Source organism: Hevea brasiliensis, chromosome 15, assembly GCF_030052815.1.
Source record: "Hevea brasiliensis isolate MT/VB/25A 57/8 chromosome 15, ASM3005281v1, whole genome shotgun sequence".
Lineage (NCBI taxonomy): Eukaryota > Viridiplantae > Streptophyta > Magnoliopsida > Malpighiales > Euphorbiaceae > Hevea > Hevea brasiliensis.
The window spans coordinates 37,816,282-37,960,460 of NC_079507.1; positions in this window are offsets into that span (position 1 = coordinate 37,816,282).

Consider the following 144,179-nt stretch of genomic DNA (forward strand, 5'->3'; position numbering starts at 1 on the left):
TGTCAGTCTCTCCAGAACCTACGCATGGCAAAAAGCAATGCGCTAAGCAATAATGCTTAGTGGTGCCAATAATAAAATAAAAAGAACTAAAAGAAAATAAATATACAATAAATATATTGATGTCTCTTGCAGACAAATTTTCGATAATTATTTGTAGTCTTATTTATTTGGTACTTGTTATATTCATTATTTCATTAAATTTATCAATTTTCATTTTTGGTTGCCCAAGTAACCTATACTGGATGATTGGATTGGATGATTGGACTAGATAAATGGGTAAACTAGCAGTGGGTATCAATTACCTTGGGCCGTCACACCATCGGTCACACATGTATCTCCCGGTATGCAACAGAACAGCTAATAAGCTGTAATAAATATTAGTCACAAGGCCAAGTATCATCATAATGTCTGAATGGCTAAAAGCCATAAAATCACAGAATGGCATAATGCCATGTGTAGTACTACTAACTGAACCCTATTGGCATGCCAACCTATCCAAACCAATCTTACTAGGTGTACTAGGGCGTGTTACACTTTTAAATTTTACAATTCTTGAAATTGAAGTTTAAGTGTTACTATTCATTTCATTAGTCAATAAAAATGTTGACTTTTGCATAGATAATAGGTACATTGGTTCTAATATTCCCAACATACCATATTTTGCATTCTAAAGTTGTTGGTATTGGTTGCTAATACCATTTCAAAGCTTAGTGTTAGTTATTCACAATTTTCAGATTTCAAGCACTGAGTTTACTGTTCCATTGGTCATTTGTATAGTAGGAATTTGGCAAAGTTGTCTTCATGAAAGTTGTTCCTTATTGTGTCTAGTTACATTTCTTTTTTTGAATCACTCCATTTGGAGTTTTTTAGCTCAAGTTATAGCCTAAACACCATAACTGGCCGGATTGCAAATTTTCTAGATTTTCTGGACAGAACCAAATCTATAGTGTTTTGTACACTGATTGTAGGTCAGTTTTTGAATATGTTATGATCAAAATTTGGGTTTGTTTCTTCATGAAAGTTGTAGGTATATGTCTCAGATTTCTTTTGGTAAAATTTTAGATCAATTGGACCTTTCTACACTGAGTTATGACAAAATGAATACACACTATTCATTTAGTCATTTTGCCCAGACAGAATGCAAGTCACCCGGATTAGGGCAATTTTTAGGTCAACTTGGTTTGGCTTTCTGGGCAGGGTTTCTTCACCAAAGTTGTGTCATTATGTCTAGTTTTATGTCTAATTGTTCTTGCATCAATTGAACCTATACAACTCCATTTATTGCTGCCCAAACTTGTTGGACTCCCACCCAGTCCTGCAAGCCACCAAGGGCAGCATGCCTAAGCTCAACTCCAACATCCTTACTCACTTCAATTCCTCCTCACACACATTCAAATGGTCACTAATTGACCATTATAAGGTTAACATACCATTACATGAGCTAACCCTAATGTTGTTCAAGTGTCCACATTTTTTTCAAGTTCATTCATGCATTCCACTTGCATTTCACTTACACAAACATATTCAATCACTCATCTCATACCAAGGGCAGCTCATAACCACTTTGCTATCAAGAAAATTCATCAAACCCTAACCAACCCTAAGCTGCCAAAATTATAGGGGTGTACACACACATATTTTTATTTTATTTACATTTTCTACTTATTTCATGTCATTAAACATGAATTAAATCAAAAGTAGTAAGAGTTTGGACACTAACCTTGATTTAGTCACTTTCCAAGACTTCAAAACTTCACTTTCTTCCTTTCTTTTTGCTATCCAAAGCTTACTCTTGGTGTGAGGATGAGTTTTTGTGAAGGTAAGCTAGGGTTTTGAAGTGGTTTTAGGGGTAGAACATAAGCTTGAAAGGGTGCTTCAATGGTGGTTTCTCTCCTCTCTCTCTCTCTCTCTCTCTCTCTCTCTCTCTCTCTCTCTCTATAAATTTGGCTGCCCAAGGTTGATGGAGGCTGCTGGAGCTTTCTTTTTGTTTTCATCTTATTTTGTGTCCCTTTTATCTCTTAAGTCATTTTGTTAAGTGGTGATTGGGTGAAAATTCTTAATTACATAAGCATGACATCATAATTCTCAATTTAACTTCTTCTTCTTTCTTTTCTTTTCTACCAAATTTCAATTCAATTTTTAGCAATATTTTTTCATATTTTATGTCATAATAATTATTTACTTAACTGGACAGGTCGGTCAAAAATCATCTCTGAAGACGAAATGACCAAAATGCCCTCCGTTTGGCTTATTGAGCCAAAATTGTCTATACTGATCGAAAAATTTTTCTAAGCCTTTTCTTGGCATTCTAATGCCATAGAAACCTCAATGACTCTTCTCTGGAGTCCCAAAAATTATTTTATGAATTTTCTCCCGGGTTTAGGGCTCCTAGCTGCGAGGACTACAACTTCCCACTAGGTTACCCATCGCTAGGGCACCGGCTCATTTAACTTGGTTGTATTTTATTTCTAAAATTTTTCCTAAATTTTTCTTATTAATATTTGAGTTAATTATGGTTCCTCACTTTAGTTTAAATATTTTTCCTGACGTTCTAGCTGTCCGGACCTACACCGGTCATCAGAATAGTAAAATGTACGAAATTGCTACAGTGAGTGTGTTACAACTCTTTCCCTCTAATTTAAATTTCGCCCTTGAAATTTATCTAATGCAAACAGTTGAGGGAACTGTTGCCTCATCATCTCTTCACTTTCCCAAGTTGCCTCCTCAGTGTTATGGTGCCTCCAAAGCACTTTCACCAGTGGAATCTGCTTATTCCTTAACTCTTTCACTTCCTGAGCTAGGATCCATATGGGTTCTTCTCTTCTTCATATGTCAAGTCTAGTTGTACTTCAATTTCCTTCATGGAGATGACATGTGAAGGATTTGAGCGGTATCTTCTTAGCATAGATATGTGGAACACATTGTGGATCTTATGCAGTTCTGGTGGTAAAGCTAGACTGTAGGCCATTGGAACCACACGTTTAATGACTTCATATGGGCCAATGAACCTAGGGCTTAACTTACCTATTCTTCCAAACCTTAGTACCTTCTTCCACAGTGACACCTTGAGGAACACTTTGTCGCCAACTGCATATTCTATTTCTTTTCTCTTCAGGTCAGCATAAGATTTTTGTCTGTCTGAGGCAACCTTTAGATTGGCTTTGATTAGTTTTACTTTCTCCTCAGTTTGTTTCACTAGGTCTGGCCCTACCAGTTTATCTTCACCCAATTCAGTCCAGCACACTGGAGTTCTACATTTCCTTCCATAAAGTGCTTCATACGGGGCCATTTGGATGCTAGCTTGGCAGCTATTATTGTATGCAAATTCTGCCAGTAGGAGGTATCTATCCCAACTTCCCTCAAACTCAATGACACAACTCCTCAACATATCCTCAAGGACCTGACATATAGTTCATATTATTATTATCATTTCAGTTCAATATTTGTATTAGTTCAATTGTTTCAATTGTTTATCTGGATTACTCTTTCTGATTGCCCATCCGTCTGAGGATGGAAAGCTGTGCTAAAGTGGAGTTGTGTACCCAAGGATTCATGCAACTTCTTCCAAAATCTCAATGTAAACCTTGGGTCTCGATCAGATATGATGGAAAGTGGAATTTCATGTAGTCTAACTATCTCACTGATATACAATTCTGCTAACTTCTCCAGTGTGTAGTCAGTCCTAACTTGCAGAAAGTGTGCTGACTTCGTCAATCTATCTACTATCACCCATACTGCATCATGCTTTTTCTGGGCGAAAGGCAGACCACTTACAAAATCCATGGTGACCCGATCCCATTTCCATTCAAGTATGCGTATGGGCTGTAGCAAACCCGATGGAACTTGATGTTCTGCCTTGACTTGCTGACATGTTAAACATTTAGTCACATAGTCAACTATGTCCTTCTTCATACCAGGCCACCAATAATGAAGCTTTAGGTCATGATACATTTTTGTACTTCCTGGGTGCATAGCATAAACACTGGTATGTGCCTCTTTCATAATACTGGCTTTCAATTGCCCATCATCTGGTACACATACTCTTCCTTTGCAGTACAGACACCCATCTGCTTTCACCTCATAGTCAGTTGCCTTCCCTTCTGAGATTTTACTCATAGTGGTCATTAACTTCTCATCTACCTTCTGCCCATCTAAAATCTGTTGTAGCAAGTTTGGCTTCACTTGCAACTCAGCCAAAATAGCTCCATCTCGAGCTAAGGATAGACGGGCATTCAGTGATCTCAAAGCTATGATGGATTTTCTGCTCAAAGCATCAGCAACAAAATTTGCCTTCCCAGGATGATAGTCAATTACACAATCACAGTCCTTCAGGAACTCAATCCATCGCCTCTGTCTAAGGTTGAGCTTCTTCTGGGTTGGAAAGTATTTTAGACTTTTGTGGTCTGTGTAAATGTAGCACTTTTCACCATACAAGTAGTGCCTGCATATTTTCAATGCGAAGATAATTGCTGCAAGTTCTAGATCATGGGTAGGATAATTCTGTTCATGTGGCCTTAGCTGCCTGGAAGCATAGACGTCCACCTTCCCCTCTTGCATCAATACACACCCTAACCCATTATGCGAGGCATCACTATAGACCACAAAGTCCTTTCTCGACACTGGCTGTGTTAACACTGGTGCCTCTGTGAACATAGCCTTCAACTTCTCAAAACTGGTCTGACACCTATTATTCTAATAAAATCTGATATTCTTGTGTAACAACTTGGTCATTGGAGCAGCTATTAAAGAAAATCCCTTCACAAATCTTCTATAATACCCAGCTAGCCCCAAGAAACTTCTGACCTCAGTTGTATTTCTAGGAGGCTTCCATTCCATCACTGCTTCTATTTTCTTGGGATCCACTCTAATCCCATCAGCTGACACTATGTATCCAAGGAATGCATTCTCACTCAACCAGAAGTCACACTTGGACAACTTAGCATACAACTTATTTTCTCTCAGAGTTTATAGAACAATCCTCAAATGCTCATCATGTTCTTCCCTAGTCTTGAAATACACCAAAATATCATCAATAAAGACCACTACGAACCGATCTAGGTATGGATGGAAGATACAGTTCATAAGGTCCATGAATGCTGCTGGTGCATTTGTTAGACCAAAGGGCATTACCAGGACTCATAATGCACATACCGAGTCCTGAATGTAGTCTTTGGCACATCTGCATCCTTCACCCTCAATTGATGATACCCTGATCCGAGATCAATTTTTGAAAATACTCTTGCTCCCTTCAACTGATCAAACATATCATCAATTCTAGGCAATGGATATTTGTTCTTCACAGTCACTTTATTCAACTACTGGTAATCAATGCATAACCTCAAAGTCCCATCCTTCTTTACAAACAGCACTAGAGCTCCCCAAGGTGACACACTGGGGCGTATGAACCCCTTATCCAGCAACTCCTATAACTGGATTTTTAGTTCCTTCAATTCTGTGGGTGCCATCCTATAAGGAACAATAGAGATTGTGGTTGTACCCGGCAGTATCTCAATAGCAAATTCGACTTCCCTTTCTGGTGGTAAGCTAGGCAATTCTTCAGGGAATACATCTAGGAAGTCTCTTACTGTGGTTATGTCACAAAAATTTGGCTTAGCCTGTCTAGTATCCACCACATGTGCTAGGTAGGCTTCACAGCCTTTTCTCATCAGTTTTCTTGCAACTATGGCTAAGATAACATTGGACAAGAAATCTGTCCTTTCCCCCACAACTGTGATCTCATTACCTTCAGAAGTTTTCAAGAAAATCCTCTTCAATTTACAATCAACCATTGCCTGATAATGTGATAACCAGTCCATTCCCAAAATCACATCAAACTCATGGAAAGGCAACTCAATCAGGTCTGCCAAGAATTCATACCCCTGAATCCTTAACGGGCAACCTTTGTACACTTTGTTCATCACTACACTGTGGCCTAATGGATTAGTGACCAAAATGTCTTGGTCACTCTCCCCTACTAGTATCCCCCTTTCTATGGGTAAATTGATGCAGATGTATGAATGAGTGGATCCTGCGTGGACAGTTCCTTAACTGATGCTCTGTCGACCTATACCTTAAGCAGGCACCCGTCACTCTCCAACGCTCCTCCTTATGCCACTTTAGGCAGTGTGGATAAGCAGAAGATGCTAGGGCTGGTCCCCTGAACACTGTCCCTGGAGAGCTGCCCACTGATGGTGTGGACTGGCCTCTCCTAGGTGTAAACTATGGCCTGGGCCCCTGGGACTGACCCTGACCTCAAGGCTGACCTAAACTCTGTGCAGAAGGACCTTTGAACTTCTTTCCTGGTGCAGGAGATGAGCTAGATTGACCCGGGCCCCTCTTTTGCTATCTTTCTCTTTTAGTCTGCTCACTTATTCTGACTTTCTCAACTTTTACTGTAGCTTCGACTAACTTGGTGAAGTCTGTGATTCCCTAGGCAGTAATCATTATCTTTATGTTGTCATTTAGTCCCTCTTCAAATCTTTTACATCTTTCAGCCTCATTAGGGACTATCTCCCTTCCATAACGGCTCAGTCTGACAAATTCCTTGTCACACCCTATGCCTCCGTAAGATGTAACATGATCCCGTAGTATACCTAATGAATTACCGAACTTCGTCTACTGATAATCCATTAAATACACTACAAGGGATTTTAAACCTTTTCTTATTTCCTTTTATAATGGTGAGCACTTTTGACAGGTGTTAAAATTTTTTAATCGAAATTAAATCACATATTAGGTCTGAAATAGCCACAAGTTTTATAAAAATTTCGGCAGAGTACTGTCTGTATTTGGAGCAAAATAGTTCTTCAAAAACCTATGGAAAACACTTTTAATATATTTGTTTCAGTCCCAAACTCTAATATGGCTCAACACAAATCAATTTTCTCAAACATAAGTTAAACTCAATTGAACATCACTTTCAGTAGTTTCAAAAATAGAATGCAAAATGACTAAGTATTTCAAAGCTAAGAAAATTATAGTACAACAATTTTACAGGACAAAATAATTTGTAACTTTAGTTTACAACTGCTCAAGACCAAGTACAAGATATATATACAGTGTACATACATTACAATAATATTTACAAGAAAGTGGTATACTCAATATACCCGGTAAAATCCCAAAAGTATAGCACAAGCAGCCTACTCTGCTGCTTTATCTGTCTGTCTACCTGCAATAGCAATGAAAAAGCTATTGCTGAGTAAAATTTACTCAATGGTGCACAATAATAATTTAAAATGCTGTATATAAAACATTTATCGATAATTCACAATTCAAATGATTCACAATTTCATGTCACAATTTTCATGTCACAATTTTCACTAGGTTATAACCTCATGGACTAGGTTTTCTAACATCTTATCTGTACACTTATTTCCTTCTCTATCTTTTAAAGTTATATCAGTGGTCTCTTCATGTAATTATTTAAATTTAAAACTCATTACTTATATTTGTGCTCAAGTAACCTATCAAAGCACTTGCAGGCATTATGTATCGCCGTCCCTGCAAGCCCCTTGATATCGATATTCATTGTCTTTTAAAATCATATCAACCATATATTGTCAATCCATGACTTTCCATGTAGGCAGTGCTGCTATCTGTAATCCCTAATTGGTATACCAATCGATCCATACAATATACATAAGCTTAGGTTTACTTTGAGCAATTAAGCATTATCAATTGTCTAACAAAATCTTCATGTCCATGTATTATGGAAAAGGCGGGTCCCACATCACTATTTCATGTGATTTAGCATGTAGTGATAATGAAATTTCCATGTCAATGTACAGTGGGAAAGTGGGTCCCACATACATGTTTCAAGTAATTTAGTATATAGTGACTTAATAGGGATAAGCCAATAATGTTTTTCAATAACCTTTCTTTAGGTTCAATTTCGAGATTTTAACTTTGCATATCACTTTGGACAGTTTGTGGCCACTGTTTGGCCCCATTTCCTAAAAGGAAATTGTTCTTTTAGGTCATGCTTTCATTTCCCAGATGACTATTCGAGCTCTGACTCATAGGTTTCTCCCTCTTCTCTATTTCGCGTTGCCCTTGTGGGGTTGGGTTTATACTTGGGCTTGGGCTGACAGATTATCAGCCATTTGTTGAAAGAAAGTGGCCATTTGTTAGGCCATTTGTGTAGTAATTTGTACAGGTGGGGCTGATAAAGTCGGACTTCTGACTCTCTGAGGGGCTGGGGTCTCACCTTATACTTTCGCCGTCACAGACGGTTTTATTGTCTTATTCTTCTCTTCCATACCTTTTCACAGGATTTTCTATTTCTTATACAACCAACACAAGGAGATTTCTCTCCATTAGATCATATTTATTATGTAATGTACTGTATCTATCAAACATTTGAGTAGTTGTATTTACCGACAAAAAGTTTTCAAATTCACAGTTCAAAATTTACTTTAAAACCATTGCTCTAATACTAATAAACATGTCACACCCGACACCTCCGTAAGAAGTAACATGATCCCGTAGTATACCTAATGAATTACCAAACTTCGTCTACTGATAACCCATTAAATACACTACAAGGGATTTTAAACCTTTTTTTATTTCTTTTTACAGTGGTGAACACTTTTGACAGGTGTTAAAAATTTTTTAATCAAAGTTAAATCACATATTAGGTCTAAAATAACCACAAATTTTATAAAAATTTCGGTAGAGTGTCGTCTGTATTTGGAACAAAACAGTTCTTCAAAAACCTGTAGAAAACACTTCCAATATATTTGTTTCAGTCCCAAACTCCAATATGGCTCAACACAAATCAATTTTCTCAAACATAAGTCAAACTCAATTCAACATCACTTTCAGTAGTTTCAAAAATAGAATACAAAATGACTAAGTATTTCAAAGCTGAGATAAGAAAATTATAGTACAACAATTTTATAAGCCAAAATAATTTATAACTTTAGTTTACAACTGCTCAAGACCAAGTACAATATATACATACAGTGCACATACATTACAATAATATTTACAAGAAAGTGGTATACTCAATATACCTGGTAAAATCCCAAAAGTATAGCACAAGCAGCCTACTCTGCTGCTTTATCTGTCTGTCTACCTGCGACAGCAATGAAAAAGCTATTGCTGAGTAAAATTTACTCAGTGGTGCACAATAACAATTTAAAATGCGGTATATAAAACATTTATCGACAATTCACAATTCAAATGATTCACAATTTCATGTCACAATTTTCAAAGCTCATATAACACAAATTTGATCAAACAATTGAATAACACAGTATTGCCAATCAATAACACAACTTGGGTCATGACACAAACTTTTTCGAACATGTCGTGTTGTACACCACGACAAGGCATACTCACCCCACTGATTGAAATCAATGAGGGAGGTGGCTAGCTAGCTAATGAGAACTCATCCATACTCACCTCAGACTGGCAAGTCAAAGAGGGAGGAATATAGTGTACCTATCATAGCACTTGTAGGTGTTACGTATTGTCGTCCCTGCAAGCTCCTGGGTTCACGCGTGAGAGTTCCCAGGAATCATAGGCGCTACGTATCGCCGTCCCTACTTTGCTCCGATACCACTAAACACAATTTATCTCAAAATTTCCATTTACAAAGTAGGCAACACAATAATTCTCAAATAAAATTCCCAAAACCAAAACAATAAAAAATTATTCATAACTCATTTCTCCAAATAAAGTTTCTAATAAAGCAGTGAATATAAAAAGTATTGTGCACAGACCTGGTTTGAGTCACCTCTAGACCTTGATTCAATGTTCCTTATGCTTTTCAATATCCTTTTCAACTGAAACACACAATTTAAAGTGTTTCAGTACTCAGTTAAATTATTTCTAACAATAAAATCCAATATCTAAATTTTCTTAGCACTATTCCCTTCAATTCATTTCATTAGTCAACCTATAATATTGACCTTTGATGCACCCTAAGTGAATAAATTTTAATGTTACCAATATGTCACATTTTGCATTTCAATATGCTACTAATATAGTACAATTTACTATTTTTACAAGTTGGCATTCATTGCCAAATTATTTCAAGCCTCATTGTATGTAAATGCCAAGTTCTCAATTTTTGTGTGCTAGATTGATTTAGCTTAAAGTCCTATTTCTCTTAGTTTTTAGCTTCTGGTCAAAGAATAAAAATTGTAGCTCTATGTCTTATTGTACACGGGGAAAAATTTCAGGTCATTCTGAGTTGTATAGACCAAGATATGGTCAATTTACTAAAGCTGGACAGATTGCACCTTTAGTGCAAAAATTTGGTCAATTTTAGGTCATTTCTGGTTCTGGCAGTTTTTATACCAAAAAATTGTGCAAGCCTTTTGACTTGCTTATGGTCATTTCTGGGTTTTGGTGTCTTCATAAGAGTTGTAGCTCTATGTCTAATCTATTCATGGTAAAAATTTCAGGTCAATTGGACCTGTTTTTATTCAGTTATGGCCAAAACACTAACTGCTGCCCAAATGATCAATTTTCAGGCTTTCAAGTCACTAATCCAGATTTGGTCACTTTTAAGATCAGTTTCTAGGAAAAATTTTGGCAACATTTCTACATGAAAGTTGGCCTATTTGGTGTCTAGTTTCACCCCTCATTGGCCTCATACCAATTGGGTTCACAATTTTGCACTTATAACCTAATTTAGGTACTGCCAATAATACACAACCTGCACAAGACAATTACACTTCCAATTTGACATTCCTTCTCCTCTTCATGACTTCATTATTCATTCATAGCACTTCTACAAATACTAAACACAATTCCAACAAGCATATTGGGCAGAAAACTCAAGTGCTCAATGCACACAATTCACCATTAAAGTCCAACATTCACATCCACCCAAATTTAATGTACATCAACACTTATTTTACACATACACTTCCATGGCAATTATACAAACTGCCCACAATTCAATACCATCATATTTCATTAATAAACTTCATATTCACACACAAAAATTCATGATATTATAGGCTGTCAAACATAGCAGTTTGCCAAAGCATCAAGGTCCCATTTCAAACCCTTAATTAAAGCACTAACATGCACATACTTGAACATTAACCTACTATAACTTTTATTTGAGTTAATCAACCTTAATTCCCATCCATTAAATATAAGAATAAGTCACTAACTATACATTTTCATGGCTGCAAAAACTAAGGTTCACCAATACTCAATCATTTCCTCAATTTTTCTTAGCAATTCAACTTACCCAAAGCTCAACACAAGGATTAGGGAAGGAAAATGGGATGATTAAGCACTAACCTTTTTTGAGCTTCACCAAAACTTCATCAAATCCTCTTCTTTTTGCTTCCAACATGCTACCCAAGGTGTGTGTGCAAGCTTTAATGAAGAAACCAAGTGGAAAGGAGGCTTGAATCATGAGTGCATGGTGGTGGAGTGAGGTTTGGCCATGGAGGATTTCCATGGTGTTTCTCTCAGCTGGTTTGTTTCCAAGGTTGAAGATAAACATTTCTGTCCCAAATTGGCTTATATTTGTGTCCCAAAATCTGAGTTAGTGGAGCACTAACCATAAATTAATGATTTAATTACTTAAAGTTCCATAATTTGCACATTTGCCTCATTTCTTCCACTATTTATATAATGTACCTCATTTTTATTTTTCATGACATTTTCAAAGTGTAATATCATTTATTTTTAATGGATATTGAGGTCAAAAGGCAACTCTAGGTACCAAATGACCACAATACCCCTTTCGGATTGTATTCCCAATTTTTCAGTAACACCGGTTTTTGTCAGTTTCTCGATTTCTCGTTTTTCTTTGTACTAATTAATTAATTTTTTTCTTTGATATTTCTAATGACATTTATACTTCAATAAGTTTTTAATTATGTCTCGAAAATAAATTCTGAGGGTTCCCTACAGTCTTGGGGTCCGCTATTGCCTAGGCCGTAACTTCCCCGTGCGGTCACCCATCACTGCGGATTTGTTTTTCTTGTATTTTTCTTTCTTTTATTTCATTATTTTATGTCTCCTTACTAACATTTAAATATAGTTCTAGGCATTCTAGCTGTCCGAACAGACACTAGTCGCCGAAACAGTAGAACACACTACCGAACATAGGGGTGTTACATTCCTTTTCATACTCTGCCACTGTCAGCTGTTTCTGCCTCAGGTTAATAAATTCTCTTCTTCTCTCTTCCAGGTATACGCTACCCACATACTTCTTTTTGAACTCTGAGAGGAAGAAGTCCTAGGTTATCTGTTCTGGCTGCACTTCACTAGACACTGTATCCCACCTTTGATAGGCATCATCTTGCAGCAGAGATACAGCAGCTTCTAGGTTTTACTCTGGAGTACAGTGGAGTTGTTTTAAAACCCTTCCTGTTCTGTTAAACCAGTTTTCAGCTACAACAGAATCATCTTCTCTCTTGCCAAAGAAATCCACTGCTCCAAATTTTTTCAGTCTTTCAAGATGTGATTTCTGCTATGGAGGTTGTGGTGGTGGTGGCATTACCCTAGCCATTTTTCTGAAGAACTAGGCCATTTGCTGGAACATGGACTGTGGAGGCTGAGCAGGCTCTACTAGAGCTGGTGGAGCAGGTTCTCCCCTACCCCCAGTCTCAGCTGCTACAGGTGGAGCATGACTCTCCACTTCCTCCTTGACTGCCCTCTGTGACATGGGGTCCATATCCTAATCAAAATAACAAAGACAAACAGATCTGTATTAGTGTCACCTCGACTCTTACAAATATAATGCATGGTATGGACTCGATCTAGACCCAGAAACGCCTAAACCGTGCTCTGATACCACTAAATGTGACACCCCTTACCAGTCTATAGTGTAGTCGAGTAAGATATACCACACAGTGCACTGGAACACCACATTTTATTTCAACTATTTCTTTCCTTCCTTAATTCATTTTTTTTTTCATAGTTATGAAGTGCAATTTGTGAAATATAATTCATTTAAGTCATTTATTGAAATTATAAATTTATTTAAGGTTCTGCAATTTTTATAGAAAATCTGGCAGAGTATCGGCTAAAAATAGAGAAAACAATTCTTCGGAACCTGTGAAAAACACTTCCAATACAATTTCAATCATTTCTAAACTCCATTATATCAACAAAGTCTCAATATTTCTCAACAATACTTCTATTTTTCATTTATTCATTTCACATGATATTTATATACAAGTCATAAATAAATACTCAATTTTTTATTTATAAACGCAAATTATAAATATTTACATTAATATCAAAATATATTACATAAGTCTCAACTATACATGAGAAAATAAAAAGTTTGATTATAAAATACCAAAATGAAACCTAGTGTCCTACCAATGCACTGAAGTCTGTGAGGTGACACGGACACTATGCAGAACTGTGGACAGCCTCACCTAGTCTGTGGTCTACTGGGCTCTCTGTCGGTCTCTCCAGAACCTACGCGTGGTAAAAAGCAATGCGCTAAGCAATAATGCTTAGTGGTGCCAATAATAAAATAAAAAGAACTAAAAGAAAATAAATATGTAGTAAATGTATTGATGTCTCATGTAGACAAATTTTCACTAATTATTTGTAGTCTTATTTATTTGGTACTTGTTATATTCATTATTTCATTAAATTTATCAATTTTCATTTTTGGTTGCCCAAGTAACCTATACTGGATGACAAGACTGGATAAACGGGTAAACTGGCAGTGGGTATCAATTACCTTGGGCCATCACACCATCGGTCACACATGTATCTTCCAGTATGCGACAGAACAGCTAATAAGCTGTAATAAATATCAGGCATAAGGCCAAGTATCATCATAATGTCAGAATGGCTAAAAGCCATAAAATCACAAAATGGCATAATGCCATGTGCAGTACTGCTAACTGAACCCTATTGGCATGCCAACCTATCCAAACCAATCTTACTAGGTGTACTAGGGCACGTTACACTTTTAAATTTTACAATTCTTGAAATTGAAGTTTAAGTGTTACTATTCATTTCATTAGTCAACTAAAATGTTGACTTTTGCATAGACAATAGGTACATTGGTTCTAATATTCCCAACATACCACATTTTTCATTCTAAAGTTGTTGGTATTGGTTGCCAATACCATTTCAAAGCTTAGTGTTAGTTATTCACAATTTTCAGATTTCAAGCACTAAGTTTACTGTTCCATTGGTCATTTGTACAGTAGGAATTTGGCAAAGTTGTCTTCATGAAAGTTGTTCCTTATTGTGTCTAGTTATATTTCTTTTTTTGAATCAATCAATTTGGAGTTTTGTAACTCAAGTTATGGCCTAAACACCATAACTAGCCGGATTGTAAATTTTCCAGATTTTCTGGACAGAACCAAATCTATAATGTTTTGTACACTGACTGCAGGTCAGTTTTTGAACATGTTATGGTCAAATTTTGAGTTTGGTTTCTTCATGAAAGTTGTAGGTCTATGTCTCAGCGTTCTGCTGGTAAACTTTCAAGTCAATTGGACCTTTCTACACTGAGTTATGACCAAATAAATAAATACTATTCATTTGATCATTTTGCCCAGGTAAAATGCAAGTCACCCGGATTAGGGCAATTTTTTAGGTCAACTTGGTTTAGTTTTCATCTCACACCCTACTCCTTGTAAGATGTAACATGCTCCCATAGTACACCTAATGAATTACCGTACTTCACCTACCGGTAACCCATTTGTCACATCCTACCCCTCTGTAAGGTATAACATGATCCCATAGTATACCTAATGAATTACCAACTCCGTCTACTGATAACCCATTAAATACACTACAAGGGATTTTAAAAACTTTTCTTACTTCTTTTACAGTGGTGAGCACTATTTATAGGTGTTAAAAATCTTTTTGAACTGAAGTGATAGAACTAACACATTTGAATTATTTGAAATTTCTGTAAAAATTTTGGCAGAGTGCCATCTGTATTTTGGATAAAACAGTTCTTCAGAAAACCTGTAAAAAGCACTTCAATATTTTTCCAAATCTCAACTTCAACATATTTCTCAACACAACATATTTATCAACTCAAATCCACAGTGATTTCTCAAAGACTGAGATAAAAGAAATATAATACAATTTTTACAAGTCAAAATAACTCATAATTTACCTTACAACTCCAATGTACAATTTTAATTTACAACTGCTCAAAACCAAAAATAATATGTACATACAGTGGTCATACATTACAGTACAAAATGCAGAATGTAGTATACTCATTATACCCGAAAATCTCTCGCTGGAGGTACTAGCAGCCTAGTCTGCTGCCCTGTCTGTCTGTCTACCTGCGACAGCAATAAAAAGCTATCGCTGAGACAATGTCTTAGTGGTGCACAACATTAACCAAATACAATTTAAATCACAATTCATAAATCATCTAAATAGTGGATACTTAAAATCATAGTTAAATTCAAGACAATGAGTGTCAGAAGGAATTTAACACAATATCATAATAAATCTCAGAGATCAAAACATATTTAACTTCAAAAGACAGTAAATGTCAATAAGGATTTAACTCCATTTCACAATCTCATAATACAAATCAATAAATCACACACAGCTTAATCATGTTCCAAAGTTCAATTCGTCCCAAAAGCCGATGGCTAATGAGGTATTCAATTCGTCCCAAAAGTCAATGACTAATGAGGAATAACATAGCTAGTTAGCAAAAATATGAGTACTCATCCAATTCGTCCTCAACAGGCACACACCTCAACACTTCAGCCAGAGAGGGAATTCAATTCGTCCCACTAGACAAGCTAGTGAGGAATACAATCAATATACATGATAGCTGTGGTTTCAAACCATTTCCAATACTTTTCAATCAATAAGTATCCATCAATATCATTCAAATAATTTCTCACAGTTTTCAAATCATTTACAATGCTTTTCAAGCAATAAATATCCATTCAAACACATTTCCACAATTTAAAACAATAATGTACAAATAGTCATAATTCATTTCAATTGAAAAATTCAAATGAAATAGTTGTTATGCACAAACCTCTGATGACTGTCTCCTGGTCTGGACTCAGTGTTTCCTTCCCTTTCCCTGAGTCTTTACTAACTGAGAAACACAATTTGAAGTGTTTCAGTACTAAATTAAATTGTCTCTATGGATAATGCTTGATAAGTAATTCACTGAAAGCTATTATTTGCTTAATCACCTAATATACCGACCCTCGATGCGTTCTAGGTAAATTAGGTCTTAGTGTCACTAATATGTCACATTCGATAGTGTTTTAGGGTTGGTACACGTTACCAATTTCATTTCCTTGTTTAGTGCATTTTATTGCAACTTGCTGGATTCCGGTATACTAGTTTGACCTAGCCGGACGACCTAGTTCCCTTGGTTTTCGGGTTTCGGTCAAAACTACAAACTTGTAGATCTATGTCTTATGGAACGCGGGGAAAAATTTTAGGTCATTCTGAGTTATGTAGACCAAGTTATGGTCATTTTACTATTGCTGGTCAAATGGCATCAAATTAGGTCATTTTAGGTCAAATTTGGTCAACTTTGGTTCTGCTAGTTTTTGGACCCGAACTTGTGCAAGCTGTTTGACTTGCTTATGGTCATTTCTGGGCTTTGGTGTCTTCATAAGACTTGTAGGTATGGGTCTTAACTATTCATGGTTAAAATTTCAGGTCAATTGGACCTGTTTTGAGTAAGTTATGGCCTAAACACTAACTGCTGCCCAATTGGTCAATTTTCAAGTCTCAATTGTACTTAATCCGAATTGGTCATTTTTCATGCTACATTGCAAGCAGAATTTTGGTATGCTTTCTCAATGAAAGTTGGCACATTTTGTGTCTAGTTTCACCTCCAATTGGTCTCATACCAATTGGAGTTACACATTTAGAGTTATGGGCTAAAATGTAGGCTGTCCTTAATTACATTGCTTATACATGTATCAATTACACATTTACCTTACTCTAAGTCCATCTCTCTTACCCATTCTGTTTTGGTACATTACCAAAACCATTTATCACTTTACATTAAAATCATTTTGGCCAGAATACAAACATCCTCAATACACCAAATAAAACTCTAATTCATAAAGTCCAATTACAACCATAAATACACATAACACTACTCATCATTTCATACAATTTCCACCACTAATTTATATACATATCCATAAATCCTCAATGTCATAATTCTGCCAATATCTTCATGAATTCATACATTCATCATGGAGTCTCAAAGCTGCCGAAAGCTTCCACAATGCCAAAGTTTCACATACTTTCTTCAACTTCAATTTCAAATGCATAATCGCCATTACATATGGAAATAACTTACTAGGACATCAATTCACCCTATTCAACATGAATTCTCATCAAACATATGTAAGAATATTTCATTAAACATACAACTCCATGGCTGTCCAAAAATGGATATATCAAGAACTCCTCAAACTTGAAAATTTTCTTCACAAAGCACACACCCATAACATGTATATAAAGTTTAACAAAGCAATGTTCAAAAATACAAACTTACCTATGGTTGGGACTTGTTAAACCTTCACTAAACTTCTTAAATTTGGTATCAAACTCTTCCTTGTGATGTGGAGGTAATCTTTAATGAAGAAACCTAAGTGGTCGGAAGTGAAATGAGGAGGTTAAGGGAGCTTCATGCAAAACGGCAATGGAGGATTTTCTTTTCTTCAATTCGGCATGGTTGAAGAACTTAGAGAAGATGAAGTTGCAGAATGTTTAATGAACTTACACCTGCCCATTTTGTTCTTTATTTAATCTATAGTGGTCCACTTACTCAATTTAATCATATAATAAGCTTAACTCCCATTTATTCCACATTAAACTCTTCATTTTTGCTATTTACTTTAGGTACCACCAAACTAATTTTCATTTTATTTTCTAAGTGTAATATTATTTATTTTTAATGGATATTTAGGTCAAAAGACAATTCGGGATGTCAAATGACCATAATGCCTGCTCAAAGTTACATTCAGATTTTGGTAACAAGGTTTTGTCTGTTTTTCGATTTCTCACTTTTCTTTATACTAATTATTTAATTTTTCTTTGACATTTCTAATGATATTTATACTTCAATAGGGGTCTCTTTAAGTCCTAAAAATATTTTCTAGGGTTCCATGATCCGAGGCAGATCCAACGGTCAATGCCGTGACTTCCGGTCATGATCACCATCGCTAGGGTTCTCGGCTCGCTTAACTTGGTTACATTTCTTTGCTATTATTTTTCCTTTGTTTTTCTTGTATTTTCTTTTCTTGTATTTCATTATTTTATGTCTCCTCACTCATAACGAAGTGTAGTTCTAGGCATCCTAGCTGTCCGGACAACACTGGTCACCGGAACAGTAGAACGCACTACCGAACATAGGGGTGTTACACCATTAAATATATTACAAGGGATTTTGAAACAATTTTCTTTCATTTTTAAATTGGTGGGTAAAATTTTTTCAGATATTAAAAACCTTTATTTAAAGTCCAAACATAAATCAAATTTTTAGATATTTAAAATCTCCGTAATTTTTACAAAAATTTCAGTAGGGTGCCGTCTATATTTTTAGAAAACAGTTCTTGAAAACCTGAAAATAAAGACACTCCCAATATATTTCTCAATCCCAACTCCATTATTCAATCTCATTTCACAAATCCGCATAAACCACTCAATACACAGTGTAAATTAAATCAAATATTAAACATCTCATTGAGGTAAACAAATTAATTTTTACATTCATGGGAGCATTAAATTTAATAGTGCAAAACTTTATAAGTATATAAAATCTCAAGATAACCTTACAATAATTTGTATTTAATTACAATTCAAAAATATATTACAAAATAGTTGGTACAACTGCTCAAAGTAAATTTCATACATACAATTACAGAATTACATCAAAATCTAAAGTACAAGGGTATACCTATGATATACCTGAAGATAGTCTCACTATGCCTTTTAGTAATCTTGCTCAGCTGCTTTATATTTTCTTTCACCTGCGACAGCATACAAAGCTATCACTGAGTGGTGAACTCAGTGGTGCACAAACTAATAATTTAAAACTTAATACAAATTATTCTTAACAATTCATAATGAATAAAAATTTAAAATTTCTAAATTCTTCAAAATCCATGACATTTAAAAATCAATATTTTCATTCATGCAAATTATTCATTTGAAAAACATTTTGATGAAATAGTAACTATTAATTTACATTTCTTTTAAATTTCGAAACAATAAAAAATATTTTGAATCACTGACAAATTATTCATTTTAATCACAATTTATCAAATTATGCATAATTTAAATGGCATTGCCAACAATTCACACAGTTGAACCCATGACCCAAAATTCAAATAGATGCCGTGTTGTACACCACGACATTTCACACTCTCCCAATAACCAACGCTAAAAGGGAGGAACAAAGACTAGCTAGTATATATGAGTACTCATTCAAACTCTTCCCCAACTGGCAAGCCAAAGAGGAAGGAACTCGCCCCATCTAGTGGAGGAGATATCTCACTAGACAAGCTAATGAGAATTCACAACAAATTTTGCCATGTCAACTATGGTTTCAAATAATATTCAAAACAATTTTTATTTACAAAGTTTTTATAAATCATCAATATATTTAATCATCATAAATTCATGCTCAAGGTTGGCAACACATCAAACTTAAAATTTACAATCCTCAAAACCATGCAATAAATCCTTAAATGCATAAGAAAATTTACATTTAATTTATACAATTTCATTCAACAAACTATAATTCTCAACACATCAAAATTTATAAATCATAAAATAAACTTGTTCAAATCGATTTAGAAGTAAAAATATAACAAAAGAGTTAGTTGTGCACAAACCTTAAGCTAGTCGCCTCTTGGCTTTGACTCGATTCCTCAGGTTCTTTCCCGGTATTCTTTTCAACTGAAACATACAGTTTCACAGTGTTTCAGTATCATAACTCACTGTAAATCTAAAAATAAATTCAAATTCACTTATACCTAGCTTTAATATGTTAAACTTGGTGTTCTTTAAATTTTGTATTTCGAGGTTACTATTTATGATACTATTTAAGTCAATTTGTTGACTTTCTAATGCTTAATAGGTATGGGAATTCTAAATTCACCCACATGCCACATTTTGGTTACCTAATTTGTTAGTTTGGGTTGTTTTCTCAAATTTTAAGTCTTTTAGGCAAATTTGTAAATTTTCAGTTTTGGTGTCTTATGTTGCACTGTTCCATTGGTCATTTTTTTGTTAGAATTTGGCAAAACTTTCTTCATAGAAAATGTTCCCTATTGTCTTAACTTTATTCTCCTTTTTGAATCACTCCATTTGGAGTTTTTTAGCTCAAGTTATAGCCATTTGAATCATGGCTACCGGATTGGACTTAACCCAGATTTTTTGGCACCAAACTGGTTCTGGTAGTTTTAGGTCACCAAATTTTGGTGGCCAAATGACTTGGTTAATGGCATAATTTGGGTTTATGTTCTTCATGAAAGTTTTAGGTCTATATCTCAACTGTCAACTGGTAAAATTTCAGATCACTTAGACTTGCCCAGGTCATGTTATGGCCACTGTTCATTTGGTCATTTTTATACAGGTCAGACTGAGAAAATCCGGATTTGGTCAATTTGTTCACTAGGTTTTGGTCACTTTTTACGCATGATTCCTAAATGAAAATGTTCCATTTTGTGTCTATTTTCATTCTCAATTGGTTTCATACCAATTGGACTTGTAAATTTTTAGTTTTTGTCCCTCAAAGGGACCTTGGTCCTACTGCATGTAGTATGACCATTCTCAATCCGAATTCACTCTCACTTCCAACACTTCCAACACATCTCAATTGGTCACAAATGACCATTTTTCATCTCAAACCAAGTCCAACACACCATTTAACTAATTCTCACACTTTTGGCTTCCAAAACCCTAAATGCCAAAACCCTAGTTCACCTATTTGATGCATTTAACTAATTTCAAGTATACTAGCATTACTTCTATACTCATGTAAGCTTACCTTCACTTTGAATTCAATCAAATTCATGCACACACATCAAAACCCTAGCTGGCTGAATTTTCCTTTAATCCTCCAACAATTAATTTCTTTTCATTTTAAGCATAATTCTAAGTTAATTAAGCTATAAATACAATAATTAAACTATAAATTCCAAATTAAGCTTAACCTTAAATGAAGCTTTTCAATCTTCAATTCCCTCAACTTTTCGTCTTTCTTTCTCCTTTAACCTTCTTTCTAAGATTTGCTTATAATTTTTCTTCAAGAAAATTAAAGGATTTATGGTGGAATTTAGTGTTTAGAAAGCTTAAAAATAAGCTTTCATGGAGGAAAATTTGAGAGAGAGAGCTTGGGAGAGAGAGAGACGGCAATGGAAGATGAAGTCCCCTTTTTTTTTTGTTTTCTTTTCTTTTATGAGTTAGTAAGACCACAAATTTAAATTAAATAAATTTTAATTAAATAAATTTTAATTATAATAATTATGGCATCATGCATGATGTCATGCATGATGTCATCTCTTTTCACCTTTTTCATTTTCTTTTTTTTTATTTTTTTTATTTTTCCATTAGTTCTTTAATTTAATTTCTGATCCTGAAATTTTCTTTTCTCCGATTTTATTTGACAGTTAAGTCAGGAGTCAGCTCTCGGGGTCGATTGACCAAATTGCCCCTCGCCAGTTCAACCCGGTTTGCAAATAATTCAATATTTCTTCCGGCTCTCTGACCTAATTATTTGACTGACTTAACAATTCTTTTTTGAGATTTTCTCATTTTCACTGTGTTTGTAATTGTCTTAAGGACCGCAGCGTCACATTCTACGGTTCGAAATTTGAGTTTAAATCGACTTCGTAATCCTTCCCGAGAAGGTCACCCATCGCTGTGACTCTCGGCTCATTTAACTTCTTATGTTCTATTTTTCTTATTTATACTTAACTAATTGACAATTACTAATTATTTGGGTTTATGGCTTATCTAGTTATCTTAGATGTGGTTCTAATCCCCTTAATTGTCCAGACCGACTTCGGTCACCGGAATAGTGAAATATACCAGGCTATGCAAATAGGGTTGTTACATTTCAGGGTAGGGTTTCTTCACCAAAGTTGTGCCATTATGTGTCTAGTTTCATGGCCAATTTGTTAGTAGTATGCCCTAGAGCATATCATTTAGTATGTATCTTGTACATATTTTTAATAATAAAAGGCATTTCCACTTTTCCGTTTACATAATATATTTATGTGTAATAGAAAAGGTCCATTGATATTTTGTTAGAAATATTATTCTTAAGTTGTTAAGAATATGAGTGACAATATTTCTAGCACAAAGTATCATAAATAGGTTCACAATCGAGGATACTTCATAATAAGGACATGACTTATCCAGAAAGATTGTATTCATGTTTGTTCCCAAGTTATTTATATGAGATATAAATAAGATGGAATGGTGAGTCTCATGCCATATAACAAACATGATAGGCACTTATAAATGATAAGTAGGCCGAACTAGTGACACTTATGACAAGCACATGGAGTTTACTCTTGTCAATGTTTTGTCATAAATCATATCAGTGCATATAATCTTTAGACCTGAGATAGCACAGTTATCTTGTATATAGGTAGTTTGAGTTTGATACTGCTTTCATACTTGTACTATGTATGGGTATATGGGCATGTGTTGGCTCCTGCTAGTTATATATGGAGGTAGGTGTTGATCAAGATGGAATCTGTTCCTCTAAGTAAATAGAGATAAAATCCTATGTTCATTTAATTGTTCTTGATGTTTCAAGTTCTGGCCAGACAGATAGATTTATTCGTAAAAGAGTTTCGATGAGAAAATCTTTTAATCAAGAACTGGAATTAAAAGAGAACATAATATTCATAGCAAATGGAGTTTGACATAAACCATGACTCGGCTTGAGTTGGGATTTTGTAACAGAGATTCTAGTGCATGGTAACATATGATTATAGGTTCATTTAAGGTAAATCTTATTACTAATTGGGTGGCCATGGCATGCTATGCTAGGTGTTAACCATGGTCTATGAGGTTCATAAAATGATTTAGAGAAATCATTTATGGTAAGAAAGAGTTCGATGATATTAAGAGTTGATATCATGTCTCATTGCCAATTAGTGATGAGCCTAGTAAGTCACACACATACACAAGTTATCACCTATTTAAATATGATTTAATTAATTAATTAAAGACTTTAATTGATTAATTAAATAGATTTGGTTTGCAATTAAATTGCAAAGTCCCTAGCATGACTTGAAACCAAATCTAGATTATTGGATGTGTAGTATAAATTAAATTTATATTTAAAGTGTTTAAATATGAATTTAATTGATGAGAAATTAATTAATAGAGATTAATTAATTAATTTATATTTGATATAAATTAATTAGAAGAAGAAAATAATTATTTTGGGTTAAGAACTCAAAATTAAGACACGAGGGCATTTTGGTCATTTTGCAGTGTGACACGTGGCACCATGAGATGGTGACACATGGCATAACACATAAGCTTGCCAAATATTTTTAATCATGTAAGATGATTAAAATCAAGATTAAATATAGGTTTGACACTTGGCACAATGTGATTGGGTCACTTAAACCTAGAGCTAATCAAAAGGTGACATGTGGCTAGGGTTTAATGTGTTAACCTAGCTATTTAAGTGTGGTTATGAAAAGAAAACATAACCAGCAGCCTCTCCTCTCATATTTCACGCCACTTTGAGCCTCTCCAGCTATTTCTCTTCATCTCTCATCAATTCAAAGAGATTAGCCATCAATCTCTTGAATTAAGAACACTAGAAATTGTTTCTAGTGTCCTGTTTGCATCTCTAATCTCTTAAAAGGCAGAACTTGAATTTCTAATTAATAGAAAAGGCTTTAGAAGCTGTTCAAGGGCTGCCATAGGTGTTCTTGGTGTGGACAAGCTAGAGGGACAACATCCGTGTCCTCAAGACGAATCTCAAAGGCGCAGCATACGCGGCAAAGACATCAAGAGGTTAGTGTAATCGTTCTTGATTTAATCTAGGGTTCTAAAATTAATCTGATTAATTTTAAAATCTTAAATGGCAAATACAGATCCAAAAATATATTAAAAGAGTTTTAATATGTTGTTTATCATTGAAATCAAATAGATAAAAATAAATCTTGCATGGTGCATGTGACCCTAGGTGAAAATTTTTGAATTCAATGGTATAATCTTGTGTTTTTCACGCCTGCCTTCAATTGGTATCAGAGCCACTATATTTGCCATTTAGATTGTTGATTATATAATTTAATTGTGTGTTTGATCATGAGATCAAGAGATTCATTGCTGGTTGGATCATGAGATGTGGCGTCACACATGGAGAAGCCACCATTGGTGGCGGCAACAATGGATCCATGGGTGATTCAAGGTTTGGCTTTTAATTCTGCAATTGTTGTATGATCTAAGGCCTATTCTTTGACTAATTAAAGTGTTTAATTAGTTGTTTTAATCACACAATTAAATTATGATTCAAATCAGAATTTTAAAAATTGTTTGAATGTGATTCAAATCTGAATTTTAAAAGTTGTTTGAATGTGATTCAAATCTGAATTTTTAAAGTTGTTTGAATCATATTTAAATCTGATTTTTTAAAATTGATTCAATAAAATTCAGATCTGATTTTATAAAAATATTTGAATGTGATTCAAATCTTATTTTTTAAAATATGCTTGAATGTGATTCAAATCTGAATTTTTGAAGTTGTATGAATTAGTTTCCAATCTGAATTTTTAAATGTGTTTGAATGATATTCAAATCTGAATTTTTAATTTTTTTTGAATCATATTCAATTCTGATTTTTAAGTTGAATATGAGATATTCAATTTAATATAAGTATGTATGTTTTATTTAATTGTTAAATAGTGATATGCATGATGGATGATCATGGACTATAAAAGACCAATGTGATTGGATTTATTTCTTTTATGTTTCTTTGGGATTGTAAATTAATTAATTTATTTTAATTTATTTTGGGCATATATTATTAAGTTTGTAATATTTTTGGGTTGTAATTTCATTTATTTAAGTTCTTGTAAATTCGCCTTGGTATGCCAAGGATTACTATGTAATATTGGATTGCAAGAAGTTCAAGGAGGTCAAGAACATTGGTGGGACCAAAGGGAGGAATTCAATATCAAGTGTTGATTATGTACTCCTTCAGCAACTCTTGTAAAATGAATGAATAAAATGCACCTAGGAATGCCTGATTCAATTCTTGGTGGCTCGATTGAATCCCTTAGAAAGTCCATTATCATACCATATTTACTGCTTATCCATGAATGCATGAGATGTATGGGAATGTATGCAATTATATGATATATGCATGCTAAATGGATAATGTGCAAAGTGAGACCTTAATAGTAATTAGGATGGCTATAAAATCTTCCAAACAAATGATTAAGTTGGAAATGCTATAATTAAAGTAATTATAACATAAGCCCTCCATTGGGGCAATTATTTTAAGAAATTTTAAATAGTTGCATGAGATGCAATTAATTTAAGAGATTTTCTTAAGAATAATTGTTAAGCATGAGATGTTGTAAATATGTAAATGGTTTGGTGGCCAATATTGGATGTACCTGAGGACATTAAAATTATTTGCATAATTACTGGCTCAATGGGATCAACTTAACTAATGCAAGATAAGTCAATATTGGATGTACCTGAGATTTTGAGCATTAGGGGCTAGTAAAAGGATTGAACCTCACATGAGATGTGATGGGCAAGGAGTTGCTCACTTATAGTTTATTGTAATTCCAATAATGGATGTACCTGAGGATGATCAATAGAATTATAAGAATTCAATCACCCACTAGAAATCCATCCAACTAGGATTTCCGTTTTCTACTTTGGAAGTGTAGGATTCGCTAAGTTAGTGGGAGGACCAATTTGATTAAAAGGCCATAATCATTTTGGTTAATTACATGATACATTTACTAATTAATCTGGTTATTTTCTGCAATTAATTTTCTGATAATAATGAGCACAAAACAACCACCACCATCCAATATCCTTGCAAGCATACTTGATTACAACAGGTTGACAGGACCTAATCTGTCTGATTGGCTAAGAAATTTGAAACTTGTCTTGAACCTTGAACATATAGGATATGTTCTAGATTCAAATGTTCCTGGTCCCTTACCTCCAGAGGCCACTTAAGAGGAACATGAAACTTTGGACAAGTGGAAGGAGCATGATATGAGAGCTAAGTGTTAAATGTTTGCTTCCATGAGTAATGAGTTACAGAAGCAACATGAAAACTTGCAGAGTGCAAGTGAGATCCTCCTTCACCTACAAGAGTTGTATGGTGAGCACAGCAGGAATGCTAGGTATGAGATATCTAGACAGCTATTCCGTATGAGGATGTCCGAGGGACAGAATGTTGGGGATCATGTCCACATGATGATTTGGCTGATTGAGCAGCTTGGAACATCTTGACTTCAACATGGATTTCCAACTACAAACGGATTTGATCCTTGATCCCTTCACGAGTCTTTTGGGAATTTTGTGACAAATTTCCATATGACTAAACAGAATGCACCTTAGCTGAATTACTCAACATCTTTGGTTATTGCCCAAAAGAATATGCCGTGCAATAAAGGAAAAGAGGTAGCTTTGTTGCATCTTCTTCACTGGAAAGTCCAACAAGAAGAAGGGCAATAAGAAAAAGAAACTTCAGATTCCTGGTCCTTCCAAGAAAATAGCTAAACAGAAAAGGAAGACTAAAGCTGAAAAAGGCAAAGGAAAGTGTTTCCATTGCTAACAGGAAAGTGTTTCCATTGCCAGTAAGAAAGTGTTTCCACTAGCCAGAGTATAGCAATCTAAATGAATGCAATGCCATGGTGAAAACCAACTCAAGTTCAAAATATATTTGGCACTTAAGGTTATGTCATGTTGCAGAAGATAGGATTGCAAAATTGGAGAAAATGGGGATTCTATCCTCATTGGGCTCTGAGCCTACTCCAACTTGTGAATCTTGCCTTCAAGGCAAAATGACTAGATCATGCTTTGTTGGACAAGGGCTAAGAGTTGAAAATATTTTGGAACTAATACATAGTGATGTATGTGGTCCGTTTAAAGAAATGGCTAGAGGGGGCTTTCATTATTTTATTACCTTTACTGATGATAAATCAAGGTTTGGGTATTTGTATTTGATGAAATACAAACATGAATCCTTTGAAAAGTTTAAGGAATTTAAATCAAGTAGAAAATCAAACAGAAAAATATTAAAGCTCTTCGATCGATCGTGGAGGTGAATATTTGAGTAATCGAATTTGATGAATACTTGAGAGAGCATGGCATTGTTTCTCACCGACTCCAGAACGCCACGGTGAATGGTGTATCCGAAGGAGAAATCGTACCCTATTGGATATGGTACGTAGTATGATGAGCTATACCGATATGCCAATCTCCTTTGGGGATTTGCATTAGAATCGACTTTATATATTCGAATAGGATTCCATCAAAATCGCTTTCTTCCACACCTTATGAGATATGGCATGGAAGAAAACCAAGTCTTAAGCATGTTAAGATTTGGGGTTGTCCAAATTATATCAAAAGTGAACAACGATAAATTGGAGACCAGATCAGAAAAAGGTCGATTTGTTGGATATCCAAAAGATAGTTTTGGATATTATTTTTATTTGCCTACTTCACAAAAGGTTGTGATAAGTAGAGATGCCACATTTCTTGAACAACAGTTTGTTCAAGAAGGAGGCAAAGGAAGGCAAATAGAGTTAGAATTGGAGAATTCTGACCAACCAACAGATCAGATGGATATAGATCCATCTAGTCAACCTATACCCATTGATGAAACATCTACACTTTGTTCCTCGTAGAACAACTGCAGTATCTCACCCACCAGTGAGATATGGTTTTCTTCATGAAGAAGAACAAGAGTTGTCTACTCATGAAGAAGTAGATCATGGAGATGATCCACTTACCTATGAAGAAGTTATATCAGATATAGACTCTTCAAAATGGATTGATGCTATGAAATCCGAGATTGATTCCATGTATAAGAATCAAGTTTGGGATCTTGTTGACCCACCTGAAGGTATTGTACCTATAGGGAACAAATGGGTTTTCAAGAAGAAAATTGGTTCTGATGGAAAGGTAGAGACCTATAAGGCAAGGCTAGTAGCGAAAGGGTTTCGCCAAAGGCAAGGAATAGACTATGAGGAGACTTTCTCTTTGTTGCCATGCTTAAATCAATTAGGATTTTATTAGCAAGAAGTGCATACTATGTTTAGGCGATGTGGCAGATGGATGTCAAACCAGCTTTTCTCAATGGATACATTGAAGAAAACATTTTCATGGAACAACCTAAGGGATTTGAATCCCAAGATGGTTCCAAGGTATGCAAGCTAAAGCGATCCATTTATGGGTTGAAACAAGCTTCGAGGAGTTGGAACATTCGTTTTGATGAAGCCATTAAATCTTTTGGTTTTATAAAAAATGAGGATGAGCCATGTGTATATAAGAAGGTTAGTGACAGTGCTATCACTTTCCTTGTCTTATATGTGGATGACATCTTTGTTGATGGGTAATGATACGGTATGTTGACGACTATAAAGGTATGGTTGTCAAATACATTCTCCATGAAAGACTTAGGGGAGGCAACCTATATTCTTGGGATTCGCATCTATAGAGATAGAGCGAAAAGAATAATTGGTTTATTCCAAAGTCTATACTTGGAAAAGGTGTTAAAGAGGTTTAACATGCTTGATTCCAAGAGAGGATTGTTACCAGTGAGACATGGTATCCACCTTTCTAAAGAGATGTCTCCAAAGACACCCGAAGAAAGAGATAAGATGGCCAGGATTCCATATGCTTCGGCTATTGGAAGTTTAATGTATGCAATGTTGTGTACTAGGCGGATATCGCATATCTCGTTAGTTTGACTAGCGGTATCAATCCAATCGAGTTTGGAACATCTGGATAGTTCAAGAATATCCTTAAGTACTTGAGAAGAACTAAGGATTTATTCTTGATTTATGGAGGTGGAGACTTGCAATTGGATGGTTATACCACGATTACGATTTCCAATCGGATATCGATGATAGAAAGTCTACCTCTGGATATGTGTTCATTTGTAATGGAGGTGCGATCGGTTGGAAGAGTTCCAAGCAGAGCACGATTGCAGATTCCACTCATCGAGGTGAGTATATTCTTTGCATCGAGATCTTGCAAAGGAAAGGCTGTTTTGATAAAAAAGTTCGAGACAGAACTTACAGTATTTACTTACATTGAGTCAGCGGTTCCATTACCTTTGTGACAACAATGGAGCGATCCTCTGAGCTAAGGAACCAAGGTCTCACCGTAAATCCAAACACATAGAAAGGCACTACCACATTATCGGAGAAATAGTTGGGCGGCGATGTAGCCATGCAGAAAATAGCATCGGTGAAAATCCGGTGATCCATTCACTAAGCCTATGTCACAGACTCAGTTAGACCAACATCTTGAGAAGATAGGTCTAAGATATTGTAATGAATGGCTCTAGTGCTAGTGGGAGATTGTTAGTAGTATGCCCTAGAGCATATCATTTAGTATGTATCTTGTACATATTTTTAATAATAAAAGGCATTTCCACTTTTCCGTTTACATAATATATTTATGTGTAATAGAAAAGGTCCATTGATATTTTGTTAGAAATATTATTCTTAAGTTGTTAAGAATATGAGTGACAATATTTCTAGCACAAAGTATCATAAATAGGTTCACAATCGAGGATACTTCATAATAAGGACATGACTTATCCAGAAAGATTGTATTCATGTTTGTTCCCAAGTTATTTATATGAGATATAAATAAGATGGAATGGTGAGTCTCATGCCATATAACAAACATGATAGGCACTTATAAATGATAAGTAGGCCGAACCAGTGACACTTATGACAAGCACATGGAGTTTACTCTTGTCAATGTTTTGTCATAAATCATATCGATGCATATAATCTTTAGACACGAGATAGCACAGTTATCTTGTATATAGGTAGTTTGAGTTTGATCTGCTTTCATACTTGTACTATGTATGGGTATATGGGCATGTGTTGGCTCCGCTAGTTATATATGGAGGTAGGTGTTGATCAAGATGGAATCTGTTCCTCTAAGTAAATAGAGATAAAATCCTATGTTCATTTAATTGTTCTTGATGTTTCAAGTTCTGGCCAGACAGATAGATTTATTGAGAAAAGAGTTTACGATGAGAAAAATCTTTTAATCAAGAACTGGAATTAAAAGAGAACATAATATTCATAGCAAATGGAGTTTGACATAAACCATGACTCGGCTTGAGTTGGGATTTTGTAAGAGAGATTCTAGTGCATGGTAACATATGATTATAGGTTCATTTAAGGTAAATCTTATTACTAATTGGGTGGCCATGGCATGCTATGCTAGGTGTTAACCATGGTCTATGAGGTTCATAAAATGATTTAGAGAAATCATTTATGGTAAGAAAGAGTTCTGATGATATTAAGAGTTGATATCATGTCTCATTGCCAATTAGTGATGAGCCTAGTAAATCACACACATACACAAGTTATCACCTATTTAAATATGATTTAATTAATTAATTAAAGACTTTAATTGATTAATTAAATAGATTTGGTTTGCAATTAAATTGCAAAGTCCCTAGCATGACTTGAAACCAAATCTAGATTATTGGATGTGTAGTATAAATTAAATTTATATTTAAAGTGTTTAAATATGAATTTAATTGATGAGAAATTAATTAATAGAGATTAATTAATTAATTAATTTATATTTGATATAAATTAATTAGAAGAAGAAAATAATTATTTTGGGTTAAGAACTCAAAATTAAGACACAGGGGCATTTTGGTCATTTTGCAGTGTGACACGTGGCACCATGAGATGGTGACACATGGCATAACACATAAGCTTGCCAAATATTTTTAATCATGTAAGATGATTAAAATCAAGATTAAATATAGGTTTGACACTTGGCACAATGTGATTGGGTCACTAAAACCTAGAGCTAATCAAAAGGTGACATGTGGCTAGGGTTTAATGTGTTAACCTAGCTATTTAAGTGTGGTTATGAAAAGAAAACATAACCAGCAGCCTCTCCTCTCATATGTCACGCCACTTTGAGCCTCTCCAGCTATTTCTCTTCATCTCTCATCAATTCAAAGAGATTAGCCATCAATCTCTTGAATTAAGAACACTAGAAATTGTTTCTAGTGTCCTGTTTGCATCTCTAATCTCTTAAAAGGCAGAACTTGAATTTCTAATTAATAGAAAAGGCTTTAGAAGCTGTTCAAGGGCTGCCATAGGTGTTCTTGGTGTGGACAAGCTAGAGGGACAACATCTGGTGTCCTGAAGACGAATCTCAAAGCGCAGACATTGCGGCAAGACATCAAGAGGTTAGTGTAATCGTTCTTGATTTAATCTAGGGTTCTAAAATTAATCTGATTAATTTTAAAATCTTAAATGGCAAATACAGATCCAAAAACATATTAAAAGAGTTTTAATATGTTGTTTATCATTGAAATCAAATAGATAAAAATAAATCTTGCATGGTGCATGTGACCCTAGGTGAAAATTTTTGAATTCAATGGTATAATCTTGTGTTTTTCACGCTTCCGTTCCTTCACAATTGGCCTTGCACTAATTGAACCTATACAACTCCATTTATGGCTGCCCAAACCTGTTGGACTCCCACCTAGTCCTGTAAGCCACTAAGGGCAGCATGCCTAAGCTCAACTCCAACATCCTTACTCACTTCAATTCCTCCTCACACACATTCAAATGATCACTAATTGACCATTATAAGGTTAACATACCATTACATGAGCAAACCCTAATGTTGTTCAACTGTCCACATTTTTTTCAAGTTCATTCATTGTCACACCCTACCCCTCTGTAAGGCATAACATGATCCCGTAGTATACCTAATGAATTACCAACTCCGTCTACTGATAACCCATCAAATACACTACAAGGGATTTTAAAAACTTTTCTTACTTCTTTTACCGTGGTGAGCACTATTTACAGGTATTAAAACCTTTTTAAATTGTAGTGATAGAACTAACACATTTGAATTTTTTTGGAATTTCTGTAAAAATTTTGGCAGAGTGCCATCTGTATTTTGGATAAAACAGTTCTTCAGAAAACCTGTAAAAAGCACTTCAATAAATTCCCAAATCTCAACTTCAACATTTTCTCAACCCAACACAGTTCTCAAGTCAAATTCACAGTAATTTTTCAAGGACTGAGCTAAGAAATATAATACAATTCTTTTAACAAGTCAAAATATCTCATAATTTACTTTACAACTTCAATGTATAATTTTTATTTACAACTGCTCAAAACCAAAAACAATATGTACATACAGTGAACATACATTACATTATAAAATATAAAATACTGGTATACTCATTATACCCGGTAGTCTCTCGCTGGAGGTACTAGCAGCCTAGTCTGCTGCCCTATCTGTCTGTCTACCTGCAACAGCAATAAAAAGCTATCGCTGAGACAATGTCTCAGTGGTGCACAACAATAACCAAATACAATTTAAATCACAATTCATAAGTCATGTAAATAGTGGATACTTAAAACCATAGTTAATTTCAAGACAATAATTGTCAACCAGAATTTAAACTCCATTTCTCAATATCACAATAAATTTCAATAAGTCAGATCATGGTTGAATTCCAAAAGACAGTATATGTCAATAAGAGTTTAAATTCATTTCACAATCTCACAATACATATCAATAAATCACACACAGCTTTAATCATGTTCCCAAGTTCAATTCATCCCAAAAGCCGATGGCTAATGAGGTATTCAATTCATCCCAGAAGTCAATGACTAATGAGGAATAACATAGCTAGCTAGCAAAAATATGAATACTCATTCTATTCGTCCTCAACAGGCACACACCTCAACACTTCAGCCAGAGAGGGAATTCAATTCATCCCACCAGACAAGCTAGCGAGGAATACAATCAATGTACATGATAGCTGTGGTTTCAAACCAATTACAGTGCTTTTCAATCAATAAGTATCCATCAAATATCATTCAAACAATTTTTCACAATTTCAAATCATTTACAATGCTTTTCAAGAATTAAATATCCATTCAAACACATTCCACAATTTAAAACAATAATGTACAAATAGTCATAATTCATTTTAATTGAAAAATTCAAAAGAAATAGTTGTTGTGCACAAACCTCTGATAATTGTCTCCTGGTCTGGACTCAGTATTTCCTTCCCTTTTCCTGAGTCTTTGGTAACTGAGAAACACAATTTTAAGTGTTTCAGTACTACATTAAACTGTCTCTAACGATAATGTTCGATAAGTAATTCACTGAAGGCTATTATTTGCTCAATTACCTAATATACCGACCCTCGATGCGTTTTAGGTAAATTAGGTTTTAGTGTCCTTAATACGTCACATTCGATAGGGTTTTAGGGTTGGTACATTTTACCAAACTCATTTCTATGTATACTGCGTTTCCTTGCATTTTATTGCAAATTGCTGGATTCCAGGATACTAGTTTGATCTAGCCGGACGACCTAGTTCCCTCAGTTTTTGGGTTTTGGTCAAAACTAAAAACTTGTAGATCTATGTCTTATGGAACGCGGGGCAAAATTTTAGGTCAATCCGAGTTAAGTAGACCAAGTTATGGTCATTATACTATTGCTGGTCAATTGGTATCAAATTAGGTCAATTTTAGGTCAATTTGGTCAACTTTGGTTCGGCTAGTTTTTGGACCCGAACTTGTGCAAGCTTTTTGACTTGCTTATGGTCATTTCTGGGCTTTGGTGTCTTCATAAGACTTGTAGGTATGGGTTGGTTAAAATTTCAGGTCAATTGGACCTGTTTTGAGTGAGTTATGGCCTAAATACTAACTGCTGCCCAATTGGTCAGTTTTTAGGTCTCAATTGCACTTAATCCGAATTGGTCATTTTTCATATCACCTTGCAAGCAGAATTTTGGTATGCTTTCTCAATGAAAGTTGGCACATTTTGTGCCTAGTTTCACCTCCAATTGGTCTCATACCAATTGAGGTTACACATCTAAAGTTATTGACTAAAATGCATACTGCCCTTAACTACCATGCTTAAACACACATCAATTACACATGTACCTTACTATATGTTCACTTCCCTTACCATTTCTGTTTTGGTTCATTACCAAAACCATATCCCACTTTACATTAACATCACTTTGGGCAGATTACAAACATCCTTAATACACCAATTAAAGCTCACATTTACAAAGTCTAAATACAATCACATACACACCTAAACATCACTAATTCTTACATACACTTTACACAATCAATCTTTACACATATCCATCAATTCTCAAGGTCAATATTCTGCCAATACCTTCATGAACATATACATTTATCCAAGTATCTCAAAGCTGCCGAAAATCTTCCTCAATACCAATGTGTCCTACAATCATCAATTTTCATCCAAGTGCAAAAATCACTTTATACATATGAAATAATTTACTAGGATATTAAATCACCATAACCAACATCATTTCTCATCAAATATATGCACAATTATTTCATCAAATACATGACTCTATGGCTGTCCAAAATGAACATCTCAATAACTCTTCAAACTTAAAAATTTTCTTCACAAATTCAACACCCATAACATGCACACAAAGTTTAACAAAGCTATCTTCAAAAATGCTAACTTACCTTATAGTTGGAACTTGTTAAACCTTGATTAAACTTCTCAAATTTGGTATCAAACTCTTCCTTGTGATGTGTAGACAATTTTTCATGAAGGAACCTAAGTGATTGGAGTTGAAATGGATGGGTTAGATGAAGCTTGAAGAAAACGCCCATGGAGGGTTCTTCACCTCTTCATTTCGGCATGGATGAGGAACCTTGGGGAAGATGAAGTTTCTGCTGGTTTAGTGGAGTTACAACTGCCCCTCTTTGTTTTATTTTAATCCCTTAGTGACCCACTCACAATTTTAAATCATATAATATGTTAAATTCCTACTTATTCCATATTTAACCTTTAATTTTTATTATTTACCTTAGGTACCACCAATTTAATTTTTCATTTCATTTTCTAAGTGTAATATTATTTATTTTTAATGGAAATTTAGGTCAAAAGACAATTCGGGGTGTCAAATGACCATAATGCCCCTGTTCGGGTTGCATTCCCGATTTTTCGATAACACCGGGTTTTGTCTGTTTTTCGATTTCTCACTTTTCTTTGTACTAATTATTTAATTTTTCTTTGATCTTTCTAATGATATTTATTCTTCAATAAGGGTCTATTTAAGTCCTAAAAATGTTTTCCAGGGTTCCCCACAGTCCAGGGCCAGTCAACGGTCCACGCCGTGACTTCCCGGTGCGGTCACCCATCGCTAGGGTTTCCGGCTCGCTTAGCTTGGCTACATTTCTTTGCTATTATTTTTCCTTTGTTTTTCTTGTATTTTCTTTTCTTGTATTTCATTATTTTATGTCTCCCCACTCATATTGAAGTGTAGTTCTAGGCATCCTAGCTGTCCGGACAACACTGGTCACCGGAGCGAGAGAGCACTCTAGAACTTTGGGGTGTTACAACTCTCCCCCCTTAAATAAATTTCGTCTCGAAATTTTACCTGCCATTAGTCTCTGAATAGCTGTGGGTATTGTCTCCTCATATCCTCTTCACGTTCCCAAGTAGCTTCCTAGCCTGAATGATGGTTCCACAACACTTTAACTAGGTGTATATGTTTGTTCCTCAGCTGCTTCACCTCATAAGCCAGAATTTCTATGGGTTCTTCCTCATATGAGAGGTCTGGATTTACTTCAATCTCTTCAACTGATAGTACATGAGATGGGTCAGATCTGTACCTCCTTAACATGGACACATGGAAGACACTGTGTATCCTTGCTAGCTCTGGAGGTAATGCCAACCGATATGCCAAAGGACCCACTCTTTCCAGAATTTCATATGGTCCGATGAAACGAGGACTCAGTTTCCCCTTTATGCCAAATCTCATAATCCTCTTCCAAGGAGAAACTTTGAGGAATACCTTATCACCCACTGCGTACTCAATATCTCTTCTTTTCAAATCAACATAGGACTTCTGACGGTCTGATGCAGCCTTGAGTCTATCTCTAATCAATCTGATCTTTTTCTCTGTCTGCTGGACAATTTCTGGTCCAATCATCTTCCTTTCACCAACCTCATCCCAACATAGGGGAGTTCTGCACTTTCTACCATACAAAGCTTCATATGGAGGCATCCCAATGCTTGATTGGTAGCTGTTGTTATAAGCAAACTCAATCAAAGGCAAGTGTGTATCCCAACTACCTTCAAATTCAATCACACAAGCCCGTAGCATATCCTCCAATGTCTGAATAACCCTCTCAGACTGGCCATGCATACGTGGGTGGAATCTTTGTCTTTGAAGTTCAATCTAGTTCCTAGGGCTCTCTGAAGACTACCCAGAATCTAGAAGTGAACCTAGGATCTCTCGCTGATACAATTGATCTGGCACTCCATGCAATTTTACAATCTCATACATGTACAATCGGCCAATCTTTCCATGCTATAGTCCATCCGAATCGGTAAAAAGTGAGCGGACTTGGTCAATCATCACTATAACCCATCTTGCATCATGACTACTCTGTGTCCTTGGAAGTCTGTAACAAAATCCATAGTTATTCGTTCCCATTTCCACTCTGATGCGACAAAGGATGTAACAAACCAGTGGAACTTGATGTTCGCCTTTACTTTGACAAGTTAGGCATTTGAAACAAATTCAGCTATATCTCTCTTCATGCCCATCCACGGTAATGCTCTTTCGACCCTCTGTACATTTTAGTTCCGCTGGTGCATAGCAAATGGAGACTCATGTGCTTCCTTCATAATGATCTGTCTCAATTCCACATCACTAGGACGCACATTACGCTTCGATGTAGCAATAAACCATCATTTCTCACGGAGAATTCGGGTTTCTTGCCATCTGGACTTCTTTCGGTAACCGATATTTTTCATCACTCACGAGAAGCCATTATGATCGATCAATCAACCTGGCTGTACATGCCATGCAACTCATCTGTCCCTCATCATCAATCTCTAAAGCGGCATCTTTGTGCTTTCAACTCATATACCATGGACAAAGGAGAAACTCTGAGACTTGCCATAGTCTTGCGACTTAAGGCGTCAGCCACTACATTTGCTTTCCCTGGCTGATAGTCTATTAAGCAATCATAATCTTTGATGATTCTAACCATCTCCTCTGCCTCAAATTTAATTCCTTCTGGGTGCCTAAGTACTTCAAGCTCTTGTGATCTGTGTAAATGTAGCATTTCTCTCCATACAAATAGTGTCTCCAGATCTTCAGAGCAAAAACAATAGCTGCTAACTCCAGGTCATGGGTTGGGTAATTCCTCTCATGCGGTTTCAGCTAGCGTGATGCATAAGCAATGACATTCCGATCTTGCATCAGTACACAGCCTAACCCATTGTGAGAAGCATCACTATAAACTGTGTATTCTTTACTCGGAGTAGGTAAAGTGAGGACTGGAGCTTCAGTCAAACACCTCTTCAACTCATCAAAACTTTGTTGACATTTATCTGTCCACTGAAATTTTACATCTTTCCGAAGCAGTTTGGTCAGTGGATAAGATAACATAGAAAATCCCTTCACAAACTGACGGTAATATCCAGCTAGACCCAGAAAACTGCGAATTTCTGTGATGTTCCTGGGTGGCTTCCAATTAAGGATAGCTTCTACTTTGCTGGAATCTACCTTGATCCCTTCAGCTGACACAACATGTCCCAAAAAGGAGATTTCTTTCAGCCAAAATTCACATTTCAACAATTTGGCGTATAATTGTTTCTCCCTTAAAATCTGCAGTACAATCCGCAGATGTCTGTCATGCTCTTCTGCATTCCTCGAGTATATCAAAATGTCATCAATAAACACCCCCACAAATTGATCAAGGTATGGTCTGAAGATAGTGTTCATCAGATCCATAAAAGCAGCTGGAGCATTTGTTAACCCGAATGGCATTACTAGAAACTCATAGTGGCCATATCGAGTTAAAGCGATTTTGGAATACTCGCTCTTGCACCTTCAATCGATAATAACGGATCGCAAATCAATTTTGGAGAATACAGCTGCACCCTTCAACTGATCAAACAGATCATCAATGCGAGGCAATGAATATCTGTTCTTTATTGTCACCTTATTCAACTGCCGGTAATCAATGCACAAGCAGAGAGTACCATCCTTCTTCTTAACAAACAACACTGGTGCTCCCCAAGGTGACACACTAGGGCGGATGAAGCCCTTTTCAAGTAATTCTTGTAATTGTATCTTCAACTCCTTCAGCTCTGCTGGTGCCATTCTGTATGGCGTTATGGAGATTGGATCCACACCAGGCATAACATTAATTTCAAACTGCACTTCTCTTTCCGGAGGTAATCCTGGCAATTCATCAGGAAACACATCTGGAAAGTCATATACTGTAGGGATGTCCTTCAATCTTTGGACTCCCACTTGGGTGTCTACCACCTGTGCCAAGTAGGCTTCACACCCCTTTCTGATCATTTTTCTGGCTAGTGCAGCCGAAATGATGTTTGATGGCAATAACTGCCTCTCCCCATGTATTACCACATCATTGTATGCGAGGAAGGCCAAAAGTGGTATCTTGACCTCTGATCAACCATGGCATGATGCCTAGCTAACCAATCCATGCCCAAGATGATATCATAATCTCTGAAGGGCATTTCAATGAAATCAGACAGGAAAGTGTGTCCTTGGATCACCAAAGGACAATCTCTATACATTCTATTAACCCTGACCTCCTGTCCTAGTGGACTTGTTACTAGCACCTCAAAGTCCATTTTTGTACATGGAACAGCAATGCAATCAATGATGCTAGCACTCACATAAGAATGGGTAGAGCCCGGATCAAATAACACAAACACATTTTGGTTAAAAGTTGAGAAGGTACCAGCCACAACATCAGATGTCTCGGCCTCTTCCCTCTGCCTCATTGCATAGACTCTGACCGGAGCACTGTCTTGCTCTGAATGTTTCACTGTGCCTTGGCTGCCTGCTGGGTTACCTCTACCCCTGCCTCTACCTCTGCTAGGTGGTTGTGAGCTTCTGGTGACAGGGCTCTGAACTGACCCTTCTGCAGTAGTAGGAGGTGGTCCAACTCTGCGACTACTGGTGCAATCCTTAGCAAAGTGTCCTGTGCCTCCACAGTTATAACAGGCTCCAATAGCCTTATAGCATATCCCACCATGATTTTTTCCACAAGTTTCACATTGGCGGGGAGGGTAGGAACTTCTAGTATTCTGCTGACCAGATAGGGGAGGTCTCTGTCCTGAATATCTTCCCCTACCAGATTTCTTGCCACCTCTGCCATGTCCCCCATGGTTCTTCCTCTTCCCAGTATGACCACTGGAACTCTGTTCGACTGACTTTCCCTCTTTCTCTGTCTTCTCTGATTTCTTTCTCTCAGGAGCAGTCTCAATCTCAATTCTTTCCAACTCTAAGGCTTGAGAAATAAGTTCAGAGAAGTTAGTGTGTTTGAAGCCGATTACTTGTACTCTGATACTGGACTTCAAGCCAGTTTCAAACCTCTTGCATCTCTCCCTGCTGGTAGAGAGTAGACTCACTGCATAATGGCTAAGGCGGGAAAATTCTCTTTCATACTCAGCCACTGATCAGTTCCCCTGTTTCAGACTTAGGAACTCTTGCAGCTTCTGGTCTACATGAGCATCAGGGACATATTTCTGTCTGAATTCCCTGAGAAAGTCATTCAGTCGACCTGCAGTTCTACTGTGTGGGGAATTGTTTTCCACCAATCATAAGCATCCCCCTGTAACAAAGATACTGAGTATTCAAATCTGAGCTCTTCTATGCAATGCAATTTCATGAATACCCTATCCATCCTCTCTAACTACTGTTCAGCTTCTAGAGGATCTACTGTCCCTTTGAACTCTGTAGCCCCATATTTCATCAATTTATCATACTGCCTAGTAGGAGACTGTGGTTATACCACTGGTGTCTGTATTGGGACTTGAGTAGGTACATTGTCAGCCATTTGTTGGAACATTGCAGCCATCTGCTGAGCGAGCAGAAGCTGCATGATGCTGCGGTAGTCTTCTTTGAACCACTAACATTTTGTAGGCCTGGGGCATCCCCTTGCACCTCAGCCTCAATAGATTGATCGACTGAATGATCACCCTCTTCCATATTCAATGCGAGGAATTAAGATCTCCTGAACAAATAACACAAGGAGATTTCCTCCCGTTAGTGTATATTTATAATGTAATGTACTGTATGTATCAAACAATGATATTGAGCAGTTGTACTATGAAGAAAGAATATTCAAATAACAGGTGAAAACAGAATTTAAAAACCTTGCTCTGATACCACCAAAACATGTCACACCCTACCCCTCTGTAAGGCATAACATGATCCCGTAGTATACCTAATGAATTACCAACTCCGTCTACTGATAACCCATCAAATACACTACAAGGGATTTTAAAAACTTTTCTTACTTCTTTTACCGTGGTGAGCACTATTTACAGGTATTAAAACCTTTTTAAATTGTAGTGATAGAACTAACACATTTGAATTTTTTTGGAATTTCTGTAAAAATTTTGGCAGAGTGCCATCTGTATTTTGGATAAAACAGTTCTTCAGAAAACCTGTAAAAAGCACTTCAATAAATTCTCAAATCTCAACTTCAACATTTTTCTCAACCCAACACAGTTCTCAAGTCAAATTCACAGTAATTTTTCAAGGACTGAGATAAAGAAATATAATACAATTCTTTTTACAAGTCAAAATATCTCATGATTTACTTTACAACTTCAATGTACAATTTTTATTTACAACTGCTCAAAACCAAAAACAATATGTACATACAGTGAACATACATTACATTACAAAATACAAAATACTGGTATACTCATTATACCCGGTAGTCTCTCGCTGGAGGTACTAGCAGCCTAGTCTGCTGCCCTATCTGTCTGTCTACCTGCGACAGCAATAAAAAGCTATCGCTGAGACAATGTCTCAGTGGTGCACAACAATAACCAAATACAATTTAAATCATAATTCATAAGTCATGTAAATAGTGGATACTTAAAACCATAGTTAATTTCAAGACAATAATTATCAACCAGAATTTAAACTCCATTTCTCAATATCACAATAAATTTCAATAAGTCAGATCATGGTTGAATTCCAAACGACAGTATATGTCAATAAGAGTTTAAATTCATTTCACAATCTCACAATACATATCAATAAATCACACACAGCTTTAATCATGTTCCCAAGTTCAATTCATCCCAAAAGCCGATGGCTAATGAGGTATTCAATTCATCCCAGAAGTCAATGACTAATGAGGAATAACATAGCTAGCTAGCAAAAATATGAGTACTCATTCTATTCGTCCTCAACAGGCACACACCTCAACACTTCAGCCAGAGAGGGAATTCAATTCATCCCACCAGACAAGCTAGCGAGGAATACAATCAATGTACATGATAGCTGTGGTTTCAAACCAATTACAGTGCTTTTCAATCAATAAGTATCCATCAAATATCATTCAAACAATTTTTCACAATTTCAAATCATTTACAATGCTTTTCAAGAATTAAATATCCATTCAAACACATTCCATAATTTAAAACAATAATGTACAAATAGTCATAATTCATTTCAATTGAAAAATTTAAAAGAAATAGTTGTTGTGCATAAACCTCTGATAATTGTCTCCTGGTCTGGACTCAGTATTTCCTTCCCTTTTCCTGAGTCTTTGGTAACTGAGAAACACAATTTGAAGTGTTTCAGTACTACATTAAACTGTCTCTAACGATAATGTTCGATAAGTAATTCACTGAAGGCTATTATTTGCTCAATTACCTAATATACCGACCCTCGATGCGTTTTAGGTAAATTAGGTTTTAGTGTCCTTAATACGTCACATTCGATAGGGTTTTAGGGTTGGTACGTTTTACCAAACTCATTTCTATGTATACTGCGTTTCCTTGCATTTTATTGCAAATTGCTGGATTCCATGATACTAGTTTGATCTAGCCGGATGACCTAGTTCCCTCGGTTTTCGGGTTTTGGTCAAAACTAAAAACTTGTAGATCTATGTCTTATGGAACGCGGGGCAAAATTTTAGGTCAATCCGAGTTAAGTAGACCAAGTTATGGTCATTATACTATTGCTGGTCAATTGGTATCAAATTAGGTCAATTTTAGGTCAATTTGGTCAACTTTGGTTCGGCCAGTTTTTGGACCCGAACTTGTGCAAGCTTTTTGACTTGCTTATGGTCATTTCTGGGCTTTGGTGTCTTCATAATACTTGTAGGTATGGGTCTTAACTATTCATGGTTAAAATTTCAGGTCAATTGGACCTATTTTGAGTGAGTTATGGCCTAAACACTAACTGCTGCCCAATTGGTCAGTTTTTAGGTCTCAATTGCACTTAATCCGAATTGGTCATTTTTCATATCACCTTGCAAGCAGAATTTTGGTATGCTTTCTCAATGAAAGTTGGCACATTTTGTGCCTAGTTTCACCTTCAATTGGTCTCATACCAATTGAGGTTACACATCTAAAGTTATTGACTAAAATGCATACTGCCCTTAACTACCATGCTTAAACACACATCAATTACACATGTACCTTACTATATGTTCACTTCCCTTACCATTTCTGTTTTGGTTCATTACCAAAACCATATCCCACTTTACATTAACATCACTTTGGGCAGATTACAAACATCCTTAATACACCAATTAAAGCTCACATTTACAAAGTCTAAATACAATCACATACACACCTAAACATCACTAATTCTTACATACACTTTACACAATCAATCTTTACACATATCCATCAATTCTCAAGGTCAATATTCTGCCAATACCTTCATGAACATATACATTTATCCAAGTATCTCAAAGCTACCGAAAATCTTCCTCAATACCAAAGTGTCCTACAATCATCAATTTTCATCCAAGTGCAAAAATCACCTTATACATATGAAATAATTTACTAGGATATTAAATCACCATAACCAACATCATTTCTCATCAAATATATGCACAATTATTTCATCAAATACATGACTCTATGGCTGTCCAAAATGAACATCTCAATAACTCTTCAAACTTAAAAATTTTCTTCACAAATTCAACACCCATAACATGCACACAAAGTTTAACAAAGCTATCTTCAAAAATGCTAACTTACCTTATAGTTGGAACTTGTTAAACCTTGATTAAACTTCTCAAATTTGGTATCAAACTCTTCCTTGTGATGTGTAGACAATTTTTCATGAAGGAACCTAAGTGATTGGAGTTGAAATGGATGGGTTAGATGAAGCTTGAAGAAAACGCCCATGGAGGGTTCTTCACCTCTTCATTACGGCATGGATGAGGAACCTTGGGGAAGATGAAGTTTCTGCTGGTTTAGTGGAGTTACAGCTGCCCCTCTTTGTTTTATTTTAATCCCTTAGTGACCCACTCACAATTTTAAATCATATAATATGTTAAATTCCTACTTATTCCACATTTAACCTTTAATTTTTATTATTTACCTTAGGTACCACCAATTTAATTTTTCATTTCATTTTCTAAGTGTAATATTATTTATTTTTAATGGAAATTTAGGTCAAAAGACAATTCGGGGTGTCAAATTACCATAATGCCCCTGTTCGGGTTGCATTCCCGATTTTTTTGTAACATCGGGTTTTGTCTGTTTTTCGATTTCTCACTTTTCTTTGTACTAATTATTTAATTTTTCTTTGATCTTTCTAATGATATTTTTTCTTCAATAAGGGTCTATTTAAGTCCTAAAAATGTTTTCCGTGGTTCCATGATCCGGCAGTACCAACGGTCCACGCCGTGACTTCCCAGTGCGGTCACCCATCGCTAGGGTTTCCGGCTCGCTTAACTTGGCTACATTTCTTTGCTATTATTTTTCCTTTGTTTTTCTTGTATTTTCTTTTCTTGTATTTCATTATTTTATGTCTCCCCACTCATATTGAAGTGTAGTTCTAGGCATCCTAGCTGTCCGGACAACACTGGTCACCGGAGCAGTAGAACGCACTACCGAACTTTAGGGTGTTACATTCATGCATTCCACTTGCATTTCACTTACACAAACATATTCAATCACTCATCAAATACCAAGGGCAGCTCATAACCACTTTGCTATCAAGCAAAATCATCAAACCCTAACCAACCCTAAGCTGCCAAAATTATAGGGGTGCACACACACACATTTTTATTTTATTTTATTTTCTTACATTTTCTACTTATTTCATGCCATTAAACATGAATTAAATCAAAAGTAGTAAGAGTTTGGACACTAACCTTAATTTAGTCACTTTCTAAGACTTCAAAACTTCACTTTCTTCCTTTCTTTTTGCTATCCAAAGCTTGCACTAGGTGTAAGGATGAGTTTTTATGAAGGGAAGCTAGGGTTTTGAAGTGGTTTTGGGGGTAGAACATAAGCTTGAAAGGGTGCTTCAATGGTGGTTTCTCTCCTCTCTCTCTCTGTCTTTATAAATTCAGCTGCCCAAGGTTGATGGTGGATGCTGGATTTTTTTTTTTGTTTTTATCATATTTTGTGTCCCTTTTATCTCTTAAGTCATTTTGTTAAGTGGTGATTGGGTAGAAATTCTTAATTACATAAGCATGACATCATAATTCCCAATTTAACTTCTTTTTCTTTCTTTTCTTTTCTACCAAATTTCAATTCAATTTTTAGCAATATTTATTCATATTTTATATCATAATAATTATTTACTTAACTAGAAAAGTCGATAAAAAATTATCTCCGAAGATGAAATGACCAAAATGCCCTCTGTTTGGCTTATTGAGCCAAAATCGTCTGTACCGATCGAAAATTTTTTCTAAGCCTTTTCTTGGCATTCTAATGCCATAGAAACCTCAATGACTCTTCTCTGAATTCCCAAAAATTATTTTATGAATTTTCTCCCAGGTTTAGGGATCCTAGCTGCGAGGATTGCAACTTCCCACTAGGTTACCCATCGCTAGGGCACTGGCTCATTTAACTTGGTTGTATTTTATTTCTAAACTTTTTTCTAAATTTTTCTTATTAATATTTGAGTTAATTATGGTTCCTCACTTTTGTTTAAATATTTTTCCAGACGTTCTAGCTGTTCGGACCAACACTGGTCATCGAAACAGTAGAATATACGGAATTGCTACAGTGAGGGTGTTACAGTATAAATCATTTGCATCAACTATCTCAATTCATTTTCAACCCAACCTCATCATAAAGGAAACCATACATAAATTCAAACTCAATAAGAAATTAAATAGTATATTCATTCAAGTTCTAAAATTAATATTGCAAATAATTTTCATTTCAATTATACACCCAAAATAACATTACAACAGTTTTTGTACAACAGTTCAAATAAATTACATGCATATAATTATATGCATACATCAAAACTTATGTACAAGGGTATACCTATGATATACCCGGAGCTGATCTGAATGTGTCTTCAAGGCGCAGCTATAAGAATTCTCACTCAGTTGCTCTATCCTTACTTTCACCTATGATAACATACAAAGCTATCGCTGAGTGGTGAACTCAGTGGTGCACAACTATAACTTAAAACATAGTACAATATACTTTAGCAAAATTACAGCAAATAATTAGGAAATCTGGATACTCATCAAATTCCAAAAATCAAAATATTTGTTGCCAATAATATAAATCATTTGTATAAAATGACTTTGATCATGAAATTTAATTTATCAAATCACAACTAAACATTTAAGGTAATTCCAGTAATTTATGGAAATAACGATTAATTCCAATAAAATCAATTATGCATAAATCCCATTTGAAATCGAAATTCTTTACTGTTCAAAAATCATTCTTTATCTCACTAATTATGCAAGACTAATCCGAAAGGGCCATCTCCAAGGTGATTCTAACTCCCTATGGCCGGGGAGGTCGAATTGAGATTCTAACTCCCTATGATCGGGGAGCTCGAATCATCATGCACAGTACACATCACAATAATGAAACTTCTAAAAGAGCTATAAAAAAATAAAAAATAAAAAAAAAATAAAAAACTTAGATCTAACCTCTAATAAGAGGAGAATCTAAGCCTGTGCATGTACCATGGTAATTAAAACAAAGCTAACTCCATTGTCTTCTCAACAAATGAGAGAGACGGGTAATAACCTAGTCAAGCATCTATAGTGAGATATAAAATAATATCATGAATCTCTTGTCCTTTTTGTGAGCATAAATCACAACACAATTCAATTCAATGTCAATTCCAATATCCAATCATTTTTATGCTCATCACAATTCAAAATATATTTTATCACAATTTTTCCAAAACTAATTTATTCAATGCACAACAATGCTCAATAATTTTTGAAATACCATTTCACAAAGCTAAATTCATACATACTATAACAATTTCAATAATCATTGAATTAAATCCAATACTTGATAAACATAATACATAAGGAAAATAACATTATTTAATCATATAAAATATTCAAAACAAAATCAATTAAAAACTAGTTGTGCACAAACCTCTGATTTACTTCAATTCTTGTTTTTCCTTTGAAGATCATTTTCCAGTCTCTTTTTTAACTGAAACACATAATTTACAGTGTTTCAGTACCATATCTCACAATTAATCCAATAATTTATTTCATGCCCAATGTTAACTGTTCTATTGGACCAAGTTACAGTGGGAATTTGGCAAAATTCTCTTCATCAAATTGTTTCTTATTGTGTCTTCTTAAATTCCCTTTTTGAATCATTCCATTTGGAGTTATATAACTCAAGTTATGGTCAATTAACCATAACTAGGTTAAATCTGAACTTTGGTTTCCTTAATAGGCAGATTTGATACTGAATTTGACTAATTTATTTGGATAGTTTGTAGTAACATTTAGGCTTAGCATTCTTCATAGGATTTGTTGCCCTATGTCTTATAGTCATTTAGAATTTTATTGCAATTTTTCAAACTTTATAGAATTATTTATGGTCACACAATTAGCTTGAATTCAAATGTCCTATTTTAACATACTTCTATTTAGGTCAGTAGCTTTGACCTTAAATTATGGTCTTATAAATTTATAATTTGAGGAAGTTGCCTAAAATAAAGTTTTAAGCCTCTTTCTTAGCTTTCCAAATTGGTATGACTCATTTAAATTGGACACTTCTTGTGGGAGATATGCTTATTTGAATTTTCTGGATTTTATGGTCAAATGTGCCAATTCCAGATTTAGTGTGCCAACTTAATCAAGTTAATTGACCTAGTTCCCTTGATTTCTGAGTTTTGGTCAAATTACCAATATTGTATATCTATATCTTATTGAATTTTTGCACTGATTTTATGTCATTTGGAGTTCTATGGACCAAGTTATGGTCATTTTACTATTGCTGGTCAAGTTGCACTTATATTGCAAAGTTTAGGTCATTTTTAGGTCAAAGTCAATTCAGCTAGTTTTTGTAACCCAACTTGGGCAATCAATTTGACTTGCTTAATGGCATTTCTGGGCTTGGTGGTCTTAACCAAAGTTGTAGTCCTATGTCTAAGCTTTCCAACGGTATAAATTTCAGGTCATTTGGACCTGTTTTGAGTGAGTTATGGCCAAAAGACTGATTACTGTTCATATGGTTCAATTCTGGGTTCACATTTTAGGCAATCCAGATTCTATCACTTTTTAGGTCATTTTCTAGGTAGAATTTTGGCATGATCTCTACATAAAAGTTGGTTCATTACATGTCTAATTTTACCTCCAATTAGCCTCATACCAATTGGGATCACACATTTCCATTTATAACCTAAAATATATACTATTTTCAATCACCATAAGCTAAATTAAAGATTAGCACTTCTAATGGACATCATGCATAATGTAATTTGATCAATTATCCATCAACAACCCAATTTTGATCAATATCCAGCAACAACTTAATTGATCAAGTAACCAACAACTTAATCAAATGTCCAAATACAATTCAACTCAAGTAAATATTCATCACACTCAATTCAATTAAATCAATATCCAACCACAATTAAATTCTCCAATCCCTAATTCAATTTATCCAAACCAATAATATACATTCTAGCTCATTAATCAACATCAATATAAATGAAATAAGGCCTTCCTAAGCACATCAAGGCTGCCCAAATTGGCACATATGCTTCAACTTCCATATTGACTTCATAACCTTACTTCAAATACACAATTCAAATATACACATGGTAATTAAACTCTTATACATTTAAGCACTTTAATCAACACCTCAAACCACCATTTACATGAAAAAATAATTCATACTCCCATGGACATGAGGGCTGCTAAATTGGAGACTTGTCAACACTCAACAATTTCTTCAAATTCTTTCATATTCCTACTCACCATAACCTCAATTACAACTTCAATGAAGCAAGTAAGGAAAATAAGTACTTACCTCTTTTGAAGCTTGTCCAAAACTTTACCAAAACCTTTCTTTCTTACTCTCAATATGCTGCCCAAGGTGTATAGACCAACTTTAGTGAAGGAATCTACAAAGAAAATGGCTTAATCATGGAGGCATGGAGCATATATGTGGGACAGCAATGGAGGACTTATGAAGAAAGCACTTCGGCCATGGGAGAGAAGCTTAATGAAAATGATAAAGTGAGTGGGAAAATTCTGCTCCTTAGGTGTCCTTAGGTGCTTTATATAGTGCCACTTAATGTCCACTAACTTGATTAAATATTAAGATATTAAACTTTTAATTATCCTAATCTTTACCCCTCACTTTTCATAAATTGTATTTTTCCTTTTTCATGGAATTTTCAAATTTCAATACCACCTATTTTTAATGGACATTTAGGTCAAAAGTCAACTCTAGATGTCAAATGACCAAAATGCCCCTATTCAGTTTGTATTCCCGATTTTTTGGTAACACCAATTTTTGTCGGTTTCTCGATTTTTCGTTTTTATTTGTACTAATTCACTAATTTTTCTTTGACATTTCTAATGTCAATTAAACCTCTATAGGCCTTTAATTATGTCCCGAAAATTATTTCCGAGGGTTCCCCGCGGTCCTGGGGTCGGCAATTGCCTTTGCCGTAACTTCTCGGTGCGGTCACCCATCGCTACGGTGCCGGCTCGTTTAACCTAGTTTCATTTCCTCTTTTTTATTTTTTTCTTAATTTTTCTTGTATTTTCTTATTATTTATTTCATCATTTTATGCCTTCTCACTATCACTGAAGTGTAGTTCCAGACATCCTGACTTGTCCGAGCAAACATTAGGTCACTGGAGTAGCAGAATGTATGGACTACGTAAAATGAGAACGTTATAAGATTTAACTCTGGAATTTTTGAGTCCTTTGAAATTGGTCTTTAAACTCGATGTAGAAGGGCATAGAGACTTGATATAGTTTAGGTGTATTGGTATAGACAGGGAGCATGATATAGGATCTATGAGTGCTATATTTGGTTTTAAAGATGAGGGATATAAGCAGATTGAATGGCAGTCCTATTTATAAGCCTACTAAATTTTGGAAGGAAATAGCTTCATATGGAGACTATTATAGACCAAGTTCTGCCAAAGCCTCTAGGATTAAAGACCTCATTTTAAAGTACCTATATAGATTTATCTCTAACATTGTCTTGGGAAGAGGTCATAGCAACAGTGTAGTAGGTATTGGGGATCCATTCTTATTGTGGTGTACGAGAGAAAGGAAACCATTAAACATTGCCTATTTCTTGGCTAAGCACTGGGACCAGACTGTTAGCAGGCATTCTGCTAGCAGTATTGTCTTTGGGGCATACATTACAGCTATAGCCAAATCATTTGGGTTTTCAGCTAGTGTGTATAACTTACTTCCAATTCCTAGTGAGTCTTTTATTGATGGCACTATGTTGCTCCATATGGATTTATGTGAGAAGAGGGGTAATGTATATGTCTTACTAGGTCAGCCTAGTGACAGTAGTGGTTATATAGTTCCTGATGCCTTCCCTACTGTAAATCCTATGCATGAACCCCAAGCCACTTTTTCTGCAGTAAAATAGCCTACTTCTAAGATTTTAACAGTACTGAAATCATTAGAAGCCAAAGCAATTGGCTTAACTGCCCAAGCACCAGCTCCCACAGCAGCTACTAATGATATTCTCACTGCATTAAAAGTTTTGGAGAGCAAAGTGGATGTTTTGGTTAAGCAGTAGCTCAAATAGCAAAAGAATAATAAAAAAAAAAAGGCTTAAGCACAAGTTCCAGTCCTTACAAAAGAAGCAGTAAAAGCATGAAGTGAAAATGCTAGAACTTTATAATAGGCTGGTCCAATCATACAATAACCTTTATCATTGAGGCTAAGATATGTTCTAGCAAATGAAAGACTTAACAAAGAACATAGAAACATATTTTGAGCATTCTGAAGACCAAGGTTCATCAGCTGAAACAGTAGCTGAACCTGAAGTAGACCCTCCAGCACCTCCAACAGATCCTGCAGGAGTAGACTAAGCAGCAGGCTAAGCAGTAAATGACAACAACAGCAGTAGCAGCAGCACTAGATCATTTAGTTTTGTTTTAACTTTAGGATTATTTTTCATTGTTTCTTGTAGTTTGCTTGTTTCTTTTATACCTTTGGGTAACAGCTTCAAAACTCCTTAATCATTTTTTTTATGCTTTTCATCATACTTTTAGATATATATATTGGTTTGATTTATATTTTGGTCTGTTTCTATAGTTGTGAATACACACACACACACACACACACACACACACATACACACACACACATATATATATATATATACACACCTATGTATTATGAATACTTTTGTTTTTATATTTTGTGTAAATATTAGCTCTCAATTTTAATTGCTTGAGTCCTGTTTTATTGCATTTTCAATTATATTGCGACTTATTTTTTCACTTCATACTCTACTCTGTCTAAGTTTTTGTTGAAGTTGATTAGTTGCGCAGTTTCATTTGAATTGGGTATGCTTAAAATCATCATGAGGTAATAGCCAAACCCTCTGCTCTTTATACTTATGGGATACTGCTTGTGCTTATGATATTGCTTACCCTATGTCATTGCTAACACTGGATAAGCAACTTTTTAAACAACCCTTTAAGCTTTGCCAATCCATAATTTGGGATACCTTTGCACATTTTCTCTCTTTGAAATACATTAATAATATCCTTTTGAGCTTAATTTTGAATTTCTTATGCTTACTTAGACTCAATTCCCAATTGTATATATTTCAAGAATTGATTGGTTTATTCAATTTTGCCTATCTTTGCATTCATTTTAGACATTGAGGACAATGTCTCAATTGAGTTGGGGGTGAGGAAAAATTTTTTGAAAAATTTTTAAAATTTTTGAGCATTTTTATTCATTTATTGTATTTCATTTATACACAGTTAGTCCATATACTTACACTTATACCACACAAACTTATACACATACACTTGCATATGGTTTTCATATAGATTACACTTATTTTTAATTTGATTTATGCATTCATTTTAGGAACATGCATATCATAAAAATAAATTTTTACCTTGTCCTTAAAGGATTGAGCTTATCTTTAGAAGGGTTTGATGGATTGAACATTCTGGATAAGTGCAAAATTATTAAATTCTTGCCTTAGTTTATATCTTCTTAGCCAAGGGCCACCCAATCAATTACATAGAGTTTGAGTGCTTAGAGAAAGCTCTAGGATAAGAAATAGCTATTGTTGTCTCACCAATCCTAGAATAATTCTTCTAGACCTTTTGAGTTGAAATCCTAGAATGCACTTGAAAAGAGAAATGATTTAGGCATTCTTTGGATTTTAAACCCACATTTTAGCCTTAGCCAATCTCACTTTAAAATTTCCCTTTGGAACCAATTTGAGCCTACATTTATCCCCTTTATTTTTTTGTATCCACATTATTACCTAGCCATAAACCCAAACATTTACCTACCCTTTATGAGAGTAATTCTTTAAGTGATAGATATACTAACAAAATAAAATAAAAAATAAAATAAAAAAGAGAAAAAAAAATAATAATTAGATGGGAGAAGTAACTAAAGTAAAAAGGCTTGCAAATTCAATCATAGTATGTAAAGTAATTCTGTGACACCCCTTACTCGACTACAGTGTAGCCGAGCAAGTTATGCCACTCAGTGTGCCGGAGCACTCTATTTTATCTTAATTCATTTTTATCGTAGTTTTGAATATAACTTGTGAAATATAATTCATTTATTGAAATTGTAATTTATTTGAGGTTCCGAAAATTTTAAAGAAAATCCGGCGGAGTACCGGCTAAAAATGGAGAAAACAGTTCTTCGGAACCTGTGAAAAACACTTCTAATAATCATATTCATCTATTCACAAACTCCAATATCAAAATCTCAATATTTTTCAACCATTCGTTTCTCAATCATTCATCACATTTGATAGTCATGTATGATCCAGATCATTAGTCACTTTTCCATTTACAAACACAATTTTGCATTATTTACATGAAAATCAAAATACATTACATAAGTTTCATTTACACAAAGGAAAATAAAAATCAATTACAAAATACCAAAATGAAGCCTAGTGTCCTACCAATGCACTGTAGTCGGTGAGGTGACACGGACACTATGTAGAACTGTGAACGGCCTTACCCAATCTGTGGTTTACTGGGCCCTCTGTCCAATTCTTCAGTACCTACGCGTTGCAAAAGCGACGCGCTAAGCATAAAGCTTAGTGGTGCCAATAATACAAGAAAATATAATATGCAAATAAAAATAATAATTTTCCTTGCTATTGTGTTCATAAGAAATGAATAATTACTAACTTATTGTTTAGTTGAGGGCTAATCATGTTTTATGATATTAACTTCTTCATGCATTTCGTTAATTATTTTCTTCATGATCTTGAGCTTCTTTGTATTTTTGTAATCATTCCTGATACTTAATTTTCGTATTTTCTTTAATAATAAGTTCAATCACAGTTAAACTTTTCCATGCCCAACTAACCTATCTTTGGACGATCGATGGATAATGGGTCGTTAACCTTTGGACCATGATTGCCTCGGGCCGTCATACCATGGGACGCAGAACGTCAACCACGTATGCAGTCAGTATGGCTAAAGAGCCATGATATCACATAATCGGCATAAAAGCCATGAATACGGGCATAAAAGCCATGAATACGGGCATAAAGCCATGAATACAGGCATAAAGCCTTTCGCAGTACTGCTAAAACAATACCCTATTGGCATGCCAACCTATCCAAACCAATCACATTAGGCCTACTAGGGCATTTTGCACTTTTAAGTTTCACAATTTTTGAATTTCAAGTTTTCATGTCACTATTCATTTCATTAGTCAACTAAAATGTTGACTTTTGCATAAACAATAGGTACATTGGTTTTAATACTCCCAACATACCACATTTTTTATTCAAAACTTGTTAGTTTTGGTCACTTTCTCAAAGCTTAGGTCATTTTGGCAAAATTGCCAATTTTTGGTTTTGGTGTCACTATTCACCTCATTGTTCAACAAAAATATTGACTTTTGGATAGAAAATAGGTGTATTGGTTTTAACACCCCAAACATACCACATTTTATATTTAAAACTTGTTGGTATTGGTTGCCAATACCATTTCTAAGCTTAATGCTAATTGAACAAAATTTTCAGATTTGGTGCTTCATCTTTATTGTTCCATTTGATATTTCTACAGTGGGAATTTGAGGAAATGGTAAACATGAAAGTTGTTCCTTATTTTGTCTAGTCTAATTTCTTTTTTTGAATCACTCTATTTGGAGTTTTGTAGCTCAAGTTATAGCCAAAATAAGTTTACTGTTCACGTGTACTGTTCATGCTGAAATTTTGGGTTTTTACAGATTTTGGTCCAACTTTAGTCAGTAATTTGACCAAGTTAAGTTCATAATTTGGTCTAACTTTCTTCATATGACATGTTCTACCATACCTTAGGTTTCCATCGGTTCAAGAATCGCCTAAATCCGAGTTTTCTAGAGGGAGTTATAGTCATCCAAACATTACTGTTCAAATGTAAATCTGCAGAGTTGCAGGTTTGATAACTTAACTTTGCCCAATCATTTGAATGGGTTAATGGCATTATTTGGGGTAGGTTTCTTCATGAAAGTTGTTTGTCTATATCTTATCTTGTTGCTGTAAAACTTTCAGGTCAATTAACCAAATCTACAGTGAGTTATGGCCAAATGAACAGGTTACTGTTCATTTGGTCAATTCTGCAGGGGCTGTTGCAGGGTGTCCGGATTGGGGCCAAGTTTTGGTCCTCTTGCTTTGGTCTTTTGGGCATGGTTTCTTCAGAAAAAATGTGCCATTATAAGCCTAGTTTCATTTCCAATTGGCCAAACACCAATTGGACCAACACAGCCCAAGTTATGGCAGTGCAAGTGGACTGAATTTTCAGTCCCTCTGCTTTCTTGTCCTAGGGCGACTGCAACTTCACTTTGCAATCCTATTTTTCAGTCCATTTTATGGTCAACTTACCTAAGATGGTCACTAATTGACCATTAAAATGTGCTCTAACAATTTCCTAAGCCAAGTCAATTTTCACTCCCCAAAACCCTAGCTTCACATTAGGTTTTCTACAAAATGCCTTAGTTAGCATACCAACTTATTATTCTTATGTTTATAAACTTCCTACATGATTCTAGTTCACTTCAAGCTCATCAAAAACACTCCTTCCTATTCCTTCACTAGGGCAGCCAAAACTCATGTACACATACACATGAATTTTGTTCATTTAAATTACATTTTCTTACTAAATTCAAGTTCCATTTCATGAAATTAAAGAGTTTGAGGTATATAGTGCACTAACCTTGAATAGGGCAGTTTTTTTCCCTACTCAAACTTCTCTTTCTTTCCTCTTCTTGGCTGCCAAAAGCTTGTTTAAGGTGTAGGGTAAAATTTTAATGAAGTGGGGTTAGGGTTTTATGGTGAAACAAGGTAGGAAATTAAGCTTGCTTGATTGAACATCAATGGAGGGAGGAAGAAGAGAAACTCACGTTTTTGGCTGAAGAGAAGGCAGCTGGTTTTTGGTCTTCCTTGGTCTTTATTTAGCTCTTTTATTAGTTAGTCAAATGGTTACTTAATGGTGATTGGTTGGCAATTTTAAATGACATCACAATGATGTCATAAATAAGCTTTTTCTTCACTTTCTTTTCTTTCCTCTACTATTCATCTTCAATTTAATTTCTAGTAATGTTTATCCATATTTTATGTCATATTAATTATTTACTCAACTGGACAAGTCGGCCAAAAATCACCTCTGAAGGCGAAATGACCAAAATGCCCTCCGTTTGGCTTAACGGGTCAAAATTGTCTGTACCGATTGAAAAATTTTTCTAAATATTTTCTTGGCATTCTAATGCCATAGGAACCTCAATGACCCTTCTCTGGAGTCCCAAAAATTATTTTATGAATTTTTCCCCGGGTCTAGGGCTCCTCGTTGCGAGAACCGCAACTTCCCTCTGGTTTACCCCTCGCAAGGGCACCGGCTCGTTTAACTTGGTTGTATTTTATTTCTAAAATTTTTACTAAATTTTTTCTTATTAATATTTGAGTTAATTATGGTTCCTGACTTTAGTTTAAATATTTTTCCGAATGTTCTAGTATCAGGACCGACAGGTCAGGAGCAGTAGAATGTCTGAGTTCTTTGCGAGGAGGGTGTTACAACTCTTCCCCTCTAATTTAAATTTCGTCCTCGAAATTTACCTGACTTAAGTAATCGAGGAGTTGCTACCTCTTTGTTTCTTCACTTCCTTGTATCGCCTCATAAGTGTCTGGGTTTGGCTCTTCCTGAGCTTCCATAGCATATACTTGTGGTGCCACCCTGACTTCGGGCTTTTCAACGGTCTCAGAAACAATCTTCTGTGAAATGTCAGCCGTTTCTGCTCTACCCAATCTTTTACCCCTTTGAACTATAGGGGAAGGTCTATCAACTTGTACCGGAGCTATTGAACCACTCCTCTGAGGGCAATCTCTTATGAAATGATCCGTAGCCCCACATTTGAAACACTCTCCAGTTAACAGTCGACACTCCCCTCTGTGTTTTCTACCACAATGCATACATTCAGGCATTAGGGTTGATCCCCTTATTATTGTGCCCGGGGAACTAACTATAGAGATTCCAATCTGGCCTCTGTGGCCCCGTGTCTGATCTTGTAAACTAGTACTCTTAAACTTCTTACTATCAGTTGGTATACTTGATCACAGGCCTCTTCTGCTGTCTCTCATACAGTCCGCTCCGATTCTTACCTTTTCAACCTTTATTGCAGCTTCTACTAACTTAGTAAATTCTGTGATTCCCAAGGCAGTGAGCTGGATCTTGATGTTGTCATTTAGTCCCTCTTCAAATCTCTTGCACCTTTCAGCTTCATTAGGGACTATCTCCCTTCCATAGCGACTCAATCTTACGAATTCCTTCTCATATTCGGCCACTGACAACTGTCTCTGCCTCAGGTTAATAAACTCTCTTCTTCTCTCTTCTAGGTATACAGTACCCACATATTTCTTCTTAAATTCTGAAAGAAAGAAGTCCCAAGTTACAGCTTCTGGCTGCACTTCACTAGACACCGTGTCCCACCACTCATAGGCATCATCTTGCAACAAAGATATGGCAGCTTCCAGGTTTTGCTCTGGAGTGCAGTGGAGTTGTTTTAGAACTCTGCCTGTTCTGTTCAACCAATTCTCGGCTGCAACAGAATCATCTTCTCTCTTGCCATAGAAATCCACTGCTCCAAACTTTCTTAGCCTTTCCAGATGTGATTTCTGCTGTGGAGCTGGTGGTGGTGGTACTGGCATTACCCCGGCCATTTATCTAAAGAAATCGACCATTTGCTGGAACATGGCCTGTGGAGGTTGAGCAGGCTCTGCTTGAGCTGGCGGAGTAGGTTCTCCCCTACCCCCAGTCTCAGCTGCTGCAGGTGGAGCATGACTCTCCACTTCCTCCTCGACTGCTCTCTGAGATGAAGGGTCCATATCCTATTCAAAATAACAAAGACAAACAGATCTGCATTAGTGTCACCTCGACTCTTACAAATGCAATGCATGGTATGGACTCAATCTAGGCCCAGAAACGCCTAAACCGTGCTCTGATACCACTAAATGTGACACCCCTTACCCGACTACAGTGTAGCCGAGCAAGTTATGCCACTCAGTGTGCCGGAGCACTCTATTTTATCTTAATTCATTTTTATCGTAGTTTTGAATATAACTTGTGAAATATAATTCATTTATTGAAATTGTAATTTATTTGAGGTTTCGAAAATTTTAAAGAAAATCCGGTGGAGTACCGGCTAAAAATGGATAAAACAGTTCTTCGGAACCTGTGAAAAACACTTCTAATAATCATATTCATCTATTCACAAACTCCAATATCAAAATCTCAATATTTTTCAACCATTCGTTTCTCAATCATTCATCACATTTGATAGTCATGTAACAGTCACAGATCAATATTCACTTTTCCATTTACAAACACAATTTTGCATTATTTACATGAAAATCAAAATACATTACATAAGTTTCATTTACACAAAGGAAAATAAAAATCAATTACAAAATACCAAAATGAAGCCTAGTGTCCTACCAATGCACTGTAGACGGTGAGGTGACACGGACACTATGCAGAACTGTGAACGGCCTTACCCAATCTGTGGTTTACTGGGCCCTTTGTCCAATTCTTCAGTACCTACACGTTGCAAAAGCGACGCGCTAAGCATAAAGCTTAGTGGTGCCAATAATACAAGAAAATATAATATGCAAATAAAAATAATAATTTTCCTTGCTATTGTGTTCATAAGAAATGAATAATTACTAACTTATTGTTTAGTTGAGGGCTAATCATGTTTTATGATATTAACTTCTTCATGCATTTCGTTAATTATTTTCTTCATGATCTTGAGCTTCTTTGTATTTTTGTAATCATTCCTAATACTTAATTTTCGTATTTTCTTTAATAATAAGTTCAATCACAGTTATACTTTTCCATGCCCAACTAACCTATACTGGACGACTGGACTGGATAACGGGTCGTTGGCACTGGACACCGCGGTGCCTCGGGCCGTCATACCATGGGGCTTGAGCGTCAACCACGTATGCAGTCAGTATGGCTAAAGAGCCATGATATCACATAATCGGCATAAAAGCCATGAATACGGGCATAAAAGCCATGAATACGGGCATAAAGCCATGAATACGGGCATAAAGCCATGAATACAGGCATAAAGCCTTTCGCAATACTGCTAAAACAATACCCTATTGGCATGCCAACCTATCCAAACCAATCACATTAGGCCTACTAGGGCATTTTGCACTTTTAAGTTTCACAATTTTTGAATTTCAAGTTTTCATGTCACTATTCATTTCATTAGTCAACTAAAATGTTGACTTTTGCATAAACAATAGGTACATTGGTTTTAATACTCCCAACATACCACATTTTTTATTCAAAACTTGTTAGTTTTGGTCACTTTCTCAAAGCTTAGGTCATTTTGGCAAAATTGCCAATTTTTGGTTTTGGTGTCACTATTCACCTCATTGATCAACAAAAATGTTGACTTTTGGATAGAAAATAGGTGTATTGGTTTTAACACCCCAAACATACCACATTTTGTATTTAAAACTTGTTGGTATTGGTTGCCAATACCATTTCTAAGCTTAATGCTAATTGAACAAAATTTTCAGATTTGGTGCTTCATATTTATTGTTCCATTTGATATTTCTACAGTGGGAATTTGAGGAAATGGTAAACATGAAAGTTGTTCTTTATTTTGTCTAGTTGAATTTCTTTTTTTGAATCACTCCATTTGGAGTTTTGTAGCTCAAGTTATGGCCAAAATAAGTTTACTGTTCACGTGTACTGTTCATGCTGAAATTTTGGGTTTTTACAGATTTTGGTCCAACTTTGGTCAGTAATTTGACCAAGTTAAGTTCATAATTTGGTCTACCTTTCTTCATATGACATGTTCTACCATACCTTAGGTTTCCATCGGTTCAAGAATCGCCTAAATCCGAGTTTTCTAGAGGGAGTTATAGTCATCCAAACATTACTGTTCAAATGTAAATCTGCAGAGTTGCAGGTTTGATAACTTAACTTTGCCCAATCATTTGAATGGGTTAATGGCATTATTTGGGGTAGGTTTCTTCATGAAAGTTGTTTGTCTATATCTTATCTTGTTGCTGTAAAACATTCAGGTCAATTAACCAAATCTACAGTGAGTTATGGCCAAATGAACAGGTTACTGTTCATTTGGTCAATCTGCAGTACATTGCGGGTGTCGGATTGGGGCCAAGTTTTGGTCCTCTTGCTTTGGTCTTTTGGGCATGGTTTCTTCAGAAAAAATGTGCCATTATAAGCCTAGTTTCATTTCCAATTGGCCAAACACCAATTGGACCAACACAGCAAGTTATGGCGGTGCAAGTGGACTGAATTTTGAGTCCCTCTGCTCTTGTCCTAGGGCGACTGCAACTTCACTTTGCAATCCTATTTTTCAGTCCATTTTATGGTCAACTTACCTAAGATGGTCACTAATTGACCATTAAAATGTGCTCTAACAATTTCCTAAGCCAAGTCAATTTTCACTCCCCAAAACCCTAGCTTCACATTAGGTTTTCTACAAAATGCCTTAGTTAGCATACCAACTTATTATTCTTATGTTTATAAACTTCCTACATGATTCTAGTTCACTTCAAGCTCATCAAAAACACTCCTTCCTATTCCTTCACTAGGGCAGCCAAAACTCATGTACACATACACATGAATTTTGTTCATTTAAATTACATTTTCTTACTAAATTCAAGTTCCATTTCATGAAATTAAAGAGTTTTAGGTATATAGTGCACTAACCTTGAATAGGGCAGTTTTTTTCCCTACTCAAACTTCTCTTTCTTTCCTCTTCTTGGCTGCCAAAAGCTTGTTTAAGGTGTAGGGTAAAATTTTAATGAAGTGGGGTTAGGGTTTTATGGTGAAACAAGGTAGGAAATTAAGCTTGCTTGATTGAACATCAATGGAGGGAGGAAGAAGAGAAACTCACGTTTTTGGCTGAAGAGAAGGCAGCTGGTTTTTGGTCTTCCTTGGTCTTTATTTAGCTCTTTTATTAGTTAGTCAAATGGTTACTTAATGGTGATTGGTTGGCAATTTTAAATGACATCACAATGATGTCATAAATAAGCTTTTTCTTCACTTTCTTTTCTTTTCTCTACTACTCATCTTCAATTTAATTTCTAGTAATGTTTATCCATATTTTATATCATATTAATTATTTACTCAACTGGACAAGTCGGCCAAAAATCACCTCTGAAGGCGAAATGACCAAAATGCCCTCCGTTTGGCTTAACGGGTCAAAATTGTCTGTACCGATTGAAAAATTTTTCTAAATATTTTCTTGGCATTCTAATGCTATAGGAACCTCAATGACCCTTCTCTGGAGTCCTAAAAATTATTTTATGAATTTTTCCCCGGGTCTAGGGCTCCTCGTTGTGAGAACCGCAACTTCCCTCTGGTTTACCCCTCGCTAGGGCACCGGCTCGTTTAACTTAGTTGTATTTTATTTCTAAAATTTTTACTAAATTTTTTCTTATTAATATTTGAGTTAATTATGGTTCCTGACTTAAGTTTAAATATTTTTCCGGACGTTCTAGCTGTCCGGACCGACACCGGTCACCGGAACAGTAGAATGTACGGAGTTGCTACAGGGAGGGTGTTACAAATTCACCACCCAAGTACACAAAGAAATGAGTTTGGGGGTGAATAAAAAAGGACAATTGTAATTCAAAGTCAATATTATTTATGTAGTCCCTCCAAAAGCTTCAAAGTTATATGCTAGCATTGGTGATTTATTGTAAAGTTCTTCCTCCCATTTGATTCAATAATAACATAAAAATAAATAAATAAATTGTGTATCATGATCTTTCAATATTTTATTTATTCTCATGCTTTGTTTCCTTTACCCTTTCCTTGTTAGCCACATTTTGATAGTGTTTTGCTACATTGGTGGAGATTGGAATAGGAGAATTACCTATGGGATTCGGATATCATTCATCCATTCATTTATTTTCATCATTATTTGAGACACTTTAGTCTATGGATTGCTTTAGAGTCTATTTGGGAATAATTTCTCTTTATAATACTTGGTTTAGATTTGATTAGATGGATCATTGACCTAAGGCTAAGCAGTGATAGCTTTAGTGAGGATTGAATTCTTTGTACCTTAAAAGTGGGCATATGATTTGTTGGTGGCTAAAGGTAAGCTTGAGAGCTTGGATAAGTAGTTTTCATGAATCTAAGGAAGGTACCACGAATGCATTAACTATTTTTAATTTGCTTGAGGACAAGCAAAAGTTTGAGTTTGGGGAAATTTGTTATACTCATTTCATATAGGCATTTTAGGATAGTTTTGCATCCATGTTGCCCTTGTAATTAAGTACTTTTTAAGTTTATAGCTTTATTTTAGCTTATTTGTTAATTTTAGTTACTTGATATTTGATTTTTGCAATTGTAATATTTTTAATAGATTTTGTGGTGAATTAAATGTCAATAATGCATTAGGAGATGATTTGGAGAAATTTAGAAGCTTAAAGAATGGAAAAAGTTGAAGAAATTAAGTTTGGAAATCCAAGCTTGCAAAGATATTGCTTAAGATGTTGCTTATAGCATGTCACATTACTTAGCCTATGACATAGGGCAAGTCACAAGACAATCACAGTTGAATTCGAGCATCTTCAGAATTTTGAAAATAAAACCGATCGAGATTTGCATGAGAAGTTGCTGAAGGTCTTACTTATGGCATGTTGCGGTGCTTAAGATGTAGCTTGGGTTATGCTGAAAGTCAAACGCGGTGAAAATTCACTGAAAAATAAAGCCGGCCGAGATTTGCTGAAGAATTTGCTTAACCCTGTGTTACTAGGTAGTGCAGTGCTTAGAACCTTGCTGAAGATGTTGCTTAGGGTTAAGTAACTCTGTCAGCAGACACTCAAGAAATGTGAAAAAACATGCTGACCTGTCTATATCTCATCTCCTATCTATTCATTTGTTCTTATCCATTTTTAGACCTACTTTAGGGCAACATTTGGAACCATATAAAAACATCTTTTTCTAGTTTTTTCCCTAAGAAGAAAGAATCACAAAAAGAGGAAAGGGTGAGAAAATGCCATCAATCCTGGATAGAGGAGCTATTGGAACATTTTAGAAGCTCTAGAGTTTAGAGATTTTGGATTCTTCTAATTGGGTTTTTCTATTTTTAGTCTATTATCATGTTTTTCTTTACTTTTTTATCATTTTCTTTTATAAATATTACCATAAGTGAGTTAAATTTTTAGATTTCAGAGTTGGAAACTATGTTTTAGATTAACTTGTGGATGTGGACTAGTTTATTCCAGATTTTATATAAATATGAGTTTGATTCTTTTCCTTATGTGCCTATTTTACTTTCCTAATGTTGGTACCCATTGGGTATTGGTTTAATCTTTGATTGAAGAAACGAAAGATAAAAATCTTTGATAGATAATTAAGGATTAGAATTTAAAATTACTCGATTTAGAAATAAATAAGGGATTTAAGAGGATTCATTAATTGATTACAAAACTTAATAAGTTTTAAGTAAATCAAATATTGTACGAAAGTAGGTTTGGTTTCATTAAAATACTCTTTGGTTTACTTGAAAAACATATCAAAAGACTTTAGAATCAATCACCTTCAAAATTCATTTTCTTTTAAAATTGGATGAACTAGGGGTGAGCATTCGGTTCAAACCGAACCGAACCGAACCGAACCGAATTAAATTATAAAAACCGAACCGTAAATTTTATAAACCGAACCGAACTGAGATGGGTGAAAAACCGAATCAAATTGAACCGCTCTATTTGGTTTGGTTCGGTTTAAACCAATCGGTTTGATTTTTTATTGATTTTTTAATTTAGACTTGATTTTCAATTTATTTGGTCTAATTTTAACTGTAGTTTGAACCTAATAACCATTAATCAATGAAACTAAATAATTAATATATATAAAATTAAATATAATTCATAAATTTTTCATAAAAATAAATCAATTCGGTTCGATTTAATTTGATTTGACTATATAAATTACTATTCGATTTGGTTCGGTTTAATCGATTTTTTTCTCTTTAAAACTGAACCGAACCGAAATAACCTAAATTTTTATAATGTAAAACCGAACCGAACCAATTGAATTTTAAAACCGAACTGATTAAACCGAATTGACTCAGTTTGATTCGATTTTTCGGTTTGAACCGAATTCTGCTCAGCCCTAGGATGAACCAAGACAAATCCTAATTAATTTATACATAAACCCCAAACTTTAAAATCATTTTTACTATTAATTAGTCTTTGATTTAAATTACCTGTTATTAATTTAGTTTCATTGCATCTAGTTTAAGAATTTATTTACTTTGCTATTTACTTATTTTGCTTAGATGTATAAAATTCATTAAGTTTATTTACATTGCACTTTATTTCCATTATCATTAGCCTAAATAATCTCTTCATTCATAGTTTGGTACTTAAACACAAATTCTTATGGGAATGATACTTATCACTTTATTACTTGATACGGCCCGTATACTTGCAGATACACCACATCATATCTAAATCTAAATCCATAGCTTTTAAATCCATGAATTCAAATACAACTTTGTTATTTATTTAAATTTTTTAATTTTAAATTTTATAAATTTAGCTCTGTTTGTTTTGTAAAAAAAATATTTTCCTAAAAAATATATTTTTTGCATTTTTCAATATTTGGGGTACTAAAGAAAATAGATTAATAGAAAATATTTTACTGATTAAAGGAAAAATTAAATTATTTATAAGGAAAATGACTTTATCTTTTCAAAAGAGAAAGCTATTTTTTTTAATTTGACAATCTTACTAAAATGTCAACATTTATACATGTATAATATAAATATATATTATTAATTTAGCATTACAATTAAACAGTGAAAAATATTTTTATGGTGCCTTAAAAAAATTGAATTGGACAAAATATTATTTGTGAAAAACTTTTTTATATAAAACTTATTTTCTGCAGAGTCTTAAAGAAAAATTGAATTGGATTCAAAATTTTAGGATCTAAAAATTATTTAAATCCATCATTTTTAATTTAAGCCTTTAAGTTTTTCTTATGGATTCTAAAAAGAAAATTGCACAAATCTAAATTATTGAGTATAAACTCATCAATCCAAACATATTATAGTTTTCTTTTTCAAATATTTTAGAAAATTGCCACTTGTCAATTCATTATTTTATTGCATTCATTTTTTTTTTTTTTTTTTTGCTAAGATTGTCTTACTTGAATTAAGCCAGTCACCATTGTCTTCGAACGAATTAATACAATAAGAGATTCAAGACATGGCAGCTATAGTGAAACTATAGAGGAGCAGAATTCAGATTTAAATTATTAAAAAAATATATTGAATTGATTAATTTTAATTTTTTAATTTATTTTTACAAAATAATTGTTTTGGTTTAATTATAATTTATAAATTTTTAATTATTTTAATCTTTTATTTAATTTAAAAAATTTGAAAAAAAATATAAAAACTAATCGGAAATAATTTAAATTTACAAATCTACAATGCACCAAAATTGCTTATAGTGTATCGGTTAATATATTGTTATGTCAGTTGTAGACCAAGTGTCTAACACTCATCACCAAATGACGATGTTACAGGCTCCTCGATTCTCGCCTTGTGTTGTTATCGTCGCGTAATCTCACTTCCAAAGCCATGTTTTTAATTTATTGTTTTATTGATGGAATAATGGTGAAACTTACACTACAAGAAAAATTGTGTATTAACAACGGATCTTTTTTACCGTTAATTCATAAAAATTCATTGCAAAATAATTTAAGAATGGATTTACTATTGATTTACATCCGTCATAGTGAGTTTCATTACTAATTTACTTAGTAATGAATTTTAACTTCTGCTAATATTAGTAACGGATAATTTTATTGCTAATAACAATTAACATCAATATACATTACTAATTTAATTAGTTTTAACAAAATTAAAAAATTGGTAAAAAAATAATTTATTACTATTTACAATTGATTTAGTAATTAACTTCCATTGCTAATTGTAATCGATATATAAAACATTGATTATTTGCTTGTTTGTAATATTATAAATTTTTTATTTTAATATTAAAATTTAAAATTTTAATATTATAACCGATTTATAAATTTTAGTTAATATATATATTTTCATTAATAGTTATTATAGACATATTATAATGAGAGTTTCAAAAAAAGTATGGTGAACAAATGAATTGAGAGAAAATTATATTAATGAAAATAGAAAATAAAAGATAAATAATAAAAGTGAACAAAATGATCAGAGAAAATGGAAAAAAATGAGAGAAAAGTGAGAAAATGATGAGAGAATTAGGAAGAAAATGGGAAAAAATGAAAGAAAATGGAAGAAATTAACAATGGAAAATGGAATGAAAAGGAACAAAATGAAAGAATAGTGAAGAAAATGAAAGAAAATGAAGGAAAAAAATTAGAGATTTGGGAAGAACATGATAGAAGATGAAAAAAAAATTAGAGATATGGGAAGAAAATGGAATAAAATAGAAGAAATTGATGATAGAAAATCAATATAAAGTGAAGAGACTGAAAGAAAAGGAAGAAAAAAAATTATAGAGCCGAGAAGAAAATGAAAAAAAGAAAAAATTAAAATTAGAATAGAAAGAGAAAAAAAAAGTGAATGAATAATATAAGGAAGGGAAATGTAGTATTCAAAGAAATGTATACGCGAATTAGCAACTGTTACTAAAGTTAAATACTAAAATTTATTCCCTTCCTCCTTCTCTACCCTCATCCCTATAAGTGTTTTTTTTTTTATATATAAGTTAAATTTTGATTTCAATTTCTTAATGGATTGCCATTTGAGAATTGAAATGAAAATGTGAAAGAAATTGAAAAAACAAAGAGTTCCTATTGTTGTGCTACATGTGTTTTATTCCGACTCAAAATTAAATTATCAAATTAAATTAATTCAATTTGATTTTTAACTTTTTTATTAAAATTGATTTCGATTTGGATTGCAAACTTATTATTACTTGAATACTAGTTATTATTATGTTTAACTTTATGTTATTTCAAGTTGTCTTATTTATTTATTTTTTATGATTTTTTTTTAATTATCTTGCCTCGCTTAGGCCCACACCTTGTGCCTTGCACCTAGGCATCAAGACGCTTGGTGCCTTGGACCTTTAATGACTATGTCTACATGTTTTAGGTGATGAGATGATGAAGACATGAATATTGAAAATGAGTATTTAAAGGATGAAGCTAGAGAAGAAGGCTCAGAAGATTATGATGTTACCATTGATCTGGATTGAAGAATAGTTACTTAACTTTCGTTTTGAGACATTAAAAGACTAGTCAAGTACTCAATGCATTTAACCCATCAACCGTTCCTTACTATCATCTATGTCTTTCAATGAGATTGGTTTGATGCAGTCACGTGCATCATATCGATGCTTTAATGTCCGATTATACTTTTCAAACACCATTTAAGCATCATTGAGTTAGCCTATTTCTTTTTTTTTTCTTTTTTTTTTTTTTTTTGCTTATTATGAATATGCAAAATATCATAATTTTAATAAGTATAGTTTAACACTTACGAAAAAAACAAATTAAAGGTATACTAAAGGGATATTCACTTGCATGCTTAAAGATGTTACAATTGTGCTTACAACTAGATGCACTACAAGTGAGGCTAAGCACTTTTATGGGAGCATGACTCAAATTTGGAGTTGAAGTTCCGTAAGTCATCCACCATTTAGCTATTGATAAAATAAAACATATTAATTATTATTATTAAAAAGAATACAAGATGAGATTGGATATTTATTATTAAAATTATGTTACCTGGATATATCACATTCTGATTCCTAACTACCATAGGCATCCTAAATATGCCTTTACCATTTCAATACAGAGATTATTGTTTTCCAATTTTGTCTCGCTCATCTTAGTAAGGAACCAACCTTTGTATAACTTCTAATAAATCACTCACCACCTCTTCATCTTGATTAATTCCATCATTTGAATTAAAAAATTTAGGATTCAAAAAATATGTAGTTGCATGCAAAGATTGATTGAGTTGGTATCACACCTTACCCCTCTGTAAGGTATAACATGATCCCATAGTATACTTAATGAATTACCAAACTTCGCTTATCGATAACCCATTAAATACACTATAAGAGATTTTAAAATAATTTTATCATCTTTTGAAGGTAGTGAGCACTTTTAACAGGTATTAAAAACTTTTATTTGTAGTTTAAATATTGGGTAAAAATTTTGATAAATTTTATTTTTTCACAATTTTTATAAAAATTTCGACAGAGTGCCACCTATAATTGGAAAAAAAAAAACCCAAATTTTTAAACACCTATAAAAAGCACTTCCAATGATTTTAATCACAATCCCAACCTCCAATATATCAACACAAATCAATTTCAAACTCAATTCATAAAAACAAATCTCAATATCAATAAAATAATGGAACATTTCATAAATTAAAACATAAGGTTTATTTTACAATATTTTTTTTTTTTACAAAATCAACTAATTTATAATATTATTGTACAACTGCTCAAGACCAATTACACAACATACATACAATTCATTTACATTAAAATAAATATATACAAAAGGGGTATAATTTAAATACCTGACAAAATCCAAAATGTAGTACTTTTTGTCCCTAGCAGCTTACTCTGCTATTTTATCAGTCTCTTTGCCTGTGACAGCAATGAAAAACCATCGCTGAGTAAAACTACTCAATGGTGCACAACATAACTAAAATACCATTTTATATCATATTAAATCACAATTAGTCCAAATACAGTACTGAAATTGGTAAACAGATACAAAGCACAAATTTAAAATTTTAGTCAAAGAAATTTTCGCTTCAAAAGTCACAAAACAATTTTCATAAAATCACGCAGTCATATCATGCCATCAATATTTTTCATCTCAACATTCAAAGGCTTATGAGGAATACCAAGGCTAGCTAGCTCAAATCTATGGGTACCCATTCAATTTCTTCCTCTACTGACACACACTTCAACACTTCAGCTAGAGAGGAATTACAAAACTATTTCTCCCACTAGGCAAGCTAGTGAGGAATTCAAACATTTGGTCATGGCACTGTGGTTTTAAACTATTTTAATAATTTTCTAAACATTAAGAATGCCAAGCATACACATACCATTTTATTTTCCCAACAGTTTGGGTTAATAACACATTTTTCTTTTCAATCAAAATTTTCAATACAAATAAATTCATAATTTAATTTTCATAATTCATTCAACACAAATTGGAAAGGAAAATTCAAGGAAAGTTTATATGTTGTGCACAAATCTCTTAAGAGTCGTCTATTGGCCTTGACTCGATTTTTTTTTTCTTTCCCAGTATCCTTTCCAACTGAAACACATAATTTACAGTATTTCAGTATCAACTCTCATAATAATTCCAACAATTTATTGCATATTTATTTAATTATATCCCTACATAGGCTTAAAATGACATTTTTCTAGACTTTGCATTTTAGGGTTACTATTCAAGTCAAAATATTGACTTTCTTATGCTTAATGGGCATGTGAATTCCAATTATACCCACATACCATATTTTAAGTGCCTAATTTGTTGGTCTTAGTTGCCATTTCAATTTCTAAGTTTCCTAAGAGAAATTTTCATTTTTCAGTTTTGGTCCCCTGTTTTGCACTGTTTCATTGGTCTAGTTATTGTGGAAATTTAGCTAAGTATTCTACAGTTGTTCCTTATTGTCTTAGCTTTAATTCTCCTTTTGAATCACTCCATTTGGAGTTTTGTAGCCCAAATTATGGTCATTTTCCTAAGGCTGGCCGGATTGGTTCAAACCCAAAATTCTGGGCACTTTCTTGGTTCTGGCAGTTTTGGTGTACTGACTGCAGCTCACTTTTTTGATGAGTTATGGTCAGAAATTGGGTTTGTGTTCTTTAAAAAAAGTTGTAGTGCTATGTCTCACCTTTCCATCGGTATAAAATTCAAGTCATTTGGACATTCCTACACTAAGTTTTGGCCAAATGAACAAACACTGTTCATTTGGTCATTTCTGTACAGTGGCAGTGTACATTGCCCAGATTTGACCTAATTGTTCACTATCTTAATGTCATTTTCTGGGTATAATTTCTGCATAAAAATTGTGGCATTATGTGTCTACTTTCATATCCAATTAGCCTCATACCAATTGGGATGGCAGAATTACAGTTTTGGTCCCTGAAAGGGACCTAGGTCAAACTGTCTAGAAATGAACTCTCACTAATTCGAATTGCCTTTCAATTCTCACCATTCTAACACACTCCAATTGGTCCCAATTGACCATTTTGAGTCTCCATTAGGTCCAATTGCATCAATTCGCAAAATCTCTAATTTTTCCCCCAATTTCCAATTGACATAAACCCTAATTTTACTACTTAGCATAATTCATGAAATTAAAGTGTTTAAGACACATTCCCATGCTCAATTAAACGTGAATATACCATCAATTCCAACAAATCTCACCAAACCTAATCATGCATATGTTGGTCGAATTTCATTTAATTCCTTAACATATCATTTTGTTTTATTTTTCAACAATTTCTTACTAATTCAATTGCCTAAGTATGAATATGAAGAAAGATTTGAAGAACTATCACTAACCTCTTAGTAGCTTTTCAAATCTTCACTTTCACGCTTCCTCTTTGAATTCTTCCTTCTCCAATCTTCTTCTCAAGTCTCAATTACAAGTTTTAATTAAGGGCTTTAGGGAATTTATGGTTTAATTTGGTGTAGCTCAAGCTCAAAATTGAGCTTTAATGGAGTTTGGGAGAGAGAAAGGAAATAGATGAGAGAGATGAAGAGAGAGATAATTTTGGCCAAATAAAGAAGACCACCCTTTTTTTTCTTTTAATTAGTAAAATTTTATCCCCACAATTTCATATTTTTAAATATTAAGATTTATGGCATCATGCTTATGTCACCTTGATGATGTCATAATGTTTAATTTTCATTTTCTTTTCTTTTCTTTCCATAACCTCTACACTTTGAATTTAATTTTCATGAAATTAATTTCCTACTTTTTAATAGACATTTAGGCCATCAGTCACCTCTAAGGGTGAATTAACCGAATTGCCCCTTACCGGTCTGATCCGATTTTTCCAATAACACTGTATTGCTTCCGGAAGTCTGATTCAATTATTTGACCTTGTTCTCAACTCTTTTCTATGGTTTTCATATTTCCCCTAGCTTCGCAATAGTTCTTAGGACTGCAGTGTAACAATGTCCAGTTCAAATTTAGAGTTACAATTGCTCTCGTAGTCACTTCCCGATAAGGTCACTCATCGCTATGACCCCCAGCTCATTTAACTTTTTATGCTTTGTTTTTCTTATTTATACTTGAACTTCTAGTAATTACTATTAATTTTCATTTAGAGATTTTCTAAGTGTCTTAAATATAGTTCTAATCCCCTTAATTGTCCGAACCAACACCGGTCAACGAAACAGTGAAATATACCAGGCTATGCGTATAGGGGTGTTACAGTTGGTGTTACCACTGTTTATTAATAATCTCAAATATTGCATTGTATTTGTCTTTATTGTCACCAATTGACTTCATAATTGCTTCTTTAGCCTTGTCCATAGACTCATAAATATATCCCATTGCAGGCATTTTCTCACCATTAACTAATCTAAGCACACATGCTATTGGACAAAATATCTTTAAGATATAAACCATATTTTTCCAAAAAGTAGGCATTATGATAATACTAGTCACTTTTTTACCAGTCGGTTCTTTTGCCCATTAATTTTAGTCCATTCCTCTGAAGTCAACATCTATCTCAAATTGGCCTTTTGCTTACATATTTGTTAAAGGGTGAGAAAGGCAACTGTAAATCTTTTGACAGCAGGCCTAATTAGTTCTCTTTTACCAGTGAAGCATCGCAACATATTCACCACACCTAGACAAACTTAAATCTACCCATTCAAAGTCATTGCCCTTTTAATTGTGTTATGAATGTTGGACATTTTGCCAATTGTTAGTAGTATGCCCTAGACATTATCATTTAGTATGTATCTTGTACATGTTTTATTAATTAAAAGGCATTTTCACTTTTTCATTTACATAATATATTTATGTGTAATAGAAAAGGTCCATTGATATTTTGTTAGAAATTCTATTCTTAAGTTGTTAAGAATATGAGTGACAGTATTTCTAGCACAAAGTATCATAAATAGGTTCACAATTGAGAATACTTCACAATAAGGACATGACTTATCCAAAAAGATTGTAATCATGTTTGTTCCCAAGTTATTTATATGAGATATAAATAAGATGAAATTGTGAGTCTCATGCCATATAACAAACATGATAGGCACTTATACAAGATAAGTAGGTCGAACCAATGACACTTATGACAAGCACATGGAGTTTACTCTTGTCAATGCATTGTCATAAATCATATCAGTGCATATAATCTTTAGACCTGAGATAGCACAGTTATCTTGTATATAGGTGGTTTGAGTTTGATACTGCTTTCATACTTGTACTGTGTATGGGTATATAGGCATGTGTTAGCTCCTACTAGTTATATATGGAGGTAGGTGTTGATCAAGATGGAATCTGTTCCTCTAAGCAAATAGGGATAAAATCCTATGTTCATTTAATTGTTCTTAATGTTTCAAGTTCCTGGTCAGGACAGATAGATTTAATCAGAAAAGAGTTTCTGATGAGAAAATCTTTTAAATCAAGAACTAGAATTAAAAGAGAACATAATATTCATAGCAAATGGGCCTTGACATAAACCATTACTCCAGTTCGAATTGGGATTTTGTAACAGAGAGATTCTAGTGCATGGTAACATATGATTATAGGTTCATTTAAGGTAAACCTTATTACTAGTTGGGTGGTTATGGCATGCTATGCTAGGTGTTAACCATAGTCTATGAGATGTCTAAAATGATTTAGAGAAATCATTTACGGTAAGAAAGTGTTCTGAGGATATTAAGAGTTGATATCATATCTCATTACCAATTAGTGATGAGCCTCACATACACAAGTAATCACCAAATTAAATATGATTTAATTAATTAATTAAAGAGTTTAATTGATTAATTAAATAGGTTTGGTTTGCAATTAGATTGCAAAGTCCCTAGCATGGCTTGAAATCAAATCTAGGTTATTGGATGTATAGTATAAGTTAAATTTATATTTAAAGTATTTAAATATGAATTTAATTAATGAGAAATTAATTAATAAAGATTAATTAATTAATTTATATTTGATATAAATTGATTAGAAGAATAGAAATAATTATTTTGGGTTAAGAACTCAAAATTAAGACATAGAGGTATTTTGGTCATTTCACAGGGTGACATGTGTTACCATGAGATGGTGACACATGGCACTACACATAAGCTTGCGAAATGTCTTTTAATCATGTAAGATGATCAAAGTCAAGATTAAATATAGGTTTGACACTTGGCACAATATGATTGGGTCAATTAAACCTAGAGCTAATCAAAAGGTGATATATGGCAAGGGTTTTAAGTGGTGACCTAGCTATATAAGTGTAAGGATGAAAGAACAAAAACATAAGCTGCCACTCATCTCTTTGTGCTGCCACCCTTGGCTACTCTCCCTTCTCTTCTTCTTCGTCTCTCATCAATTCAAAGAGAATAGCAAACAATCTCTTGAATTAAAAATACTAGAAATTGTTTCTAGTGTCCTGTTTACATCTGTAATCTATTAAAAGGAAAAACTTGATTTTCTAATTCATAGAAAAAGCTTTAAAAGCTGTTCAAGGGCTACCATAAGTGATCTTGGTGTGGACAAGCTAGAGGAACAACATCTGGTGTCCTAAAGACGCAACCCAAAGGTGCCAAACACACTGTATTGCATCAAAAGGTTAGTGCACTTGTTCTTCATCTAATCTAGGGTTCTAATGAATTAATCTGTTAATTATAAAATCTTAAATGGCAAATTTAGGTCCAAAAATATATTAAAAGAGTTTTAATATGCCGTTTATCATTGAAATCAAATAGATAAAAATAAATCTTGCATATGATGCATGTGACCCTAGATGAAAAATTTTAAATTTCAATGATCTAAACTTATGTTTTTCATTCTTCTGCTCCTTCAATTGGTATTAGAGCCACTATATTTGCCATTTAGATTGTTGATTATATGATTTAATTGTGTGGTTTGATCATGAGATAATAGATACATTGCTGGTTGGACCAACAAAGGTGGCGGTTTGATGAACTACACCACCATGCGCATGGTTTGATTCATTCAACCATGCGCATGGCTGTTTGGGTATGTTTGTGGGCTTTGTTCCAAGGCCCATAATTAGGCCCATGACTAATTAAAGTGTTTAATTAGGTGTTTTAATCACACAATTAAATTTTGATTCAGATCTGAATTTTAAAATTTTTTTAAATGTGATTCAAATCTGAATTTTTAAAGTTGTTTAAATCATGTTCAAATCTGAATTTTTAAAGTTATTTGAATGTGATTCAAATCTGAATTTTAAAAGTTGTTTGAATATGATTCAAATCTGAATTTTTAAAGTTGTTTGAATGTGATTCAAATATGAATTTTTAAATTTATTTGAATGTGATTCAAATATTAATTTTTAAATTTGTTTGAATCATATTCAAATCTGGATTTTTAAGTTGAATATGAGATATTCAATTTAATTTAAGTATGTATGTTTTATTTAATTGTTAAATAGTAATATGCATGATGGATGATAATGAACTATAAAAGACCAATGTGATTGGATTTATTTCTTTTATGTTTTCTTTGGGTTGTAAATTAATTGATTTATTTTAATTTATTTTTGGGCATGTATTATTAAGGTTGTAATAATTTTGGGTTGTAATTTCATTTATTTAGTTCTTGTAAATTCGCCTTGGTATGCCTAGGATTACTATGTAATTGGATTGCAAGAAGATCAAGGAAGTCAAGAGCATTGGTAGGACCATTGGGAGGAATTCAAGATCAAGTGTTGATTATGTACTCCTTCAGCAACTCTTGTAAAATGAATGAATGAAATTCACCTAGGAATACCCTGATTCAATTCTTGGTGGCTCAGAATTGAATCCCTTAGAAAGTCCATGATCATACCATATTTATTATTATCCATGAATGCATGAGATGTATGGGAATATATGCAATTATATGATATATGCATGCTAATTGGATAATGTGCAAAGTGAGACCATAACAGTAATTAGGACAACCACAAAATCTTCCAAACAAGTGATTATGTTGGATATGCTATAATTAAAGTAATTATAAGATGGGCCCTCCATTGGGGCAATTATTTTAAGAAATTAATTTAAGAGATTTTCTTAAGAATAATTGTTAAACATGAGATGTTGTAAATATGTAAATGGTTTGGTAGCCAATAATGGATGTGCCTGAGGACATTAAAATTATTTGCATGTTTACTGGCTCAATGAGATCAATTTAACTAATGCAAGATAAGTCAATAATGGATGTGCCTGAGATTATGAGCATTAGGGGCTAGGTAAAAGATTGAACCTCACATGAGATGTGATGGGCAAGGAGTTGCTCACTTATAATTTATTGTTATTCTAATAATGGATGTGCCTGAGGATAATCAATAGGATTATAAGAATTCAATTACCCACTAGAAATCCATCCAATTAGGATTTCCATTTTCTACTTTGGAAGTGTAGGATTCGCTAAGTTAGTGGGAGGACCAATTTGATTAAAAGACCATAATCATTTTGGTTAATTACATGATACATTTACTAATTAATCTGGTTATTTTCTGCAGTTAATTTTCTAATAATAATGAGCATAGAACAACCACCACTATCCAATATCCTTGCAAGCATACTTGATCGTAATAGGTTGACAGGACCTAATTTATCTGATTGGCTAAGAAATTTAAAACTTATCTTGAACCTTGAACATATAGGATATGTTCTAGACTCAAATGTTCCTGGTCCCTTACCTCCCTAGGCCACTCAAGAGGAACATGAAACTTTGGACAAGTGGAAGGAGTATGATATGAGAGATAAGTGTTACATGCTTGCTTCCATGAGTAATAAGTTACACAAGCAGCATGAGAACATGCAGAGTGCGAGTGAGATCCTCCTTCACCTACAAGAGTTGTATGGTGAGCACAGCAGTAATGCTAGGTATGAGATATCTAGACAGCTATTTCGCATGAGGATGTCTAAGGGACAGAATGTTGGGGATCATGTCCACAAGATGATTCTGCTGATTGATCAGCTGGAACATCTTGACTTTAACATGGATTTCCAACTGTAGATGGATTTGATCCTTCAACCCCTTCTTGAGTCTTTTGGGAATTTTGTAACAAATTTCCATATGACTAAACAAGAATGTACCTTGGCTGGTTCACTCAACATGCTGGTTATTGTCCAAAAGAATATGCCAGGCAATAAAGGAAAAGAGGTAGCTTTGATTGCATCTTCTTCTGTTGGAAAGTCCAATAAGAAGAAGGACAATAAGCAAAAGAAACCTCAGATTCCTGGTCCTTCCAAGAAAATAGCTAAACAGAAAGGGAAGACTAAAGCTAATGGAGGCAAAGGAAAGTTTTTTCACTGCCAGTGTCACGACCCAACCTATGGGCCGGACCGGCACTAGGACCTGGGCCAGCCTAAAGCCCCCGAGGCCCGTAGTAAGCCTTAACTGTTCATTTACCCAATTCTAAGGCCCATTGGGCCCAAATTCAAGAAAACAAACGGACAGAGTCCGGCCATAAAATGGACTTTCCAACGGGGAGTTTTCGACTCACCCGACCTGTAAACACAATATATAGTCAATTGGGGAGCTCAGCTCACCCTCCACATACTCATCAACATAAAATAAATAGGAGCTCAGCTCCCTCATCCAATCCATCAAACATGCATAGCACATTTAAGTTTACAGGTCCAAAAATAATAATTTAGTTTACAGACCCAAATCAAATAAACATTTCTAACACATGCGGAAATTCTAAGATTTAACAAGTTTATACAAGCGAGTAATCGACTGCGAGGAGAAAGCGAGTTAATCTCAAAAAAATATCCTCCTGTGGCTGTAAAAATTTTTGAACAGGTGAGCGTTCGACTCGAGAGAGTAAAATATCAATTTTAACCATAATCTCTATAACTATACGTAACTAATGCACCTGTAGCGTGAAATGCAACATCAACATCATATTCACATCATAGCATCAAAAGGTAATTTGGAGCACTCACGCACCTGTAGCATCAATCATAATATATTGGGAGTGATCCTATCTGACTCTCTTAGATCCAACTTGGTGCCGTGAAGAACTCAAGCGGACTTTCGCTTAATAAACCAAATCGAGGTCCCAGTGAAGAACTCAGCCGTGACTACCCCTCGAAGGCGGGTCCCGTGAAGAACTCAAGCCGTGACTACCCGTCCTATCCATAGTCCACACCACATCACACGCACGCCAACGCACGCTGCTGCTCCAAATTACCACAACAACACTCATGGCACATTATGATTATGAATGCAACATAAATCTTGCCTAGACTATAACTACATAGATATATGCATATAAGTGATGCATGGGCATGCTTGAACATATAATAATATCGAAATTATAATTAAAATTAATATTTTACTCACAGACTTGACGACAATCACTGTGGCGGCTGGGCGGAGGAAGAAGGCTGTCCCGGCTCACCTGACAATTACATTACATTTATTTAACACAAATGACTCAATACAAATAAAGAAAAGACCAAATCGTCCTAAGTCATGCAGAAAATCGTGAGTCTCCCTCTACCTAGGACCTACCCAACTGCAAAAGGGCTCAAAACACACTTCTATATCCACAATCCATATATCCACAACTCAATCACATCACACAGCCCATCCTGGGCCCATAAAATCAATCATTCATCACAATATGGAAAAATTTCAATTTAGTCCTTATAATTGATCATTTTTGCAAAAATTGCCCAAACAAGCTCTAAAAATTATAAAACTTTGCCCCGCGGTCCTTAGCAATATTACTAAGCTATTGCAAAAAGAATCGTAATTTTCTAAGCTACCACGAATATTTTACGGATTTTTAATCCTATTTAAGCACTAGAAAATTACGTAAAAACAAGGTTCGGGTTTACCTTTGCCGATTCCGACTTCGGGAACGCGCTTGGGACGTCTGACAATGGGGGCTAGCCAAAACCTCGGTCCAATTCGGAGACTTTTCGTAGCAGTGCATCGGGCGAATTTCCTGAACGGTCAATCGCCGAATTTCCGAATTGAGGATACCTACACGAAGCCCAATAATAATATATAAAATCAGGGGTGTTACATTCTTCCCCCCTTACAGAAAATTCGTCCTCGAATTTTTACACAAGGCAGAATAAAGCACATGATTATACATTGAACAGATAGGGGTACTTGCTACGCATGTCCCGTTCTGACTCCCAGGTGCACTCTTTCACTGACTGACTCCTCCACAAAACCTTAACCATAGGGATCTGTTTTGATCTCAGCTGTCTCACTTGGTAGTCCACTATGGCTACAGGCTGCTCCTCAAATGTCAAATTCTCTTTTAGCTCTATCACATCCGGCTGCAGTACATAAGAAGGATCGGGAATGTATTTCCTGAGCATGGAGATGTGAAACACGGGATGAACGTGAGAGAGGTTGGGTGGTAGCTCCAACCGGTAGGCAACTGCTCCAACTCTATCCGTAACCTCAAAATGTCCGATATACTGAGGTGCCAACTTGCCCTTCTTTCCGAATCTCATGACTCCCTTCATTGGAGATACCTTCAGGAATACATAGTCGCCCACTGCAAACTCCACATCCCTCCGTCAAAGTGCATAACTTTTACGTCTCTTGAAAGTGTCATCGATCGTTCCACGATTAAAGGAACTACCTCTGAAGTGTACTGCACTAGGTCTACATCATGCACCCTTGCTTCCCCCATTTCTGTCCAACACAGAGGAGACCTACACTTTCTTCCATATAGTGCCTCATAGGGTGCCAACCCTATGCTGGAGTGATAACTGTTGTTGTAGGCAAACTCCACTAAAGCTAGCTGCTCATCCCATTGACCTCCAAAATCCAAAACACTCATGCGAAGCATGTCTTCCAGTGTTTGGATCGTCCTTCAATTTGTCCGTGCATGCGAGGGTGGAAAGCCGTCTTGAAGTTCAGCGTGTGCCAAGTGCCTCTGCAACTTTCTCCAAAACCGAGAAGTGAATCTGGGACCCTCTGTCGGATATTATGGAAGCGGAACTCCATGCAATCGACTATTTCTCGAATGTAGAGCGGGCATCTTGTGCCACGAGTATGTAGTCTTCTGAGGTAAGAAGTGAGCTGATTTGGTCAAGCGGTCTACAATTACCCATATCGAATCATATCCTCGCGTGGTGCGAGGCAACGATCCACAAAATCCATAGTACTCATTTCCCACTTCCATTCTGGGATAGGGAGCTCTTGCAGCTTCCTTGACGGTCTCTGGTGTTCAAACTTCACCTTCTGACAAGTCAAGCACTTGGACACAAAGTCGGCTATGTCTCTCTTCATGCCATTCCACCAATAGCTATCTTTCACATCATGGTACATCTTGGTGGAACCTGGGTGGATACTGTACAGTGTATAGTGTGCCTCGCATGATTTCATTCCTGAGGTTGTCCACATCGGGCACACATATCCTAGAACCTTGCACTAGGGCGCCATCATTGGCAAACCCAAACTCACCACCTTCACCTTGCTGTACTCTTTCTATGATCTTCATCAATTGTTGATCTCTGTGCTGGGAAACTCTAACTCTGTCCCTCAAGTCTGGCCTCACTGAAAAGTGAGCCAACAATACCCCATCATCTGAAAGATCTAGGATTAAACCTTGATCCATCAACTCATGTACCTCCTGAATCAACAGTCTCTTCTCTGATGAAATGTCGCCAAGCGCGGAAGATTTTCTGCTTAAAGCATCTGCTACTACATTGGCCTTCCCAGGGTGGTACTGGATGGGGCAATCATAGTCTTCCAGAAGCTTCATCCATCTCCTCTGCCTCAAGTTTAAATCCCTCTGTTGGAAGATGTACTTCAAACTCTTATGGTCGGTGTATATCTCGCACACTTCACCATACAGGTAGTGTCTCCAGATTTTTAGTGCAAAGAATACAGCCGCCATTTCCAAATCATGGGTGGGATAGTTCTGCTCATGCCTCTTCAGCTGCCTTGAAGCATAAGCCACTACTTTTCCATTCCGCATCAAAACACACCTTAGGCCAACTCTGAAGGCGTCACAGTACACGGTGTATCCTTCACCGCTCATAGGTAGTGTTAACACAGGGGCAGTGGTTAGACACTCCTTATCCTCATTATTATAACTGACTCTATCGAGCTCTCTTCCTGTCCTTTGCATCTTATCCACTTCCCTTTTCCTATTTTTGGTATTGTTGGTATCTTTTCAACTCTTTGTACTTATTCCTTAATTTTAGTCCTATCTCATCCTTACACCTTTTCCTTCGAAGATGTCTATCCCATCATCAACTTTAACTTTCTTTTTATTTCTTAGTCTTATCTTGATTACTAGTTCCATTACTTCGGGAATTCTAACCTTACGATTTTCTCCTACCAGCACATTCTTCACCTTTTGTAACACTTATAATTAACCATAGAAAATTCGTTTTTGTAACCCCTTTCCCAACTTAACTATCAGAACATTATCATTCCCTACCAGCCTTAGTAGGAAATTGCTCATCCTGGATGGATAGGAGCTTCAGAAACTATAAGTTCCATCTGAACTAACACGGCTGTGGGAAATGTGTGTCATGCCTTAATTCTAAATAAGATACTTCACGTGTTTATTCTCCTTAATATAATCACATATACTGCCCACAACTTTCCAAACTTCAACCTCAAATTACCCATTAGCAATAATTTCATCTATTGAAACTCATCCACAATTAGTATTTCCTCCAGCTCATAGTTTAAAACAGTTGCAAGCCTTAGTAGCTAACTCAATTTAACTCATGTCATTACTCTGTTCGTCCTTTCATACTTAATACTAGGTATGCACTTACTGTCATTCTCATATCAGGAAATTATGTATGAATTTGTGCCTACCAAACTCTCAATAACTAGGTCTCCTTGACTCAGTTTCTGTTCCTTATATAACCTTCTAAAACCAAAAGCACAAGCTAAACTTGAAAAGAAAGAAAAATATCCTCTTATATTCAACTACGCCAATTGTCCATATAATAACGTTTAACCTATGTTTCTTGGTATTTCTCTTCAAATTTCATCATCTCTTAGCACAATTGTGCTCTACCTATAAGATATCATCTGCATGAACACTTTACCATACCATTGTCCTTCCTGACATAATATTTTATAATTTATTAACTTTACTTATACTCGACCAATGATTCATATCTATCATCGTTTATATTGTGCCATTAACTTTTGTTGATTCCTGAAAGATTTCTCTCACTAATAAATTCTTCCAACACCAATTCCACCCTTATCTATGGTCATTAATTTGATCCTTGAACTTTCTAGTGATTTATAACCACCCAGACTTGTCACTTTTCGTTCTACTCCTCTTTGTTGTTACGCGTTATTGCTTCACTGCAAAGTGATTCGGTTGATCACACTAAAAATGTTTGCCTAACATTCATAACGAACCTCTAACTACCTTCTCACTATCTCAAAAGTCTAACCTAACGCTTATGTGTCATTATCTATAATTCTTTCCACTCATCATACCTATTTGATCCCTTAGATTGACCTTTATTCAACTTACTACTTACTAACTTCATTTTCTCTACCTAATTAGGTAGTCCGCAATACCATCGCACACCTTCTAGCATTTACTCATTATTATGTTATTCCATACCTCCATCACTATTCTCACTAATGTGGTCCCATTTTGGGTTTTCCATCATTGTCATTCACCTTGCCAAGAATAACACTTAGCCTACCCTATATCTTAACTTTGTTCCTTTTATTATGCGCTCTTCAGGTTGTCCTTCCGTTTATCTCCTTTGTCTTACCCAAAATAGAACTTAACTATTCTATCCCTAGTTCCATTCTTCTTCCTAACATGACAGCTGTACCTGCAAACTATATCTTTCAGAGTTTCTACCACGTTATCACATGTCTATGCTACTCAGATTTGGTCCTTTGACCACTCTAGCTAGTACTTCCACTAGCATTTAGATTATATTGCATCTGCAATCAATTGTCCAAACTTTCATTCTGCACTTTCTCTATCCATTGGCCTTCTATAATTTATCTTTGCTAATTTATTACTCTTGACACTATTATAATTAGATTATACTATTGTTTTGAACGATATGAAGTTAGAAAGGAACTCAGGAAATTACAGTCATACTTTTTTTTGTATGATTTATATTCTTAGCTTACATAATACCCTTACTACCTCGAGAACTGATTCTGCAGTAATTTTATTTATTTGTTATTATTATTATTATTTTCCATGTTTACTCAACTAGCCAAAACTTAAGATTCCGGGTACCCAAACCCGTCATCCAATTCAAAGGATTTACATCCATCATGATCTGATTATATATGATTACTAAAATGGACCAAGTATCATCTGCAGGATACTGACCAACTACTCTCTACCACATTCTACGTCCCATCCGGCACTATTTGGTTGGTCACAATTATTAGTAATAACTTTAGATCCCTTCTGAAAATATATGACTACACCCTAACTTTCTGAATCAAATGTACTACATTTACCACCTTGCCCAAACCATGTCAAATTAATGACTCTCCTATCATATCATATCTCTGTGAATCATCAATTCATAGTTTCGACCTTCCCTAGGTAGTAGGGTTGCACTTTACACCTTGCTAATACACACAAGGTATTCTATTCTCACTAAGTTCTAAGCAAAACGTCTATCGTTCTGCAAAAACCATCCAAAATTCCATACCGAAGACTAGATGGTCTCACTCTATAGGTATCAACTTTACTTTGCAACTAGTCTGAAACCTCTGGTCTGATGGCAACTCTTACTGTAACTCTAGCTCATGCTAGGGTAACTGAGTCACTAACTCTAGTTACCACCCAACTGTGACCTTTCGATATTCTAGCTCTAGACTCTTAACCAGGAGTTCCCAACTCCTCTGCAGATATAGAACTCTGTTCTGGCATAATTGTACCAAAACAGAAGCCACCCGCAAACACCCTCATTATGGAGCACCACGGGGATGCACGCAGCTCTATACAATAATCTCATGTCGGTACTGTAATCTGCAGCTTACAGAGCAGACATCGAGAACATTGTATAGTTACTACGATACGTCCGGACCGACTAGGCCTCTTAATTTCTTATCTCTCTCGAATCTTCTATTATCATAAACTTATTCTGACGGGGTCATCCACTGATGACTGCCTGCAGTGGTATCCTCATCCTTATCTAGGGCAATTGTACTTTCAAGACTCACGTTTATGTACTCGTGCCTTGCACGAAATGGGCACACCATTTAAACCCATACAGACAGAAACATAGCATTTCTTGGAGTACGTATCCTCATGATGAACCTCACATGTCTACCAACTCTATTTCACATTTCTGTGTACTCCACGAAAATCAAGACACTAACTGAGGTAATCTTATACTTCCCGAGGTATAACGTAGAATCTAGAAACAAAGAATTACAGAAAAGACGAAGCAGAATCCTATACTCGCATGTGACTCTAGTAGACTCTTCCCAACACTTAGATAATTTTTCCCTATGAATGGAGCCTAAGCTCGATACCACATCATCACGACCCAACCTATGGGCCGGACTCACTAGGACACAGGCCGACCTAAAGCCCCGAGGCCCGTAGTAAGCCTTAACTGCGTTCATTTACCCAATTCTAAGGCCCATTGGGCCCAAATTCAAGAAAACAAGCGGACAGTCCGCCATAAATGGACTTTCCAACGGGAGTTTTCGACTCACCCGACCTGTAAACACAATATATAGTCAATTGGGGAGCTCAGCTCACCCTCCACATACTCATCAACATAAAATAAATAGGAGCTCAGCTCCCACATCCAATCCATCAAACATGCATAGAACATATAAGATTACAGGTCAAAAAATAATAATTTAGTTTACAGACCCAAATCAAATAAACATTTCTAACACATGCGGAAATTCTAAGATTTAACAAGTTTATACAAACAGTAGTAATCGACCTGCGAGGGAGAAAGCAGGTTAACCTCAAAAAAAATATCCTCCTGTGGCCTGTAAAAATTTTTGAACAGGAGTGAGCGTTCGACTCAGAGAGTAAAATATCAATTTTAACCATAATCTCTATAACTATCTGTAACTAATGCACCCTGTAGCGTGAAATGCAACATCAACATCATATTCACATCATAGCATCAAAAAGGTAATTTGGAGCACTCACGCACCCTGTAGCATCAATCATAATATATTGGGAGCCGATCCCTATCTGACTCTCTTAGATCCAACCTGGTGCGTGAAGAACTCAAGCCGAACTTTCGCTTAATAAACCAAATCGAGGGTCCCAGCGAAGAACTCAAGCCGTGACTACCCCTCGAAGGAACGGGTCCCGAAGAACTCAAGCCGTGACTACCCGCCCTATCCATAGTCCACACCACATCACACGCACGCCAACGCACGCACACCGCTCCAAATTACCACAACAACACTCATGGCACATTATGATTATGAATGCAACATAAATCGTGCCTAGAGTTTAACTACATAAATATATGCATATAAGTGATGCATGGGCATCTGAACATATAATAATATCGAAATTATAATTAAAATTAATATTTTACTCACGGACTTGACGACAATCACTGTGGCGGTGGGCGGAGGAAGAAGGTCATCGGCTCACTGACAATTACATTACATTTATTTAACACAAATTACTCAATACAAATAAAGAAAATACCAAATCGTCCTAAGTCATGCCGAAAATCCCAGAGTCTCCTCTACCTAGGACCTACCCAACTGCAAAGGGCTCAAAACACACTTCTATATCCACAATCCATATATCCACAACTCAATCACATCACACAGCCCATCCTGGGCCCATAAAATCAATCATTCATCACAATATGGAAAAATTTCAATTTAGTCCTTATAATTGATCATTTTTGCAAAAATTGCCCAAACAAGCTCTAAAAATTATAAAACTTTGCCCCGCGGTCCTTAGCAATATTACTAAGCTATTGCAAAAAGAATCGTAATTTTCTAAGCTACCACGAATATTTTACGGATTTTTAATCCTATTTAAGCACTAGAAAATTACGTAAAAACAAGGTTCGGGTTTACCTTTGCCGATTCCGACTTCGGGAACGCGCTTGGGACGTCTGACAATGGGGGCTAGCCAAAACCTCGGTCCAATTCGGAGACTTTTCGTAGCAGTGCATCGGGCGAATTTCACAGTCAGCTCGCCGAATTTCCGCGAATTGAGGATACCTACACGAAGCCCAATAATAATATATAAAATCAGGGGTGTTACAGCCAGAATGATGGGCACTGGAATAGGAACTGGCCACAGTATAGCCAATAATGGAAGCTTGCAGTAACGAGATATTGGACTCCGGATTGGCAATGGCTCAACTGTTGAAGCCTTAGCCATAGGATCTAAATCTTTTTACATGTCTGGACATGTTTTATATTTGGATAATATTTTATATGTATCTGATGCTTTTAAGAACATCATTTCTATATCTAGTTTGACTAGAAATGGCTATGAATTTCAGTTCACAGATGATGTTTGCAATATTTATTTTGGAAATAAATATGTTGGTTCGGGTTATATGAATGATGATCTTTATTATTTGGATAATAATGACAAACACAAAATGAATGCAAGTGATCTAGATGAATGCAATGCCATGGTGAAAATCAACTCGAGTTCAAAACATATTTGGCACTTAAGGTTAGATCATGTTGCAGAAGATAGGATTACAAAACTGGAGAAAATGGGGATTTTATCTTCATTGGGCTCTAAGCCTACTCCAACTTGTGAATCTTGCCTTCAGGGCAAAATGACTAGATCACCCTTTGTGGGACAAGGGCTAAGAGCTGAAAATATTTTGGAGCTAATACATAGTAATGTATGTGGTCCATTTAAAGAAATGGCTGGAGGCGGTTTTCATTATTTTATCACCTTTACTGATGATAAATCAAGGTTTGGGTATTTGTTTTTGATGAAATAGAAACATGAATCCTTTGAAAAGTTTAAAGAATTTAAATCTGAAGTAGAAAATCAAACAGGAAAAAGTATTAAAGCTCTTCAATCAGATCGTGGAGGTGAATACTTGAGTACTGAATTTGATGAATACTTGAGAGAGCATGGCATTATTTACCAGCTGACTCCTCTAGGAACACCACAGCTGAATGATGTATCTGAAAGGAGAAATCGTACCCTATTGGATATGGTACATAGTATGATGAGCTATACTGATATGCCAGTCTCCTTTTGGGGATTTGCATTAGAATCAGCTTTGTATATTCTGAATAGGATTCCATCAAAATTAGTTTCTTCCACAGCTTATGAGATATGGCATGGAAGAAAACTAAGTCTTAAGCATGTTAAGATTTGGGGTTGTCTAGCTTATATCAAAAAATTGAACACCGATAAATTGGAAACCAGATCAGAAAAGGGTCGATTTGTTGGATATCTACAAGATAGCTTTGGATATTATTTTTATTTTCCTACATCACAAAAGATTGTGGTAAGTAGAGATGCCACATTTCTTGAAAAACAGGTTATTCAAGAAGGAGGCAAAGGAAGGCAAATAGAGTTAGAATTGGAGAATTCTGACCAACCAACAGATCAGATGGATATGGATCCATCTAGTCACCCTACACCTATTGATGAAATATCTACAGCTGTTCCTCGTAGAACAACCAGGGTATCTCACCCACCAGTGAGATATGGTTTTCTTCATGAAGAAGAACAAGAGTTGTCTACTCATAAAGAAGTTGATCATGGAGATGGTCCACTTACCTATGAAAAAGCTATATCAGATATAGACTCTTCAAAATAGATAGATGCTATGAAATCCGAGATTCATTCCATGTATAGGAATCAAGTTTGGGATCTTGTTAACCCACCTAAAGGTATTGTACCTATAGGGAACAAATGGGTTTTCAAGAAGAAAATTGGTTCTAATGGAAAGGTAGAGACCTATAAGGCAAGGTTAGTAGCGAAAGGGTATCACCAAAGTCAAGTAATCAACTATGAGGAGACTTTCTCGCCTGTTGCCATGCTTCAATCAATTAGAATTCTAATAGCAATAGCTGCATACTATGATTATGAGATTTGACAGATGGATGTCAAAACAACTTTTCTCAATGGATACATTGAAGAAAACATTTTCATGGAACACCCTAGGGGTTTTGAATCCCAAGATGATTCCAAAGTGCGCAAGCTAAAGCGATCCATTTATGGGTTGAAACAAGCTTCGAGGAGTTGGAACATCTGTTTTGATGAAGCCATTAAGTCATTTCGTTTTATCAAAAATAAGGATGAGCCATGTGTATATAAGAAGGTTAGTGATAGTGCTATCATTTTCCTTGTGTTATATGTGGATGATAACGGGTAATGACACATGTATGTTGACAACTGTAAAGGTATGATTGTCAAATACATTCTCCATGAAAGACTTAGGGGAGGCAACCTATATTCTTGAGATTCGCATCTATAGAGATAGAGCGAAAAGAATAATTGGTTTATCCCAAAGTCTATACTTGGAAAAGGTGTTAAAGAGGTTTAACATGCTTGATTCCAAGAGAGGATTGTTACCAGTGAGACATGGTACCCACCTTTCTAAAGAGATGTCCCCAAAAACACTTGTAGAAAGAGATAAAATGGCCAAGATTCTATATGTTTCGGCTATTGGAAGTTTGATGTATGCAATGATGTGTACTAGGCCGGATATCGCATATGCTATTAGTTTGACTAATAGGTATCAATCCAATCCAGGTTTGGAACACTGGATAGTTGTCAAGAATATCCTTAAGTGCTTTAGAAGAAATAAGGATTTATTCATGATATATGAAGATGGTGACTTGCAATTAGATGGTTATACTGATTCTGATTTCTAATTAGATATCAATGATAGAAATTCTACCTCTAAGTACATGTTCATTTGTAATGGAGGTGCAGTCAGTTGGAAGAGCACCAAACAATGTATGACTACAGATTCCACTACAGAGGCCGAGTATATTGCTGCATCAGATGCTGCAAAAGAAGCTTTTTGGATATAAGAAACCCCGGTCTCACTAGAAATCCAAACACATAGAAAGGCGCTACTACATTATCAAAGAAATAGTTGGGCAAGGCGATATAGCCATGCAGAAAATAGCATCAGCTGAAAATCCAGTTGATTCATTCACTAAGCCTTTGTCACAAGCACAGTTAAACCGACATCTTGAGAATATGGGTCTAAGATATTGTAATGAATGGCTCTAGTGCTAGTGGGAGATTGTTAGTAGTATGCCCTAGAGCATATCATTTAGTATGTATCTTGTACATGTTTTATTAATTAAAAGGTATTTTCACTTTTCAGTTTACATAATATATTTATGTGTAATAGAAAAGGTCCATTGATATTTTGTTAGAAATTCTATTCTTAAGTTATTAAGAATATGAGTGACAGTATTTCTAGCACAAAGTATCATGAATAGGTTCACAATTGAGGATACTTCACAATAAGGACATGACTTATCCAGAAAGATTGTAATCATGTTTGTTCCCAAGTTATTTATATGAGATATAAATAAGATGGAATGGTGAGTCTCATGCCATATAACAAACATGATAGGCAGTTATACAAGATAAGTAGGTCGAACCAGTGACACTTATGACAAGCACATGGAGTTTACTCTTGTCAATGCATTGTCATAAATCATATCAGTGCATATAATCTTTAGACCTGAGATAGCACAGTTATCTTGTATATAGGTGGTTTGAGTTTGATACTGCTTTCATACTTGTACTGTGTATGGGTATATGGGCATGTGTTAGCTCCTACTAGTTATATATGGAGGTAGGTGTTGATCAAGATGGAATCTGTTCCTCTAAGCAAATAGGGATAAAATCCTATGTTCATTTAATTGTTCTTGATGTTTCAAGTTTCTGGCCAGGATAGATAGATTTCATCAGAAAAGAGTTTCTGATGAGAAAATCTTTTAAATCAAGAACTGAAATTAAAAGAGAACATAATATTCATAGCAAATGGGGTTTGACATAAACCATGACTCCAGTTCGAATTGAGATTTTGTAACAGAAAGATTCTAGTGCATGGTACATATGATTTGTCACACCCCGGCTTAGGGGGCCCCAGCTCAAGCCCCTCTATGGGTGGCCTTCTTGCAGTGCCCTTCTAGAGGCGGACTGCGACTCACAGTCGTCGCTTTGTGGAAATTAAATCCCTTCGCTTCTGCAGAGCTAGGATTCGAACCCTTATCACTCACGGATTTGCTTCGCCTCTCACCAATTGAGCTTTGGTGAGAGGCGAAGCAAATCCGTGAGTGATAAGGGTTCGAATCCTAGCTCTGCAGAAGCGAAGGGATTTAATTTCCACAAAGCGACAAGATGTGAGTCGCAGTCCGCCTAGAAGGGCACGCAAGAAGGCCACCCATAGAGGGGCTTGAGCCCCTGCCGGTGTGACGATAAAAGCGCCTTTTATTGTCACACCGGCAGGGGCCCGGCTCAAGCCCTCTAGTGAGCCTTCTTGCGTGCCCTTCTAGAGGACTGCGACTCACAGGTCTTGTCGCTTTGTGGAATTAAATCCCTTCACCTGCGAGCTAGGATTCGAACCCTTATCACCTCACGGTTTGCTGCCTCTCACCAATTGAGTGCACCGCTCAATTGGTGAGAGGCAAATCCGTGAGGTGATAAGGGTTCGAATCCTAGCTGCAGGTGAAGGGATTTAATTCCACAAAGCGACAAGACTTGTGAGTCGCAGTCCTCTAGAAGGGTACAAAAAGAAGGCTCACTAGAGGGGCTTGAGCTGGGGCCCCCTAAGCCGGGGTGTGACATGATTATAGGTTCATTTAAGGTAAACCTTATTACTAGTTGGGTGGCTATGGTATGCTATGCTAGGTGTTAACCATAGTCTATGAGATGCCTAAAATAATTTAGAGAAATCATTTATGGTAAGAAAGTGTTCTGAGGATATTAAGAGTTAATATCATATCTCATTACCAATTAGTGATGAGCCTAGCAAGTCACACACATACACAAGTAATCACCAAATTAAATATGATTTAATTAATCAATTAAAGAGTTTAATTGATTAATTAAATAGGTTTGGTTTGCAATTAGATTGCAAAGTTCCTAGCATGGCTTGAAACCAAATCTAGATTATTGGATATATAGTATAAGTTAGATTTATATTTAAAGTGTTTAAATATAAATTTAACTAATGAGAAATTAATTAATAAAGATTAATTAATTAATTTATATTTGATATAAATTGATTAGAAGAAGAGAAATAATTATTTTGGGTTAAGAACTCAAAATTAAGACACAAGAGTATTTTGGTCATTTCACAGGGTGGCATGTGGCACCATGAGATGGTGACACATGGCACTACACATAAGCTTGCCAAATATCTTTTAATCATGTAAGATGATCAAAGTCAAGATTAAATATAGGTTTGACACTTGGCACAATGTGATTGGGTCAATTAAACGTAGAGCTAATCAAAAGGTGATATGTGGCAAGGGTTTTAAGTGGTGACCTAGCTATATAAGTGTAAGGATGAAAGAACAAAAACATAAGCTGCCATTCATCTCTTTGTGCTACCACCCTTGGCTGCTCTCCCTCCTCTTTTTCTTCATCTCTCATCAATTCAAAGAGATTAGCAAACAATCTCTTGAATTAAAAATATTAGAAATGGTTTCTAGTGTCCTATTTACATCTGTAATCTCTCAAAAGGCAAAACTTGATTTTCTAATCATAGAAAAAGCTTTAGAAGCTGTTCAAGGGCTATCATAGGTGATCTTAGTGTGGACAAGCTAGAGGGATAACATCTGGTGTCCTAAAGACGCATCCCAAAGGTGCCAAACACACTGCAGTGCATCAAAAAGTTAGTGCACTTGTTCTTGATCTAATCTAGGATCCTAATAAATTAATCTGTTAATTCTAAAATCTTAAATGATAAATGTAGATCCAAAAATATATTAAAAGAGTTTTAATATGTTGTTTATCATTGAAATCAAATAGATAAAAATAAATATTGCATGATGCATGTGACCCTAGATGAAAAATTTTGAATTTTAATGATCTAAACTTGTGTTTTTCATGCTTCCGCTCCTTCACTAATATCTTCTAGAATCAAATCTAGACAATGGGCAACACAAGGAGTCTAGTATAAATGCAAGCGCTTAACTTCTAATAACTTTCCTAAAAACAAAACAAAATGTAACTATGTAAATCTTAAATATACTCTTCACATAAAAATAAACTCAAATTTATCTAATAAAAATGGCAATTTAAAATTACCTACAAGTACACAATTGTTGGCATTATCTGTCACAACTTGAACCACATTAGCCTCTCCAATACGCTCTACTATTCTACCAAGAAGCTCAAACATATTATTACTAGTTTTTCCATACTCTGAAGCATCCATAGATTCAAGGAAAAAGATTCCTTTTAGAGAATTCAACAATAAATTAATTAAAATTCTTTGCTTCTTATCAATCCAACCATTTAGCATTATAGAACAACTAAATTTTGCCCATTCTTCTGTATAAGACTTTAATGAATTCTTAACATCAGTAACTTTTTTATTCAATAAGGGAACCTGTAATTCATGATAACTAGGTGCCTTCAAACCAACATCATATTATCCAATAAACTCTAACATCACTTGAAAGTGGGACAATTAGCAACATTGAAAGGAATTGCTGCATCATACATCCAACAATCAATATCCCTATATGTTTTTTTTTTTTTTCGCAATTCCTATTTTTCATTCCTTATTCATGGTGGTTTGCCTCATCTTTGCATTTTTCCTAATATATTTTATTTCCTTTTATGCATTTTTTGTAAAATACATATCAATAGGCCCTTTTATATTAGGCTTCTTTCTCATATTTGAGCCTCTTATGCTTCCACCAATTTCATCTTCATCATTATCATCACCAAGCCTTTTAACATGTTTAAAATCTAGCAAAGAACTTTTAAAAGTCCTTTGTTATAGCCTTTTGTTTCATATATTTTTACATTTCTTCACGTACATTAGTTGTACACTTTCTATATATGGTGACATTTTGACATTCCCCAACTAACTGCTACTTAGCACGTTATATTCCTCCCTTTGTAACTTTTTCACAAAAGTTGATCTTTTTTAGGATTTTCACCTTTAGAGCCACCAGTAGCAATAGCATAATATGCTTGGGCATCCATTTATATCAATCGCATAGGATAGTCATACAATCAATTACTGAATTACAATATTTGTAGACTAAAAAGAACAAAAAATAATAAACACAACATCATTAAAACAATAAAAAGATGGCAAGAACAAATAATAATAATCGCAATATTCTAGTAAAGTACCAAGCATATTATTAAAGAATAACACGTGAAAAGCATAACAATAAAAACCAGCAATAGAAAATGGCTCAAGTAAATCAGTTTCCAAGGAAAGGTAAACATTCAAATATTATCTTCTAGCAAAGTAAAATTTCTAGTAGCAATTCACAACATATTCAACTAATCAAGCATTAACATAATATGCTAATATCTTTAAGAACTAAGAAGCAGCAAAATTCATTTAAAAACTATGAAGCATATGGTATTGTAACACTAATAATAAACCTAATTTAAGATTTTGAATCCATCATGATATTTGTTGGTTTTACTGTTAGTAGTATGCCCTAGAGCATATCATTTAGTATGTATCTTGTACATATTTTTATTAATAAAAAGCATTTTCACTTTGCCGTTTACATAATATATTTATGTGTAATAGAAAAGGTCCATTAATATTTTGTTAGAAATTTTATTCTTAAGTTGTTAAGAATATGAGTAACAGTAATTCTAGCACAAAGTATCATAAATAGATTCACAGTCGGGGATACTTCATAATAAGGACATGACCTATCCAGAAAGATTGTATTCATGTTTGTTCCCAAGTTATTTATATGAGATATAAATAAGATGGAATGGTGAGTCTCATGTCATATAACAAACATGAGAGGCACTTATAAATGATAATTAGGCCGAACCAGTGACACTTATGACGAGCACATAGAGTTTACTCTTATCAATGCGTTGTCATAAATCATATCAGTGCATACAGTCTTTAGACCTGAGATAGCACAGTTATCTTATATATAGGTGGTTTGAGTTTGATACTGCTTTCATACTTGTACTGTGTATAGGTATATGGGCATGTGTTAGCTCCTACTAGTTATATATAGAGGTAGGTGTTGATCAAGATGGAATCTGTTCCTCTAAGTAAACAGAGATAAAATCCTATGTTCATTTTATTGTTCTTGATGTTTCAAGTTCCTGGCTAGGACAGATAGATTTAATCAGAAAAGAGTTTCTGAAGAGAAAATCTTTTTAATCAAGAACTGGAATTAAAAGAGAACATAATATTCATAGCAAATGGAGTTTGACATAAACCATGACTCCAGCTTGAGTTGGGATTTTGTAACAGAGAGATTCTAGTGCATGGTAACATATGATTATAGGTTCATTTGAGGTAAACTTTATTACTAATTGGGTGGCCATGACATGCTATGCTAGATGTTAACCATGGTCTATGAGGTGCATAAAATGATTTAGAGAAATCATTTATGGTAAGAAAGAGTTCTGATGATATTAAGAGTTGATATCATGTCTCATTGCCAATTAGTGATGAGCCTAGTAAGTCACACACATACACAAGTAATCACCTAATTAAATATGATTTAATTAATTAATTAAAGAGTTTAATTGATTAATTAAATAGGTTTGGTTTGCAATTAGATTGCAAAGTCCCTAGCATAACTTGAAACCAAATCTAGATTATTGGATGTATAGTATAAGTTAAATTTATATTTAAAGTGTTTAAATATGAATTTGATTAATGAGAAATTAATTAATAAAGATTAATTAATTAATTTATATTTGATATAAATTGATTAGAAGAAGAAAAATAATTATTTTGGGTTGAGAACTCAAAATTAAGACACAGGGGCATTTTGTTCATTTCGCAATGTGACATGTGGCACCATGAGATGGTGACACATGGTATTACACATAAGCTTGCCAAATGTCTTTTAATCATGTAAGATGATTAAAATCAAGATTAAATATAGGTTTGACACTTGGCACAATGTGATTGGGTCAATTAAACTTAGAACCAATCAAAGGGTGACATGTGGCAAGGGTTTAATGTGTTGACCTAGCAATATAAGTGTTGTTATGAAAAGAACAATAACACAAGCAGCAGCCACTCCCTGGGTGCCGCCACCTAGAAGCTCTCATTCTTCTCCTCTTCTTCTTCTTCTTCTTTAATCAATCCAAGAGATTAGCAAACAATCTCTTGAATTAAGAACACCAGAAATTGTTTCTAATGTCCTGTTTACATCATTAATCTCTTAAAAGGCAGAACTTGATTTTCTAAATAATAGAAAAAGCTTTTGAAGCTGTTCAAGTGCTACCATAGGTGTACTTGTTGTGGACAAGCTAGAGGGACAACATTTGGTGTCCTAAAGATGAATCTCAAAGGCGCAAATACACTGCAGTGCATCAAGAAGTTAGTGTATTTGTTCTTGATTTAATCTAGGGTTCTAAAATTAATCTGATTAATTTTAAAATCTTAAATAGCAAATACAGATCCAAAAACATATTAAAAGAGTTTTAATATGTTGTTTATCATTGAAATCAAATAGATAAAAATAAATCTTGCATGATGCATGTGACCCTAGGTGAAAATTTTTGAATTCAATGGTATAAATTTGTGTTTTTTACGCTTCCGTTCCTTCATTTACAACCACCACAAGTGCATGGATTGCTAATGAATAATAAAGTGATGATTGGAGTATCGTTCCCACGAGGACCATGTTGAGTACCAAACTATAATGATTTTAATTATCTAGATAATCGAATTGTAGAGATATAATAATTAGATCTAAATTAAAAAAAATAAAATCTATATAATTAACTAAACTAAAATACCAATGGACAAAGGCATTCTAGAGCTAGGGGTTCACACTTCAATCAATTATAGAATTAATCTAATTCATTCAATAAATGAGAGATTATTACTTCGATGGAAATTAATCCTAAGGTATCCTAGATCCTCTCTCAAGGTATCTAAGGTGTATTTCAATTAGAGCTAAACCCTACTTTCATTGGTGGTTAGTCCTAATCAAAACCCTTTTAAGATCTATGATTAATTTTGGAACTCCACAAAGGTTATCGGCCTATCTCTAGGTCAGATTTTCTAGGTTCAAAATCTTGATTTTCTAATATTAATCTTTACCTTTCAGTCCTTCAATTAATATACGTAATCAATACTAAGTGAGTACCAATAAATAGCGTGCATTAAGATCATAAGAGATTGAATCATAGAATAAAATACCCACTATGTTAAATAAAATTAAACCAGATCCATAATGAAATTAGTGCTACACCCTAACCCTAGAATAAGGAACCTACTCACCCATGGTGAGTTTTACAATCAAGTTTATAAAAAGATAAAGAGAAGACATGAGAAGAAAATAGAGTGAAAGAACCCAAAAAGAGAGTTATAGCCTTGGACTTTTGAAACTTCAGTTGAAAATCTCTTCTAGCAATCTTGTAGATCTTATTTCTCCCTTGCCTCCCTTGAAGTTGAGGTGCATCCTTGAATATAAATCGGCTCTTGAATGTTAATTCTCTCCGCCTCAACTCCTGACTTGTTATATTTATATATGGTGTAAAAACCCTAGTTTCAGAGTCCTAGAAGCATTAGGAGTCCATCCGGGTCAAGTTGGAAGCAAGAAAAGTCATATCAGAATTGTTGTTGGGGGGACTTTACACAGGCTGTCTAGTGATACACGCCCCATGTAAATTTTTACCACTTCGTTTTTCACGTTTTCTTCAATCCAGAGAGTTGCATGGGGTCTAGGAAGTTACACGGGCCAGGTTACATGGCATGCGTAATGTTTCTGGCCTTGTATTCTTCATGTTTTGACCTCCAAATCTCTTTCAAACTCGTCTTTGATTTTAGAACCACATAAAATCACCTAATAAAATATAAAAATCAATGAATTGAGTTGGATTAACATGTTTTCTAAAGTAATAATGAAAACACATAAAAATAAACACGAAAGGAGACTAAATGCCAATAAAATGCAATGAATGTTAACCTTAAATGTCTATATAATTTAACTTAATCAAATATCCCTAAACTCAAATCTTTGCTTGTCCTCAAGCAAAATAAAACTTTATAAAAGCTCATTGGGGGGTACTTAGAAGTATAACCAAAAACTTAACTTGCCTAAAATTAAACACTCTTTAACCTTCATACCAATTTCCACTTTCAAGGCATAGGGACCTCAACAGTTGCCCGCTAGAACCTCACCCCCTTCATGGTGCTTCAACTAATTATTCCTCTATGCAAGGCCATTAATAAGTCAAAAATAACTTGTTTTATCAGGATAGACTTGAGAAACACTTACTCCCCTAAATTTACCTCTATTGCGGATAATTGTGATGAAGTGACTCAATTCCAACTCCATAGGCATATCTCAATTTTCTGTCTCCACTAATGTAGCATACGCTTTTCAAAAGATCAAAAAGGTCTTTAAAAGGGTTGTAATGGGGCTAAACGGATAATGACTTGGTTGCCAATGAAAGGTTTTTAGGGAATGCAAATATGAGGATAGCATGTATGCATAAAATACCAAGTATAATAAGTTTATTCTATTGATTTTGTATGGAGAGGAAGGGTTTTTAGTTTTTTATAGTGCCAAGCATACTTCCATGATACTTATCTTGGGACTTCTTCTTCTTCTTCTCTTCTTCTCTTTTTTTTTTCTCTTTTTTTTTTTTATGTCCCTTTTGTCCTCTCCCCCAAACTCATTGCTTTTGCTAGGTTGGAAAAGCAAATTTTTCTTTGATTTCAATTGCACACTTGCACACTTTCTTGAGTTCTATATCCTCTCTCCATTTTTTTGTTATTACACTTAATATACTTTTTGCTTATGCATTTAGCTTCCTCAAAAGGGTAGAGTAGGTGTTTAGGCTAGGGGCTAGGTAAATAATATGAGTAAGCAATAAATTCTAAAGGATAAATATAGGCTTCAAGTTGACTGCAAGGGATATATATATATATATATATATATATATATATATATATATATATATTTTAATTAAAGGTGACTAAGGCTTAGTGAGGTTATTTCAAAGAATGCCTTAATAATCTCTTCATCAAGCATATGCTAGGATTTCGCCTTGATAGGTCTAAGAAACATATTCTAGAGTTAGTGAGGCATTTTTAGGTTTGCTTGTATTTTAAAAATTTTCTCATAATTTTGCAAGTTTAATGTGATAAATTAATGACTATGAAGATGTTTAACTAATTTTAACTCCACTTAGGTGATTAAGTTCTTCACAAATAACATATTGAAGCCTTTTTGCCCATTCAGTTACATTTATTCCTCTTTCCCAGAGAGTTCAATCACTAGCTCATCAAGGTTTTAGTTATAATTCTAAGTTAAAAGCCTTTTGAAAAAGTCCAAAATTTTCAAAATTTGCAAAAATTTTCTGGATTTTTGACACACAAATATAATATAGACATAATAAGGTGATGAAATGCAATATATGAATGCAATGCATGAAATGCACCCCCAAACTCAAATTTGACATTATCCTCAATGTCATCTAGATATCACAATCAGGTCAAGAGAACATCATAAATGTAATAACAAGGAAAAGCTAATGGATATATAATACTCCCCCTTGAAGCGTGCCTTCCCTTGAAGATTTGTGAGTTTGATCTCCATTACTCCTTTCAAGTGTTTCTTGAATGTACAAAGTGAACAAACATTAAAATCAAGTTTGGGAGGGTGATAAAAAAAAAAAAAAAAAGAAATAGACAAATGCAAAGATTAAATTTAAAACTTAGGTTGCCTCCTAAGAAGCACTAATTAAGGTCATTAGCTTGACCCCTTTTAGAATTCCTAATCAAAAAGCAGTTTTTGCCCATAGTAGCTGTCATGTAACACCACATATGGGTCTTGATTTGTGGTACCCTCAAGATTGGCAAGATTTGAAACAAGATTGCATATTGTATGAACAACACATGGTTTAGAGTGATATGCTTGGGATGAGGGCTGCTTTAGCTCATGGAGGATATATGATGATACAGGAGGTGTCCATGATAGAAAAGGGTCTTCTAGTGGTATATGTGTAAACATCATTAATGAGCTCAAGTTGATAGTCTTGTCAATTTCTTCATCTACCACCTTCACCTCTAATCTATCTTCATGTAAGCACTCTTCTAATGACCCACCAACAATAAAGAAGTTGTTTTCTTTAACTTCAGGTTCAATTTCTTCTTCAAGTAACTCCTGCTCTTGTGGGAACTCTACTGGTAAGTCATCTTCAAAGGAATTTTGTTCTTCAGGCTCAACTTCTTCTATAGGTTCAAATTCCCATGAAGCTTCTTCATTCTCCCAACTTTGGTCATTTGATTCCTCTTCATAAAGTAATTGCTCATTCTTTACCATTAGATTGTCAAAATTTTCCAATAGAGATATTGCCTCTTCAAGTCCCACTCTATTCTCTAATTGTAGCTCGAATGGTTGGTGTGAAATATTAGGTTGATAGGTGTATGGGGGGTATTGGTGGCTCCAACCTTGCAGTAAAGGATCACAATGCCAATGATAATCAAAATCTGCCATGCCATTCAATAAGTGAATGGCATCCTCTTGGTTTCTTTGAAGAATGTGATCACTAGTAGCCCAAGCTTCATAATCTACCCAATTCCTTGTCGCTTCATCCAGACCATTGTAGAAATTGAGAGTGAGTTCATAATTTGAAAGACTATGATTAGCAAATTGCTCTACCAATTCATTGAATCTTCTCCAAGCATTGTAAAATAGTTCATTGTGTTATTGAATAAAACTTGTGAAGACTTGTTGATGAAACATCTCAATGTACCTTATAAGAAAAACAAATAAAAATAAAATTGGACAAGAAATAAACTATAAAAGAAATAAGAATGTCTAGAGTAGTCAAATCAGTAATCATTTGATATCAAGCACCAGTCCCCAGTAACAGAGCTAAAAACTTATTTGCTGGTTTTAAAAACAACCACTGCAAGTGCACGGATCGCTAACAAGTAATAAAGTGATGAGTGTGGTATCGTTCCCATGAGGACAGTGTTGCATACCAAACTATAGTGATTTTAATTATCTAGACAATCAAATTGTAGAGAAATAATAATTAGATCTAAATTAAAAGAAATAAAATCTAAATAATTAACTAAACTAAAATACCAATGGACAAAGGCATTCTAGAGCTAGGGGTTCACACTTCAATCAATTATAGAATTAATCTAATTCATTCAATAAATGGGAGATTATTACTTTGATGGAAATTAATCCTAAGGTATCCTAGATCCTCTCTCAAGGTATCTAAGGTGTATTTTAATTAGAGCCAAACCCTACTTTCGTTGGTGATTAGTCCTAATCAAAACCCTTTAAGATCTATGATTAATTTTGGAACTCCACAAAGGTTATCAGCCTATCTCTAGGTCAGATTTTCTTGGTTCAAAATCTTGATTTTCTAGGTTCAAAATCTTGATTTTCTAATATTAATCTTCACCTTTCAATCCTTCAATTAATATCTGTAATCAATACTAAGTGGGTACCAACACATAGCATGCATTAAGTGAAGGAACGGAAGCGTGAAAAATACAAGTTTATACCATTGAAATTCAAAAATTTTCACCTAGGGTCACATGCATTATGCAAGATTTATTTTTAACTATTTGATTTCAATGATAAACAACATATTAAAACTCTTTTAATATGTTTTTGGATCTGTATTTGCCATTTAAGATTTTAAAATTAATCAGATTAATTTTAGAACCCTAGATTAAATCAAGAACGATTACACTAACCTCTTGATGCACTGCAGCGTATTTGCGCTTTTGAGATTCATCTTCAGGACACCAAATGTTGTCCCTCTAGCTTGTCCAAACCAAGAACACCTATGGCACCCCTTGAACAGCTTCTAAAGCTTTTTCTATTAATTAGAAATTCAAGTTCTGCCTTTTAAGAGATTAGAGATGTAAACAGGACACTAGAAACAATTTCTAGTATTTTTAATTCAAGAGATTGATGGGTAATCTCTTTGAATTGATGAGAGATGAAGAGGAAGAGAGGGAGAGCTTCAAAATGGCGTGACAAAGGAGTGTGGCTGCTGGTTGTCTTATTTTTAATTCATAACAATACTTATATAGCTAGGTCAACACATTAAACCCTTGCCACATGTCACCCTCTGATTGGTTTTAGGTTTAATTGACCTAATCATATTGTGCCAAGTGTCAAACTTATATTTAATCTTAATTTTAATCATCTTACATGATTAAAAGACATTTGGCAAGCTTATGTGTAATGTCATGTGTCACCATCTCATGGTGCCACATGTCACCCTGTGAAATGACCAAAATACCCCTGTGTCTTAATTTTGAGTTCTTAACCCAAAATAATTATTTCTCTTCTTCTAATTAATTTATATCAAATATAAATAAATTAATTAATCTCTATTAATTAATTTCTCATTAATTAAATTCATATTTAAACACTTTAAATATAAATTTAACTTATACTATACATCCTGTCACACCCTACCCCTCTGTAAGGCATAACATGATCCCGTAGTATACCTAATGAATTACCAACTCCGTCTACTGATAATCCATTAAATACACTACAAGGGATTTTAAAAACTTTTCTTACTTCTTTTACAGTGGTGAGCACTATTTACAGGTATTAAAAACCTTTTTAAATTGTAGTGATAGAACTAACACATTTGAATTATTTGGAATTTCTGTAAAAATTTTGGCAGAGTGCCATCTGTATTTTGGATAAAACAGTTCTTCAGAAAACCTGTGAAAAACACTTCAATAAATTTCCAAATCTCAACTTCAACATTTTTCTCAACCCAACACAGTTCTCAAGTCAAATTCACAGTAATTTTTCAAGGACTGAGATAGAGAAAATATAATACAATTTTTACAAGTCAAAATGTCTCATAATTTACTTTACAACTTCAATGTACAATTTTTATTTACAACTGCTCAAAACCAAAAACAATATGTACATACAGTGAACATACATTACATTACAAAATACAAAATACTGGTATACTCATTATACCCGGTAGTCTCTCGCTGGAGGTACTAGCAGCCTAGTCTGCTGCCCTGTCTGTCTGTCTACCTGCGACAGCAATAAAAAGCTATCGCTGAGACAATGTCTCAGTGGTGCACAACATTAACCAAATACAATTTAAATTACAATTCATAATTCACATAAATAGTGGATACTTAAAACCATAGTTAATTTCAAGACAATAATTGTCAACCAGAATTTAAACTCCATTTCTCAATATCACAATAAATTTCAGTAAGTCAGATCATGGTTGAATTCAAAAGACAGTATATGTCAATAAGAGTTTAAATTCATTTCACAATCTCACAATAAATCTCAATAATCAAAACATAGTTAAATTCGAAAGACAGTAAATGTCAATAAGAATTTAACTCCATTTCACAAATTATCAAATCGCATAACAACACAATTTAGTCGAATAAGTTAAGAATACAGTGTTGTCAATTCATTCACAACTTAAGCCATGACACAAATTTCCGATCAATGCCGCGTTGTACACCACGACAAAGCAATCACAACCCCACTAATCGAAATCAATGAGGAAGGGAGCTAGCTATATAATGAGTACTCATTCGATCACCTCAACTGGTAAACCAGAGAGGGAAAAATAAACGATCACGACTCCATAAATGGAGAAGGAATGATACGATACTGTCATGCTAAGTGTGAACACAAAATCAATTCCAAACATTTTATTTAAATGATTCGTGAGAATCCAATAAATTTCCAAAGTCATAATTTCATTCACAAAATGGCAACACAATTCATAATTAACTTCGAATTTCACAAATCCCACTAAACCAATTTTTCCACAATTTCAAACCATTTACAATGCTTTTTAAGCGATAAGTATCCATCAATATCATTCAAACAATTTCTCACAGTTTCAAATCATTTACAATGCTTTTCAAGCAATAAATATCCATTCAAATACATTTCCACAATTTAAAACAATAATATACAAATAGTCAATATTTATTTCAATTGAAAATAATTCAAGAGAAATAGTTATTGTGCACAAACCTTTGATATTTGTCTCCTGGTCTTGACTCAGTATTTCTTTCCCTTTTGCTGAGTCCTTGTTAACTGAGAAACACAATTTGAAGTGTTTCAGTACTACATTAATTTGCCTCTAACGATAATGTTCGATAAGTAATTCACTGAACTCAATTATTCCTTTGAATACCTTTATTTGCTTAATCACCTAATATACTGACCCTCGATGCGTTTTAGGTAAATTAGGTTTTGGTGTCCTTAATATGTCACATTCGATAATGTTTTAGGATTGGTACGTGTTACCAAACTCAATTCTATGTATATTGCGTTTTCTTGCATTTCATTGCAAATTACTGGATTTCGGGATACTAGTTTGACCTAACCGGACGACCTAGTTCCCTCGGTTTTCGGGTTTTGGTCAAAACTACAAACTTGTAGATCTATGTCCTATTGCACGCGGGTCAAAATTTCAGGTCAATCGGAGTTAAGTAGACCAAGTTATGGTCATTATACTATTGCTGGTCAATTGGCATCAAATTAGGTCAATTTTAGGTCAATTTGGTCAACTTTGGTTCGGCCAGTTTTTGGACCCGAACTTGTGCAAGTTGTTTGACTTGCTTATGGTCATTTCTGGGTTTTGGTGTCTTCATAAGACTTGTAGGTATGGGTCTTAACTATTCATGGTTAAAATTTCAGGTCAATTGGACCTGTTTTGAGTGAGTTATGGCCTAAACACTCACTGCTGCCCAATTAGTCATTTTTCAGGTCCTAATTGTACCTAATCCGAATTGGTCATTTTCTTAGGTCACCTTGCAAGCAGAATTTTGGTATGCTTCCTCAATGAAAGTTGGCACATTTTGTGCCTAGTTCCACCTCCAATTGGTCTCATACCAATTGAGGTTACACATTTAAACTTATTGGCTAAAATGTACACTGCCCTTAGTTACCTTGCTTAAACACACATCAATCACACACTTACCTTGCAATATGTTTACTTCCCTACCAAATCTGTTTTGGTACATTACCAAAAACATATTCCACTTTACATTAACATTACTTTGGGCATATTACAATTATCCTCAACACACCAAATATAATTCTAATTTCCAAAGTCCAAATACAATTACACATACACATAAACATTACTAGTTTTTACATACACTTTACACAACAATTTCATATACATATCCATCAATCCTTAATGCTATAATTCTGCCTATATCTTCATGAACACATACACTTATCCAAGAGTTCCAAGGCTGCCAAAAATCTTCCTCAATACCCAAGTGTCCTACAATTCATCAATTTCCATTCCAAATGCAAAATCACCATATACATGTGAAATAATTCACTAGGATATTCAATCACCATGATCAACACCATTTCTCATCAAATATATGTATAATAAATCATTAAATACATGACTCCATGGATGTTCAAAATGGACATTTCAATAACTCTTCAAACTTGCAAATTTTCTTCATAAATCCAACACCCATAACATGTACACAAGATTTAACAAGGCAAAGTTCAAAAATGTAAACTTACCTTATGGTTGGAACTTGCCAAACCTTGATTAAACTTCTCAAATTTGGTATCAAACTCTTCCTTGTGATGTGTAGACAATTTTTGATGAAGCTATCTAAGTGTTTGGAGTTGAAATGGAGAGGTTAGGTGAGCTTGCATGAAAACGGCAATGGGGTTTTCTTTTTCCTTCAATTCGGCATGTTTAATGAAACCTTGAGGAAGATGAAGTTTCAGCTTATGTGATGGAATTACAGCTGCCCCATTATGTTTATTTTATTCCCAAGTGGTCCACTCACCAAATTTAAATCATATTATATTTTAATTATTCATTTATCCCACATTAACCCATGATTTTAGCTATTTACTTTAGGTACCACTAAACTAATTTTTCATTTTATTTTCCAAGTGTAATATTATTTATTTTTAATGGACATTTAGGTCAAAAGACAATTCGGGATGTCAAATGACCATAATGCCCCTGTTCGGGTTGCATTCCCGATTTTTCGGTAACACCGGGTTTTGTCCGTTTTTCGATTTCTCACTTTTCTTTGTACTAATTATTTAATTTTTCTTTGATCTTTCTAATGATATTTATTCTTCAATAAGGGTCTATTTAAGTCCTAAAAATGTTTTCTAGGGTTCCCCGCAATCCAGTGCTAGTCAACGGTCCATGCCGTGACTTCCCGGTGCGATCACCCATCGTTAGGTTTCCCGGCTCGCTTAACTTGATTATCTTTCTTTGCTATTATTTTTTCCTTTGTTTTTCTTGTATTTTTTTTTCTTGTATTTCATTATTTTATGTCTCCTCACTCATATTGAAGTGTAGTTCTAGGCATCCTAGCTGTCCGGACAACACTGGTCACCGGAGCAGCAGAACGCACTACCGAACTTAGGGGTGTTATACATCCAATAATCTAGATTTGGTTTCAAGTCATGCTAGGGACTTTGCAATTTAATTGCAAACCAAACCTATTTAATTAATCAATTAAACTCTTTAATTAATTAATTAAATCATATTTAATTAGGTGATAACTTGTGTATGTATGTGACTTACTAGGCTCATCACTAATTGGCAATGAGATCTGATATCAACTCTTAATATCATCAGAACTCTTTCTTACCATAAATGATTTCTCTAAATCATTTTATGCACCTCATAGACCATGGTTAACACCTAACATAGCATGCCATAGCCACCCAATTCGTAATAAGGTTTACTTTAAATTAACCTATAATCATATGTTACCATGCACTAGAATCTCTCTGTTACAAAATCCCAACTCAAGCTAGAGTCATGGTTTATGTCAAACTCCATTTGCTATGAATATTATGTTCTCTTTTAATTCCAGTTCTTGATTAAAAAGATTTTCTCATCAGAAACTCTTTTCTAATTAAATCTATCTGTCCTGGCCAGGAACTTGAAACATTAAGAACAATAAAATGAACATAGGATTTTATCTCTATTTACTTAGAGGAACAGATTCCATCTTGATCAACACCTACCTCCACATATAACTAGTAGGAGCCAACAAATGCCCATATACCCATACACAGTACAAGTATGAAAGCAGTATCAAACTCAAACCACCTATATACAAGATAACTATGCTATCTCAGGTCTAAAGATTATATGCACTGATATGATTTATGACAAAACATTGATAAGAGTAAACTCCATGTGGTTATCATAAGTGTCACTGGTTCGACCTACTTATCATTTATAAGTGCCTATCATGTTTGTCATATGGCATAAGACTCACCATTCCATCTTATTTATATCTCATATAAATAACTTGGGAACAAACATGAATACAATCTTTCTGGATAAGTCATATCGTTATTATGAAGTATCCTCGATTGTGAACCTATTTATGATACTTTGTACTAGAAATACTGTCACTCATATTCTTAACAACTTAAGAATAAAATTTCTAACAAAATATCAATAGACATTTTCTATTACACATAAATATCTTATGTAAACGGAAAAGTGGAAATGCCTTTTATTAATAAAAACATGTACAAGATACATACTAAATAATATGCTCTAGGGCATATTACTAACAATCTCCCACTAGCACTAGAGCCATTCATTACAATATCTTAGACCCATCTTCTCAAGATGTCGATCTAGCTGAATCTGTGACATAGGTTTAGTGAATGGATCAGCTGGATTTTCAGCTAATGCTATTTTCTGCATGGTTACATCGCCTTGTCTAACTATTTCTCTGATAATGTGGTAGCGCCTTTCTATGTGTTTGGATTTTTGGTGAGACCTTGGTTCCTTAGCCTGTATGACTGCTCCATTGTTATCACAGTTTAGTGGAACTGCTGACTCAATGGAAGGAACTACTGTAAGTTTTATCACGAACTTCTTTATCCAAAGCGACTTCCTTTGCGACATCGATCGATGCGACAATATACTCAGCCTCTGTAGTGAAATCTGTAGTCGTGCTCTGTTTGGAACTCTTCCAACTGACTGCACCTCCATTACAAATGAACACATATCCAGATGTAGACTTTCTATCATCAATATCTGATTGGAAATCAGAATCAATATAACCATCCAATTGCAAGTCTCCTAATAGTCGTTTCCTTGCCTTTTGACGAAACCCTTTCGCTACTAGCCTTGCCTTATAGGTCTCTACCTTTCCATCAGAACCAATTTTCTTCTTGAAAACCCATTTGTTCCCTATAGATAGAATACCTTCAAGTGGGTCAACAAGATCCCAAACTTGATTCTTATACATGGAATCAATCTCGAATTTCATAGCATCAATCCATTTTGAAGAGTCTATATCTGATATAGCTTCTTCATAGGTGAGTGGATCATCTCCATGATCTACTTCTTCATGAGTAGACAACTCTTGTTCTTCTTCATGAAGGAAACCATATCTCACTGGTGGGTGAGATACCCTGGTTGTTCTACAAGGAACAGCTGTAGATATTTCATCAACGGGTATAGGTTGACTAGATGGATCTATATCCATCTGATCTGTTGGTTGGTCAGAATTCTCCAATTCTAACTCTATTTGCCTTCCTTTGCCTCCTTCTTGAACAAACTGTTGTTCAAGAAATGTGGCATCTCTACTTATCACAACCTTTTGTGAAGTAGGCAAATAAAAATAATATCCAAAACTATCTTTTGGATATCCAACAAATCGACCCTTTTCTGATCTGGTCTCCAATTTATCAGTGTTTAGCTTTTTGATATAAGCTGGATAACCCAAAATCTTAACATGCTTAAGACTTGGTTTTCTTCCATGCCATATCTCATAAGGTGTGGAAGAAACTGATTTTGATGGAATCCTATTTAGAATATACAAAGCTGATTCTAATGCAAATCCCCAAAAGGAGATTGACATATCAGTATAGCTCATCATACTACGTACCATATCCAATAGGGTACGATTTCTCCTTTCAAATACACGATTCAACTATGGTGTTCCTGGAGGAGTCAGTTGGAAACAATGCCATGCTCTCCTCAAGTATTCATCAAATTCAGTACTCAAATATTCTCCTCCATGATCTGATTGAAGAGCTTTAATACTCTTTCCTATTTGATTTTCTACTTCAGATTTAAATTCTTTGAACTTTTCAAAGGATTCATGTTTGTATTTCATCAAATACAAATACCCAAACCGTGATTTATCATTAGTAAAGGTAATAAAGTAATGAAAATCGCCTTTAACCATTTCCGTAAGTGGATCACATACATCACTATGTATTAGCTCCAAAATATTTTTAGCCCTTAGCCCTTGTCCAACAAAGGGTGAGCTAGTCATTTTTCCCTAAAGGCAAGATTCACAAGTTGGAGTAGGCTCAGAGCCCAATGAGGATAAAATCCCCATTTTCTCCAATTTTGCAATCCTATCATCTGCAACATGACCTAATCTTAAGTGCCAAATATATTTTGAATTTTGAGTTGATTTTCATCATGGCATTGCATTCTTTTAGATTGCTATACTCTGGACAGTGGAAACACTTTCCTGCTGGCAGTGGAAACACTTTCCTGCTGATAGTGGAAACACTTTCCTTTACCTTTGTCAACTTTGATCTTTATTTTTCTGTTTGGCTATCTTCTTGGAAGGACCAGGAATCTGAGGTTTCTTTTTCTTATTGCCCTTCTTCTTGTTGGACTTTCCAGTAGAAGAAGATGCAATCAAAGCTACCTCTTTTCTTTTATTGTCCGGCATATTCTTTTGGGCAATAACTAGCATGTTGAGTAAACCAGCTAAGGTGCATTCCTGTTTAGTCATATGGAAATTTGTCACAAAATTCCCAAAAGACTCAGGAAGGGACTGAAGGATCAAATCCATCTGTAGTTGGAAATCTATGTTGAAGTCAAGATGTTCCAACTGCTCAATCAACCGAATCATCTTGTGGACATGATCCCCAACATTCTGTCCCTCAGACATCTTCATGCGAAGCATTCCTAGCATTCCTACTGTGCTCACCATACAACTCTTGTAGGTGAAGGAGGATCTCACTCGCACTCTGCATATTCTCATGCTGCTTCTGTAACTCATTACTCATGGAAGCAAGCATGTAACACTTAGCTCTCATATCATGCTCCTTTCACTTGTCCAAAGTTTCATGTTCCTCTTGAGTGGCCTTTGGAGGTAAGGGACCAGGAACATTTGAATCTAAAACATATCCTATATGTTCAAGATTCAGGACAAGTTTTAAATTTCTTAGCCAATCAGAGAGATTAGGTCCTGTCAACTTATTGCAATCAAGTATGCTTGCAAGGATATTGGATGGTGGTGGTTGTTCTGTGCTCATTATTATCAGAAAATTAATTACAGAAAATAACCAGATTAATTAGTAAATGTATCAAGTAATTAACCAAAATGATTATGGTCTTTTAATCAAATTGGTTCTCCCACTAACTTAGCGAATCCTACACTTCCAAAGTAGAAAACGGAAATCCTAGTTGGATGGATTTCTAGTGGGTGATTGAATTCTTATAATTCTATTGATCATCCTCAGGTTCATCCGTTAATGGAATTACAATAAACTATAAGTGAGCAACTCCTTGCCCATCACATCTCATGTGAGGATCAATCCTTTACCCAGCCCCTAATGCTCAAAATCTCAGGCACATCCATTATTGACTTATCTTGCATTAGTTAAGTTGATCCCATTGAGCAAGTAATTATGCAAATAATTTTAATGTCCTCAGGTACAGCCATACGACCGGCTATGTTATATGGTAGTGAGTGTTAGGCATTGAAGGAGTCGTATGCGTCTAAGATAAGAGTTGCAGAAATGAGAATGTTAAGGTGGATGAGTGGCCATACTAAACTAGATAAAGTCCGTAATGAGAGTATTAGAGAAAAGTTAGGAGTGGTACCAATTGAGGATAAGTTGAGAGAAGGGAGATTGAGGTGGTTTGGTCATGTGAAGCGTAGACATACGGAGGCTCCAGTTAGACAAGTAGAGCACATTAGGTTAGAGGATAGAAAGAAAAAAAGGGGTAGACCTAAATTGACTTGGAGGAGAGTAGTACAACATGACCTAGAAGTATTAAAAATTTCTGAGGATTTAACCCAAAATCGTTTAGAGTGGAGAAAGCGAATCCATATAGCCGACCCTAAATTTTTAGGATAAAGGCTTAGTTGAGTTGAGTTGAGTTGAGTTGTCCTCAGGTACATCCAATATTGGCCACCAAACCATTTACATATTTACAACATCTCATGCTTAACAATTATTCTTAAGAAAATCTCTTAAATTAATTGCATCTTATGCAACTATTTAAAATTTCTTAAAATAATTACCCCAATGGAGGGCCCATGTTATAATTACTATAATTATAGCATTTCCAACTTAATCATTTGTTTGGAAGATTTTATTGTCATCCAAATTACTATTAAGGTCTCACTTTGCACATTATCCATTTAGCATGCATATACCATATAATTGCATACATTCCCATACATCTCATGCATTCATGGATAAGCAGTAAATATGGTATGATCATGGACTTTCTAAGGGATTCAATTCTGAGCCACCAAGAATTGAATCAGAGCATTCCTAGGTGCATTTTATTCATTCATTTTACAAGAGTTGCTGAAGGAGTACATAATTAACACTTGATATTGAATTCCTCCCACTAGTCCCACCAATGCTCTTGACCTCCTTGAACTTCTTGCAATCCAATATTACATAGTAATCCTTGGCATACCAAGGCGAATTTATAAGAACTTAAATAAATGAAATTACAACCAAAAATTATTACAAACTTAATAATACATGTCCAAAATAAATTAAAATTAATTAATTAATTAATTTACAATCCCAAAGAAATATAAAAAAAATAAATCCAATCGCATTGGTCTTTTATAGTCCATGATCATCCATCATGCATATCTCTATTTAACAATTAAATAAAATATACATACTTAAATTAAATTGAAAATCTCATATTCAACTTAAAAATCCAGATTTGAATATGATTCAAATAAATTTAAAAATTCATATTTGAATCTCATTCAAATAAATTTAAAAATTCAGATTTGAATCACATTCAAACAAACTTAAAAATTCATATTTGAATCACATTCAACCATTTCTTAAAAAATCATATTTGAATCACATTCAAACATTTTTTAAAAAATCAGATCTGAATATTATTCAATCAACTTTAAAAATTCAGATTTGAATATGATTCAAACAACTTTAAAAATTCATATTTGAATCACATTCAAACAACTTTTAAAATTCATATTTGAATCACATTCAAATAATTTTTAAAATTATGATTTGAATCATAATTTAATTGTGTGATTAAAATTACTAATTAAACACTTTAATTAGTTAAATAATAGGCCTTATATCATACAACAATTGCAGAATTAAAAGTCAAACCTTGAACCACCCATGGAAGCAAAACCATGCGCACCATTGATGGTGTTTTTCAAGCATGCCGCCACACCTCCATTGCAACCAACAATGGATAAATCATCTCATGATCAAAACACACAATTAAATCAAATAATCAACAATCTAAATGGCAAATATAATGGCTCTGATACCAATTGAAGGAACGAAAGCGTGAAAAACACAAGTTTATACCATTGAAATTCAAAAATTTTCACCTAGGGTCACATGCATCATGCAAGATTTATTTTTAACTATTTGATTTCAATGATAAACAACATATTAAAAATATTTTAATATGTTTTTGGATTTGGATTTGTATTTGCCATTTAAGATTTTAAAATTAATCAGATTAATTTTAGAACCGTAGATTAAATCAAGAACGATTACACTAACCTCTTGATGCACTGCAGCGTATTTGCACCTTTGAGATTCATCTTCAGGACACCAAATGTTGTCTCTCTAGCTTGTCCACACCAAGAACACCTATGGTAGCCCTTGAATAGCTTCTAAAGTTTTTTCTATTAATTAGAAATTCAAGTTCTGCCTTTTAAGAGATTAGAGATGTAAACAAGACACTAGAAACAATTTCTAGTATTTTTAATTCAAGAGATTGATGGCTAATCTTTTTGAATTGATGAGAGATGAAGAGGAAGAGAGGGAGAGCTTCAAAATGGCGTGACAAAGGAGTGTGGCTGCTGGTTGTCTTATTTTTAATTCATAACAACACTTACATAGCTAGGTCAACACATTAAACCCTTGTCACACGTCACCCTCTGATTGGTTTTAGGTTTAATTGACCTAATCACATTGTGCCAAGTGTCAAACCTATATTTAATCTTAATTTTAATCATCTTACATGATTAAAAGACATTTGGCAAGCTTATGTGTAATGCCATGTGTCACCATCCCATGGTGCCAATGTCACCCTGTGAAATGACCAAAATACCCCTGTGTCTTAGTTTTGAGTTCTTAACCCAAAATAATTATTTCTCTTCTTCTAATTAATTTATATCAAATATAAATTAATTAATTAATCTCTATTAATTAATTTCTCATTAATTAAATTCATATTTAAACGCTTTAAATATAAATTTAACTTATACTATACATCCAATAATCTAGATTTAGTTTCAAGTCATGCTAGGGACTTTGCAATCTAATTGCAAATCAAACCTATTTAATTAATCAATTAAACTCTTTAATTAATTAATTAAATCATATTTAATTAGGTGATTACTTGTGTATGTGTGTGACTTATTAGGCTCATCACTAATTGTCAATGAGATATGATATCAACTTTTAATATCATCAGAACTCTTTCTTACCATAAATGATTTCTCTAAATCATTTTATGTACCTCATAGACCATGGTTAACACCTAGCATAGCATGCCATGGCCACCCAATTAATAATAAGGTTTACCTTAAATGAACCTATAATCATATGTTACCATGCACTAGAATCTCTCTGTTACAAAATTCTAACTCAAGCTGGAGTCATGGTTTATGTCAAACTCCATTTGCTATGAATATTATGTTCTCTTTTAATTCCAGTTCTTGATTAAAAAGATTTTCTCATCAGAAACTCTTTTCCGATTAAATCTATCTGTCCTGGCCAGGAACTTGAAACATCAAGAACAATTAAATGAACATAGGATTTTATCTCTATTTACTTAGAGGAACAGATTCCATCTTGATTAACACCTACCTCCATATATAACTAGTAGGAGCCAACACATGCCCATTTACCCATACACAGTACAAGTATGAAAGCAGTATCAAACTCAAACTACCTATATACAAGATAACTATGCTATCTCAGGTCTAAAGATTATATGCACTGATATGATTTATGACAAAACATTGACAAGAGTAAACTCCATGTGCTTGTCATAAGTGTCACTGGTTCGGCTTACTTATCATTTATAAGTGCCTATCATGTTTGTCATATGGCATGAGACTCACCATTCCATCTTATTTATATCTCATATAAATAACTTGGAAACAAACATGAATACAATCTTTCTGGATAAGTCATGTCCTTATTATGAAGTATCCTCGATTGTGAACCTATTTATGATACTTTGTACTAGAAATACTGTCACTCATATTCTTAACAACTTAAGAATAGAATTTCTAACAAAATATCAATGGACCTTTTCTATTACACATAAATATCTTATGTAAACGGAAAAGCAGAAATGTCTTTTATTAATAAAAACATGTACAAGATATATACTAAATGATATACTCTAGGGTATACTACTAACATTAAGATCACAAGAGATTGAATCATAGAATAAAATACCCAATGTATTAAATAACATTAAACCAGATCCATAATGAATTTGAGTGCTATACCCTAACCCTGGAATAAAGAATTTACTCACCCATGGTGAGTTTTACAATCAAGTTTATGAAAAGATAAAGAGAAGATATGAGAAGAAAATAGAGTGAAAGAACCTAGAAAGAGAGTTGCAGCCTTGGACTTTTGAAATTTTAGCTGAAAATCCCTTCTAGCAATCTTGCAGATCTTGTTTCTCCCTTGCCTACCTTGAAGTTGAGGTGCATCCTTGAATGTAAATCAGCTCTTGAATGTTAATTCTTTCCCCCCTCAAATCTTGACTTGCTATATTTATATTTGGTGTAAAAACCCTAGTTTCAGAGTCCTAGAAGCATTAGGAGTCCATCCCGGTTGAGTTGGAAGAAAGAAAAGTCATATCAGAATTGCTATCAGGGGACTTTACACGGATTGTATAGCGATACACGCCCCGTGTAAATTTCTGCCACTTCGTTTTTATGTTTTCTTTAGTCTAGAGAGTTGCATGGGGTCCAGGAAGTTACACGGGGCAGGTTACACGGCCCGTGTAATGTTTCTGGCCCTGTATTCTTCATGTTTTAACCTCCAAATCTCTTCCAAACTCATCTTTGATTCTAGAACCATATAAAAACACCTAATAAAATATAAAAATTAATGAATTGAGTTGGATTAATATGTTTTCTAAAATAATAATGAAAAGACATAAAAATAAACACGTAAGGAGACTAAATGCCAACAAAATGCAATGAATGCTAACCTTAAATGTCTATATAATTTGACTTAATCACATGACAATGCCAACTTACAACCAAATTTAAAATAGGTCAAGAAATTTAAATAATAATGCTAACAGAAATTTAGTTACAAATAACTCATGTCACATACTCATAGTAATGGTTAAACACGCTTTAAATTTCATAACAATACCAAACTTAGGTATATGGTTCACAACTTCACATGTATATGCATCCATTATAAAGAATCAAAAAAGAGAAGAATTGGGAAGAGATTGAAGGAAGAAAAGAAGAAGCATGGAAGAAAAAAAATGGGCAGCATAACTACAGGAGAAAGCACACAAATGAAGAGAGAGAGAGAAACTAGAAGAGGAGAAGAAGCAAGGAAAAAAAAAAGGAGCATACTTCATACCTAGTGAATGGAGGATAGCAAACTATGGTCAGTGCTTCTCCTTCTCATCTTCTTTTTTCTTTTCTTCTTCTCTTTTTTTTTTCCTTTATTTCTTTATGGCCTATGGGGTAGGTGGTTTTTTTTTCTTTAAAAAAAAAAAAAAAGCCACTTGCCATTGAACCCTGGAACATTGTGCCAGGCCTCTCCTAAGTGCATCCGACACCTCCTTATACCTTGCTGCGCTTGGGTGAGGTCGCCCACCTTCGCTTGCCTAAGGTGTGACCCATTGAGCTAATTGTTGCCTCTCGCTGCAAGTGCAACTTTGACAATTGTGCATGTAGCTATAATTAATAAATAACATAACGTTCAGACTTTTAGGTCTAATTGGCCAATAAAAAATAAAGTAAAAACTCCAAACATAAAACAAATACATAAAAAAAGTTTAGCAACACAATAAAATAATCTATAAAGAAGACCAAGAAAAAAAAAGTGGAAGGAGGGTTGTTAGTTGTTACCACTCAAAAAAATTAGCAATACATCACCCTTCAAAGAATAGATTATTTATTACTAATAAAAATTGCAATGTTAAAAATTGAAATTTCAATCACAACTAAATCACTAGAAGTAAAAAAAAAAAAAAATACACTTATACACTATAAAAATAGGCATCAATTTATGGATAAATTTCATAGGTTCTCCTTGAACTTAGGGTATTGCAACAATATCATCCTTAAATTTTAATTTATAATATAAAACTCCTTCAACTTTAATTTGATTAACAATAAACTCCTTTTCACCTATTATTATAGGTATTCCAGTTTTTATTGATGTGGCAAGTATTTGAAACAAAAAAATTTACTCTTCTCTCTCTCTTTCTCTCCATGATCTCTCATGTCTCTCTCTCCTTTGTTCTCCCATCTCTCTATCTTCTTCTCTGTTCGAACACAACCAACTCCTACTTCATTCATGAAACTAAATCCTAATCAATCTTCCCTACTTACCCCTTTTCTCACCTCTCTTACACCTTATATCTCTGACCCATTAACAAAGAATTCCTGTAATTCTTGTACATCGTCATCTTCCTCTTCTCTAGCATTCTCATTGGTTTTGGCTCAAACCATCGGTATTCTTCGTGGTTCTCTTATATTGTTCATGTCAAGGCCAATCAATTCATGAGCCTCAAAAAGGTTGGCAATTCAGCATAAGCGGTGGTTGTACTTCTTCTCCATCTTATTCAAGAGAGCATTGTCGGGTACAAAAAGAAGAGCATGTCCTTATTATCACTGGTTGAAAGAGCTACCTCATGTACTTCATAGTCCCAAAACAAACTGAAGATTGCCCCAAATCTAATGCCTAACTTCTCCATTTTAGACATATATGAAAATGGCTCTTTATTAATTGGATTTTTTTGTCTCTTTTGCCCTTAATTAATTTCAATGGTTCTAGTATGATTAGAGCATTAATTTCTTATCTCTGGTTTTTTAAAGGGGCCATTAAAGCCACTGAGTTAGGATTGTGTAATTGATTTCAAATTTGGATTTTTTTTTTTTTAGTTTGAACTTTAAAAATTAGCTAGAATTTATTATGGTGGTTTGTGTAAATGTAATTTTAATTTTGAGTTGTTTTGTTATGTTGATTTATGATAAAGTTTGTTTTACTATGTTGATGTTGTTTTGTTGGTTTAGTTTAAGAGCTGTTGGGTTTGCAATAGAGATTAGGGGAGGGAGGAGCAATTTGAATTTGGTTTTGTGAACGAGGTAAGCGTTGGCTGTTGAATGAAGAAGAAGATAGAGAGATGGACATTGAATGTGTTTGAATGGAGAAGAAGACAAAGAGAAGGGAGGAAGAAGAGAGATGAGAGATCATAGTGAAAAAGGACTAAGAGGGAGAAGAAAAGAAAAGAATATATATATATATATATATATATATATATATATATATATATATATATATATATATATATTTTTTTTTTTTTTTTTTTTTTTTTTTTTTTTTTTTTTGCTTGCCAAGTTAACTGGAAGACCGGTGATAATAGGTGAGAAGGAGTTTATCGTTAACCAAATTAAAATTTATGAGGTTTTATGTTACAAATTAAAGTTTAAGGACAGTACTATTATAATACCATAAGTTTAGGGATGACTTGTAAAATTTATCTATTATTAATTGAGTTTTTAGTCATGGGTATTAATTCCATGCAGGCTCAATAGCTCCTTACAATTTTTTGATATCAATTATAACAACAAATGTCTAATTAGCTCAAATAATTTTCCGTCCAACCCATTCGGTCAAAATGACTGAGCAAAATTTAATACAAAAAATTATTATATAGTCTCTGCATTTTAATAAAACTAATTACTTGGCTTTTATATTTTGAAAAATATACTATTTAGTCTTTATATTTTGCTTCCGTTAAACTATTTAGTCCTTCTATCAAATTGCCCACTAGTCAAAGGATTTTAATGATAGTCAAACTATTATTTAGTCGTCAAACTATTATTTAGTCCCTCTATTTTAGTAAAACTATTAGTTGATCCTTATATTTTGAAACACATTAGCTAGTCCCTATAATTTGGTTTCATTAACTCTATAATCCCTCCAATTATTCTCTCCCCTTTATTTCTCTCTTATCCTCTATTATTTCTCTTTCCCCATATTTGTTCCCTCTGTACCTACAACTTTCTCCCCTTTCATTCTCTCTCTATTTTTCATTTTTTTTATAGACTGGTACAAGTTGTATGCGTGAAAAGGTTGATCAATTCCCCCCAAATCTCAAAGTAATCAAGTGGATAATCTAGGAAAATTTTTTTCCAATAAAGAAAAGATAAAAATGGTGCCTAGGAAATTGAATGAATATACTTTAACAATTTCTATTTTTTTTTTTTAAAAATGTAATTTAAAATTTAGTCTCCACATAGCAAAATTTTTATTTTTCATCCAGAAATATGTTTTTCAAAATATAAGGAATAAGTTTTTCAAAATATTGTATTTTCAAAATATGAGTACTAAGTAATTAATTTTACTAAAATATAAAGACTAAATGACAGTATTTTTCACTAATATATAGACTAAATAGTAGTTTGATATGTATCAACTAATAGAAAATTTGACGAAAGAACTAAATAGTTTAACGGAAATAAAATATAGGAACTAGATAGTATATTTTTCAAAATGCAGAGATCAAATAGTTAGTTTCTTTAAAATGAAGGGACTAAATAGTAATTTTTTTAATTTAATAACTTTCCTAGATAATAAGACTCCCACCATACAAGATTTGCTACAATAATGTGAACTGATCGCGTTAATAGTGTTGGACTAGAAGGGATTTTTTTTTTATTCTTTTCGATTTAACTTTGATTGAGATATTTAAATTCAAGATTTTGAACATTACAAAAGTTTTACAGTTTACTAATGGAAAAATTCGTTGCTAATCAGTAAAAATCTTTCACTAATCTATTTTAGCAATGGATTAGAAAATGGAACCAGTCGGTTTCAGTGAAACTCGTTGGTAAAACAATTAGCAATGAATTTTTAATTTGTTGGTAATATCAACAGATTTTCCATTGATATTAGCAATGTATTTTTAAATTTATTGGTAAAAAAGAAGAAAAAAAAAAAAGTTTAACAAATATGGTAGCCCTAGAACTCAAATCCGTTGCTAAATTAAAAAAAAAATAATTTTGAAATTAATTTTCTTTTTTAAATTATTTTATTATTGTAAATGCATTTTAATTTTATTACTAATAATTGTTATAAATACTTTACAATGAGATTAAAAAGAGGTATTTCAAAGAGAAAAAAATAAAAATGAGAAAATGAAATGAGAGAAAATATATTAATGAAAATGGGAAATATAAGATCAAAATGAAAAGGAAGAAGAAAAAGAAAAAGAAAGTAAAAAGGGAGAGAGAGAGGAAAATGAGAGAAAATAGACAGAAAATTAGGAAAAAGAGAAAAATAAAATGAGAGAAAAGATTAAAAAAATTTAAAAAAAAAAGAAAAGAAAATAGAAAAGAGAAAAAAAAAATAAGACTAAAGAGAAAAGAAAAAGGGAGAGAAGAAGAAAATGTAAGAAAAGACAAGTAAATGAGAGAAAAGAGAAAGAAATTAAGATTAAAATAGTAGAGAAAAAAAGAAAAAATAAATAAGTGAACTAAGGAAAGGAAAGGTGTTGGTAAGTATTTATATGTGATTTAGCAATAAATTACATATCCATTGTTAAATTAAAAAAAAAAAAAAAGATAATTTCCCTCCTAATTTAGCAACAATTTAAAAATTTGGATTAAAATACATAATTTTCCAAGTAAAAACTAGATACGAAAGATTTTTTTTAATAAATAAAAATATTAAATTAAACTTATTTTAATGGCTTCGAAAGATTTTTTTTAATAAATAAAAATATTAAATTAAACTTATTTTAATGGCTTACTCATGACAATGGAGAAAAATTATAAATATAAATAATATGTAAATATCATGGTTAAAGAGAAGCCAACATCGGATGCAACAATGGCAAGTTGGAGATAGGTTGTGAGATAACGAGAGATATCCCTCGTAAAAAGAAAAAATTGAATGAAAAATATCTATGCTGTGTTTAGACTTATGAATTTGAATTTATAGATTTCGATTAAATATATTGTTTGCGAGGTTTAAAAAATATATGAATTATTTTTTTAAATTCAAGATAAATATAAACATTATAAACTTGAAATTCAACTTAAATGTAAAATTCTTTTTATTAATTAAATAAGATATTTATAAATTTATAAATTTTAAATCTAATATTTAAAATTCAAAATTTAAATTAAAATTCGTGAATTCAAACATATGAGAAAGTGACGGTCTGGATTTTAGTTTTCTTTCCAAATATATGAGATAGTGTTTAAATATATTTCAAAATCACATAGGTTTGAAAGAATTAATTTATGGTTGAAATAATTAAATAAAATTAACCGATTTAGTTGAAAACTATTAATAAGCCATTTCAATTAAATTAAGGTATTAAAAATTTGTAAATGTATTAAAAATTTGTAAATGAAGGCAAACATTTACTTTATATTATTAAGAATACATTCGATAAGGATTAAAGTTGCGATACTTTTTTAATTAATGTAGAGAATAATTTCAATATGTTAATGCTTTTTTATTAAACTCAAAAATTTATATAAAGTTACGATACCTTTTAATTAATGTTAAGAATAATCTCAATATGTCGATGCTTATTTATTAATGTTGGAATTAATTTGAATATGTCATCACTTTTTCATTAATGCCGATAATAGTACTACTATACCAATGCTTTTTATTAATATAAAAAAAAGTCTCAAGATTTAAAAATAATAATTAAGTTAAAAATATTTTGAAGTAATTATAATTATAAGTTATCTAGAAGGATACAATAATAAGTTAAATGAAATTACAATATATGGCTAATAATAACAATATATAATAGTATAATATTAATTATTATAGCAATGAATGACCAAAGAAGTTTACACTAATCATAAAATAATATATATATATATATATATATATATATATTTGCCTTAGTGAGAGAATTAACTTCTAACCCCAGATAATGGAGAAAGAAATAAATTTTTAATTCTTTTTTACTCATTAAAAGCATATACTTCAAGAATTTTGAGATGTTTATAAATTTCTAAACTTAAAAATTTTCAATAATAATAATAATAATAAGCTATGAATGATCGTTAATTTAACAGTACTAGAATCAGCAATAAAGTCTTGAGTTTGAATATAATCAAAATAAAATAAAATAAAATAAAAAGCAAACCACATGACTGGAAACCAGTCACATGAATTGCACGTATCACCATACTTGAACGTGCATGGATTCTTCCAAAACTATTGGCCTATATCATTTTATTAAATGTACGCTTTCCTTATCTGAAGTACAATAGTTTCTTTTAATTATATATTTTTCTATAAACTTACAGTGAAGTAGAGCTACAATGCCATCGATTCTGTCAATTAGACTTGATTTAAGTAATAATTAATTCTTTTCTGAGATAAAGAAAACGTATTGAGAATCTCCAATCATTAGAAGGCGTCTGTGAATTATTATAGCAGGCATATTCAAATCATACTGGCAATTAAGTATGATCAGTTTCTATAGAATTAACAGTTCTCTCCTATTAAACATGGACATCTTACCCAATAGACAATTACAAGTGCAAGAATAGCGACAAACATTATTTCAGACAATGCCACATTCTTGTAAGTTGTAACTCTTCCTGATAGCTTCCATTTCCCTTTCTTGTGTCCACCAAGTGCGACCTTTTCTTGACACTTATAGCCGCCTGTCTCTCTAGCTGGTACAAGTGGTAGAGCTTTTATGTAGGAGAGGGCTGCCTTCTGTTCAGGAAAAACCAGTATTAATACTGCGTTAATAATAGTTTGATAAATGCTATATACATGTGCACATAGCATCTGCTTATGTACAAGAATTTTGCACAACAGTATTAATTTATTTTTCTTTTACAATGAGGTGGAACCCATCAATGCTCTGCGTGCCCTGCGGGTTTGTGGGTCTTTTCGTCCACCACTTTATCAAGATTTTAAAGCTTTCGCATTGATGTCAACTGGGATTAGTAATAGGAATTTTTTTAGCACTTCTGGGTACTTGAGAATTTGTCAATTATTAGTATTTGGTTGGGTAAATTAGTTATATTCTGAAAGTACTGTATATGCCAGTAATGTTTATGGTAACCTTTGCATATATCTTAGTTCCTTAGGTTCATTAAACTATATGGATAGCCTTGTCCATAAATGATGGTATAATAAAGTTCAGTGCTTCAATTATCCTATTGCTTCTTGTAGAATATGGGTGGAAATGATAATCACAATGGTCTACTTTAAAAAAAAAAAAGTGAAATCACTTATGAGTTTTAATTCAGTGATATTTGAGTGACTTTTAGTTTGTGAGTATTAATTAGATCAATTAAAAAAAAAAGTGAAATAAATAAATTTTAACTCTATGACATTGGAGTCATATTTAGGACTAGATCACTAAATTCGAATATCAATTGAAGCTAATTGTATAAAAAAAATGAAATGTTTAAAATAAAATAAGCATTTGATGGATATTATGTGAATTTTTTTTTTTTTTTTTTGATGAAGAGAGTGCTGAAGATTGTTGACATTGTTAGATTGTTAGCTCGGGGTTACCTTCACCAAAATGGCTTAAACTAATTGGACTTGGCTTGATCCCTCGCTTATTCTCTTTTAACTTGTTGTAACTTTCCAATGTGAGACTATAACACTCCCCTTCAAATACAACTGCACTGAACTTAAGTCATTTTTAGGTTCAATTGTTACTTAACCAGCAAGTGGTAGCCTATCTAGAGTTTAACCTTTTCTTTGTGGCTTGCTTTATGGGTTAGTTCTTTTTGCTAGCCCATGCATGGATGCACCAGGGTCTGGCTAACTCTAGCACTCTCAACATACTTTTTTAAGTCTCGGATTATAGCATAATTTGATACGATGTGAAATTTTCTCTGTTGAAAATTGTTGGCATTATTCGATTGTCGAGCTTGGGATTGTTAAGCCATTTTGATGGAGACAACCCCAAGTTCAAATAACTAAATCATGCCAATAATTTCCAACACTCTCCATATCAGAAAAAGTTTCACATGTTATCACACTGACATTTGAATCTTCATTGATGTAACACCCTTAATTTTTAAATTTTATCATTTTATGGATAAATATTAATATTTTGTTTTATTTAAATTTTAGGAAATTATTTAAAATTTTTTGGGTTTTAGAAATCGGATTCAATTTTTCGAAAAAATTAAACTTTGATAATTTTTAAAAATTAATTTAAAGACCATGTGACAAAACTAAAAATATATTTGGAGTCTACAAATTTTTCTAAGTTTTCTAGAATTTTTGGGCCTCGTTTTCGGTCCCAAGGCAGAGTAAAAATTTAAAATTTTGTATCTTGAATCGGACTGATCGAATCGAACCGGACCAGATCGGATCAGATCGGACCGATCGAATTGGACCGGCCTCTTCTTCCTTTTCTTTCTCCCCACGCGCGTCTCGACCTCCCTTCCTCTCTCTCCCGTTTTCTCTCTCCTCCCTCACCCTCACCCCGCGCCACTGTCACTCAACCCTCCCCACCTTTTCGGCGTGCCGCCCCAGCCTTCCCCCATTGCCGGCTGCCGCCTGGAACGCCGGGAAAAGTCGCATAAAGCGACGCGATGCCCAGCGCCCCGTTTCGTCTTCCTGGTAGAAATTCAGCCAATCCGGCCACCATTTGGGCCGGGTCTTATGTCAAACACCATCTACACCTCGAGAGCTTTCCATAAACACCAAGAACACCAAAATCCATCGAGCGGTTTGTCCAAATTTTGTCCGGGAAGTTTTAGCCCATTTTGACTTTTGGGCTAAATTTCTCGCAAACCGTGAACCCCACAAGAAAACCGAGAGTACCAGAGCGCTCCACTCGTCAAGAGCTTTGCAGCAATATAAATTTTGAAATTTTCCGACAACGTTTTTCGGTGGGTCCCACGAAACTTCGTAGTGTTTTTTCGAGCATTAAATGAGCTTAGAAAATTTTGTAAATATTTTGTACTAACCCCCGTGTTATGGGCTTCGTGTAGGTATTTTCAATTCGCGGAAATTCGACAGTTGTCCGGATTTGTGAATTTCCTACCAGACAGACCGGCTACCGAAAAAGTCTTGGAATCAGATCGAGATTTTGGCTACCCCACCATTGTCAGACGTCCCGAGCGCATCCCTAGAGTCTGAATCGGCAGGTAAACCCGAACCTTGTTTTTTTGTAATTTTCTAGTGCTTAAATGGAATTAAAAATCTATAAAATATTCGTGGTAGCTCAGAAAATTATGATTCTTTTTGCAATAGCCTAGTAATATTGCTAAAGACCGCGGGGCAAAGTTTTAGAATTTTTAGAGCTTATTTGGGTAGTTTTTACAAAAAGGATCAATTATAAGGACTAAACTGTAAATTTACATATTGTGATTGATGACTGTTTGGATGGGCCCAGGAGGAGCTGTATGATGTGATTGAGTTGTGAGTGTATGATTTGTGAATTTATAAGTGCGTTTTGAGCCCTTTTGTAGGTTGGGTAGGTCCTAGGTATAGGGGAGACTCTACCGGATTTTCGGCACGATTTAGGACGTATTTAGTCTTTTCTTGATTTGTATTGAGTCAATCATATTAAATAATTATAATAAAATTGTCAGGTGAGCCGGGACAGCCTTCTTCCTCTGCTCAGCCACTACAGTGACTGCTGTCAAGTTTGTGAGTAAAATATTAATTTTAATTGTAATTCCACTATTATTATATGTTCAAGCATGCCCATGCATCACTTATATGTATATATCTATGTAGTTAAACTCTAAGCACGTTTGATGTTGCATTCACAGCTGTTAAAGTGCCATGTATGTTGTTGTGGTAATTTGGAGCAGTGTGCGTGCGTTGGCGTGCGTGTGATGTGGTGTTGGCTATGGATAGGACGGGTAGACACGGCTTGAGATCTTCGCTGGGACTCAGTCCTTCGGGGTAGACACAGCTTGAGTTCTTCACTGGGACCCCGATTTGGTTATTAAGTGGAAGTCCGAGCTGAGTTCTTCGCTGGCACATGTTGGATTAAGAGAGCTATATAGGAGATCAGCTCCCATATATGTATTGTTTGACATTACTGGGTGTGTGAGTACTCCAAATTACCTTTTTGCTATTATGATGTGAAAATATTGCTGATGTTGCATTTCACTCTACAGGGTGCATTAGCTTTAGATAGTTATAGAGATTATGGTTAAAATTGATATTTTACTCTCTGAGTCGAACGCTCACTCCTGTTCATTATTTTTCAGGCTACAGGAGGATTTTTGTTGTGGTTAACCTGCTTTTCTCCTTCGCAGGTTGTTTATTAATGTTTGTGTAATTTTATTAACTCCTAGAATTTCCGCATGTGTTAGAAGTATTTATTTGATTTGGGTTTGTAATATAATTATCATGTTGGACCTGTAAACGTATTATTATATGCATGTTTAATGGACTAGATGAGGGAGTTGAGCTCCCATTTATTTTTATGATATTGAGTAATTGATTATATAATGTGTTTACACGTCGGGTGAGTCAAAAAATCCCCGTTGAAAGGTCCACTTTATGGCTGGACTCTGTCCAATTGAATTCTTGAAATTAGGCTCATTAGGCCTTAGAGTTGGGTTGAGGAATAGTTAGGCTTACTAGGGGCCTCGGGGGCTTTAGGCTGGTCCAGGTCTTAATGCTGGTCCGGCCCATAGGTTAGGTCGTGACAAATATGGTATCAGAGCTTAGGCTCCAGATTCATAGGAAATAATTATCTAAAGTGTTGGGAAGAGTCTACTAGGAGTCACATGCGGAAAATAGGGTCCACATTCATCTTGCATTGTCATCTTTGCTTCTAGTTTCTGCTTCATATAATTATGTGAAAATATGAGTTATAGAGCTGTGTAATATGTCGTTTTGAAATTTTTGTGGGCTAATGTTGTTGAATTTTAGGAAAATGAGTAGAAGCAGGAGAGCTGCCACTGCACCAGAATCAGATATACCTAACGAGGTGTCGGCATAGGATGAGGCGCCTACCCCGAGGAGGCGGGGTAAGAGGCCTAAAACTGCTCAAGTAGAAGAGCAGCTGCCACCAGTTCAGGATCATTCGTTATGGCACAGGGTCCCATGGACCCAATGGCAGCTACTCTAGCTGGGTTGTAGAGAACCATCGATATGATGGCACAGTATATTGTCCACCCTCCCCAGCAGCAGTAGTCCACCGTACCGAGAGAGGAACCTTATAAATAGATAATCAATTTCAAGAAGTTGGTGCCTGGTACTTATGATATGTCAGACGATGCATATCGATTTTTGGATTCCTGCAGATAGGCAGGAACATAATTGCAGTTGACTGATAGAAGACTTATAGAGTGTATGCAGCATGTCATGGGGCCTATGCCTAGACAATGGATGAATGAATACAAATTACCTCGGATGGAGGGTTTGTTGTGGACTCAGTTTATGGAACTGTTCATCAACCGGTTTGTACCAGAAAGTTTCAGAGATCAAAAATAGTGGGCCTTTGAGGCCTTAAGATAGAATGGCAGGTCTGTAGATGAATATGCTACAGAATTTCTGGAATTGAGCAGGTATGCCCCCTATAGCAGTAGCTACATAAACTATAAAGGTGAAGAGGTTCCTAAAAGGGTTTGACAGGAGGTATGCAAACCTGGCCATGATGTCTGATCAGTCTTTTGATATGGTAGTTGATCGAGCCAGACAGATTGAGATTAGCTATGTTGTGGATGACAGCGGAAGGGCAAAGAAAAATAGAGCAGAGGGTTCTTCAAGTGTTCCTCACATGGGTACTACGGATAGTGGTGGCCAAACTAATTACAGAGGAAGAAGTAGGAATAAGAGGAGTGGTTTTAAACACAAATCTCGAGGATTCAGACCAGGGTATGGATCCAGTAGTGGTCACAGTTTGGGATACAGCAGTTCTGGGTCTGGTTCAGGATCCTTTTTTGCACCTTGTGCACAGTGTGGAAGAGGACATTTGAGACCTTGTATGATGGGTTTAGGAGTATGCTTCAGATGTGGCCAACAAGGTCACTTTGCTAGGAAATGCCCCGTGTTCAGCGAGCCACAGATGGGGTCACAGGGTTTTGTTGCAAATGTTCCTCGTCAGTTGTATCCTGGTGCTTCCAGCATGGCAGGCAATCAGTTCAGTGGCCAACAGGGCCGAGGACAAGGGGGACATGGATTTGGAGGCAGATCAGGAGGTGGAAGTCAGTATTAGAGTTCTGCCACTCAGGGTAGGGGTCAAGCTTGGGTTTTCACCCTGACCCACCAGGATGCTTAGGCTTCCAATGCAGTTGTGGTAGGTATTCTTCTGGTCTGTTCCTATGAGGCTCGTGCTTTAATAGATCCGGGTGCTACGCACTCATTTGTCTCCCCAGTGTTTGCCATGAAATTGGGTAGGAACCCTACAACTTTAGAATGTCCTTTGTCGCTACCTCGCTTAGTGACAACATAGATGTAGACATGGTTTTTCCGGGTAGTCCAGTAGTAGTGGATGGAAAGATCCTTCTAGTAGACTTGGTTCATCTACCAGTAATAGATTTCAATGTAATTTTGGGAATGGATTGGTTGGCAACTCATTATGCCACTTTAGACTGCAGGAACAAAAAGGTGTATTTCCACATACCTGGTGTGGAAGAGTTTAGCTTTGATGGTGACAGGAGCATGGCTCCATATAATTTGGTGTCAGCAATTAGTACTAGAAAAATATTGAGGCGTGGATGTCAAGGGTATTTAGCATTGGTAAGAGATACATCTGTAGAAGGTGTCAACATGGAAATTGTTCCTGTTGTCAGAGAATTCATGGATGTCTTCCCTGAAGAGCTTCTAGGGTTGCCTCCAGGAAGGGAAATAGAGTTTTGCATTGATGTTGTGCCAGGTACAAACCCCATATCAATGCCACCTTACAGGATGGCACCAGCAGAATTGAAAGAGTTAAAGGAGCAACTACAGGGGCTTTTGGACAAGGGTTTCATACGTCCGAGCACTTCACCCTAAGGCGCTCCTATTCTATTTGTGAGAAAGAAAGATGGGTCCTTGAGGTTGTGTATTGACTATAGACAGCTGAACAAGGTGACTGTGAAGAACAAGTATCCACTTCCTCGGATCGATGATCTGTTTGATCAGCTCCAAGGGGCTAGATTCTTTTCCAAGATAGACCTGTGATTAGGCTACCATCAGTTGAGAATCAGGAATGAGGATGTGTCCAAAACAGGATTCAGGACAAGATATGGTCATTATGAGTTCTTAGTGATGTCTTTTGGACTCACTAATGCACCAGCAGCCTTCATGGACTTGATGAACAGGGTGTTCAAGCCATTCCTAGACCGTTTTGTCATCGTATTCATAGATGACATTTTGGTATACTCTCAGACCAAGGAACAACACGTGTGGCACTTGAGGATGGTGTTGCAGACTTTGAGGGAGCACCAGCTATATGCCAAATTTTCAAAATCTGAATTTTGGCTAAAAAGCATCTCATTCTTGGGACATATGGTTTCTAGTGATGGCATTCAAGTGGATCCCGAGAAAATTGAAGCTGTGACTGATTAGCTGAGGCCTACAACAGTCACTGAGGTGCAAAGTTTTCTGGGTCTAGCTGGCTACTATAGTCGTTTTGAGCAGGATTTTTCCAGGATAGCGGCTCCCCTAACTAAGTTAACTCGGAAGAATGTTCCATTCATTTGGACAAATGACTGTGAAGAGAGTTTCCAGAAGCTTAAGGAGTGTCTAACCACCGCCCCGGTGTTGACACTACCGATGAGTGGTGAAGGATATATGTTGTACTGTAACGCCTCCAGAGTTGGCTTAGGGTGTGTTTTGATGCAGAATCAAAAAGTAGTGGCTTATGCTTCAAGGCAGCTGAAGAGGCATGAGCAGAACTACCCCACCCATGATTTGGAAATGGCGGCTGTAGTTTTTGCACTAAAAATCTAGAGACACTACCTGTATGGTGAAGTGTGCGAGATATACACTGACCATAAGAGTTTGAAGTACATCTTCCAATAGAGAGATTTAAATTTGAGACAAAGGAGATGGATGGAGCTTCTGAAGGACTATGATTGTACCATCCAGTACCACCCTGGGAAGGCCAATGTAGGAGCAGATGCTTTGAGCAGAAAATCTTCTGCCAGTTTGGCACATATATTAGCGGAGAAGAGACCGTTGATTCAGGAAGTACATGAGCTGATGGATCAAGGTCTAATCCTAGATCTTTCAGATGAGGGGGTAATGTTGGCTCTTTTTTCAGTGAGACCAGATCTACGAGATAGAATCAGAGTTTCCCAGCACAGAGACCAACAATTAATGAAGACAGTAGAAAGAGTACAGCAGGGTGAAGGTGGAGAATTTGGATTTGCCAATGATGGCGCTCTAGTGCAAGGTTCCAGGATATGTGTGCCCGATGTGGACAATCTCAGAAATGAAATCATGCAAGAGGCCCACTATACATTATACAATGTCCACCTAGGCTCCACCAAGATGTACCATGATGTGAAAGATAACTATTGGTGGAATGGCATGAAGAGAGACATAGCAGACTTTGTGTCCAAGTGCTTGACTTGTCAGAGTGTAAAGTTTGAAGACCAGAGGCGTCAGGGAAGCTGCAAGAGCTCCCTATCCCATAATGGAAGTGGGAAATGATTACTATGGATTTTGTGAATGGGTTGCCTCGTACCACACGAGGATATGATTCGATATGGGTAATTGTAGATAGTCTGACTAAATCAGCTCACTTCTTACCTGTGAAGACCACATATTCTGTTGCACAGTACGCTCGGCTCTACATTCGAGAAATAGTCAGATTGCATGGAGTCCTGCTTCCATTATATCTGACAGAGGGCTCCAGTTCACTTCTCTGTTTTGGAGGAAGTTACAGGATGCACTTGGCACGCAGTTGAACTTTAGTACTGCTTTCCACCCCTAGACAGACGGACAGTCCGAAAGGACAATCTAAACACTGGAAAACATGCTTTGCATGAGTGTTTTGGATTTTGGAGGTCAATGGGATGATCAGCTACCTTTGGTGGAGTTTTCCTACAATAATAATTACCATTCCAGCGTAGGAGTGGCACCTTATGAGGCACTATATGGTAGAAAGTGTAAGTCTCCTCTAAGTTGGACGGAAATAGGAGAAGCGAAAGTGCATGATGTAGACCTAGTGCAGTACACTTCAGAGATAGTTCTTTTAATCAGGGAACGATTGAAAACAGCTTTCAGTAGGCAAAAGAGTTATGCAGACCCCAGACGGAGGGATGTAGAGTTCACAGTAGGTGACTATGTATTTCTGAAGGTTTCTTCTATGAAAGGAGTCATGAGATTTGGAAAGAAGGACAAGTTGGCACCTCAGTATATTGGACCATTTGAGGTTATTGACAGGGTTGGAGCAGTTGCCTACCGGTTGGAGCTACCACTCAACCTTTCTCATGTTCATCATGTGTTTCACATCTCCATGCTCAGGAAATACATTCCTGATCCTTCTCATGTGCTACAGCCGTTTGTAATAGAGCTGAAAGAAAACTTGACGTTTGAGGAGCAACCTCTAGCCATAGTGGACTACCAAGTTAGGCAGCTAAGATCAAAACAGATCCCTATGGTTAAGGTTTTGTGGAGGAGCCAGTCAGTGGAAGAGTGCACTTGGGAGCAGAGAGGGACATGCGTAGGAAGTACCCTTATCTGTTTAATGTGTAATTCTGTACTTTATTCTGCCTTGTGTAAAATTCGAGGATGAATTTTCTGTAAGGGGGGAAGAATGTAACACCCCTAATTTTTAAATTTTATCATTTTATGGATAAATATTAATATTTTGTTTTATTTAAATTTTAGGAAATTATTTGAAATTTTTCGGGTTTTAGAAATCGGATTCGATTTTTCGAAAAAATTAAACTTTGATGATTTTTAAAAATTAATTTAAAGACCACGTGATAAAACTAAAAATATATTTGGAGTCTACGAATTTTTTTGAGTTTTCTAGAATTTTTTCAGAATTTTTGAGCCTTATTTTCGATCCCAAACAGAGCAAAAATTCAAAATTTTGTATCTTAAATCGGACCAGCCGAATCGAACCGACCTCTTCTTCATTTTCTTTCTCCCCGCGCGCGTCCCAACCTCCCTTCCTCTCTCTCCCGTTTTCTCTCTCCTCCCTCACCCTCACCCCGCGCTGCCGCCACTCAGCCCTCCCTACCTTTTCGGTGCGCCGCCCTAGCCTTCCCCCATCGCCGGTCGCTGCCTGGAACGCCGAGAAAAGTCGCGCAAAGTGACGCGACACGCAGCGCCCTGTTTCTTCTTATCGGCCGAAATTCAGCCTATCCGGCCACCATTTGGCCCGGGTCTTGTGTCAAACACCATCTACACCTCAAGAGCTTTCCATAGACACCAAGAACACCAAAATCCATCAAGCGGTTTGTCCAATTTTTGTCCGGGAAGTTTTAGCTCATTTTGACTTTTGGGCTAGATTTCTCGCAAACCGTAAAACTCCACGAGAAAATTGAGAGTACCAGAGCACTCCACTCGTCGACAGCTTCGCGGTAATATAAATTTCGAAATTTTCCAACAACGTTTTTCAGTAGGTCTCACGAAACTTCATAGTGTTTTTCCGAGCAATAATGAGCTTAGAAAATTTCGTAAAAATTTTGTACTAACCCCCGTGTTATGGGCTTCGTGTAGGTATCTTCAATTAGCGGAAATTCGACAGTTATCTGGGTCTGTGAATTTCCTGCAGACAGACCAGCTATCAAAAAAGTCTTGGAATCAGATCGAGATTTTGGCTACCCCACCATTGTCAGAAGTCCCGAGCGCGTCTCCGGAGTCGGAGTCAGCATAGGTAAACCCGAACCTTATTTTTTTGTAATTTTCTAGTGCTTAAATGGGATTAAAAATCTATAAAATATTCGTGGTAGCTCAGAAAATTATGATTCTTTTTGCAATAGCCTAGTAATATTGCTAAGGACAGCGGGGCAAAGTTTTAGAATTTTTAGAGCTTATTTGGGTAGTTTTTACAAAAAGAATCAATTATAAGGACTAAACTGTAAATTTACATATTGTGATTGATGACTGTTTGGATGGGCCCAGGAGGGGCTGTGTGACGTGATTGAGTTGTGAATGTATGATTTGTGAATATAGAAGTGTGTTTTGAGCCCTTTTGTAGGTTGAGTAGGTCCTAGGTATAGGGGAGACTCTGCCAGATTTTCGACACGACTTAGGACGTATTTGGTCTTTTCTTGATTTTTATTGAGTCAATCATATTAAATAATTATAATAAAATTGTCAGGTAAGCCGGGACAGCCTTTTTCCTCCGCCCAGCCGCCACAGTGACTGCTGTCAAGTCTGTGAGTAAAATATTAATTTTAATTGTAATTTCACTATTATTATATGTTCAAGTATGCCCATGCATCACTTATATGTATATATCTATGTAGTTAAACTCTAAGCACGTTTGATGTTGCATTCACAGCTGTTAAAGTGCCATGTATGTTGTTGTGGTAATTTGGAGCAGTGTGCGTTCGTTGGCGTGCGTGTGATGTGGTGTTGGCTATGGATAGGACGGGTAGACACGGCATGAGATCTTCGCTGTGACCCGGTCCTTCGGGGTAGACACGGCTTGAGTTCTTCGCTGGGACTCCGATTTGGTTATTAAGTGGAAGTCCGAGCTGAGTTCTTCGTTGGCACAAGTTGGATTAAGAGAGCTGTATAGGGGATTAGCTCCCATATATGTATTGTTTGACATTACTGGGTGTGTGAGTGCTCCAAATTACCTTTTTGCTATTATGATGTGAAAATATTGCTAATGTTGCATTTCACTCTACAGGGTGCATTAGTTTTAGATAGTTATAGAGATTATGGTTAAAATTGATATTTTGCTCTCTGAGTCGAACGCTCACTCCTGTTCATTATTTTTCAGGCTACAGGAGGATTTTTATTGTGGTTAACCTGCTTTTCTCCTTCGTAGGTTGTTTATTAATGTTTGTGTAATTTTATTAACTCCTAGAATTTCCGCATGTGTTAGACGTATTTATTTGATTTGGGTCTATAATATAATTATCATGTTGGACCTGTAAACGTACTATTATATGCATGTTTTATGGACTGGATGAGGGAGCTGAGCTCCTATTTATTTTTATGACATTGAGTATGGGAGGGTGAGCTGAGCTCCCTAATTGATTATATATTGTGTTTACAGGTCGGGTGAGTCAAAAACTCCCCGTTGAAAGGTCCACTTTATGGCCCGACTTTGTCCGGTTGAATTCTTGAAATTGGGCCCAATGGGCCTTGGGTTGAGGAATAGTTAGGCTTACTACGAGTTCGGGGGCTTTAGGCTGGCCCAGGTCCAAGTGCCGATCCGGCCCATAGGTTGGGTCGTGACAATTGATATCCTATACTGCATTATTAGATTTGATTTGAAGGAACAGTGGTTAAGATTTAGATCAAATATAATACCCTAGATATTATAACAATCCGTTGAACATGGAGAGAATAAAGAATATATATATATATATATATATATATATATATTCTATTAAGAAGAAACATATTAGAATCCATTCTTCCATGGCTAGTAAATAAATAGAGAAAATGAGAATAGGGTTAGTCAAGGGAAGAGTGTTAGTAGATATAATATACAAAATTGGAGAGAAGAACCATGACCAGGTTAGCCAGTCACATGGGAATGGTAGCAAAGGTCCTCATTTCACATGTGAAGCTGCCTAACAAAGCAAGACAAACACATCATGGATGCAAAAATCTCTACCATGTACATTTGATAGTTATTTCCAGTGGGGTTTTGGCTGGATAAATTAGCTTTGAGCTTGACTGCTTGGTTGCTAGGATACAACACCTCTCTCATCACATTAATAAGCTGATTGCCCCATTTCTGTTCTTCACTTTATATCATTCAAACATGAAAATTTTGTTATCTTCCTTTTTTAGGTGAAGGGAGACTTGGTGGAATTTACAATCCCCTGATTAAAAGAGATGGTTGACAAGACTTAAATTTTCAACATAATAAAAATATCAATAAAGTCTTATCAACTGAACCGATCCTCTCATTAATTTTTTATAGAAACCATTGAGTTACAGTACCTGTTCACTTTCAGGCGGGAATTAACTGTATTAACTAACAAATTAATTTGAAGTTTGAGGGTAAGGGATCAACTGAGGATTAATTATTTAATAATTAATTGAAATTCCCCACAGCAAGTTGTCTGAGTTAGGCTCACATGGGTTCACAATACTAGAATATTTTGAGTCCCCACCTCTTCAGGTGCTGTCATTTTATTTTGAAAATGAAATTAGCATTTAATTGTGAATAGATGCATGTGATCACACAAACGGCTACCCTAGATAACATTGATAAATCATCAAATCAATCATATGCTAACTCCATCTTCTCAATTTCTTCAATAGATGATCTTCTCAAATTAAAAAATAATTATTATTTATTCTATATGTTAACTCCTCTATTTTATAAAATTCATTAATTAGTTTTTATATTTTTATTTCATTAGTCTTTAATTCTTTTGATTATTTTAAACATTAATTTAAATTTCATTCAACATCCATAATTTAAAAAATATAAATACATAATCCCTTTATTTTTTATCTCTTGAATTATTTAATGCCCATAATGATAATACATTGAATAATAGAAAATTTGATTTAAACTAAATGAAGGAATTAAAGAGTAGGTGGGACAAAAATATAAGAACTAACTAATATATTTTTTAAAATAAAAAACTAAATAATTAATTTCATTAAAATAGAAAAATCAAATAGTAATTTTCTTTCTTAAAAAAAACATAATTTTACATAAAATTATTAAATAAATGAAGTATTAAAATTATTTTTTTACATTTTAAAATTATCAAAAAAATAAAAATACTATGATATGACTCTTAATTTCGTATATAAGAAATGAGGCAGGCACTTAAACATTAGGATGAGGTTTTTATAAACATCTAATGAGTATGGGAAAAAAAATGCCTATTATAAAGTATTTATGTTATGCTGTGAGAAAAATATTTGATAATATTGTCTTATTAAAAAAAATTAAAGATATGGTGATTGATTGTGCATTGTTTTATTATTTTATAAAGAAATGCAATTATTGAGACAAATCTGAAAGTTTGTAAAGGATGAGATAAGTTGGCATGAGATTCTTGATTTCTCCGGTTTTTGTGTCACAGACACTGCATCTGCATGCATTCATGGTTATTGACATTAATAATTATACCCTCCGGAAATTTTTTCTAAGCCCGATTTATATAAAATATATAATAAATTTTATTTATTTAATACATAAATTTTACATTTTAATATATATATATATTAAAATATAAAATTTATGTATATATATTAAAATTGAAATATATATATATATATATATATATATATATATATATATATATATATATGCTTATGAATATGCATAAATAGATAAGAGTTGATAAATAATTTATTAAATATAAATATTAAGATTTTAAAAAAATAATTAAGAATATAATTATATAAAAATAATTAAATTGTTAAAATTAGTGAGTAAAAAAAATTTTAAAAATTATTATATTCAATATTCAGTAACACTAAAAAATAAATTTAGTTTTTAATATTAATAAATTTTATTAAATTTAAAATTTAATAAATAATAAACTTTTTATATTTTTTATTAATTTATATATACATATTATCGAATAAAAAAGTAGAATCAATATTCAATATTCTTTTTAATATAAATTTTAAAATTAAAAGAAATTAACTTAAGTCAATTTTATATAATCATTATCTTCATATCTTTATTTGAATATCAATTAATTAATATCTTTTACCACATAACATATTAATTAATTAATATCTTTTGTTAATTGACTTTTTTATCAGTTAGCTTATACAAAGTAATGAAAATAATAATAATTAATTGATTAATAATATATTTTTAATTTAATTATTTAAATAAATAACATTTATTTATAAATTTATGTACATGTTTCAATATATATATATTTCTTACTTCGTTCTATAGTCAAAAGTGTAAAAATTGGGGTTTCAATTGGCTAACTCTATCTGACACATTTATAACTTTATAGCAAAAATTTGAACCAAAAGCTATCCGTTATGATGACATATCCAACTTGTTGGAGTCTCATTGAAGTGAACTTTACATTCTTTTTTAACTCAGTTTTTTTTTTTAATATAATTCTATGCATAATTATAAAATTAATGTTGATTAAAATTTACAATTTGAAATATTATAATTTTTAATGATGAATTTAAATTATTAATCAAAGTTTTATAAATAACTTAGTATTTATATAGTTTTAAGGCTGCAATGCCAATCTTAATATTTAAATTTTATTTTAATATCCATTCTCGCTGAATTTTCTTTATATTTAAATTTTAATTTGATGTATGATTTATATAAAATGGTCAAATATAATAGAAGAAATCTTTGAAAAAATTTCAGTAACTCTTTTGGAAAGAAAATAAAAACTATAAAATAAACAAAAGGCCTTAGATTAAGTCTTTAAGAAAATCAAACATAATTTGATTTGGAATAAATCATTTGTAAAAAAAGAATTTAAATAAATTTTTATACAATAATGTTTGATTTTTTTTTTTAAATAAATAAAAAATTTAATTTTTTTATTTTAAATATGAAAATTAATAAAAAAAATAAATTATAAAATTATATATTTGAAACAGGAGATTCAAATTTTTAGCAACTAATTATTATGTTTTTCAATTCAAAATTATAACACATTTATTTCTTTAATACATTTTTTGTTAAACTTTTATGTATAAATACATGCTTTTATAAATAAAGATGTGACTTTTCTCTCTCAATATTTCTCTTACATTGGCCTTTGTTTTTCCTTCTTTTAAAATCAACAGAGGCATATATGAATGCTGTAGTTAACTCAAAGCTACAAGGACTTATTAACCCAGTTAAAAATATACACTGAAAGGCATTGGGAAGCATGTTTAGGGCCATTAGAAGATTGAAATTTAAAATTTTAATTAGGGTTTATGCAACATGCCAAATGAATTATGTACCTAGCCAAATTCTAATACCCATAGGCATGTCAAAACATCCTTTTAACATGCATTATGGATTCATTTGCCTTTAAGGATTGAGGTTTAGTATTTAATCATATTAAATCCTAATTAAAAGAGGGATTGATGTTCTCTAACCTCCAAGGAGCAGAATTAAGCCTTCTTATTCCCTTTGGTAGTCTCCAGGAGCTCCAAATGTTACTCCTCTAGCTTGTCCACGACAAGCTTACCAAGGTTCACCAATGGCAGCCCTAAATCTCCCTTTGACTTGCTTGCCAACCACTTGAACTTTCGAGGTTTTGCTTTAGGTGAGGTTATATGGATGTATTGTGACTAGAAACCCTTTCTAGCACTATCAATTCAAGAGAAACCAAGCTTTATCTTTCAAGAATCAATGAAAAACAAGAAGAAAAAGAGAGAGAGGGAGAGTTGCCGTCCAACAACAACCAAAAGAAGAAGAAGGACTTCTTCTTCTTATCTTATATTTATATAAAAGAGACAAAATACAATTAATTTGTGCCACATGTCAACCTCTCATTCCATCTTGCTCATTAGTTGTCTTAATCACATTAAGACAAATGTCAAGCTAAGAATGAATCATCATAGAGTTGTCCTCCATCATTGGAAAAAAATTGGCACACCTTGATGAGTACCACATGTCACCATGTGCAATTTTCATTTTGCCATTGTTTATAATTTTGAGTTCTCAACCCAAAATTATAATTTCTCCCTCAAATTAATTTATATCACATATAAATAAATAAATAAATTAATTAATCTATATTAATTAATTTCACCATTTAATTTATATTATACATCCTATATTTAAGATTCGATTTCAAGTCATGCTAGGGACTTTGTAATCTTATTGCAAACCAAACCTAATTAATTAATTAATTACACTCTTTAATTAACTAATTAAATCTTAATATTACTTGGTGATTAACTTATGTAAATGTGTGACTTACTAGGCTCATTACTAATCTGCAATGATAAATGATATTAACTCTTAATATTATTGGAACTCTTCCTCACTGTAAATGATTTCCCTAAATCATTCTAGGCATTTCATAAATCATAGTTGATACCTAGCATAGCATGTCATGGCCACCTAATTAGTAATAAGGAATACCTTAAACATGAACCTTTAATTATACGTTAACATGCACTAAAATCTCTCCGTTATAAAATCCCAATTCTAGCTAGAGTCATGGTTAATGTCAAACTCCATTTGCCATGAATGTTAGGTTCTCTTTTAATTCTAATTCTTGATTCATTAGACTTTCTTGTCCAAAACTCCTTTCTGGCTAAGTCTATCTGTCCTGGCCAGTAACTTGAATCATCAAGAACAACTAAATGAACATAGGATTTCATCCCTATTTACTTAGGGTAACGGATTCCATCTTGACTAACAGCTATCTCCATATATAACCAGTAAGAGCCAACACATGACCGTATACCCATACATAGTACGAGTATGAAAGCAATATCAAATTCAAACCGCCTATATACAAGATAACTGTATTATCTCTGGTCAAGAGATTATATACACCGATATGATTTTCATAATGACACATTGAAAAGAGTAAACTCCATGTGCTTGTCATAAGCATCATTAGTTCGCCTACTTATCATATAAGTGCCTATCATGTTTGTTATGTGGTATGAGACTCACCATTCTAACTTATTAGTATCTCATACTAATTCTTTGGAAACTAACATGAATAATAATCTTTCTGAATAAGTCATGTCATGTGTGAAGTATCCTCAATTATGAACCATTTTGATATTTTGTACTATAAAAACTGTCACTCATATTCTTAACAACTTAAGAATAGTATTTCTAACAAAATATCAATGGACCTTCTCCATTACACATAGACAAATTATGTAAATAGAAAAGAACAATTGCCTTTTAATAATAAAAATATGTATAAGATACATACTAAATGATATACTCTAGAGCATACTACTAATAACCTCCCACTTGCACTAGAGCCATTCATTACAATATCTGAGACCCATATTCTCAAGATGTCTGTCTAACTGATTTTGTGACATAGCATTTGTGAATGGATCAGCTGGATTTTTAGCTGATGCTATTTTCTGCATGGCTACATCGCCGTGCCCAACTATCTCTCTGATAATGTGATAGCGTCTTTCTATGTTTTTGGATTTCTAATGAGACCAGAGTTCCTTAGCCTGAATGATCGCTCCATTGTTGTCACAGTAAAGAGGAACTATTGACTCAGTGGAAGGAACTACTCCAAGTTCAGTCATAAACTTTTTTATCCAAACAGCCTCTTTTGCAGAATCTGATGTAGCAATATACTCGGCCACGTAGTAGCTCAGCTTGTACTCTGTTTGGAACTCTTTCAACTAACTACGCCTCCATTACAAATAAACACAAAACCAGAGATAGACTTTCTATCATCAATGTCCGATTGAAAATCAGAATCTGTATAACCATCCAATTGTAGGTTGCCACCTCCATAGATCAAGAATAAATCCTTAGTTCTTCTTAAGTACTTATGAATATTCTTGGCAGCTATTCAGTACTCCAAACCTGGATTGGATTGAAACCTCCTAGTCAAACTAACAGCATATGCGATATCTGGCCTAGTACACAATATTGTATACATTAAACTTCCAATAGCCGAAGCATATAGAATCCTAGCCATTTTCTCTCTTTCTTCAGTTGTCTTAGGAGACATGTCCTTAGAAACATGGATACCATGCCTTACTGGTAACAATTCTCTCTTGGAATCAAGCATGTTAAACCTTTTTAACACCTTTTTCAAGTATAGACTTTGGGATAGACCAATTTTTCTTTTCGCTCTATCTCTATAGATGCGAATTCCAAGAATACAGGTTGCTTCCCTTAAGTCTTTTATGGAGAATGTATTTGATAACCATACCTTTATAGTTGTAAGCATACCTATATCATTGCCTATTACTAATATGTCATCTACATATAAGACAAGAAAAGTGACGGCACTCCCACAAACCTTCTTATAAATATATGACTCATCCTCATTTTGATAAAACCAAAAGATTTAATAGCTTCATCAAAATGGATGTTTCAACTCCTCGAAGCTTGTTTTAACCCATAAATGGATCATTTTAGCTTGCATACTTTGGAATGATCTTGGCATTCAAAACCCCTAGGTTGTTCCATGAAAATGTTTTCCTCAATATTCCCATTAAGAAAAGCTGTTTTGACATCCATCTGCCAAATTTCATAATCATGGTATGCAGCTATTGCTAATAAAATCCTAATGGACTTAAGAATGGCAACAGGCGATAAAGTCTCTTCATAGTCGATTCCTTGCCTTTGGCAGGTTTTTACCTTTCCATCAGAACCAATTTTCTTCTTGAAAACTGATTTATTACCTATAGGTACAATACCTTCAAGTGGGTTTACAAGTTCCCAAACTTAGTTCTTATATATGGAATCCATTTTGGATTTCATAGCTTCGATCCATTTAGAAGAGTCTATATCTGATATAGCTTCTTCATAAGTTAAAGGATCATCTTCATGATCTATTTCTTCATAAGCAAACAACTCTTGTTCATCTTTATAAAGGAAACCATATCTCTCTAGTGGGTGAGATATTCTAGTTGACCTGCGAGGAACTATTGTAGATGTGTTATCAATAGGCTTAGGCTGACTAGATGGATCTATATCCATTTGATTTGTTAGTTAATCAGAATTTTCTAATTCTAACTCTATTTGCCTTTCTTTGCCGCCTTCTTGAATAAATTATTATTCAAGAAATATGGCATCTCTATTTATTACAACTTTTTGTGATGTTGCCAAATAGAAATAATATCCAAAACTTTCTTTTGGATATCCAACAAATCAACCATTTTTCTGATTTGGTTTCCAATTTATCAGTTTTCAGCTTTTTAATGTAAGCTGGACAACCCCAAATCTTAACATGCTTAAGACTTGGTTTTCTTCCATGCCATATCTCATAAGGTATGGAAGAGACTGATTTTGATGGAATCCTATTCAGAATATACAAAGCTGATTATAATGCAAATCCCTAAAAGGAGATTGGCATATCTGTATAGCTCATCATGCTATGTACCATATCTAATAGTGTACGGTTTCTCCTTTCAGATACACCATTCAACTGTGGCATTCCTGGAGGAGTCAACTGAAAAATAATACTATGTTCTTTCAAGTATTCATCAAATTTAATACTTAAGTATTCACATCCACGATCTGATCGAAGAGTTTTAATACTTTTTCTCATTTGATTTTCTACTTCATATTTAAATTCTTTGAACTTTTCAAAGGATTCATATTTATATTTCATCAAATACAAATACCCATACCTTGATTTATCATCAGTAAAGGTAATAAAGTAATGAAAATCGCCTCTAGCTATTTCCTTAAATGGACCACATACATCACTATGTATTAGTTCCAAAATATTTTCAGCTCTTAACCCTTGTCCAACAACAGGTGATCTAGTCATTTTGCCTTGAAGGCATGATTCACAAGTTGGAGTAGATTCAGAACCCAATGAAAATAAGATCCCCATTTTCTCTAGCTTTGTAATCATATCTTCTACAATATGACCTAATCTTAAGTGCCAAAGATGTTTTGGACTAGAGTTGATTTTCATTATGGCATTAAATTCATTTAGATTGCTTGCATTGGATTTGTATTTAGTATTATTATCCCAATAATAAAGTCCATTAAGCATATAACTTAAGCCAAAAAATTTATTTTCAAAATAAATATTGCAAACATCATTTGTGAACTGAAATTCATAACCATTTCTAGTTAAAGTAGATATAGAAATGATGTTCTTATACGCATCAAGTACATAAAAAATATGATCTAAATACAAAACATGTCCATACATAGGCAAAGATTTAGACCCTATAGCTAATGCTTCAACAGTTGAGCCATTGCCAATCCAGAGTCTAACATCCTGTGCCTACAAGCTGCTACTGCTTGCTAGTTCCTGCATATTAAAAGAAATATGAGAACTTACACTAGTATCTAAAACCCAAGCTGTAGATAAACTAAGAGCATCATCAGAATCTAATAACAAGATATAGACATACCTTCTGAAGGTTTATCTTTCTTGTCCTTCAGAGATGCTAGATACTTTGGGCAGTTCCTTTTCTAGTGCCCATCTTTCTGGCAGTGGAAACACTTTCCTTTGCCTTGCCCAGCTTCGGTTTTACCTTTCTGTTTGGCTATTTTCTTGGAAGGTCCAGGAACTTGAGGTTTCTTTTTCTTGTTGGCCTTCTTCTTCAGACTTTCCAACTGAAGAAGAAGATGTAACTAAAGCTACCTCTTTTCCTTTATTGCCCGGTATGTTCTTCTGAGCAATAACCAACATGTTAAGTAAGCCAGCCATAGTGTATTCTTGTTTAGTCATATCAAAATTTGTGACAAAATTCCCAAAAGACTCTGGTAGGGACTGAAGGATCAAATCCGTTTGCAGTTGGAAATCCATGTGAAAATTAAGATGTTCTAGTTGCTCTATAAGCTGAATCATCTTGTGGACATGATCTCCTACATTCTATCCCTCCGACATCCTCATTCGAAATAGTTGTCTAGATATCTCATATCTAGCATTCCTACCATGTTTACCATACAACTCTTGTAGGTGAAAAAGGATCTTATTTGCACTTTGCATGTTTTCATACTACTTCTATAACTCATTAGTCATAGAAGCTAGCATATAACACCTGGCTCTCATATCATGCTCCTTCCACTTATCCAATGTATCTAATTCCTCTGGAGTGGCCCCTAGGGGTAAAGGACCATGGATTTTTGAATCTAGAATATATTCTATACGTTCTAGGTTCAGAACAATCTTTAGATTTCTGAGCCAATCAGAAAGATTAGATCCTGTCAACCTAGTATGATCAAGTATGCCTGCAAGGATATTAAATGGTGATGGTTGTTGTATGCTCATTATTATCAGAATATTAACTACATTAAATAATAAGATCAATTAGTAAATGTATCAAGTAATTAACCAAAATGATTATAGTCTTTTAATCAAATTGGTCCTCCCACTAACTTGGCGAATCCTACACTTCTAAAGTAGGAAACGAAAATCCTAGTTGGATGGATTTTTAGTGGGTGATTGAATTCTTATAGTCTTGTTGATCAACTTCAGGCACATCCATTATTGGAATCAGAACTAAACTATAAGTGAGCAACTCCTTGCCCATCACATCTTATGTGAGATTCAATCATTTGTTTGGCCCCTAATGCTAAAAACTTCAGGCACATCCATTATTGGTTTATCTTGCATTAGTTAAGTTGATCCCATTGAGCTAGTAAGTATGCAAATTAACTTTAATGACCTTAGGCACATCCATTATTGGCCACCAAGCATTCACATACTTATAACATCTTATGCTTAATAATTACTCTTAAGGAAATCTCTTAAAACTAATGCATTATTCCCATATTTCCATAGCTAATAATGCAAGTAATTAAAATCCCTTAAAGTAATTGCCTCAATGGAGGGCCATGATATAATTACCATAATTATACCATTACCAACTTAATCATTTAATTGGAAGATTTTTGTGGTTGGCTTAATTATTATTAAGGTCTCACTTTGCACGTTATCTAATATGGCATGCATAAATCACATATTTACATTCAACCATACACATCTCATGTATACAAGGATAATCATATAAAATGGTATGATCATGGACTTTCTAAGGGATTCAATTCTGAGCCACAAAGAATTGAATTAGGGCATTCCTAGGTGTATTTCATTCATTCATTTTACAAGAGTTATTGAAGGAATACATAATCAACATCTTGATCTTGATCTTGATTTCCTCTCACTGGTCCCACCAATGCTCTTGACCTCCTTATTATTCTTGCAATCCAATTACATTGTAACCCTTGGCATACCAAGGTGAATTTTCAACAATTTGGACTTTAAAGTCCTTAAATAAATAAAAATACATCCTAAGTTAACATAACATTTATATACATGCCACTAAAATAAAATTAATTATTATTACATCCCAAAAGAAAATAAAAGAAATAAATTCAATCACATTGGTCTTTTATTGTCCATGATCATCCATCATGCATTTTGTCATTTAACAATTAAACATAAATATACATGTTTAAATTAAATTGAATATCACATATTCAATCAACATTCAATTTGAATTTTATTCAAATTAATTTTAAATTTAGGAACCTTTCCCAAATTCAATTTTTATGAAAAACAATTTTCAAAAATTATTTGTGTGGTTAGAAATCCTAATTAAATCATTTAATTAGGTCCATGCTTGATTTCAGGTCACAAATTACACAACAATTGTATAAAAACTCAAAAATTCAGCCAAAGCACACCCCTGGCAGAAGATTACATGCCCCTAGCGCGTAATTACATGGGTCGTGTTTCGTGTCGCTGTCGGGCAGAAAGAAACATGGGTCGAGGCTTGAGAAAGCACGGGCCGTGTGTCGCTACATGCCTGGGCTATGATCACTGACCTCCAGAAAATGGCCCGTGGCCTGGGACACGCCCAGTCCGTGTTCTTTTTGGCAATTAGGTTATTCTTGGGTTTTCTCCATCCAAATCTCATTCAAATGAACCCAAACCTCATCTAATCACATAATTGAGTCCCAAAATCAATTCTAATGGCAAATATAGTGGCTCTGATACTAGTTGAAAAGCATTGGGAAGCGTGTTTAGGGCCATTAGAAAATTGGAATTCAAAATTTCAACTAGGGTTTCGTGTGACATGCCAAATAAATTATGTACCTAGCCAACTTCTAATGCCCATAGGCATGTCAAAACATCCTTTTAACATGGATTCATTTGCCATTAAGGATTGAGGTTTAGTATTTAATCACATTAAATCCTAATTAAAAGAGGGATTGATGTTCTTTAACCTCCAAGGCGCAGAATCACCCTTCTTATTCCCTTTGGTAGTCTCCAAGAGCTCCAAATATAGCTCCTCTAGCTTGTCCACCACAAGCTCACCAAGTTTCACCAATGGCAGCCCCAAATCTCCCTTTGACTTGCTTGCCAACCACTTGAATTTTTGGGGTTTTACTTTAGGTGAGGTTATATGGATGTATTGTGACTAGAAACCCTTTCTAGCACTATCAATTCAAGGGAAACCAAGCTTTCTCTTTCAAGAATCAATGAAAAACAAGAAGAAGAAGAGAGAGAGGGAGCGTTGCCATCCAACAACAACAAAAAAAAGAAGAAGGACTTCTTCTTCTTATCTTGCATTTATATACAAGAGACAAAATACAATTAATTTGTGCCACATGTTAACCTCTCATTCCATCTTGCTTTTTAGTTGTCTTAATCACATTAAGACAAGTGTCAAGCTAAGAATAAATCATCATAGAGTTGTCCTCCACATTGGAAAACAATTGGCACACCTTGATGAGTACCACGTGTCACCATGTGCAATTACCATTTTGCCCTTATTTACAATTTTGAGTTCTCAATCCAAAATTATAATTTCTCCCTCAATATATCACATATAAATTAATTAATTAATTAATCTCAATTAATTAATTTCACCATTTTATTTATATTATACATCCTATATCCAAGATTCAGTTTCAAGTTATGCTAGAAACTTTGCAATCTTATTGCAAATCAAACATAATTAATTAATTAATTAAAATCTTTAATTAATCAATTAAATCAAAATATTACTTGGTGAATAACTTGTGTAATTGTGTAACTTACTAAGCTCATTACTAATCGGCAATGATACATGATATTAACTCTTAATATCATTAGAGCTCTTTCTTACCTTAAACGATTTCCCTAAATCATTCTAGGCATTTCATAGACTATGATTGACACCTAGCATAGCATGCCATGACCACCCGATTAGTAATCAGGAATACTTTAAACATGAACCTTTAATCATACGTTAACATGCACTAAAATCTATTCGTTATAAAATCTCAATTCTAGCTAGAGTCATGGTTAATGTCAAACTCCATTTGCCATGAATGTTATGTCCTCTTTTAATTCCAATTCTTGATTAATCAGTCTTTCTTATCAGAAACTCCTTCCTGGCTAAGTCTATCTGTCTTGGCCAGGAACTTGAATCATCAAGAACAATTAAATGAACATAGGATTTCATCCCTATTTACTTAGGGTAACAGATCCCATCTTGACTAACACCTATCTCCATATATAACCAGTAGGAGC